The following is a 144,179-nucleotide window of genomic DNA, read 5'->3' as shown; positions in this document are numbered from 1 at the left end:
TTCTGAAATCAATGCAACTTTTCTTAGAAGGTACATATATATAAGGCAGATCAACTATGTTTTTCTATGATTAAGAAAAAATCCATGCAGTTAGTCTTCATTTATTTTTCTTTCACTTCTCTTCTGCATTTCAAAAAAGCTCAAAATGCACTCTGTAGAATATTTCAATAGTTGACTAACAGATGAAAATTGTAAAAGTACTTACCCAAAACAACATTAAAAGTTGCTTTCAGACTTTCAAAGCTTTTTTTGCCCTTTCTACCTAACCTGCTATATAGTAGGGCAATATCTCTTATAATTAAAGACCGTATGATGCTGGTCAATAATTTCGAAGGGGTTTTGCCACTGCTTGTGGCAGCCAGAAAATTAATATGTAAGAAAATAAACTAGTGATCAAGCAATTAAAATAACTGTACACAAACACATACAGAGGTTACATTGAAATTTAAACTAACCTTAAGGACATACATTAAACTTTTAAGTAGTTAATTTAACTAGTAGACTAACCATTACTCTGCATTATTCGCCAAAATGAATATTAGATTTTTGAAAAAACGGGAAGGTAAAACAATTTTCTACAAAAAAAAAAAGCGGAAAACCTCAAATTCAGAAAAGTAGAATAGATTAATAAAGGAAAAAAAAAGCTTCATCTGTTGAAGTTAATCTCATCATAGGATTTGCTTGCATACATGTGTGATCAATTTTTAATATTGAGCGATCTTTTTAAAACTTCTACATTCATCTTTTGAAGTACCCCCCTCTTTTTTTTTAGCTATTATAGTATAAATATACACAAGTGCTTTTGAAATTTCCGAACCTATTGCATACACTGGCATTGCCTTTTGCTAGTGTATGGATTATTCTCGAATTGACTTACGCGTTGTTATCATGCTACCCCATACATGCCAACCTTCGAAGAAAAAAAAAAAAGACAGATTCCACTTGACGTACATAGATGATTCACCAGCAACATATTTCACATAGATGTTATTATATTATGTTTTTAAATGCCGTGAATATTAAATTTAATATGAAATAGGAATTTTTCTAACATTTAAGCTAATTACTACAAATACAAGAAATATAAAAATACTGCGAATGAAAAATCAAATAAGGAGTGCATTCGCTCAAAATTTCGTAACTACAAAAATCCGGGAAATATGAAAAAATATATTGAAATTTAAAATAAGTAGGTATAGGGTAGCACATGTAGAAATAACTTTTAAGATAGTCTCCCGTTAAAAACAGTAGAGTTGGCAAGCATGCTACCATATAATCGGAAGTGAGCAGTAGTAGATTTTTTATTTACTCAAATTTTATCTCTTTTCTTTTTACTGTAGATCTCTCTAAAAAAAGTTTTCCTCCTACGATACTACACACATAAAAATATTTTCTGGAACTCAGGAAAAAAATCTGAAAACAGAAATAAATAAAAATAATATTATCCATAGCAAAAGAAAATAACACAACACTGCCACAAGCTTACCAATTGACCCTGAAAATCATCATTGTTTTGCAGCTCAAAATTCAACTTAACAACTGAGTGTCAGGGCTCAGAGGAAGTTCAACATGCTCTGTCATTTTTGGAAATACTTTCCTTAGAAAATTATCTTCGCCAAATCCTTTTTAAATCCGTTATCTGCGAACTCATATCGGCAACCTTTCATTTTAAGCCGTTTGAGTTCTTCTTTGATGTCTTCAATTACATTTAAACAGACGAGTTACTAAAGATAGAAAGAAAAAAAATGCGTTACATGCAATTTCATTAACTTCAATAATGAATGATCAACTTTTGACTCAGTAGTTAGTAATGATTTCAAATAATAGTTTGCAGGGCAAAAAAGAGTACTTTTTGTAAACTAAACTTTTTGTTCACTTCTGAAAAGTTATGCGTTTTATAGGTATTCTACTGTATTTACATTTTAATTCAAAGTAAGATAAAGATTTCAATTATTGTACAGTAACAAAACTGCAAACCAAAAAGATCCTAAAACTTTGCCCTGATGTACACACATGGGGCTAAAGACACAACCAATAAAAATGGTGCCTAGTTCATAAAATTAAAAGCCAATTAATCCATCAAACTTAACTTACACCATAACAATAAGCTGCTGTCCTTCACTTTTTGTTATTTTTGTAGGCTGAAGCAATGATATTGAAAGTTAAATATAATAAATTTATTGCATGTTTATTAAACTTTTACCAAACATTAAAAAGATTTGATAAACTTTCTGCCGAAAAAAAGTCAAATAAAATTGACCTCAAAACTGCGTTAAAGAAAAAAAAACTAAATTTATTTATTCTTTTAAATAGTATTAACACTTTTTAATAGTATTAACATTAAATCACGCTAAATATATTTTGATAAATAGACATACCTTAGATGCATATTATCCAGTTACATACAAATGATGTTCCCGACATAGTTTCGTGCCAATCTTATTGCAATAAAAATGAAAAAGTTATGCATCCCTTTTCACATAATTTATCAGACATGAGTGAGTTAGAAATGAAAATTTGGCTGATCATACTTGATGCTGAAGCTTTTTTTTTTACATACACCGTATTTTTTACATTTTAGTTACTTTAAAAATGAAATAGTAGTAGCCTTTTACAAAATAGTTTTTTGGCTAAATTTAGGCTAAAATTGCCAACTTTTCAAAAATACGTAGTTTTTTAGTTGTCAGTGGCAGCCCTACTAGTTTTGAAATTGGCAAATAAACAGTAATTTCTTCGTGGTCTATTTAGACCATTTCCTATCTGTTAAAAAAATAATCCTCTGTTTACTACGTGAAACATTATGAGCTAACAAAAAATATGTATACAGGTGACTCTCTGTTTAACGACGATTTTTTTGTGGTCCTTTGAAAGTCGTTAAACAGAGAGCCAACTGTGTATATATATATATGTATATATATATATCATTCTCTCCAGAAACTTAACTTTGGAACGCAAATACAATGGCCTAGCTAAGTTCCAATTATTTTACTCATAAATAAAAAAAAATGAAATGCCTTGTTCACGGAAATAAAAACAAAACTTTTAATATTTAAAAATCGAGGTCAATTTAATATCAAAGTAGTAGTTTTGCTAATTGTGCAAACAATCGGCTATTTTAATGATTAGTGGGAATATATTATTAAGCTCTCTTAGTTAAAGCACGGCTTAGTTAGTAGTTTGAAATGCATGTTAAAAAATGGTATTTAGTAAATTTGAGGATATACTGGCAATTTATAATTTTGGTAGAATGCCTATTATTGATGTATTTTCCCTCCATCAGTTATTTTTACCTGAGAAATAATAACATTGATAATGTATGTCACGGAGGTGAGGATCTTTCAATTAATATACGCCTAATAGATACATTTTTCATGGAATTTTTTTTTTCTTCGTTGCTACAACCTGCACATGTTAAGCATATGTGAAAACATGTTCACTTATTTTTTTTACATTAATTTAAATTCCTGAAATTCAAATTCATGGATTTGAGAAGTCAGAATAACCATACTTAGTTTTTAAAGCAAAATCTATCTTCTTGGTTTTCGACAACAATCTTACAACTTCAACTATGGCTGAAAATAAACAAGGAGGCTCCCTTGTATCATGGAAAATAAAATTTGATTTCATTACTGCCACGTGTTAATGAGGAATGGTGTTTTGTGTTCAGGGAACGGAGGTGTGAATGTATTGTGTGACATGACTTCTTATCCTTCTAAAACGAACTAAAACACATTAAAAAATTAAATATACTTAAACAATTAGTATTTGAGACACTTGTGAAAGTAATAATAAATAAGTATATACCTTTAATTTAAAAAGTTATTTAGCAACATAAACAGCCACACAAGGTGTGTGACATGCCTCGGAGGTGAGAATTCACATGTTATGAACCAAAAATATACTAAAATAAAAATTACTATGAAAAAATTGTTGGCAGGTTTAAATAGATATGTTTTTGATGAAATTAAAAATCATTGTTAAATAAATTGTCCCTTAAAGTTTTTACTGCAAAAGGCGAGTGACAAAAAAGTTACTTTTTGAAGAATGACCCATATATATACACAAACTGTTGACCGTTTCTTTTTTAATTTGGTTATAAAGACGAACACAAACCAGAGTTTGAATCTTCTTTTCCATCATCATTAGGGGTATAAGTTGAAAACAACTGAAAAAAAAAAAAAAAAAAATAGCATCTCAATAAACATGTTAAGACAAAATAAAATTTTGAACTAAATTATCAAAATGTTTCAATGAGTGTTAATAGGAACAGATTTAATTTACCACTGGTTGCTGGAAAACTTAACGTAGGAAGTTTTTTTTTTTTTTGTTTCCTTTTGTTTTTCTGCTGCACAACATCTCTGCGTAAGTCACTTGCCCCACCCATATTATATCCCTTGGGAACTTTCGTCTTTCTTTGGGTGGAATCAGATTCTGAGGAATCTGATCCCACGTTTGATGTATACTGGGCCATATTGGCGTCTTCATTGGCTTTTCTAAAAGCGCCTAAAAATATTTTACAATGTATTTCAAATAGAACAATGTTTAATAATGAAAGTGGGAACTAAGCATTTCAATCTAATATCATTTTTGAAAATTTAAGATAGCAGTTCAAGATTTCTATATAAATTGATAAAAGTTGGAATGAAAATTTTTTCATAAGAAATCGGCAAAAAAAAATTTTAATTTCTATTGGCTTGAATTTTGAGTTACTGGATTAAAATTTATTAGTTGGAAATTGAAAAGTAACAAGATTAAAAAGTAACAAGTGTTTAAAAAAATCGGACATTGTAATCAGTGCCTTCGTTTATTGTTATTATTTTTCCATAAACTTCATTTTTTTCCCTTTTTTGCTCCTTAATCATTAGAAATACAAAGGCAAATCGTGACAAGTAGCTTCCGGGGAAAAAAGTTACCTTTTTATCAGTAAAGCAGAAGAATTTTTCTCCCTGCTTAGTTACACTAAAAACTTCACTCTAAACGGTCAAACATTTATTTCTCAGCCATTACTTTGAGTTTAAAATTGTTATGGATGGTTTAACCAATGGAAACAGCTGATGTGTGCCTCACATGAGTTCCTTTTACTCCAATTTAATGTCATTTTCCCATAATTGTTAATTTCAATGTGATTCAATAGTTTACTCTCTAAATATCACCAACAGTGGCCAAATTAAAACCAGATTTTAAAAAAAAATCGCCAAATTTGTCTCCAAGTTGGCGACAAAACTTGGCTACCAAAAGACTGGCGATATATCGCCAAGTGTCCGCCAAATTGTAACACCATTTGAGTTTACATCGAAATTAACAATGATTCCCCCCCCCAAAAGGGGCAAAAGACCCACTTAAAACCACCTGAAGGCAACCAAAAGGGGAGGTGCACAACTAGACCCCACTAGGAGTCTACGTACCAAATTTCAACTTTGTAGGACATCCGTTCTTGAGTTATGCGACATACATACGCACATACAGACGTCACGAGAAAACTTGTAACTAACTCGGAAATCGTCAAAATGGATATTTCGCGTGTCTATACGTTCTTAGGCCTTTATCCACGTGTGGTCGAGTCGAAAAAAAAAAAAAACTCAACATGCATTCGGGGGTGAGCAAAATGGAAATTATGGTCGATTTTTGAGTGAAATTTTTTTCGCGAATACAATACTTCTTTTTTTGTAAAAGGAAGTAAAAAGAGCTTTAATTCATTCTTAAAGTTTAGTAATTTATAATCTGAAACTGCGTTTTATTGAGCCATTGCAATTTTAATCAATGTTTCTTAAGTAAAAAAAATCATAATTTTGTGTCCTTGATTCTATTCGGTTATAGTTATCAAACTGTATTTGTCTCAAAATGATCACATTAAGCGGCGCCTACTGTATTATAATTACAATATGTAGACTTAAAATTAAGGTTTCTTTCATTATTTATATCTAATATTTCATTTTACATTTCTATCAATTTTAATGGACTTAATTTAGCAATAGCTCTGTTTTACTCATTTTTCTTGTTAGCTACTTTTACAGTAATATGATTCAGAAATAAATAATACGCATTAGTTTGTGCACAGTCATAAGACATTTGCTTTTTCTGAGCAGTGTTTAATATTTATGCACTTTTAATATGAATTACAATTGGAACATTACTAATAATTTTATGAATATAAATGAAAAAGAAATATTATATTACTTTGTCATATTAATGTTGTATTAATACACATCATAAAATATAGTACATAACTCTTTGGTTATTTTTAATAATAAACAATAATACTTTTAAAATGCAGTTTAATCAGTAGCAGGGATTGTCGATATATACCGTGATATATATCACAATATATATCTGATATTTATATTGAAAATACCGTAGTAGAAAAAGTAAATATCGAAAATATCAAAATATTTTATAAATAAATATCAGATATATATTGTGATATATATAGGCAAACCCTGCTACTGATTATACTGCTTTCTAAAAAAAAAGGTGTTTGTTGTAAGATCAAAACTAACAACATTATTTTTAAATTTTAAGAGAAATGGTTAACAGACAGTTTGTTCTCTAGATCTTTTTATGATCTTAATATCGCGACCCGCCCTGCCTTCAATGCAGTTAAATGTATCTTTAAATTGACGAAATCGTTAAATCGGGTATTAATAAATTGTGGGTATACTGTATTTGTTTAATAGTTCTTCGGTTATACAAAACACATTTAAAAAAAAGTCACCTACTTGAATAACTGTATGTTTTTATTTTTAATGTGACCAAGTCCTCTTCAGATTCTCAGCACTCTTTAATACTCCTTACAATAAAATTTGGATTTCGCCTCATTGGCCATTTTGCAGTATTGCTATCAAATGATCCAACAAGTTGGGATCATTTCAACTTTCCCATCCTCAAAGCCAACAACTGCATATTTCTTTGAAGCACAATCTATACAATATTAAATTTTAAAAAGGGAAGAAAACTTAGTGACAAACTTATGACATTTTTAATACAATATAATTTGAGGAGTTGATACTACAATAACTCGTTAATACTTCCAAAGTTAGCAAATCTGAAAAACATACTAAATTCATAAGTTGGAAAATGTTCAGGAATATTTACATACATCTATGCAATTAATGAAATTATTAATTTAGCAACTTTACAAATAAAAAAAATTCTCATTCTTTCTTCCAAGTAATGTTATATGGGAAAAAATAATTGAACAATATCTCATATTCTTTGCATTTAAACTTAACTATATTAATTGTAATAAATAAAATTAGAAAATACTCATGAAACTTGAATCTTTAACAACAGTATTTCTAACCTTTTTTCCTAGTTAACAAGAACTGACAGAAAAAATATCCATTTCAAAAATGGATATGGAAAACCTTATTTTATAAAAAAAAAAAAAAAAAAATCAAGTTTTGAACATGTGTGCAGTTTCAAATACATTCATCAAATATACATCATTTATAATATCACTTGCGATAATTTAATTGTAAAACTCATTTAAGTTATTAATCCCTGACAATCAAAGATGAACAGGGATTCCAAAAAAAAAAAAAAAAACTGATAAGTCATATCAACATAATATCCAAATGTTTCAGTAATTTATTTAACTTATATGAAGCACGGATATTGCAGCTGCATGTAATTGTCTCTGCCACATAATTAAAAGGAAAAAATATAACTATTACAAATTACAAAGTCAGTTATGAGGATTCAATGACACTGTTTCTCGACAGAACAAACTTAAAAAAATGCTGTGTTTCTCATCTTTCTTCCAAGTTACTCTCAATTTGAAATATTACTACAAAAACTGATAGCAAAAAAGTTAGGTACTTAAAAAAACTCAAATCATGTAATTTCCACTACGTGGACATTGTATGATTCGTAATGCTCTTAATTTAACATACATAATTAAATTTAACATTTCATTCAACAATTATCTAAATTATAACTCAATTTCAAATACATTTGTCAAATATACATCATTTATTACTACACTTGCGTTAATCTAATTGCAAAACTCATTAACATTATAAATCCTTGATATTCCAAGATGAACAAGGATTCAAAAAAGAACTGATATGTCATATATCGACATAATATCCAAATATTTCAGTAATTTATCTAACTTATATGAAGCACGGATATTGCAAGTGCATGTAACCGTCTCTACCACATAATTAAAAGAAAAAAATAATAACTATTACAAAATACAAAGTCAGTTATCAGGATCCAAAGACCTTGTTTTTCGACAGAACAAACTAAAAATGCAGCGTTTCTCATCTTTCTTCCAAGTTACTACAAAAACTGATAGCAAAAAAGCTTCTCCAAAAAATTCAAATCGTGTAATTTCCAGTACATGGAAATTATGTGATTCGTAATGCTCTTAATTTAACATACATAATAAAAATTTAACATTTTATTCAATAATTTATCTAAATTACAAATCTGTTGATTCAAATGCTTCAATAAGGAATTTAAAAAAAGATTAACATAGTATCCAAATATAAATAATAATTTCGTTACTTTATACAAAGCACAGATATTACAGCTTCATGCAACTATCCGCAGCACAATTAAAATGGGAAAGTAATAATTACATAACCAAATACTAAATAAAATTAGTTATGAAAACCGATTACATTAATTATCTTTAGTATACATTGATTATCAATAAACCTAAATAGAGTATTCCTCATCTTCGTTTCAAGTTCTGTTCAATTTAAAAGTAATACAACACAAATCGATTGAGAAAAAATTATTAAAACAGTTCAGTTCATGTAAACATGTTACTAGTATATCATGCAGCTAACTATATAATTTCAATATTAATTAATTTTATTGAACATTTGTTTTAAATCAAATTCTTGAGCTAATTAATAAAAACAGAAAACTCTCAATTACACCTAAACACAGATTCCTTATTTCATGTTTTATATATTTAGGATGAAACATACATTTGAGGTTGTATTTAAATATTTTGGCTACACAATAGGAAATTTCAAAACCGTAATAAAAATTGTAACCAAAATACAACAAGATTACCATGAAACATAATTTTAAATAAAACTATAGGTTTTAAAATTTGAGTGCATTGGTTGTAATAAATTGAACAAATTCCTGAAGTCTTGACCTCTAGCAAAAGCAGCATTTACCATCTTTACATCCAAGGTTACAATAAAAATGAAATAAAACGGGCTATTTCATAAAATGTTTATCTTATAAACAAGTGTTTTCCATTTTTAAATTCCAGTTGAACCTTGTCAATGCAAAATCGTTTCACCGAAACATTGACGATCAATTAACAGCATGCTTGACATGTTTAACGTGAAATTCTTAAACTGATTACCTTTCAAATGAAGTGTTAACATTTACTCTGACGAGAAAAACAAAGAAAAACATTTCTGCTAATAAAAGGATCAAGAGAAGAGGCTTCTTTATTAGATATAATTTACAAAAGTGAGAAGAAAAAAAAAGAACATCTTAATGAAAATAATTTTCTTCATTTTGTAAATGTTGATGAGAATCTCCTTACTTTTGATGCAATATTTAAAGTAAACATAATTGCGTTTTAGAATAAATAAATTTTCAGATGAAATTCTCCAACTGCCTGCTTAATGGTTGATGCTGCTGCATCATTTAGTTTTGGAAATTTCCTGTCCAAGAAGGAAATGCATCTCTTACTATGAATTGTTTAGGAAAGATTAAATGCTTCAAGATTAAACGTAAAATTTAAAGTCAGTACAGCCAAATTCAACTCAAAATAAAATCTATAAATTTCATGTTGATATACACAATAAATGTTTTATTTTTAAATAAACAGTCAGCTTGTTTAAACTGAAACACATAATATTGTTCACATACATAATACAAGTATTCATTAGCAATTAGTATGTAATATTTTTCTCTATAATTTATTAGATAAAATAAAAACCGGATAACATGAAACCGTTATCGTTGTCCTACCAATTTTACATGAACGAGATTCAACAGGTTGCAAGTACACATAATTTAATCTAAGTTTTTAAATGTAAATTTATCTAAATCTTTAATGTAACCGATAGAGAAAGCTATTTCAAGAAGAATGTAATTCATGGACAAGAGTTATAAGTACATTGTAATCCCAATTTAAGATACATTTCCGGAGTACATCATTTAATTTGACCATTGTTGTTTTATTAGACAATTTCCTTAAAGTATACAGTCCTAAGGACTTTGATGAACATGGGTTTAAAAATAAAAAAAAAATCCATTTACAATGACTTCGTTACATAAAAAAATACGATCAATCATGTGTTTTCCGATTTTTTTTTTTAATTTGAATGAAACTTTTATTTTTTAATTGCACACAACTATCTGGACCATTTGTCGAGGAAAAATTTTGTTTTACCAACACAAAGATTTGTGTACTCAACTGTAGTTAAATTTTCATTCATAGTATTAGATACTCTATGCAGTCAGTTCCACTTCGGTCTGGGCACTGCAGGAGAACAAACAATTCCTTCGGATAAGCGTTTGCTAATCTATGACAAATATTAACTCCTTGTCCTTAGCATTCCTTTCATTTGTCCCAGAAAGCTTTCGAAAATATAGCATGAAAAATTATTAATGGAACCGTGCAGCCGCACATCGTCAGCAATGTGCAACAAGTTATGTACAATAGATTTTGTTACATAGTAGAGCTGCATATCTCCAACAAAAGAATATAACATTCGTGCAGTAAATGCCACAAACTGTTACTCAACACACAGTTCCCCATTTGATAGCACAGACACAGCAGCATGAAAACACAAAAATATCCATATATATTAAGATAAATAAATACCTTTGTGCTGAATAGTAAAGTCAGACCAAACAACGTAAGTAGAAGCACAAATTTATAAATTACAGCAGACACGTGTTTCGGCGTTACAGGGAACGCCTTTTTCAATGCAAAAATAATGAGCTTATGGATGAAAAGACATCCGACAAAAGCCAAGAGCAGATAAGCATGCAGCTTAAAAGATAAAAACAGCGGATTAGCCAAACACCAATGACAAAGTTATAAACCTTTCAGGAACCAATAGGAATGCAAGCAAAGGTCAGGAGCTTTCGCTTAGGTACGAACCCAGAAAGAAAGAATTCAATTGGACAAGGATTAAGCCGAAGCTTAAACAAAAAGAAAAGAAATTGTCAGTAACCGTGAACCTCAAGAAAGGAAAAGCAGAATGGAAAACCATGAAAAAAGATAAACAGAAACAAAAAATATTCGAAAAAAGGAAAAATAAAGATAAATAGAAGAAAATTGGGGGGGGGTGTCAATCAAGACAAAAAGGCGAAAATAAACAAAGAAAGATAGATAAAAATGAGTGGGGAAAAAAAAAAAAAAAAAAAAAAAAAAAAAAAAAAAAAAGAGGGGGGGGGGGGGAATGGGGAAAGGACAGTATTAAAGATATGGGAGCCAAATGTTAGAAAAATATGGAACTGCACTAAGATCGTTAACTAAGTTAGAACTGTTCCTCAAAATATGAAAGGATTCCCAAAAGTCAAGATCTGATGAATTGGGGCATTTTTGGATAATCTGAAAAGAGGTAAAATCAAAAGAGTGATTCGAATCCCAACAATGTTGAGCAATACTAGACTTATTTAATTGTTGTTTTTTCACATAATTTTGATGCTCTTTCAAGCGAATTTTTAAAGCACGCCGAGTCTGTCCAATATAGGCAAGTTTACAACTACAATTAATTCTATAAATTCCACAACAATTAAGAGGGTGAATAGGATCTTTAAGAGAAGAGAATGAAAGTTTATTAATAGGAGAGAACACCACCTGGAATTGGAAACGTTTTAGAATCTTAGCAACCTGATAGCTTACAGATGGAAAGAATGGCAAAACAACCAAATTCTTTCTGATGAAGGTTCGGTTAAGAACATTAGTTTGGGATTTATTTGAAAGTTTTTTATAAATGGAATCAATCAAAGTTGGCGGATAGTCTCTATCAATTGCCACAGCTTTAAGATAATTAAGTTCCACTTTAAGAAGTTCCGACGAAGAACAAATATTAATTGCGCGATAAACAAAAGAATTAAAAGCAGAATATTTTTGATTTGGAGGATGAGACGATAGTCTATGAGGAGGTAAAGAGACAGCAAAAGGTTTGCGATAAACAGTAGTTTCAAAACCAATTTCTGTACGAGAAACAAGTACATCAAGAAATGAAATGCAATTATTCCGTTCTTTCTCACAAGAAAACTGAATATGAGGATCAATGGAGTTTAAAATAGATAAAACCTCATCACTCTCAAACTGATTCTGGTTCATTAGAACAAAACAATCATCAACATACCGAACATAAAATTGGAACTGCAGTTTTTGGAACAGCTTAACCTCAAAATAATGCATGTAAATATCACTAAGAATGGGGCTAAGTGGGTTACCCATAGCCAGACCATCTAACCTAATATAAAAATTCCCATTAAAAACAAAAGAACATTGTTTAAGACAAGTACGGGTAAGGAAAATTAAATCCTCAATTTCCGTATTGGTGAAATGAAATTCAGAAAGTCTTCTACGAAGGCATAACAATGAACCCTCGACGGGAACGTTCGTAAATAAAGAGTTAACATCAAAAGAAGCCATAAAAGAATTATTTGGAACGAAACTATGAATTTTTTTAACAAACTCAACAGAATTTTTAATGGTAAATAAATTGTGACTCCTAAGGGGAGAAAACACAGAGACTAAATATTTTGCAAGTTTGTACGAAGCCGTACCAATATTGGAAACAATCGGCCTGAAAGGAATACCAGCTTTATGCACCTTAGGTAAAGCATAAAATCTAGCACAATTAGCAATAGATGGAACAACAGAGCGTTTAACATTTGAAGGAGTAGACTGAACAGACTTAACAGCAGATGCAATAGTTTTTAACTCTTTATCACTAGGATCTTTAGAAATTTCAGCATATGGCCCAGAAGAAATCAAATCATTAGTTTTATCAACATAAGATGATTTGTCAAGAACAACAATTTGGCCACCCTTGTCAGCTTTGGTAACAACCAGATCAGAATTCGAAACTAAGTCTTTAACAGAACGGCTAACAGTATTAGCAAATACAGGTTTAGAAATTTTCGAGTTAAAGTCAATATTAGAAGCTATAAGATGCCGAATCGAATCTTTTTGAGAGGAAGTTAAGGCACTAAATTTAAAAGCTTTCTCAACAGGAGCAATAAGCTTTGAAAAAGAAGGATTAACACTCACAGCAAAATTATCATTACATTTTAGAGCCTCAATTTGAGAATTACTTAATGGAACGCTAGAAAGATTAACAACAACCTTCTTATTAACAACAGGTAAATTATCAAGAGGAACGACATGAGAAGATTTACAAAGCATAGCTAATTTCTTTTTCAAAACAATTTGATGTTTATCAGAGGAACGAAGGGTTCTAGACCAAGAATTTCTGTCAATAATGTTAAAGTTCGGAATGGAATTAGAAACCGCAAGATGTAAATCATAAAGTTCACGTTCAATAAACGATAAATGTTTCCTAGTTTCCTGGATCGAAGCTCTGAGTAAAGCCAATTTCGACCGAAAGATTACTTTGTCAATTTTTACAGAACGTGGTAAATTACATTTCAAAGAAATAAACTTCGGAATAATTTTCTTGCGCCTACACTCTTGAAGAAATTTTAAATGGTTCAAAAAACGAAATTTCTTAATCCGAAGATTGGCAAACCTATTGATTTGAGACATAATCAAAAGCAAAACCAAAACAAATGAAAATAAACAAAATCAAACAATAACAGAATGAATACGAAACAAGAAGTAAAACATCACGATCAAAATACAACAATAGACAAAAATTCCGAAAACAAAAACAAAAACACAAATTGCATAAAAGACGGAAAATGTAAACGTAAGGCCCGTTTAAGCCACAAATAAGATAAATAAATACCTTTGTGCTGAATAGTAAAGTCAGACCAAACAACGTAAGTAGAAGCACAAATTTATAAATTACAGCAGACACGTGTTTCGGCGTTACAGGGAACGCCTTTTTCAATGCAAAAATAATGAGCTTATGGATGAAAAGACATCCGACAAAAGCCAAGAGCAGATAAGCATGCAGCTTAAAAGATAAAAACAGCGGATTAGCCAAACACCAATGACAAAGTTATAAACCTTTCAGGAACCAATAGGAATGCAAGCAAAGGTCAGGAGCTTTCGCTTAGGTACGAACCCAGAAAGAAAGAATTCAATTGGACAAGGATTAAGCCGAAGCTTAAACAAAAAGAAAAGAAATTGTCAGTAACCGTGAACCTCAAGAAAGGAAAAGCAGAATGGAAAACCATGAAAAAAGATAAACAGAAACAAAAAATATTCGAAAAAAGGAAAAATAAAGATAAATAGAAGAAAATTGGGGGGGGGTGTCAATCAAGACAAAAAGGCGAAAATAAACAAAGAAAGATAGATAAAAATGAGTGGGAAAAAAAAAAAAAAGAGGGGGGGGGAATGGGGAAAGGACAGTATTAAAGATATGGGAGCCAAATGTTAGAAAAATATGGAACTGCACTAAGATCGTTAACTAAGTTAGAACTGTTCCTCAAAATATGAAAGGATTCCCAAAAGTCAAGATCTGATAAATTGGGGCATTTTTGGATAATCTGAAAAGAGGTAAAATCAAAAGAGTGATTCGAATCCCAACAATGTTGAGCAATACTAGACTTATTTAATTGTTGTTTTTTCACATAATTTTGATGCTCTTTCAAGCGAATTTTTAAAGCACGCCGAGTCCGTCCAATATAGGCAAGTTTACAACTACAATTAATTCTATAAATTCCACAACAATTAAGAGGGTGAATAGGATCTTTAAGAGAAGAGAATGAAAGTTTATTAATAGGAGAGAACACCACCTGGAATTGGAAACGTTTTAGAATCTTAGCAACCTGATAGCTTACAGATGGAAAGAATGGCAAAACAACCAAATTCTTTCTGATGAAGGTTCGGTTAAGAACATTAGTTTGGGATTTATTTGAAAGTTTTTTATAAATGGAATCAATCAAAGTTGGCGGATAGTCTCTATCAATTGCCACAGCTTTAAGATAATTAAGTTCCACTTTAAGAAGTTCCGACGAAGAACAAATATTAATTGCGCGATAAACAAAAGAATTAAAAGCAGAATATTTTTGATTTGGAGGATGAGACGATAGTCTATGAGGAGGTAAAGAGACAGCAAAAGGTTTGCGATAAACAGTAGTTTCAAAACCAATTTCTGTACGAGAAACAAGTACATCAAGAAATGAAATGCAATTATTCCGTTCTTTCTCACAAGAAAACTGAATATGAGGATCAATGGAGTTTAAAATAGATAAAACCTCATCACTCTCAAACTGATTCTGGTTCATTAGAACAAAACAATCATCAACATACCGAACATAAAATTGGAACTGCAGTTTTTGGAACAGCTTAACCTCAAAATAATGCATGTAAATATCACTAAGAATGGGGCTAAGTGGGTTACCCATAGCCAGACCATCTAACATAATATAAAAATTCCCATTAAAAACAAAAGAACATTGTTTAAGACAAGTACGGGTAAGGAAAATTAAATCCTCAATTTCCGTATTGGTGAAATGAAATTCAGAAAGTCTTCTACGAAGGCATAACAATGAACCCTCGACGGGAACGTTCGTAAATAAAGAGTTAACATCAAAAGAAGCCATAAAAGAATTATTTGGAACGAAACTATGAATTTTTTTAACAAACTCAACAGAATTTTTAATGGTAAATAAATTGTGACTCCTAAGGGGAGAAAACACAGAGACTAAATATTTTGCAAGTTTGTACGAAGCCGTACCAATATTGGAAACAATCGGCCTGAAAGGAATACCAGCTTTATGCACCTTAGGTAAAGCATAAAATCTAGCACAATTAGCAATAGATGGAACAACAGAGCGTTTAACATTTGAAGGAGTAGACTGAACAGACTTAACAGCAGATGCAATAGTTTTTAACTCTTTATCACTAGGATCTTTAGAAATTTCAGCATATGGCCCAGAAGAAATCAAATCATTAGTTTTATCAACATAAGATGATTTGTCAAGAACAACAATTTGGCCACCCTTGTCAGCTTTGGTAACAACCAGATCAGAATTCGAAACTAAGTCTTTAACAGAACGGCTAACAGTATTAGCAAATACAGGTTTAGAAATTTTCGAGTTAAAGTCAATATTAGAAGCTATAAGATGCCGAATCGAATCTTTTTGAGAGGAAGTTAAGGCACTAAATTTAAAAGCTTTCTCAACAGGAGCAATAAGCTTTGAAAAAGAAGGATTAACACTCACAGCAAAATTATCATTACATTTTAGAGCCTCAATTTGAGAATTACTTAATGGAACGCTAGAAAGATTAACAACAACCTTCTTATTAACAACAGGTAAATTATCAAGAGGAACGACATGAGAAGATTTACAAAGCATAGCTAATTTCTTTTTCAAAACAATTTGATGTTTATCAGAGGAACGAAGGGTTCTAGACCAAGAATTTCTGTCAATAATGTTAAAGTTCGGAATGGAATTAGAAACCGCAAGATGTAAATCATAAAGTTCACGTTCAATAAACGATAAATGTTTCCTAGTTTCCTGGATCGAAGCTCTGAGTAAAGCCAATTTCGACCGAAAGATTACTTTGTCAATTTTTACAGAACGTGGTAAATTACATTTCAAAGAAATAAACTTCGGAATAATTTTCTTGCGCCTACACTCTTGAAGAAATTTTAAATGGTTCAAAAAACGAAATTTCTTAATCCGAAGATTGGCAAACCTATTGATTTGAGACATAATCAAAAGCAAAACCAAAACAAATGAAAATAAACAAAATCAAACAATAACAGAATGAATACGAAACAAGAAGTAAAACATCACGATCAAAATACAACAATAGACAAAAATTCCGAAAACAAAAACAAAAACACAAATTGCATAAAAGACGGAAAATGTAAACGTAAGGCCCGTTTAAGCCACAAATAAGATAAATAAATACCTTTGTGCTGAATAGTAAAGTCAGACCAAACAACGTAAGTAGAAGCACAAATTTATAAATTACAGCAGACACGTGTTTCGGCGTTACAGGGAACGCCTTTTTCAATGCAAAAATAATGAGCTTATGGATGAAAAGACATCCGACAAAAGCCAAGAGCAGATAAGCATGCAGCTTAAAAGATAAAAACAGCGGATTAGCCAAACACCAATGACAAAGTTATAAACCTTTCAGGAACCAATAGGAATGCAAGCAAAGGTCAGGAGCTTTCGCTTAGGTACGAACCCAGAAAGAAAGAATTCAATTGGACAAGGATTAAGCCGAAGCTTAAACAAAAAGAAAAGAAATTGTCAGTAACCGTGAACCTCAAGAAAGGAAAAGCAGAATGGAAAACCATGAAAAAAGATAAACAGAAACAAAAAATATTCGAAAAAAGGAAAAATAAAGATAAATAGAAGAAAATTGGGGGGGGGGGGTGTCAATCAAGACAAAAAGGCGAAAATAAACAAAGAAAGATAGATAAAAATGAGTGGGAAAAAAAAAAAAAAAAAAAAAAAAGAGGGGGGGGGGGAATGGGGAAAGGACAGTATTAAAGATATGGGAGCCAAATGTTAGAAAAATATGGAACTGCACTAAGATCGTTAACTAAGTTAGAACTGTTCCTCAAAATATGAAAGGATTCCCAAAAGTCAAGATCTGATGAATTGGGGCATTTTTGGATAATCTGAAAAGAGGTAAAATCAAAAGAGTGATTCGAATCCCAACAATGTTGAGCAATACTAGACTTATTTAATTGTTGTTTTTTCACATAATTTTGATGCTCTGTCAAGCGAATTTTTAAAGCACGCCGAGTCTGTCCAATATAGGCAAGTTTACAACTACAATTAATTCTATAAATTCCACAACAATTAAGAGGGTGAATAGGATCTTTAAGAGAAGAGAATGAAAGTTTATTAATAGGAGAGAACACCACCTGGAATTGGAAACGTTTTAGAATCTTAGCAACCTGATAGCTTACAGATGGAAAGAATGGCAAAACAACCAAATTCTTTCTGATGAAGGTTCGGTTAAGAACATTAGTTTGGGATTTATTTGAAAGTTTTTTATAAATGGAATCAATCAAAGTTGGCGGATAGTCTCTATCAATTGCCACAGCTTTAAGATAATTAAGTTCCACTTTAAGAAGTTCCGACGAAGAACAAATATTAATTGCGCGATAAACAAAAGAATTAAAAGCAGAATATTTTTGATTTGGAGGATGAGACGATAGTCTATGAGGAGGTAAAGAGACAGCAAAAGGTTTGCGATAAACAGTAGTTTCAAAACCAATTTCTGTACGAGAAACAAGTACATCAAGAAATGAAATGCAATTATTCCGTTCTTTCTCACAAGAAAACTGAATATGAGGATCAATGGAGTTTAAAATAGATAAAACCTCATCACTCTCAAACTGATTCTGGTTCATTAGAACAAAACAATCATCAACATACCGAACATAAAATTGGAACTGCAGTTTTTGGAACAGCTTAACCTCAAAATAATGCATGTAAATATCACTAAGAATGGGGCTAAGTGGGTTACCCATAGCCAGACCATCTAACATAATATAAAAATTCCCATTAAAAACAAAAGAACATTGTTTAAGACAAGTACGGGTAAGGAAAATTAAATCCTCAATTTCCGTATTGGTGAAATGAAATTCAGAAAGTCTGCTACGAAGGCATAACAATGAACCCTCGACGGGAACGTTCGTAAATAAAGAGTTAACATCAAAAGAAGCCATAAAAGAATTATTTGGAACGAAACTATGAATTTTTTTAACAAACTCAACAGAATTTTTAATGGTAAATAAATTGTGACTCCTAAGGGGAGAAAACACAGAGACTAAATATTTTGCAAGTTTGTACGAAGCCGTACCAATATTGGAAACAATCGGCCTGAAAGGAATACCAGCTTTATGCACCTTAGGTAAAGCATAAAATCTAGCACAATTAGCAATAGATGGAACAACAGAGCGTTTAACAATTGAAGGAGTAGACTGAACAGACTTAACAGCAGATGCAATAGTTTTTAACTCTTTATCACTAGGATCTTTAGAAATTTCAGCATATGGCCCAGAAGAAATCAAATCATTAGTTTTATCAACATAAGATGATTTGTCAAGAACAACAATTTGGCCACCCTTGTCAGCTTTGGTAACAACCAGATCAGAATTCGAAACTAAGTCTTTAACAGAACGGCTAACAGTATTAGCAAATACAGGTTTAGAAATTTTCGAGTTAAAGTCAATATTAGAAGCTATAAGATGCCGAATCGAATCTTTTTGAGAGGAAGTTAAGGCACTAAATTTAAAAGCTTTCTCAACAGGAGCAATAAGCTTTGAAAAAGAAGGATTAACACTCACAGCAAAATTATCATTACATTTTAGAGCCTCAATTTGAGAATTACTTAATGGAACGCTAGAAAGATTAACACTGTTGTTCCATCTATTGCTAATTGTGCTAGATTTTATGCTTTACCTAAGGTGCATAAAGCTGGTATTCCTTTCAGGCCGATTGTTTCCAATATTGGTACGGCTTCGTACAAACTTGCAAAATATTTAGTCTCTGTGTTTTCTCCCCTTAGGAGTCACAATTTATTTACCATTAAAAATTCTGTTGAGTTTGTTAAAAAAATTCATAGTTTCGTTCCAAATAATTCTTTTATGGCTTCTTTTGATGTTAACTCTTTATTTACGAACGTTCCCGTCGAGGGTTCATTGTTATGCCTTCGTAGAAGACTTTCTGAATTTCATTTCACCAATACGGAAATTGAGGATTTAATTTTCCTTACCCGTACTTGTCTTAAACAATGTTCTTTTGTTTTTAATGGGAATTTTTATATTATGTTAGATGGTCTGGCTATGGGTAACCCACTTAGCCCCATTCTTAGTGATATTTACATGCATTATTTTGAGGTTAAGCTGTTCCAAAAACTGCAGTTCCAATTTTATGTTCGGTATGTTGATGATTGTTTTGTTCTAATGAACCAGAATCAGTTTGAGAGTGATGAGGTTTTATCTATTTTAAACTCCATTGATCCTCATATTCAGTTTTCTTGTGAGAAAGAACGGAATAATTGCATTTCATTTCTTGATGTACTTGTTTCTCGTACAGAAATTGGTTTTGAAACTACTGTTTATCGCAAACCTTTTGCTGTCTCTTTACCTCCTCATAGACTATCGTCTCATCCTCCAAATCAAAAATATTCTGCTTTTAATTCTTTTGTTTATCGCGCAATTAATATTTGTTCTTCGTCGGAACTTCTTAAAGTGGAACTTAATTATCTTAAAGCTGTGGCAATTGATAGAGACTATCCGCCAACTTTGATTGATTCCATTTATAAAAAACTTTCAAATAAATCCCAAACTAATGTTCTTAACCGAACCTTCATCAGAAAGAATTTGGTTGTTTTGCCATTCTTTCCATCTGTAAGCTATCAGGTTGCTAAGATTCTAAAACGTTTCCAATTCCAGGTGGTGTTCTCTCCTATTAATAAACTTTCATTCTCTTCTCTTAAAGATCCTATTCACCCTCTTAATTGTTGTGGAATTTATAGAATTAATTGTAGTTGTAAACTTGCCTATATTGGACAGACTCGGCGTGCTTTAAAAATTCGCTTGAAAGAGCATCAAAATTATGTGAAAAAACAACAATTAAATAAGTCTAGTATTGCTCAACATTGTTGGGATTCGAATCACTCTTTTGATTTTACCTCTTTTCAGATTATCCAAAAATGCCCCAATTCATCAGATCTTGACTTTTGGGAATCCTTTCATATTTTGAGGAACAGTTCTAACTTAGTTAACGATCTTAGTGCAGTTCCATATTTTTCTAACATTTGGCTCCCATATCTTTAATACTGTCCTTTCCCCATTCCCCCCCCCTCTTTTTTTTTTTTTTTTTTTTTTTTTTTTTCCCACTCATTTTTATCTATCTTTCTTTGTTTATTTTCGCCTTTTTGTCTTGATTGACACCCCCCCCCCCAATTTTCTTCTATTTATCTTTATTTTTCCTTTTTTCGAATATTTTTTGTTTCTGTTTATCTTTTTTCATGGTTTTCCATTCTGCTTTTCCTTTCTTGAGGTTCACGGTTACTGACAATTTCTTTTCTTTTTGTTTAAGCTTCGGCTTAATCCTTGTCCAATTGAATTCTTTCTTTCTGGGTTCGTACCTAAGCGAAAGCTCCTGACCTTTGCTTGCATTCCTATTGGTTCCTGAAAGGTTTATAACTTTGTCATTGGTGTTTGGCTAATCCGCTGTTTTTATCTTTTAAGCTGCATGCTTATCTGCTCTTGGCTTTTGTCGGATGTCTTTTCATCCATAAGCTCATTATTTTTGCATTGAAAATGGCGTTCCCTGTAACGCCGAAACACGTGTCTGCTGTAATTTATAAATTTGTGCTTCTACTTACGTTGTTTGGTCTGACTTTATCCATATATATTATCTGGCAAAACTGTTTTGAACACAATAGGGCCTGTGTAGAGTAAAAACTGCCTAAATTCAGTGGCTTTCCACCGATCAACATCCAGCAAAGATCTGGGCTTTCTGTTGAAATCGGAGGGTACACTTTTTGCTAAAGATTTAAGACCATTAGAAATTTGTTCTATTTGTTTGAAACCAACTCTTGTACTATCTATTGCCTTTTTCTCCCCTTTCCTCATCCAATACAGAATCAATTTTTTCATCACTTCTAGATCAATTAAACGCATTGGATCCAGAGGAAACTGAAATTAATCCAATATTTAGAGAAGAATAGGGGGATATTCCACTGTGATTATCAGATTGAGCACATAAGGAAAAATCTTGATTAGTTCGTTTATGGGCATTCATGTCCAAATATTTAACATGCCCTTCCACAGGTACGCCTTTTTGTATACACTTCTCACAAGCATAGTAAGCGTTATGGTTCTTGATGCATTTAACATATGATCTGGCCTGCGCATCACAGTTGAAATGCTTTAAAGTTATAACGCCGACCATCTTGCTCCAACCTATTGTCGGAAAGGGACTTGACTTCAGAGTCAAATTGCTCTAACAATAATTGAAGATCAGGTTTAGTCTTTCCACTGAAGCAAGCAATGGGAAAGGGAGATGGATTTGAACTGGAAACTATTAACCCCAGAATTGGCCCAAATTGGGTCACTGTGCTTTTACACAGTGAGAGTCTTTCAATATTGATCCGTAGCTGAATCTGTACGCACCGCTCTGCGTTGCACCACTTTTATTTTATGGGGGGGGGGGACAAAAAAAAACCGCATTTCTACGAGTGAGAAAAAAAAAACATGCAAATATCAAGTTTTCATACTTTTGAGTGTAAGTAGTGTTGATTTTCAACTGTTGTTGGCAGTTTCGGTGACAATAGAGATTAGAAAATATCTTAGAGACGTCGTTTACACGATTCTTTAAGGTGGAGGGCAGTTAGATGGATGGAAATGGGATTCTCGCAGACTATTGCTGCTAGACGTCTCAATGTGTCTCGTATTGTTGTTCAGCGACTTTAGGATCTATACCAATCCGAAGATTCAGTGTCCAGAAGACCTGTTTCAGGCCGACCACAGCTACAACGAGCTACGACCACGAGCCAGAAGACCGTTTTCTAGTTCTTTCGGCCAAAAGGAGAAGGACCACTACTATGCCGTAGTTCGTTGCAGACCACTTTGTAGCATCAGGAAGAAGAATCTCTGCTACAACGGGTGCAAAATCGTCTTCACAATGCAGATCTCTATGCAAGACGACCAGTTGTGTGTGTTCTCCTCAACGGACCACAGCAAAGGATCCGCTTATGCTGGACAAGAGAACATGTTTCTTGGACCCAGCAGCAATGGATTTCTGTGCTGTTCAAAGACGAGTCCAGATTTACATTGGAGAGTGATTCAGGACGTCTAACTGATCTGGAGGGAACAGAGCAATAGATATCACCAATCCAACACTGTTGAAAGACCACAGTTATAGGAGTGTTGGAATCATGGTTTGGGCAGGGGTTTCACTCGGTGGTCAAACTGACCTGCATATTTTCCATGGAGGAACTCTGACTGGTCTAAGACATCGGGATGAAATCCTTGAAGCAAATGTCCGCCCGTATGCTGGTGCTATTGGTAATGACTTCATTCTGATGGATTATAATGCACGACCTCACCGAGCTCGGATTGTCGCGGAGTATCTTCAGGATCACGGTTTGGGACGAATGGGGATGTCCAGCTCGATCTCCAGACCTGAATCCGATAGAACATCTTTGGAACTATCTTAGCAGACAGTTTGATGCTTAAAATCCTCCTCCAAGGTCGTTACATGATCTGGTGTATCTGGTCTTCGCTTCCTGTTCCGGTGTCCGAAAACTTAATAAAAACTATAGAAAATCGATGCTGTCAATGAATTCAAGTTAGGGGAGGACACATTCCTTATTAGAACCCGTTTTGGTGCTGTTTCTATGATATTTTACTACACAACACTATGATGTTCTGTTTTCTTCAAAGATTGCTTTTTTTGTTATAAATAGTTTTTGCAATACACTTATACAAACTTCTATGATGCATTCAATAAAAAACCATTTAATGCACATAACCTCCAAATTTTTTGTTTTTACATTCATTCATAAGTAAGACGCAAAAAACCCGTTGTACCTTAACTTTTTGAGGCCAGTGTATTTGGAGATCCCAAAATAGCAGAATTCCCCATCATTGATTGCAGTAACATTAGAACACCGAGTTGTCTTAACAAGGTTCTGCTACCAACTGGTAACTCTGGATGATGAGGATTAAGAAATTTCAATAATGCCCCCACAGCATTATGAGGAACTTTGTACTCGACGGCTTTAGTCCTTTATCCTTGAACTACTGAATCAGGAGGATGGTGGGTCAAATCAGATGTTGAAGGGACATTAAATTCTGAATGAGAAATATACCCAGTTGTGTTTTTTGTACCCTCAGCACACTGATTAAATGAATCAGAAGAATGGTATGGAGAAGTGTCATCCTCAAATTCTAAATCAGAAAAATCAGTTGTGCTGATTCCTCAATCTCCGGGGAAGAGCATAAAAAAAATCACAATCTGAGCCATCATTGACAACCTCGCTTTCATAACTATAAGAATTAGAAGACAGAATTTTAAGAGCAACAAAATAGCTACATACAAGTAATTTAATTGCATAAGTTGCACAATAGTATTTATTTACATAAAAAGAATTATCATGGGGTAAAATCATCTGATTGGTATGGAAATTTCTCTTAGTTTATACTCAGATTCTTGGATAAAAAGAATCAGCTCTGATTTTCAAAAAAATATTAACTACAGCTATTGTTGAATAGTTTGAAGAACAAAATAACTAAATAAAATAGAGTTGAAAACATTTTCCAGACTGAATTGTTATACTTACATAAGGACTAACTATATAGATTAAACTAATCAACAGTATAATATCCTGTTTAAATCTTAAGTTTCATATTGAGAATGCATAATAATATTTAAATTGAATTCAAGCACATTATTTCAGTGTTAATAAACATTGGTCCATAATTTTAGAAAGCAAGTAATAGAAATAATAATAAAATAATCTATTAGTGAACATAGTGAGTTTGAGTAGTAAGGATGCCATGTATTTTTATTCCTATAACATATTAACCTAGAATATGTGCGAGAAATGTACAATATAATTTCGGAGGCATTTTCATTGCCTTAAGAATGTTGCTCTTACAAACAATTAAGTACTTGAATGTGAAAAATAAAATATTAGCAGAGGTTCGCTTAGTTTTTTTTTTAAATATAAGGCACTGATTTTGTACAATTACAATTATTTTCTAAAAATCAAATAATTTTGTAAGATTTCAAATTCAAACTAAAAGTAAGATCCGATTTGCTTGCCGATTTAGCAAAAACAAGTTTGCGAAAGGTCATTTTTCATTAATTGATCAGGATTAAAATGCAGTCCCATGAAAAGAAAGAATATTTTCTACAACTTACATCAAAATTGGCATTTTGTCCCATTCAACTTTTAAAACGGAGAGAAAACAAACGAAAACAATCAAGAGTATGATGGTTGGTATTTCATGAAGAAAACCGGGAAATACAAAAATTGACGTTTTAAAATATATCTCGTAAAAATTAACATCTTTTTTTAACTAAATGAAATATATACTGCTTGAAGAATTCAATTTCCATAGCCTACTCTATTTACTGGCGCAGCTTGACATACAAAATCAAAGGTAATATAAATAGAATAAAAATAAAAATATCGTGCTTTTATAAACAATTCGTAAGTAATTGAGATACTACCTAGAAGAAAGAAGAGAAGGCTGTGTTGATGTAAAACGATGCACAGGTACATTATCACAGGTAATTAACTATTCTTCAGCTGATTTCAAAAGCCTGGCCACTTAACGTTTGACAGAATCATCATATGTAATTCTCTTACTTTTATTGCTAGACATTATTTCACAGTGATACTGCACGTGAGTAAATGTTTCAGCAGCGAAGACACAAGAGCTCACAATGCTGAATGGCTGAATGCACACAGCAACCAGCGTGCTTTCAAGCAACGTGGTTCTGCTGCGAATACGGTTACAATGCTCGAGAAAGTTTGTATAAAACTGTACAGATTGATGTCTAAGTATATAGAATTCGATTATTTTTTAAATAATGTTTCCGAATGAACAATTTTATTAAAAACTTATTTAAAAGGAAAAGTATAAATAGCAATGAAAATTTGAAGGAAGTAAAAAAATAGAAAAAAAAAAAATACAGAAAATGAGCCTTCAATGCTAGCACATTGAAAATTGACCATTTTAAAATTTATATTTGCAATACTGTGTCGAAAATCCGAAGCAGAATCGTCAGGCAAATTTTGCTGAACAAGTACATTTGCAAGACAAAATAACGAGATAGCGCGTTTGCGACATCAGGGAACACAGGTTAAAGTTACAGATTTACGTCGAACTGTACCGGATTTCAATATTGTTTGCAAAACATTCAAAACGTTTATCGATATTTTTCATCTTTTGACTGTTTTGCATTTGAGAAATATTTCGACAAAGTATTGCTCAGTAATCGTTTTCGTCAATGAATAATTTGTTTTTAAACATTGAAAAAGAAAAAAAAATGAAATTAAAAATAAAAGGGGGGGGGGAAGCAAAAAGGGAACAACCGAAAAGGGAGGTGCATAACTAGACCCCACTCGGAGTCTACGTACCAAATTTCCACTTTCTAGGACACACCGTTTTTGAGTTATGCAAGATACATACGCACATACATACGTACACACAGACGTCACGAGAAAACTCGTTGGAATTAATTCAGGGATCGTCAAAATGGATATTTCAGGTCTTTATACGTTCTTAGGCATATATCCACGTGTGGTCGGGTTGAAAACAAAAAAATTCAATATTCATTCTGGGGCGAACAACATGGAAATTATGGCTGATTTTTGGTTGAAAAATTTTTTGCGAATACAGTACTTCCTTTACTGCGTAAAAGGAAGTAAAAAAATGGGTGTAAAAGTTTTTAAAAAGATCACTCATTGTTTCAAATAGATTATTACACACATGACCAAGCAAATAGTGCAAACAGATCAACTGAAACAGATCAATTTAGGCTACAACAAAAATGCGCAGGGGAGGGAAAAGAATTTTTTGGAACAAAAGACGGGTCCGGTCATTCAATCACGCATGTATGTCATGTAGATCTAGAAATCAGTAAATAGTGTAGATTTGAGGTAGTAAGCAATGTACTGCCGTGGGCAGGTAACCGGCAGCGTCTGCAGAAATGAGTTTCCGAGATGCTTGAAGAAACATTTTTTGGATCCAATACTAACAGTACGGAAATGTTGGAATTAGACTCTTTTTTCCCGCAACTTTTTTTTCAGCGGAAACCAAATAAGCAAGCTTGTACAATAAAGATAAACGTACAACAGATGACAAAAATGCAAAAGAAAAAAGAAATTAAAAATTAAAAATTTACAGTTATTGCCCTTTACCTGCCCACGGCAGTGCAAATCTACAAAGTAGGGTTTCAAGTAGTTTAGTTTTCGGTGACCATGGAAAGTTTGATGCTATTGGAAGCGAAGTTGAAGAAAGAAATAGGAATGTCTAAAAATAGAGATTTTGGCACTTGTTAAGTTGAAATGTTCGAACTTTTCTACATTCATTTCATCATTACTGGATTTTCTTTTCTTTTTTTTTTTTTGTAATGTATGAAAGGTCGCGGATAAGCCGCCCGCGGATAATCGAGAGTTTACATTTGAAGAAACGCGTGTGGGTTTCAATCCAAACAATAGGGAAATAAAATGTATGATACACCAAGTTTTTTATGCACAAAAGGTTCAAATTACTGCAGACACGTGTTCGTTGTTACAATGAACACCTTTTTTAATGCAAAGAAGCGTGAGCATTTGGATGAAAAGTCCTTTAAGAATAGCTATGTTCTTATTAGACTTTTTTTTTCTTGTTTTTTTTATAGGAAACCAAATAAGCAAGCTTGCACAATAAAGCTAAAGTACAATAGATTGCAAAAAGAAAAAAATTGCAGTTATTTAAGCTGCAGTTGTTATGCCCTTTACCTGATCACAGCAGCATTTTTTGGCCAACGGTTTTGAGCAGGTAAGTAGCAGATAGGAAGGAAAAGGAGGGCAGATGTGAGCATGGTTATGCTTTACTAGGATAACGTCAAACAAAAAATCCTGAAAATTTTCAACTAATGGCAGTACCTACTTCTTGGTCAAACTTTTAGGGCTATGCGCCAGTTTATATTTCTCTGGTGACAACTTCATTGTTTTCGCAGGTGTGTATTTAATTTTAGATTTGTTTTTTCACATGAAAACATATTTCAAACTAAATAATATACCAAACTTAATTATTGAAATCCTTTACATAAAAATTCAAGTAAATTTAAGACAAGGTTTGAATTTTTAAATTTAATTAATATTTTCTTATATTTGAAAATTAGTTCTAAGGTAGATGACGGGGTACTTGTGAACACATGTAGGGGCATATGTGAACAGATTCTATATATTTTCCATAATATGGATGTAAGTGTAGGGTTATTTATAAGTGTTAAAAAAGGTGTAAGATTTATAATTATTTTACTACAATCAGTTTGAAAAATTTATTGTTAATTTTCATAACATTATTTTTAAATATTTGTTTGTTTATTTTACTATTTTTATTTTTTAAATTCTTTTGTTTCTAAATAGTTGGCCGAAAATTTAGTGCTGTATAATATTTACAATTTACAAGAAAAAAAGTCATTGTTTTTCTTTAACTAAAACTGAGGTTTAAAATAATTTTAAAACGTATCATCATATTCGTTACGAAACTTAAACGCACTATACAGGGTGTTCCGTTTTAGCCTGCAAGACCTCTATTTTCGCAACCGTTAGTCCTAGATGCATACTTCCAATTGCAAAAATGATAAAAATCACATACGGAGTTAAGATATTCAGTAAATTACCGCCCATTAGCCAGGGCTAAAGCAGAAATACGTGAAATACACCGCCAGCTCAGTCATTTCCAGCCGAGGACTGCAGTTTCGTGCTTATTAGCACTCATCAGCCCGGCATAGGAAAGTGACTGAGCTGGAGATGGAAAAACCTCTTAAGGAAGCCAAGAGTGCGAAACAAACTTCCTTAAGAGGTTTTTCCATCTCCAGCTCAGTCACTTTCCTATGCCGGGCTGATGATTGCTAATTAGCACGAAACTGCAGTCCTCGGCTGGAAATGACTGAGCTGGCGGTGTATTTCATGTATTTCTGCTTTAGCCCTGGCTATTGGCCGGTAATTTACTGAATATACCATGCCTTGCCTTCAATATTCGAGTTGAACCGAACCATTGTTTCGGTCACTCGTCTGGTCTGCTAATTCTATATTAGCTACCAGTTTGTTTCGCACTCTTGGCTTCCTTAAGAGGTTTTTCCATCTCCAGCTCAGTCACTTTCCTATGCCGGGCTGATGAGTGCTAATAAGCACGAAACTGCAGTCCTCGGCTGGAAATGACTGAGCTGGCGATGTATTTCACGGAGTTAAGATATTGAAAGTTTGAAGCAAACGTAAAAATGAGTCAAAAAATACAAAATTTAACTTTTATACGGGCCCTAGGTCCCCTAACTAATATTTAGAGAAATAATCTCCATTGAAAACTATTGCTGACACAAAAAACTTGACATCTGTGTAGAGATGAAAACTGGGGAAAAAATCTTTTTTTTTCCGAAGGGGTTAATTTTCACTCCGGAAAAAATGAATTTTTTCAACTTTTCAGGAAGGTTTAATTGAAATTTTCCGCAAAAAGTGATTAGAAATTTCTCATACATAAATGCTGATGCCACTCCCTCCTTATATGTTAAAATACAGCCTAACTTTAATAATGCAAGTTGTTGTATAATATAATTTGCATATAGATCAAGGAACTATTTTTGCAAAAAAAAAAAAAAAACATCGTTACTGGGCAAGCAATTTTCTATGTAACTTTATTAAAAATGAATAAATTAACAAAACACAAAAAATAATAATATAAGAAGACCTTTAGCAATTAATAAATTGGTTACAAACTAGCCGCCTTTTGAAGTAATACAGAGGTGCAATTGCTTATTGAAATTTTCATTCAAGAGCCGCAAGTCCTTTTATCAATCCTATTCCCTATAAAGCAATTGGTTTAGAGAGTCCAAATTTATGTGCAGTTCAGGGGAGACTTTTAACTCAAAAATAAGTCATACAGGGTAGTAAACGGGATTGAGGTCTAGTGAGTAGAGCGGCTACTCTAAAGACGATATCATGTCAAAAACAATGCGTCTTTCACCACTCTTGTCGTTTTGGCCGTATGAACTGGTGTGGAGTCAAATTGAAATGTCTAGTCCACATTACTATGCTGAAGTGCTCTTAGGTCCATAGAAGTACAACAGCTTCTAAAATATCCTTCTGGTACATCACAGTGATTCCATCACAGACAAAGCCTGACTTCGGATTTTGGAGATGTTTAACATTTTCTGAGGTGCTTGGGAGTGTCTACAGACCAAATCCTATTATTTTGGGCGCTATGGGAGCTGGTTGAACGGTAAATCAGTGAAAGGTATCTCTTCCAGCGTGGACTTGCGGCCCGTCTCAAACGTTTCTGGCATCTATGGAGTCATACGAGTGCCTGAACTTTTTGGAACGCGTAAAACTTCTGTTTGAGCTGTTTTTGTCCTTAGTTGCACTTATCAGTCACAAATTCCCCATCTTACGAACGACTTCTCTATAGGAAACCCAAAGATTTCATTGAACTCCAATTTGGGATACTCTGACGATTAACTGAAATGTTCATTGTTCGTTTTTGTATTTTTGCCAGACATCGACTATCATTTCCAAGCCACTTGAAGCGGCATAACGCATCAAATACTGTTTGCCGAGGCACAATAAGCAAACAAGCTGTTAGACCGGGATCTCTCGCCCTTTTTCGTTATTCATTACTAACAAGCTAATTTTCCGTTAGTAGCTTCATTTTGTCGAGACGCCTAACATTAGCCAGTACAAAAATTTTGTAAGTGGTAGCTAACAGGGGTGACAAGGACATAGTTTGTTGATTTGGCGGTTATCAAATATTTATAACTGTTCTTTTTTATATAATTCTCATAATAATTATCTAAATTAGCCGAAAAAAAATTGTCCTACAAAATGCACGATTTGATCAAAGATGTCCCACTTTTTCAACATGTACTATTTACGAAAACATGAAATATAATTACTAACCAGCTGAGTTTTTTTGGTCAGTTAGTTTATATTTACATAATTTAAGACACACATTGTCCTACAAATTGCGTGGTGTGCTTTTCTGGTCCGACACTCCAAAGTTGTAGTACAAATCCCAAATATAAAAATAATTACTATCAAGTTAAATCTTCGTGAGTAGTTTCGTTTCAATGAGACGCCCAACAGTTTCCTTTGCAAAAATTCTCGATTGTGGTAACTAAGAGGAGGAGTAGGTATATAATATGTTGATTTGATGATAAAAAAAACCCCAGTTAGTAATAAATTTTTTTATTAATTGCCAAAATAATTATTGATATTAGCCAAAAAAATTTGTCCTACAAAATTCAAGATTTTATCAACGAGGTCCCCTCTTTCTAACATGTATCATTAACGAGGTCATGAAATATAATTACTAACCAGCTTAATTTTATTTCATCAGTTAATATTTACATGATTTAACACCCACATTGTGCTACAAATTGCGTGGTACGTTTTGCCGCAAATTGCGTCATTGGAATTTTTAAGGCAGTTTTTTCAAGGGATATTTCTTTCTTTTTTGAGGGCTTTTATTCTGGATGGGTACTCCGTCACACTTACGGGGTGGCCATCGCTTGGGGGTTTAATTTTTTCATGTTATTACAGATTTAGATATCACAGACGAATAAAATGAAGATGAGAGCGATACTAGCAGCGACGATGACGAATATTTGTCTGATGACTCAGATGAAAATTAATTTATTTCTTGTGTAAAAGTAAAATTTTTTTGTTTATATAAGATAATAAAGTTGATTTATTTCAATAAATATATTTTCACTTCACGTTATGTTTTACATGGGAAAACGAAACTAACAATTATTGTAGGACTAGGGATATATACCTGTTATCTCGTAGGACATTGTTTTATTTGGGTACAAAACACACTAATATATCACGTGATATTAGTGTCCTACGGTTAATAAAAAAATGGTCCTGTGGTATTGAGAACTTTGGTAGTGTCGAACCAGAAAAACATTCCACGCAATTTGTAGGACAATATGTGTCTTAAATTATATAAATATTAACTAACTGACCAAAAAAAAAATTCAGCTGGTTAGTAATTATATTTCATGTCTTCGTAAATAGTACATGTTGCAAAAGTGGGACATCTTTGATCAAATCGTGCATTTTATAGGACATTTTTTTTCAGCTAATTTAGATAATTATTATGAGAATTATTTAAAAAAAACAGTTAGTCATAAATATTTGATAACCGCCAAATCATCAAACTATGTCCTTATTACCCCTGTTAGCTACCACTTACAAAATTTTTGTGCTGGCTAATGTTGGGCGTCTCGACAAAATGAAGCTACTAACGGAAAATTAGCTAGTTAGCAATGAATAACGAAAAAGGGCGAGGGATCCCGGTCTATGTCGTTCCACTTGGTTAAACAACTTTAAAATAGCAGGTCTTTTGCTTAAAATTGTAATAAAACGGAAAAACAATACATAAACTAGGAGATATATTGTAAATTATTTTCTAATTAAGTGAGAGACAAAAATAAATAAAACTCATTAACATAAAATAACTTTACTTCCCTTTGATGATGCAATGTTTGTCCGAGTTCCCCCCCCCCCCCGCACCCTGTTTTTGCTAAGCAGAAAAGTGGAATTTGCAGTTGAGTTCAATATATTTGTTTCCGATGCCTTTTTTTTCAGATTAAAAAAAAAAAAAAATAGTTCCCGATCAAATGACCCTTTAACATTTTATTTAAGTAAAATACGTAATAGAGAAAAACTTAGTTGTAATAACCCAGTAATGTTCAAAAGTGCAGGTATGACTACTTTTAATACTGTGCTTAGCATGGCCGTATGAATAAACTGAAACTCCAGTTTAAGTTTTGGTTCAGCTTTAGAAACCATTACGCAGTTTTGGTTTGGGGTTTCTGTTGGGGAAAAAAAAGAAAAACCAATTTAGTTTTGATTTGGACTTAGACTGGATTGGAAAACATTAAAACTCAATAGCTTTCATTTTTAACCGACTTCAAAAAGGAGGCGGTTATCAGTTCATACCGTATGTATGTTTTTTTTTTTTGTTTGTCCACTCATAGCGTCTCACCTAGTGAACCGATTTTGATGATTCTTTTTTTAATGGATAGGGGATGACTCAACTTAGGTCCCATTACTTTGTTTGACCATATTTGTTCTTTAGAAAAAAAAGTTATGGGCAAAAAACAGTTATTTTTGTGCAATTTCCCTATTAAATGATATTGTAGCGAAGTTCACACTTTTCATCCGCGGATAACGGCGGCTCAGTGGTAGAATTATCGCCTCCCACACGAACGACCCGGGTTCAAATCCCGACTAGGACAAAGTGATTTTTACTAAAATTTCGTTTCTACTGTTTCCCGTATTTTCTCGAATGTTCTATTAATTTCTGTATCTTTCCAAGTCTGGAAAGTTTCAGCACTTTCTCAAGTTATATATAAGGAGATGTAACGTTCATTCGTGGTTCTGAATAAAGATCTCGATTCGCTTCATTTGGCTTTCACAAAGTCTTCGCTATCTTCATCTACGCGACAATATGAAACTCATTGTTATAAAAGTTTGGTGCCATATAACAGTAACATTAATAGTAATTGTAATGATAATTTTGAATAAAGGCTTTTCTAAAGCAATACAGTGATATAGAGCAGAACTTCTTACTAGGTAACTTCTTACTTTTACTGAAATATCTACATTTACACTAAAAAGAATGAAATAAAAAAATTTTGAAAAAAAAAATAGAACCGACTTCAAAATTGCTCTAAAAAGTGAAAAATAATTTTATTCTTTAAACACCATCGATAATACTTTTAAACATAATTTTTGAAGTTGGCGCAAAAACAAAAAGTAAAATCCATTGTAACCATGCTTCGTTCATATTTTTATCAAAAAATCATCCAAAGTTAGGAACGAAACATTTATATCGTTACTCAAATATGCTGTCATCAATGCGTAATGCATGTGGTAGTGAAGAAACTGGACCTGGTTAAATTTATACTTGTAGTTGAGTTATGGCTGTGAATGATTTAACGATCGTTTTTGCGCCAACTTCAAAAATTATGTTTAAAAGTATTATCGATGGTGTTTAAAGAATAAAATTATTTTTCACTTTTTAGAGCAATTTTGAAGTCGGTTCTATTTTTTTTTCAAAATTTTTTCAGACAGTAAAGTTACATTGTAAGGAAGGGAAAGCATACTTATTTTTCTTTGAAACAATATCAATCATAAAGTCAGACAAAACAACGTAAGTAGAAGCACAAATTTGTAAATTACAGCAGACACGTGTTTCGGCGTTACAGGGAACGCCTTTTTCAATGCAAAAAATAATGAGCTTATGGATGAAAAGACATCCGACAAAAGCCAAGAGCAGATAAGCATGCAGCTTAAAAGATAAAAACAGCGAATTAGGCAAACACCAATGACAAAGTTATAAACCGATCAGGAACCAATAGGAATGCAAGCAAAGGCCAAGAGCTTTCTCTTAGGTACGAACCCAGAAAGAAGGAATCCAATTGGACAAAGATTAAGCCGAAGCTTAAACAAAAAGAAAAGAAATTGTCAGTAACCGTGAACCGCAAGAAAGGAAAAGCAGAATGGAAAACCATGAAATAAAATAAAAAGAAACAAGAAATATTCGAAAAAAGGAAAAATAAAGATAAATAGAAGAAAATTGGGGGGGGGGGGGGTCAATCAAGACAAAAAGGTAAAAATAAACAACCCCCCAATTTTCTTCTATTTATCTTTATTTTTCCTTTTTTCGAATATTTTTTGTTTCTTTTTATTTTATTAACCGACTTCAAAAAGGAGGCGGTTATCAATTCATACCGTATGTATGTTTTTTTTTTTGTTTGTCCACTCATAGCGTCTCACCTAGTGAAGCGATTTTGATGATTCTTTTTTTAATGGATAGAGGATGGCTCAACTTAGGTCCCATTACTTTGTTTGACCATATTTGTTCATTAGAAAAAAAGTTATGGGCAAAAAACAGTAAATTTTATGCAATTTCCCTATTAAATGATTTTGTAGCGAAGTTCGCACTTCTCATCCGTGGATAACGGTGGTTCAGTGGTAGAATTCTCGCCTCTCACACGAGCGACCCGGGTTCAAATCCCGACTAGGACAAAGTGAATTTTACTAAAATTTCGTTTCTACTGTTTCCCGTATTTTCTCGAATCTTCTATTAATTTTTGTATCTTTCTAAGTCTGGAAAGTTCCAGCACTTTCTCAAGTTGTATATAAGGAGATGTAACGTTCATTCGTGGTTCTGAATAAAGTTCTCGAGTTGAGACTAAAGAGTATTCGCTTCATTTGGCTTTCACATTGTCTTCGCTATCTTCATCTACGCGACAATAGGAAACTCACTGTTATAAAAGTTTGGTGCCATATAACAGTAACATTAATAGTAATTGTAATGATAATTTTGAATGAAGGCTTCTCTGAAGCAAGCATTAAATTTCTTCAAGGGATATTTCGATAATATGGAATCTGGCGCTGTCGTCTCATTTTTGGCGTAAATAATTTTATTTTAGTAACCCTGCTGATTTATAGTAACCCTATGTGAATTATCAAAATCTTCCTTTCTTCAGTGTCATTGATCCATAGTAGGGGTAAACCTAACCTGGAAGCGAGGTGATGCAGTGATTAGGATCTGCTTAGCCTTCACAATGCTACCATTAGGTTTGACTCAACTACTCTGTAGTATTTTTATCGTTGCCGATAACAGATGATCGGGGCTATGTAAGAAAATACAGGATTGCATCATGAGCAACTTAGATGCTGTGGAATGTAAATTAGTTCGGAAAAACGTAATACTTAAATGGTTATAATTAAATTAACTACGCATGATTTCCAGAGAGGAACAAAGATAAGTTTTTAGTGCCAATCGCTTAAAGTTTAACGCGTGTCAATAGTTTTTTTTTTAGTATGGAGCATTTTTAAGAAAAAAATGTGAAGTTTCGTGATGGTAACTTCTTATTATTTCTGAAATACCTACATTTACACTAAAAAGAATGAAATAAAAAAATTTTGAAAAAAAAATAGAACCAACTTCAAAATTGCTCTAAAAAGTGAAAAATAGTTTTATTCTTTAAACACCATCGATAATGCTTTTAAACATAATTTTTGAAGTTGGCGCAAAAACGATAGATAAAATCATTCACAGCCATAACCCAAATACAACTGTAAATTTAACCAGGACCAGTTTTTTCACTATCACATTAATTATGCATTGATGACAGCATATTTGAATACCGATATAAATGTTTCGTTCGTAATTTCGGATGCTTTTCTGAAAAAAAATATGAACGAAGCATGGTTACACTGGATTTTACGTTTTGTTTTTGCGCCAACTTCAAAAATTATGTTTAAAAGCATTATCGATGGTGTTTAAAGAATAAAATTATTTTTCACTTTTTAGAGCAATTTTGAAGTTGGTTCTATTTTTTTTTCAAAATTTTTTTATTTCATGGTTTTCCATTCTGCTTTTCCTTTCTTGCGGTTCACGGTTACTGACAATTTCTTTTCTTTTTGTTTAAGCTTCGGCTTAATCTTTGTCCAATTGGATTCTTTCTTTCTGGGTTCGTACCTAAGAGAAAGCTCTTGGCCTTTGCTTGCATTCCTATTGGTTCCTGATCGGTTTATAACTTTGTCATTGGTGTTTGGCTAATCCGCTGTTTTTATCTTTTAAGCTGCATGCTTATCTGCTCTTGGCTTTTGTCGGATGTCTTTTCATCCATAAGCTCATTATTTTTTGCATTGAAAAAGGCGTTCCCTGTAACGCCGAAACACGTGTCTGCTGTAATTTACAAATTTGTGCTTCTACTTACGTTGTTTTGTCTGACTTTACTATTCAGCACAAAGGTATTTATTTATCTTAATATCAATCATGTTTGAAAAAAATTACAAACATTATTTTAAGTTTCACAGGCAATCTAAAATAAAAAAGGTAATTATGATTAGACACACCTTACCCAATAAAATTGGCTGCACGACGGCTTGGTTTATTTCTGGTGTTTCACCAAGAAAGATCTGTTATAAAACAAAAAGGTTTTTTTTCCCTAAATAAACTTACCTTCATGTGTGTACTTCTGTCAAACAGAAAAAGAAGACTTGTGGATTGCAAATATATTTTAATGCTTAACCCTTTATATGTTCCAAGAAACACAGAGCTATTAAGAAACCCTATTTTTATTCATAAAAAAATCAAATTTTCCATTTTTACAATTTTTTTCCAAAAAAAAGGGTAAAAAAAACCGGTTTTTTGCCACAACTTCAAAAATTTCCGGAAATTTTACATCTATACATTTGTGCGACTAAAACTCCAGGAGATATTCCAATTCAAAATTTTAAGAGACCATACCGAAGATAACTGGAACTTATCGCCCTCTTAAAAGAAGGACAGGTTGTCAAAGCAAAAAAAAAAAAAAGGTATTTATATTTTTCATTGCCATTCAAAAATTCATGCAAATGTTATGCCGTGATCCGCAAAAACACACTGCAAAACCTCAAACAATTTGAAAAACTACACTCTGCACACATATAATTTTAAATTAAACACTTGTTATCTGCTATAATTTCCCCCAAAAGGTGTTATTGACGGTGAGTGTAAAGTGGTGTAAGTCACAAAACGCTGCGTTTCATATCTCGGTGAATATTGGTCGTACTAATTTCAAACTTTTTGTGTTGGAATTGGTTTTGAATGGAGATTATTTTCTTAAATATAAGTTAGGGGACCTGATTCCCGTATAAAAAGGGAAATTCCACGGTGTCGGATGTAAAAATTGCACGAAATTTACTTAAAAAAAAAAAAAAAAAAAAACCAACGCATTTATTGGTTAACAATTTTGAAGCAGATCAAAATATTTTTTTTAATATTTACCAATGTATCGTCGCCTCAGAGCAACAGTAAGATATCTTAGTGTTATTTCTGGGATTAGATATCTTACTGTTGCTCTGAGGCGACGGTATGTAGAATTGAGAAGCATAATAAGAATTTCAGAGATAATATTTTATTTTAAGAAGAAAAATATTTAACTCATGGTGTGTCGGAGACGTATGAGCTGAATCTGAAGAATGAGACTAGCAAAACTAAAATCTATGATTCAGGTCAATGGCTTAATCTGCAACAATGTAACTACTTTTATGTCAATGAGCAATAATGATATATTAATAGCTAATAAAAAAATTTCATTTTCGATGTATTAAGTGTCAAGATAGGGAATTTGATATTTGTGTTGGACGTAAAAACTTGGTGTCGGACGTAAACATTAGGGTTTAAAAGCTATTTAAATTACTTTAAACTTTGCTTTAAACTTTGAGTAATATGTTAATGACAATAAATGATATTTTTAGACAATTACGACATTAAAAATCAAATATTTTTCGTAAATGATAATTATAACCCACTTCTAATTGGGATAGTTGGAAAAAAAATTCTTTAAAATATTTTCTTTTGTATAGAAGATTTTGTCTTTCTCTTTTAGCCATTTAAAGTGCCCTTCTGTTCTTATACATCACAGATACTTCAATCATTTCACTATTTAACTGGGGGATGCATACTGGGTAATGTACAGACTCATAGTTAATCGCAACCCAGTTATGCAATTGAAATTCCATATCTTCAAATTCATCCAATGCATCACTATCAGATAATTCTTCTTTAAATAGAATAACCATCTTAAGTGTTTTGGGTAAGAAGTGTCTGAGATAGTAATTTCATTCAATGAAATTTCTTTGACTCAGTGCATGCAGGGAATAATAAGGTTTTTCTCTAATATTTGTGCAATGTTGCTGAATTATGCACGATCTCTTCTGATGATATACTTAAAATATACATTTCTGATTTATGAAGAAGCCACAGATCCATAATCCTTGTGGCATACCGATCAACACTATTCCAGCTTTTCTAGTAGAATGGACCTCTGGTGGCAGTGGTGATCTGATTTCGTTTACCCCCCCCCCCATTTTACTTCCAGCCTTTGCATTACGCCACGCATTTTTTTCAAAAATCTTACCAGCTATACTGTCTACAGCTCCTGTCCCCTGCAGAGAAATTCCAAGTTAATTTTGTGTTGAATTTCTGCTCAAATAAATGTAAATTTTGTTAATAGGTATCTTTGCTTTAATTGTAAGCTGGGTCCATCTGAGAAAACTTGTATATTTTTAGTGCTTGGGTATTTGGTTTTAAGATATCCTAAAAGGTGACTTACAAATTTATGCACAGCGAATTTGGTATGATCCAAAGTGTCAAAAATTATTGCAAAAGTTTGAGAGATTTCTTTGGAAATCCACGCATGGGATGTGGAGATCGTGGCTTGGGCTTGTGCCTAGATTGCCAGATTGGATTTCGTTCTGCTGTAAAATTGTCGCATTTTGAGATGTTAAAAAAAAAAGAAAATCCTTTTAAGTTCAGTGCTTCTAGAAAAAAAAAATATTAAGTAACAAATTGAACCAGTTGTGATTAATCAATTTCCAGTTCCATGGTTTAGAAAAGATGTTTTCAAGTAAGAATAATTATTAATAAAGAAATTTTTAATGACTAAAGTATAAAGAAATATTATTGCTGTTTTCCATCCCTTCTATTTTGAATCGGAGAAATTACGTAATCCGAACGAGGTAATAATTTTAAAAAGCTTGGTGTTGGACGTAATGTGGTGTCGGATTTAATTATTTTTTTATGTCCGATACCATAAAATAACAAAAAAACTATTCCTTGAATTTTGTTAAGATTGCACATTTTCAATAGTAACTGATGTTCTGATTTGCAGGTAAAATGTTTCGTAAAATATCCCATCCTATTTTATACAGCACAAACTTTTAGGCAATTTAGTGTCGGACGTAATTTTATCCAAAGTGCCTGTTATAAATAAGCTTTTAAAGACAGAAATGTTTTATTTAGGTCTCATTTTTTGTGTACATTTGTTCTAAAGTGTTGTGGTAGGCATCTGAATCAGTTAAAATTTGAAAAATATTGCAACTATGGTTTTAAATACAAATTCCAACAAGATATCAAAAAAACCATTGTGGCAGCATGTCGAAAATGCCTTTGTTCAAAGGCCTGTAACTCTTACAAACATAAACTTTTGTGGTAATTTTTATTATTTTCATATAATCCAACTCATGAGCTTCAAAATGATACCTAATTTTTGAGAAAAAAAGGATTTTGAAAAATTGGTTATCAGTACCCCTTTTCAGTGGCATTGTCCAAAGGTTAAATTTTGTATTTTTTTACTCATTTTTATTTTTACTTCAAATTTTCAATATCTTAACTCTGCATCTGATTTTGAACATTTTTAAAATTGGAAGTATGCATCTAGGACTAGTGATTGCGAAAATAGAGGTTTTTGAAGGTTAAAACAGAACACCCTGTATAACAAGAATAAACTTTACATTACAAAACATTCTTTGTATTGTTTAGTCTTATAAGTTTTTTCTTGTCGATCCAGTGAACAGCACATGCTACTAAACTTTTAAATTTGGCAGTGAGCAGAGTTACATAGTTCGGAGAAATATTTTCTTATTGACAGTTACTATACAATTCGAACTGACAAAGTATGGGTTAAAAACCCTTCAATGCAATTGGTACATACGTATGTTTCATACTAAAGAATTTTTCGTTGAAATATGATGCTTGTTCTTCATTTTTCAATCGTGTTCATATTTGCCCGACTTGTTCACATGTGCCCCCCTATAAGGGTACTAGTCCATTTCACTAAAGTTCTGGTAGTTTTTCAGAAAAAAGTGCTTTTTTTTTTTAATGCCTTGCAATTTAAGCAAAAGAAAATATTTATTTTTGGTTGATGGAGTCGATAGAGGGCTATGAAGATAAGAACAAACAGAATTTCTCATTTCTAACTTGCAAGATTGAAAACTTGTAATTTCAAAGAGAAAAAGTTCCTTCAAACTAAAAAGCTTTAAAAAAAAAAAAAAAGTGGTGGGAGGGATTTTTTCTTTTTCTTAAACCCACTTCGCGGTCCCCCTAATCACTCACGGGCCCCTGTGCATAGGCCCCTTCCCTTCTCGACGGAATAGGGTAAATGAATGCAGGTATGCGTCACTTCCGATTTTGAATCATGCATATATTATTTATTAGCAGTTTTATGCCCTTGTGGCCGACTACTGGAGCACTTACCCTACCTTGTGACCATCCTGGCATAATACACATGGAGTTTAATCCTCATCCTAATGCTACTTTAACATTAAATCTGTTCTACTTTTTCTACATGCATTTAGACCTTTTAGACGAGTGCCAATAAACAAAATTAAGCATCTAATATCCTAAAATTTCTTCAGTCGTTGCATTCAGCTCTTAATTGACTCATTCACTTTCCGGAAGAGGGGCACACAAATCCCCTTCCCCTCTGCTTACCGTTGGCAAAATTTCGTTCTCTGAATTTTCTGCGGAAGAATCCCTGAATTTTTCCTTTCCAAAGATGGGCTAAAATTAACTTCAGTTTGAAAAGAAATTTCCGTAGGAAATCCCCTGCCCTTTCCTCTATCCTTTTCGAACAGCCTTATGGTGTTTTTATTTTTGAAAATTTTTACAATTTGTTATCGCAGTCTGTTTGAACCGTTATGGCTTAGATGGCAGCACGTGTTCATCATTTAACAGCACGGTTAAAATACAAAATAATTTGAACTAAGTTATTTTTTAAGCGTAGCTTTTCAAATGTAGTAAAAATGTGATACGCTATTTGTTTTTTTTGCAAAAAGACGAAAAATATATATATTACCCTTTAAATTGAGGAAGTATTTTTTTTATTTGTACAAAGAGTCAAAAACTCATTAGAAGAATCTATATTTCAACATACGACTTGGTACAGATGTGATATACCCCCCCCCCCATTTGGCGACATCTGATTTTTTGCACAAAATTGAAATATTTTTCTCGCCAATGAAGCGATAATTTTTTAAGCATGGGCGTCCCTAGTGAATCTAACCCTGTGTTTGGCAACGCGGAGGCAATCTTGTTCAAACTTGTTTACTTGGGTTGTTTACTCGGTTTTACGCAGGAGAGATACGTGTTGTTTCGTGCAATATACCTTACAGGAAAGCTTATTTTGTGTTAGTTTAAATTCAGTAGTTGTGTTTTGAAGTAAAAACATTAGAAAATGCCAGTTTCTTCAAACTTGAACGTTAATTAAAAGTTAACTCCAACATGGTGTGTATCTGTAACGCGCCATTGTCAGATGATGTTTTGTTTTGGACTGAGTGTGAGGATTTATACCATAAAAAGGCAAGTTCTTTATTTTAGAATTCACATAAAAATTCTCACTTCGGAAATTCTTTGTTTTTTACAAATCCTTGAGGGGTTCTTGTAGCTTTTAACTTTATTTTTACTGTATGTTAATTAATTTTACAAAAATAGTTCGGTTATTTTGTTCTAAAAGTTAATTCTTATCAATGCCACGAATTTATTTAGACATATTCTATTAACGTGCCTCCTTTAGGTACTGAATTTCTGAAAATAAGTTGACTCCAGCATTTTATAAAAATATAAAGGTGTTATTTTATGTAAAATATAATAGGTATTTTGAGAGCATGTCTGTATAGCAAATAAATGTATGGTATTTTTGTATTGTTTATGTTTAGGATGTTTTGCTGAGACATTTCTACTTTTCATACATCGAAATTTGAGTAACTAAGCGCTTTTTTGGCTGAAATAGTTATTTATTTTGAGGATGTTTTCCGCTTTTAAACATCTCGATTTGAATCGCTTTGCTCTTTTTTAGCAGAGTATGAGAAAAGTTTTTGTTCGATGAAATGCATGTTGGAAAATAGCTTTTATTTCTAATTGGTACATATTTCATTGGTGAGCTGTTATAGTAATTTGTCAATTTAAGCATTTTAAATACTTTCTAGTAATTGTTCTTTGTGTACAAAACCTTTCTAGTTTCTGGTATTTTTGAAGCTTATATTCGTGATGGTTTTTGTTGTGGTTTTATGTTGTTTTTATATATATTGTGTTCTGAAGTGCTTTGATCATGTTTTTTTATCTGATTTTTTCCTGTTGGCGCTAAAAATAAGCATCGCTAAAAACGATGTATTTCATATGTCGTCATACACCGTTTTCTTGGCGATGCTTTCTTGGCGCCAACAGGAAAAAGTCGCCAAGGGTTGGGGTATATCACATCAGTTCCTCAATTCAGCTCCATGTTGCATCAAGTTTTCATAACAGCTAGGAGCGTCTCATGTATTCCCTCATATTTGTTATCCATTGTTCATGTAATGCGCGATATTTTTCTAATTTTTTGATGCAGATTGTCCGGACGTGAGCCCGAACACGCATTCTCCTGGTTACCAGTCGAACGCTCTGCCGATCAAGCTATTCAGCTCGGTAATAGTGCAAGTTAAAGTTATAAATTTAACCGAAAACCTCATTCTGGTTCTTTAAAACAGGTTTTTTTTTTGCCCGAAAAAATAATTTTTAGACCGTGGGTCTATTTTTCGTCAGTAGCCTGCACGATAAGCTTTAAAATAAGGTGTAAATCAAAGAAATCGATCAAGAATTGAGGAAAATCTCGCGTAGAAACCAAACACAGGCTACAGAAATAATATGTAAGGATTTTCAGGACTCGGTTTCAAAAAACTCCAAATGAAATTTCCCGATCCACCAATTCTTTCCTCTGGCGTCACCAAAGAAAGTCTGCAATTGAGTATTTAGGAATTATTACTTTTGATTTTTTTTTTAATCTCTCAGAAGCAATACATTGCACTTAAATAATTTTTAAATATTAAACTTATGCAACATTTTATAAACTCCCCTTTTTTTCTTTTTTAAAATATTATATATGTATATTTTTAAACTGAAATTTGATCTACAAACTTGAAGGAAGATGGGTAAGGGCGCCAGTTTCAAATATTTTCCCCGCCTCGGGAAAAATCAATGATTCGTCACTGTCAGCATAGAGAAAGTCCAACGATTCCCAAATTCGTGATAATATGGGTGCCAATATATATATATATATATATATATATATTAAATTCCTGGTTGTATTTCTTTCTTCAATCACTAGGATTTTTTTAAACAGAAAATACTTGCTTTATGCTGCATGTACTTTTTGAAAATATGTTACAGTAAATGATTTCCTTAGCTCCTTAAGATATGGATTTTTTTTACGCTTTTTAAATTTACTCCTTGGAACTTTGAAAGGCACCTTGAGGGTTGTCACGTAAAATTATTATTTTTTTGCCTTTTCTTCATATCTATCGACTTACATTATTCAATATTTTGTATTCGCAACAGCTTCCTTCCCTTGAAACGCGAAGAATCCGTATATTAGGAACACCACCACTGGGTTCCGTAAGTAAGGTTAGAAACATAGGAATAATCGTAATGATTTTCTGGACGATTTTCGTTTAACTATCACAGCAATTCAGGTGACAAAGATTAAGTGCCAATCAAGTTGGGGGGGGGGGGGGGGGGGGGGGAACGTCTTCCCTGTGCCACCGACGCTACGCCTTTGGGTGCATGTTCTTTGTAAAAATTCACAGATTACTTCGGATCTTTGCCAAATTCAACACAGAGGTCCTTCGATACTCGGGAATTTACGAAAGGGGGTTTCCTTGTACAAATCCAGTATATGTCTGATCTTTGCCAAATTTGGTACAGAGGTCCTTTGATGCTCATTGATATAAGGGGGGGGGGTCAACAAAAGCTCCGTGAAATGGAATATTTATCAACAACGACTAAATTTTTGGAATTGAAAAAAAAAAAAATCCAAAGAAATCTAAATTAAAATTTTGATTCATACAATTGCTCTTCTCTACGCAGACAGGAAATCTTACTTTTGTTTGTCTTATTTAAGCCTGATTGTTGAACATTGTCACTTGACCCAACTTTTATTTTCGAGGTACACCGTGCAATCCCGGGCAACGCACCTAGTTAGATATGAAGTAGGAACTGCAATTGGTACATTAATTACATTTAAGTCTCGATTTAGGAACATGCAGGTCCTTCATTTCAAACTTTTATAGGAGAGGGGAGGGGAACGGTGACAAAGGGTATATAGGGGGTATGTCTGGCAAAATGAAATGGTGAAACATTTATCCCTTTTTTAGCGCAGCCTATCTGGTAATAGTTTAACAATATAGTACCACATGTAGTCTATTCCATTTAGGAAAAGTTACCTCTGAAGATCAACCCATATGATAAAACAAGCAATTTTCAAAAATTGATATTGATATTGCAATATTTTGTAGTAAGTCGAATACTATTTTTGTTGTTATAAATGATAATTTCCTGTTATTAACATTTTGAGAACTAATAGAGACCTAATGTTCTGTGCAGTATTTATTTAATTCATTTAAAGATTATTTTTATTTTAAATGTTTCATACAATTTGTCAAGTCAAGAGCATGCGGGACAAAGTGAAATATAGTTCATTTCGTTTACTGATTCACTTATTAAATCACTTAAGTTTTCATTAATTAATTAATTTATTTGTATTCCTTCGTTTTATAATTCACTTTTTTATTTATTCATTCCCTATTTTATTCACTCAATTTATTTTTTCTCATATATTAATTATTTTTTCATTTATTCGTTGATTAGTTCATTATCTATTCATTTCTTTATTCATTGTTTTATTTACTCATAATTTTGACTAAAAAATACTCTTAATCATCAGGTAAAGTCAATTTTATTAGAAAATATTTTTTCATTTTGCCCCGCGGAAAAAAAAAGTAAATATCCACATTTTTTTGAAAGTACAAATTTACTGCCAAAAACTAAAAAAAAGTTTCAATGCAAGTTCAATAGTAAAATATTGTTCTTTATTTCTGTGCCGAAATTTGAAAACAAATTTCCCATTTGTTCGTTCTGAAAAAAGTAAGTTGTCTTAACTATTTAACTTTGCCCCACATTAGCCTAATCTATGTAAATTATATCAAAACCCCGCAAAAATGCACCTACTTAAATGCAAATACTACATCAATTTTCCAAAGCAAACGGAAACAATTAACACCTCTTGACCGCCCAAATGACGAGCCAGGGAACGTGTAGCGGGAAGTAGGCTTTACGACTAAAAATAGGAAGGACCTGCAGGAGAATTGTGCTTCAATCTTGTTTAACGAAAACATGATCGAAAGTAGAAATTACAATTGAAATTTTTGGCTACAGTAAAACCTGTAAAGTTGACCTACCTTGTAAGTTGGCCACCTGTCTAAGCTGACCGCTTCTTTTTTTCAGGTACAGAAATAGTTCTATATCATATAAATCAAGTTCTATAAGTTGACCACCTGTTTAATTGAACCACTAAAGTAGTGCACCGAAAGGTGTCAACTTACACAGGTTTCATTGTATCACAAACAGTAAAAACATGAGAACTGAATACAAAAATAGTATTTTATTTCAGAGACAATGCACCAAAATGCAATACATACAGTTATAACAACGATGAATAACAACTTAAATATAAAACAGAGATGAACACTTCTGAGAAATATCTTGATACAGTAACAAACAATGCCTCAGAACAGAATCAACAGAAGCATATCAACTGTTTAAAGCTTAAATTCATAATTAATAACGTTCAATAAACAAAAATGATGGCTAACTGGACAGCAAATTTCAAAATTCCCCTCAAAAATGTGCGCCAATATTTTTTTCAATTAAGAAAGGTTAAGAAAGGGTGTTTCATGATTGAAAATTTGCTTCTTCATTTCATGCGTCATCAGACGGATACATGATGACTGCATCTCTAATGGCTCTAGCAACGTAGTCTACGTTTTTTTCATTCAGCCCACAAATGTTAATACGACCTGCTGTTGGAAGGTATATGTGATATCGTTGAATCAAGTACTGTACTTGTTTTTCTGAAATGAAAAAGAAAAATAATTAAATAATTTAAGGTAGGATGATGATGACTAAACAGGACTAGTTTTTATTCTACGTAACCTTGAGAGTAAGGGTTATATTAAACCGATATTATTTCATCGTAAAGACTAATCGTTCGATATTCCTTTTAACCACTTGACATGTAGATCGATTTTTTTCAGGTACGTAAGTATGTATCAGCGTTCAATGTAAATTTGTATTTAAAAGTTTGACTTTCCACGCCTACCCACGTCATTTGATTGAAGTCATAACTTGAAAAGAGAGTACTATGCTGGTATGTTCAACATAGCCAAATGTGTCTTCGGAAAAAGGAGAACCCTATTAGAAAATAAAACGACAGCTCAGATACGAATAACAAACGACACATATGCTGTACGTCTGAAAGTAAACAGCGATAAAATCAGGACTTAACATATCGTACGTCCTGAATGTCAAAGGGTTAGTGAAAGTTCATAAAAGGTTTGCATGAACCAATAAGGCGTTCAGCACTACTAGTGTCCGAGCTAGTACTATCAGTCTAAACTAAAAACGCCCTCAGTACGCAATGTATGAAGTGCTTACAAGTAGCTTTTGTAACTTTAGGGTGGCAAAATCCAAATTATTTTGAAGATTACAGCAACAAAGGCTTTCAAAAATATAGCATTTGTTGTTACGATCGTCAATCTCTGCACTACACTGTTAAAACTACAGGATGCATTCGGCACCTTTCAGGGGAGAAACACTTGTTCACCAGCGACACCCAATACGGAGCCGAATTGACACCTCTAAATAGGGTGAAAAACAGGCACCTTTTAAAAAATAGGCAGCCGGGGTGAAAAAAAAGAACCTTCAGAGAGAGAAATGACACCCTTACTGTAGATCCTCCTCCCCCCCTCCTCCGTATTGTGTCCGTTTTTGAATACAGTTTTTTTTAAAATAGTTTTCTTTTGATTCATGATATTCTACGTTTTGGACATTTTTCGCATTGAACTCAGGACTGGAAATGATAAAAACTTGTAATTACAGCATTTGATCATGTTTCAGAGTTTTCAACATAGTTAAGAAGTGCTCATTGCTTTAATTTATCTGATAGTGCTCTAACTCAGTGTTTCTGGTGTGGGTCTCTTTTGACCCACGGGCTGGTAAAAGCAAATGGAAAAACTCTTCGGACCAATGAAATCGTAATCGTTTTCTTAAAAATTCATAAAATAAATAATAATAATAACTCGCGGGCCGTTAAAAACTTGTGAAAAAAGTCGGCGTTCTGATGAGTTTTTTTTTTTTACCAAGTAACGTTAAAAGTTAATATAACAATAAATATCTACCCTTCACTTGGTATCTAAGAGCTGTCACAAATATGTTATAATTTAAAGACGAGTAATTATTTAAATAATGTGAGAAATTATACATTTACTAAAACCTGACCCGTGTCGAAAATGAAGTATAGAGGTACTTATGAATTATTTACACGAAGAGCAAAAAATATTCTGGGATATTGCAGTTACGGAAAAACAAAATCGTTTCATAAAGTTAATCAAGAGTAACAAAATAAAATGCACAAGAAGTTTTTCCATAGTTTAAAAACCAAAAGAAACTTCTAACGCTATCGAGGCATTAACCGCTAACAGGAAATGATTCAAACACTTGAATGAAAAAGGAAAAAAAAAAGCCAGACGGAGAAAGATTTTTTTTTTTTTTTTTTTTTGCTGTTTACGTTTTCGCATGCTAAGTCTGTTACATCCTACGAAGCACAAGAATCATTTTTGTTCTGGTCCTCACTTGTTGATTATTGAAAATTTTAGCTGGTTATTTTGGTGATTAAATGACTGCTTATCGAGTACTCAAGAAAATAATGATAGATATTTTCGGTAGCGTTTTGAATAATGGAAATTTCATGCCAGTAACAATGAACTGAACCTAAACGACAGTAACGGTAACTGAAAAGCAGTAAATGCACTTTTAAATACTTTTAACTATGTTTGAAAGCCCTAAAAGCTACGAAGTGATCAAAATCTGTACTTATTTGTTATTTCAGATAATTAATCCTAGAAAAGTTGTGTTTTAATCCAATAGTGTACTTCATTCAATGTGAAAGACACATAGATGCAACCACCATTTGTCCGCCATATTGAAGTGGTTGAATGCATGTCTAAGACAAAAGCGCATGCGCAGCAAGTCTTTCTGTGATTGCATGTTCTTTTGGCTCCTCTGCTCTATTTCCTGGCCAGTATTGCACCTTATGGTACCATGCTTTCACCTTAGAGGGAATATATTCACTCATCTGGAACCCCTGATTCTTACAGTGTATGGTACCGATATAGGTTCTGAAAGCAATGTAACTGCAAGGGAGAGCTCTATATCTACAATCAACCAATATTTGATCAGTATTCAAAGCTCTCTTTTAAACCCTCCAGTGCCAATTAATGTCATTTGTGATCATGCTTATGTACCACAACCAGGGAATGTCATTTTAAACTTATTCAAGGATGTGGAGGTGTAAAGGAAAGGTAAAAAATGTATTTAAACACATCTCCTAAAGACAAGTGGAGGATTAGGAGGAGGGGGACAATTGTCTCCTCCTGATCATTCTAAATTACAGGTCTAACCATAGCAGTTACATTGCTACTTTTGGCAATAGATCAACTTGTGTACGTACTTAGTACCAGTAAAGTTTACCAAGAAATTTTTCAGATAATCAACAAAAAGTGTGAAATCTCTTAAATTTGAGAACCAGTGTAGTTATTCTAAAGTGTTACCATCATTATAAATTTGAAGTCTCCTGTCATCTATTGTATTCTATGTACTGTTTTTAATTCCCATTTACTGCTTGTTTCACTTTTTCTTTTACCCATTCTTTTAACATAGTTAAACGAAAGTAGCACACAAATGTAACGACTTTAATCGTTACGGACTTTTTTTTCAACAATGAAATAACTAGTTAATATGTTATTCATGTCGTTACCGTGATATTTCTGTCGTACAAAACGTTACCTGTCAGTCCTGAGAAACAGAACATTCCGATCTGTCTTGTAATGTGGTCCCAAGATCCTGGAGTACCAAGTTCCTGGAGCTTAGTTCTGAGTGCCCACCTCATTTTCTTGATGCGAATGGCAATAGTTTTGATATTGTGTTTCCTGAATGAAAATGTAATAAAACTGTTAATGAGTTTTTTTCTCTCACAAACCTCTGTAAAGCGCGGCAAATCACTATTATTTTTAGAAGCGTGGCAAGACTTTAAAAGCATTATTTTAAATTAAATAAAATCCTTTCTAAAAAATATACAGAAACTACACAAGTGCTTTATACTGAAAACGCGAGATAAATTTCAGCAATTATTTATCTTTTTACCCATTTGTTCTGTATTCTTAAATTTTTAGTCGCTCATTTCAGTAATTTTTCTCTTCAACGAAGCATATATTGGAGATTCTCAATAAGAAACTATTTTTTAAAGAATGCCTCTTTGGAAATCTTTTTTATATACTACTTATGATTTTTAAGCGAACGATGACGTATCATGTAAATGATTAGGAACTTTGTTCTCTTTGTTTTCCAACACATCTAAATTTCTTTCTTTTTTTTTTAATGACAATCGTATAAAATGAAATGAGTATTACCTTCATGAATTTGTGAAAAAGAATTTAAATTTACATCATACTCATCCTTCAATGAGGATTTTCAGTTTTATTCATTTATTATTATTATTTTTGAGTCAATATTATTATGTACTGAAGTAGACCTTTATATTTTGTATTCGCCTATAACTTTCTCATTTGTAGGATCTTGGTGTTCTAAAATTCAAGCATTTTCAATAATTGAAGCCGAAGTTTGGAAATAAAGCACACGTGTCTAGCTAAAGCTGACGAATGCTGATTTTATTACTTAAAGTTTCATGTCCAATATTTATAACTACAAAAACCTTTAAACATGTAGAATACATCTCTCACGTATGCGAACTCAATTTCATAGACAATTTTCACAGATTAGTTGTTAGGGAAAAGTCTTAAAACATGAGAGCTTATACTTAATGAGAGATATATGAATACCGATACAATGAAATATATTTTCAGTCCCGATTTAATTGCCATTACATTACTTGAATTCCATTGCAACGAAACTCCCGTTACTGTGAACAAAATTTGCAATCTCGTGAAATGCTTTGTAACAGGATTTCATTGTGTGTGTGTAAATGCTTGTGTCAATACTAGGATAAACTGAAAGAATCACTGGGGAATCACTTAACTGCTTTACTCCAGCTATTGAGATTGAATTTGCCCTGTATTTGCAGCAGGAACAAATTCGATAAATATATTTGTTGTTAGTTAACCCCTTTAAAAATACTTAAAAATCACTTGCAGTTACGACAAGTTAACAATAACTTCAAAATCTTGCTATGCAGTAACGTATGAGAGATGTCATTTATTTCATGTGCCATTTAGACCGATGTCTCCGAGATGTCATTCACTTCAAGTATCATCGCTGACTGACGTTTCCGAAATGTCATTCATTTCATGTGCCATTAGAAACTCTTTCACGTCTCCGAGATGTCACTCATTTCATCTTTTTGACATCTCCGAGGCATCATTGTATGACAAGAGGTTAACTACAAAAATGCAAACCTCGCAGACGATTTCATATTGGAGTTATCTGACTATCCATTTAAAGATTACGACACGAGAAAAGTGCTTGTAAGGGAAGAAAAGTTCCTATCGATGAACACTTAGTGCGCGGTTTAAGACGCTATTTATGTTTAATTTCACTGAAATAACAAACTAGTTCTTCCGTGTAAAAATGTGTTTAAAATGCGAAGTTTATAAGTGTTTAGTGCCTGATGTTGTAAAATCCAGAAATAGATACGAAAATTGATTGTTAATTTTTGCATCCGAAAAGTGTGGATACTTGAGGAAAGCCTCAGGACTTAAAGTGTTAAGGTAAAGGGTAGTATCTGCAGAAATGAGGTTTTGGATTTCATACTTACTATAGACGAATGTCGGAATTAGACTGTTTTTCGTGCTTTATTTTCAGCGAAAAAGAAATAAGCAAGCTTGCACAATAAAGCTAAAGTACAATAAATGACAAAAATGCAAAAAATGAAAGATGAAAAATTTGCAGATGCGGCCTTTTACCTTCCCACAGCAGTCTAGTTCACAGAAGGTTTTTTAACACGTAAACTAGCCTGAACTTGGTCTCAAGTTTTAAAATTATCATAAAATGGAAAAGAATTGCAGGAGATCAGCTACCGTGAGCTTCCAAGCAAATTAAACCTGGATGTACCAAAATTATTTAACATAACTAAGAGATTTTATTTGTGTAACAGTATCTCGTAGGCTAGCTGTAAAACGCTTTAATTTTCACTTTTGAGCAGAAAATGTAGCCGACAAAGATTTGGAGTAAAGTTTGCTGTTGATTTATTTATTGAGAGAATTCACGCCATTAGTACCTAAAACGTTTTTCGAGAGTCACAAACACAGTTTGACTTTTCAGTCGTCTTCTGAAGGTACATTTTTCTGAATATGTTTATGCTATTCTTGGTTCGAAAGCAAAAATATTTACTTTTCTATTTAATTATCATTAAAATGTTTAATTCAAATCTTACATTATACAATTCACAATTCCAGTAATCTTAGGTTTATTTAAAAGAAATATATTTGGAATCCATGCTAGTTTTACATAGGAGTTCCCAGGTATTTCTTCGATAAAGATTTTATTTGTCCAAAATAAATTCCATAGTTCACTTTTAATAAAACTTATTGCACAAAAATGATATTTCTGATCTACATTTAGTATATGGTAAGGCCCCTATAGTGGAAGAGCCGACGCATCCGCCATGTTGGAGCAAACTTGATCCAGTGCTTCGTAGCGATAGCATTGCTGCTGATGTTTACATTTCTTTAGCATGTGTTAAATTAAGTCAAATGGGTGGTTGTTCGGCTGTTAATAGTGTAAACAGCTCGAAAAAAGGATTTCAACTCTTCAGATTTCCAGCAGATGCAGAAAGAAAAAAGAAATGGATAAATAATAGCCCTCGAAGTGACTGGCAGCCTGGAAACGACGCCAACTATTTCCAAAATTTCGCCAATGTTCACCTTCGCTCTCCGACTCTTTCGTTCCCTCTTTGGCGAATGATTGCCAATAAAGGTAGCTTTCCCTGTTGTACGCTTGCTCCAAAATGGCGGATGCGTCGGCCTCTCCAATTATAGGGGTTCTAGTATATGGGAGCTAAAAGGGCATTCTTTCTGTGGGGACATGGTTTAGACAAGCTGGCTGTTTCCTAAATACTATTGTGGCAAGTGCGGACAGAAGAAACTCATTGCTGTTAGCAAAGCTGTTAAAATACACTATCTTACCATTCATCGATCAGTTTGCTGTCATTAAGAATCCTTGTTGCAATTCCAGCACCATGACGGGGAGGGTTGCAGTAATTCCCTCGAATCATCATAGTTATATGAGATCGAACATTGGGAATCACCTTCGGATCTTTGAAGACAAGAGTCAGGTTTCCTACTCGTTCACCTAAAAAGATTTAAATGGTACATTAATAATGTTGTGCGCAAGCACTTATGATGAGCAAAAAACAGATACGGTCAACCCTAAGATAACTCCGTTCCTCCATTATCAGTAATTGACTTTTTTTCTGTAAATGAAAAATCGACTTTTTCATAATTAGCATATTCAACTCCAACGCAGTTGATCGTATTCTGTTCGATCAAGTTCTATCTATCAATAGCGCAGTCTGAAACTTCCTTTGCCCCACCCAGAAGACAATTTCTGGCTTCGCTACTGGTAGAAAGAAATCGATCGATTCGAATGCAATCAAGTTGAATACACACCTAAATCGGTCGTGTCTAGTAGTCACAGAATCATTCAAGTTTCTATTTCACATCGAAACATCTGGTGGGTGCTGGAAAAAGGGTTGCTCAGCTTCTGGTCTGGATTAAAAAAAATAAAAACAGAGCAGTCCCCACTCGCTCCATCCAACTGGTTAATATACGGGTAGTGTTAGGTAAAGCCCTGAATCAAAGAAAAAGTAGACTTTGGACTAAACGATGCTTTTTTCCTATGTCTGCTATGGTGAAGTAGCGTGTTTTGCTCCTTGATTGTGGTTTTCATGAACTCCATGTTATTCCGAAATCATAAAGCACCTCGCCGCGTCCACAACACACTTTTTGACCCAATAAATCCCCGCCCTGGCTCCGCAAAAAAACGATTGAAAAATTCCCCGTTTCCATCTAAAAAGAGGTTTCGCATTGTACCAGAGAAAGTGGTTTTTACCCAGCATTCTTAGCGGCTAATAGACGAACTTGTTTTTCACGTAATGCATTCTGGGTAAAAATTCCGATTTCACTCCAGAAGCAAGCAGGAGGAAAAAACTCCACATATACCCCGCAAATAACCGGAATGCGGTGAAAAGCAGGTTTTTTCCGGGGTCGAAAGTGTCCATGGAATGGTGCTACTCAAGAGCAAATCACTCTACTTCCTTGTAGCAAGCATTGGAAGAAAGCTGCATTTAGCCGAAAGATGGCGGTCACTACTTAAGGTACGATCTAAGGCTTAGTACGGGGTTTTCTGTAGTGTAATCTGTTAGTAGTTAGAAAATGTTGTAGTACAGTTCACTTCTATGATTTGCATGGATCTTTGTGAGACGTTTAGTATGCAAACCATGAGTTTTCAAAATTTTTATTTCGCGTTTTCTGCTATCACACTACATAGCGATTTGGAACGAAACCCATTAACAGAGCAGGTTTTATTTCAAGCCATCTCAATCCATACTTGTACTGAACAAACACTAAAATATGCACAGGTAACATCAGCAGCATTGTTTCAATAAATTGCTTTGACTCACCTTTTTGATTTTACAGTCGAATACATGTCATAAAATGTATTGACACAAATTTCCTTTTCAAATCCAATTGAATTTATTGGTAATGAGATGCCACATAAATTTGAGATTTGAAACGAAAATCATAAAGGCCGATTTAGTTCAAAACCAGCTCAGTCCAAATTATTTTTATCTGTAAATATTGAGAAATTACTGATAATTTAAAAAATATAACAAAAATTGTCATAAAAGAAAAAGAAAATGTTATTAAAAAAATTAAAAAAAAAATGGAAAAACTAAGCAGAGCGTGAAATGTTTTTGCCTCCATTGTAAATATTTTATGTTAATTAAGCTGTTTTTATTACTAAAGGTTCATTTGAAGCTGAAAACCGAAGAAAAAGTTTCATTATACTACACTGCTCAAAACAATTAGGGAGCAATCACACAAAAGTGAAGAAACCTTTGTGAGGTACCCCTGCAAAGGCATAAAATGGAGTATATATGTGTATTAAGATGTAATACAGCAAAAAAGAAGCAGAAAACATTTGACTGGGAATTTTAGACCTACAAATCTTCGTGTTTGCCTGGATTCCAGTCCATCGATAAAACGTCATGCCATGGAATACGGTAAATTACGGTGTCGTGGCATTTTCCAATTAAAAAAAAATGAATGGTTGTATTTTTCCGCTCAGACAGTGAAAAAATGGGCCTCTGATAAATCACGATTTCTGCACTTGTATCCTTCTTCTGCTTTTCGACGACAGAAACTTTGATTTGCTTCCGAAGTTAACGTTTCACTCTCATGCTTTCTGAAAACCTAAAAACATGGAGAGTTTATTTCAAATTGGTTTCCTGAATAATATTTTTCTCAATTTTGTTAAAACCTGCAAGACTTCTATTTTCGCAACCGTTAGTCTTAGATGCATACTTCTAATCGCAAAAATGGTCAAAATAAGGTGCAGCGTTAAGATATTGAAGTTTGAAGCAAAAAAAGATTTCGTGTTTTTTCACTAATTTTCAACTTTTTATGCGGATTCTAGGTCCCCTTAACTTATATTTAAGCAAATAATCTCCATTGAAAAATAATTCTAACACAAAACGTTTGACATAAGTCCGACCAATATTCCCCAACCCAAATTCCTGTTCAATACTACACTAAGGTTTTTATTGCTAAAAACTTAACTAAGTACTAAAAACTTAACTAAGCACAAACCTCACTAGTTAAAATCAACAACATATGTATTTATTATTACTTCCTTTTACAAAAAAGGAAGTATTGTAATCGCGAAAACATTTTCACTCAAAAACCGGCCTTAATTTCCATTTTTCTCACCCATGAATGAATGTTGAGTTTTTTTTCGACCCGACCACACGTGGATATATGCCTGGAAACGTACAAACACCTGAAATATCCATTTTGACGACCCCCAGTTAATTACAACGAATTTTCTCGTGACGTCCGTATGTACGTATGTATGTGTGTATGTATCTCGTATAACTCAAAAACGGTATGTCCTAGAAAGTTGAAATTTGGTACGTAGATTCCGAGTGAGGTCTAGTTGTGCACCTTCTCTTTTGGTTACATTCGGATGTTCCTAAGGGGGTCTTTTGCTACTTTTTGGGGGGAAACCTTTGTTAATTTCGATGTAAACTTAATAGGTGCTATAATTTGTCGGACACGGTGATATATCGCCAGTCTTTTGGTCGCCAAGTTTTGTCGCCAACTTGGCGACAAATTTGGCGACTTTTTCTTTTTTTAAATTTCGCTTCAATTTGGCCACTGTTGGTGATATTTAGAGAGTAAATAATTGAATGACATTAAAATTGCCAATAATGTGGAAATGACGTTAAATTGGAGTAAAAGGAAGTCATGTGATGCACACATCAGCTCGTTTTTCTTGAGTAAACATATGAACAGTGAGAGGGGGGAAGGTGCTCGAAATATTTTCAGTCTTGGAAGCACTACCAAACTTGCACTCATATAATAAGTTTTGTTCTTTATTTAAATTAGTAATTCTATTTTCATTCCGTTCGACAAATGTATAGTTTAGTTGAGCAGAAAAGGGAGGGATGGGTTCGAAAATCGGAAAGGCACCTCTCAAGCTCTTTTTCCCGTTACACATTTTCAACCCAGTACGCCACTGAAAGCCGAAGTTTACACATTTCCACAAAAATTTCTGATTTTGCCTTTAAACATCATTTTTCGTCCATCGACCAAAATTGTAAAGTGAAACTAAATTTCAACAGTTAGTTACAGTATCTTGATATCTTGAGTATCATTTTTTTATGATTCAATTAATCCACTGGCTGCTCAAATTTTTAAAAGGAGTCGCTACGAAAAATGCGTATTTTTTAAGCATAAAAACTAATACAAAATACTTAAATTAACTTTAGACACATTAACTTAGAAATTACGCTTCGTGTGATAAATCTCAAAACAAGATTCAAGGAAAAATTCGACTTTGCATTTTTACACTAAGTTTGGTTTTCGTTTACGATTTTTCCTCTATTTATTTGAATAACTAACAGTGCACTTTCAGTGAAATTCTTTCTTCATTGAATTAGGAGGCAAAATTGACGAGTGATCAACCTAAATAATTTTAATGCTTCAGAAGATGCGTTATTGACATTTAAACGATGAAATAGCGAAATGAGGCTTTAAATATACGTCATGCAGGTGGAACTCGTGGAATCAGCAAATTTTAGAAATCGCATGCTACGCGGCGAAAGGATTAAACATATTGAGTCAATGAAACACTATTTTGAGTAATTTAATGGTTTAGTAACCATTTTTGTATAAAGCGAGAACGCCAAGGCCATAGCCACGGGTGCTCAGTTCCACACATTTTTGCCGTATTTAGGTAATCCTGTGTTTGTCCTCTTTAAATGTTTAATGTAAAAAACACGTTTCTTGTTTGTTCATAATGAGGAAAATGACTCCCCGCTAATTGAATGCACTAATTTTAAAGTCAAGTCGTCGTTTCATATTGTTATAACCCACATCCTAATATTTCAATGGCAAAATAAACATGTAAATCATTTAATTTTACGCATAACTTATTTTCAATTCATGTGACGTTCAATTAAATGAGTTAACTGTATTATAATATTTAGGAATAAAATTTCTTTCCACATTGATCATAAAGTTGAAAAAGTTAATAGATTCAAGAGTGTATTTTGCTTTGCCCCTCCTATAAAATCCGAAGCAATACCTGATGTTCACACGGGCCTGACTACTGCTGTCCCGTTTTACGATTACGGTCTATCAGCAAGTAGTTGAACCTAGACGAACACTACTTTCGCACGAAGTAGAATGAGGCTAAAATTACTTTCTGATGGTGTAAATATAAATTATATATACAAAAAGGATTTACACCAGGTGCGGACTGGCCCATCGGCCCGAGGGCCGACGCGCCCTCCCGCCTATGCGCCCTCAAGCCTTTTTTAATTTTCTAAATTAGTTTTTTTAAATTGTTCATCATTTATTTGAATCCAAATTTAAGTAATGCAAATTCTTCGGATGGGATAATGTAAGATAGCCACTACAGTCGAGTCCCGACTTACGCGAGGGATGCGTTCCAAGATCCCTCGCGTAAGTTGAAATTTCGCGTTGTGGGAAAGAGTATTTGTAAAAACTTTTATAAACATAACCAATCATTTTAGGCACTTGTAAACACCACCTCAAACAGTTAAAAAACATTTCTTAACTATACATTACTGTTTCTTACATAAAAAACTTAATTTTTATTTTTATTTAAAAAAACCCCCGTTTATTTCTATGATGCACTAAATCAATGATCAGTGGGAAAGAAAGACAAAATAATCCAGTACGGTGCGTATAGTATGTAGTAAGAAAAACAAATGCACTTTAGCTGTTCTGTACAATAGATCCATTAATGATATTTGTAACTTAAAAAAAGTGAACATGATGTTGATTTATGCTGCGTGATCAAATCGTTATTCTAATAAATTTTTAAATTCAGTTGCTTCACTAGTTCTATTATGACGTTTCCATATTTGGCAATACCCCTCTTCCTGATTTCTTTATTTTACATAAGAGCAGCTTCCATTTTCACAATTTTTGTATTTTGCTTGGATACTATTACCAAGGAAGTTAGTGGGAGGAAGAACGATCACTTGGTTACCGATTTTTATGTTCCGTTGAGAAAGTAACCGTAGAAAGGTGAACTTTTATGGATTTCCTTTTCTTGACGTACGGCGTTGTACGTACGGAAGATTCACTCATACCTAATTGTTGTGCTACCCTTCGACGCATTTTTTTAGTTGAGCTTCAGCTTTTAAGAAGCTTTAGCTTTTCTTTAATTGTCAGAAACCTTTTCTTTTTCTTTCTATCTTCACAAACTGTAGATGAAACAGCGATCTTAGGTAGAAAATATTAGATAATTTTCTATTTTAATTATATTTCGTTAACTTTCGCATTTAGAATGAAAAAAATAAATGGCAAAATGAGTTGTAGTTATTTGTATAAGCTACTAGCTGTACCCGACGCGCGTTGCTACGCCAACAAAAAAATACATCATTATACTGATTTTCATGACAATCGGTTGAACGGGACAGAAGTTGCTACTCTGCAGTGCCACCTGGTGGCGAGTGGCTTCAATGAGCATATTATGCACCTTCTCTGTGGAAAAATACATATATATAGCAATTTTCATAATAATCGGTCCAGGTATCAAGTGAAGCCGTGACTATACTCAAATTTTGTACTCACGCAGTTTGCAAGATCAATCAATCGCTAAAAATATCAAATAGAAAAAGTTTTAAATCCCCCCGTTGCATGAAAAGCCATAAAACAATAAAGAAAGAATTTATTTGTTCAAACTCAAGAAAAAAGGCAACAGCTAACTTCTTATCAATGAGATCTTTCACGCGAATTAATTTCTGCAGCCGATAATTTTATTCGTATTTTTATCCAATGGATTGTGACTTAAATTGGAATAAAAAAGAAACTATCGATCGGATTTTTTTCGAACTGGTCTATAAACATTCCCAGTACCAAAAATAACAAACGGTGAAAGTTTCAGCCAAATCTGCCGGGTAGCTTTTGAGTTCATGGATGACATACAGACAAACATTCATTTTTATATATATAGATGTTCAGATAAGTACACGGCGGAGGTACTTCCACTCTCAGCGACGCTGAAGGAATGAAGGCCCATACACGGAAAAAAAAAACATTTTTTTAGTAGCTCGTAACAAAGCGGAAACTTACACACAGCGATTCCCTTCCATAAATTTTCATGTCGCGGGAGAGGAATTCGCGCTAGGTCTAAAATTTTTCACTGGGGAAAAAATCGCGTCATAGCCATTTCGCGTAAGTCGGATCGCGTTGTAGCGGGACTCGACTGTACTGACATTTTCAGATTTTGGAGTGGCCACTACAGGAACAAATTTGAGGTTTGAGATAAAATGGTTAAAAAGATGAACAAATTGAAGTTCTGGCATTTTTTAGAAAATGGGAGGATTAATGAAGACTTGGGCTATAATACGCTCATTGAGTTTCAAGAGAGGTAATTCATATTGTAGACCTGTAGACCAACAGTTTAAAAAAGATAAAATCCACTGTGGCCACTATAAGTGCGTTCTAAACCTTGAAGTGGCCACTAATGAAGCACTGGTCACTACTGGTGTGTTTACTTTACTGAGAGAAGTTTTTTCTTGGGTTTTTAGACTGTTGTATCAGACAAAATCGAGCCTCTCAGATCACGCACGAGATGCAAGGCGCTGGTAACGGATGGGTGCTACTTTTCAGTACTGAAGACAAAATGCCGTTTTCTTAAAAAAAAAAAAAAGACGTGGATGGATTTCCGTTGTTTAATAAAGAGATATTTAAAATCTTTTAATTTAAGGACGGAAATCCGTCTATCGATTTCTTTAAAGGCGGAATTCCGTCTTCAGTACTGAAAAGCGGCACTCTTGCTGTTAAGAAATAAGTTTAATATTATTGCGAAATAAATAAATGAACAAAGTAAATAAAAATAAAACCGACATTTTTCATACAAAAAGTGTTGACGAAAATATTAATAACTAAGGACGGGAAATTTCTTCATGAACTAAATTTGTTCCGTTTTATGTTTAGAGTGACTCGCTGGTGTGGTTGTAGATTAAGAAAAACTGCTTAATAAAGAGCTTAAATTTTTGCTGTAAGTTTGATCCCTTATGAGACAAGTCTTGTGCAACCTTCTTTTCCTTGAAAATTAAAGTCGAGTTTAAAATATTTCAAATTTTCAGTGATCATGAATCACCCCTAGATCGAGGTATTTCTTGATCACCTCTGGGGTAATTAATGATCGTCTAGTTTTTTTTTTGGACATAATGCATTTTTAAATGGTTATAAAGCAGTAATTGATAAATAATACATTATATCAAATAAGTAAGCCCAGAAGTCTTAGTTAAGCAGCAGACAAGATGATTTTTTGAATAAAAAAAAAATCAACACTTCGCAATCTCTAAATAGTGTAATTTCATAAAAATGACAACTTTTTTAAGAAAATATTTTTTTTAAACAAATTTTACTGGAATGATTTTATAAGTTATTTCATTCATTATACTGTTTTTATGAGCCAAGTGCAGTATATATTTTTATTTCGTATAAAATATGGTCACTTTTATTGTAATAAATGAACTTGGTAAATACTTGTCATTCCGGCACAAGACATAAATTTTAATTATTTAAATCAACAAAGTTAAAAATTGTTCAAAATAACCGAGATTTACTGTTAATGTCTGTATCTTTAAAACACCTATCTGTGAAAATAGTGAATTTATGCATTATTCATAATTTCGTTTCATACTAGGAAGTACAAATGCTTGGTTGGCAAAAATATCATTCCGTCACGAAGCAACAAATAACTTGAAAGTTGGGAAAAAAAGCAGTAAAAATCTTTTTTTGTTTTAATTTTTATAATTCGTTAAAAGTAAAAATAGTTTTGTTTTTCATAGTTTGGTGTTTTTCATAATTCATTTAATCGTCAACTATTAAACTCAAAGGGGAAATGTAAGTTTTAATGAAATTTTTTTTATTGAAATCTCACTTACACTTTAAAGTGTAACTCCGTAACATTGGGCGTCCTGCAATATCTTTAAACCCAGTATCATTTAACTTCTGCTTCTTTTTTTCCTTATTTCTTTGCATTCAATGTATGTTTTTATAGTGTTTTCAGTTAATATATACAACAGTCAACTAAAAGAACTGAAATTATGTATGTACTTGAGTTTAGTATTTACAATAGATGTGGAAGAACTAATCAAAAGCTGACAGATATTTTAGACAATTTGAAAAAAAAAATAACACAAATGATTGAATTGTAACAGAAGGTGAAGGGTTTGTAAATATATGGAATGTTTTGGAACCTACATATATGTAAAGTAAGTTTAGTAAGCAGATTAAAAAATGCTAAGTTTTATAAACTAACCAGCATATTACAATTAAGTAAATGCAGTCATACTGAAGTAAAGTGCTCTAGAATTCTAAGCAATAGTGAATATTTCATTCAAATTTCATGTTTTTAAACGAAAATTTGGTAAACAATTTTCGCGCTAAAAAGCGAATGATAAAGAATTACTCCAGGTAGCTCTATCATCTGCTTACTTTAAATATATACTCTTAAACTAAATGCTGAAAATATTGCAACTTATTGTAGATTTTAATGGATATCTTGGCTATTTAAAGTCCCACAGAGATGAGACCGGTAGAAATGGATTCACGGGAATTTTTCAAATTATTTGGTATTGATCTCACAACAAAATCATACGAATGGTGTAGTAATGAAAAAAAATAAATAAATAAATAGATATCAATCGAAAAAGCATAGTGAGGCATTTTTTTGGAGCAAAAAATATTTGCTTCGTCCGCCAGTGATAGAGACATAAGGTCTTAAAGTCTGCTAAAATTGTTTAAAAAAAAATGTCAAATGTAAAGGCTTGGTGAGAAAATGAAGGTATCATGTGATTTCACCGCAGGACATCCATCTGCAAGGCATGTGAAAGATGCCTTCCATTGCTCATCGAAACTCGATAAATTTTGCAACCTTTCTTTAAATTTCAGCAGACTTTAAGACCTCGTATTTCGATAACAGGGACGTGAGAGCAAATGCGCCCAGAAACATTTCAAATGCTACTTATTCAAATGTTTTGCATTATTACATAATCGTGCGGTTTCCTGGTCAGAACTGGACTCCCAGCCGCGTGGAAGAAGATTGTTGGACGTAGAAGTAATAAATTTGTGTATTTACTCTCGGTTTTTAATAGTGTAAATAAAAAAAATTGAATGTTTGAAAATAAAATTTTAAACATTTTTGTAAAATTTTGTAGACATCAGTAGGACTGAGATTTGTTGCATTGCGCTCAAGGTTTCATAATTGTTGACTTCCACATTTGAGGTAGTGAGAGAAAAAAAAAGTGATGTTAGACTGTTAGTGGATATTTTTAAGTTTTGAGCAAAACGTGTTTAAAATTACGGTCCTTGGTAGACTTTCATTGAAAAGTTTTTCTAAATCATGCTGCATGTATAGCTGCACCTACCAGGGCTGTGAGTAATATATCTTGCCCTAAGACATAAGACAGGTTCACCTACCATTCGTACTGGTTGTCTTCCTTTTTTTTTATAATTTTGGCACTTAGATCCTTTTGCTTCACACTGCCTCATTAGTAAGAATGAAATATTTCACTTGGCTTTAAAATGTTTCACCGCTGCAGGAGTTAGTCACATCAATATGAATAGACTCCAATGAGCTAGAGTTCTGAATTAGACGCTTACAATATAACTTCGAAATTCCAATAAGTTCAGTCATTAAACACCGCACTCGAAAATTATCTAGTACACTTACAAGTACTAGATAATTTTCGAGTAGTATATTAACGAGTGTGAATTTTATATTTTGGGTTTAAATTAATGATAGGTTTAAATGAATAAATCTTGTTTTGATACTTACTGTATAGTCCCATATTTTTGGAGAAGGACTGAGCGCAAAGCAGTTCAAACCCCCTTTCTGCGAAGTAACGAACAGGCCATGCATCCTTTTCGAGATCACCAGATGCAATTCCTTGGTAGGCGCAATCAAAAAAGGGAAACAAATTCCTTTCCTGTTCAAATTAGTAAGAGTAGTTAGAAACCTTTAATAGTTTGTTGATTCAATTCAATCCAATTCATTTTATTTCAATCAGGGTAATATTTTTTACAAAAATGCATTTCACAGATAAAATAAAAGAAATTACAAACAGAAACATATTTCACCCTGTGTGTTTGAAAATCCCTGATTGAGTAGGTGGGTGTAAAGGCTGTAACAATAGCCTGACTAGCTCCAATAGCCTTACTAGCTCCTACCACTCAGAAAAGAACTTAATTTAGAGCCAGCATATAACATAAGATAGTAATAGCAAAAATAAATGCATAATCATACAAAGAACACATAAACACAACACAAGTAATGCAATAAAGTATGTCGAATTTTATAACAAAATCAAGGTATACTATTACAAATATGCCTAAATTAATTGCAGTAAAGTTGAGGATAACATTTTTAGCTTTTTCTTACACAAATTTTTAATATTTATGGTTTTTAAACAATTGGGTAAGGTGTTCCACAATCTTGGTCCGTAAGAGTTAATGCTATTAAACAATAGATTTGTTTTTACCCGACTGCGCATGCATGTATGTATGTCTGTTCCTATGTGGCGTTCTACAGGCTAAACGCCTTGGTCAATTTTGGTATTCTTACGTCGATCGATTTGTCTTAACCTTGGGAGTGTCACTAAACACATGACAGTAATCAAAAGTACTATTTCAAAAACCAGTTGCCATTTTGTCAGTTTGGGATCGGCGCACGCTGGGTGTCGCACATTGTGTCGCACGCTACCTGCGTGCGACAAATGCAGGTAGTTTTCTCTGCCTGAATTTTTTGTTTACTAAGTCTACTAATTGGGGTCTCAGTGGCCGAGTGGTCTAAGCAATTGCTTCTCCCGCTTGAGGCGGTGGGTCAAGACACCTTTGCTCCGGATGTACTCTCCCCTCTTTCTGATGTAAATTCTTTCATGTGTTCTTTATGTGTAATCTGTACAGTAATAAAAAATATATTATGCGTAACGAAGGCAAGACACCCAGATTGTAGTCCTCATCAAAATAAATCCGTGCAATAAGCACCAAAAGAAAGTCTACTAATTCGGTTTTCATCTCTAACATGTTGCATTTTTTTCTGTCGTGATTCAAGAGACTGAGTTTCGCAACGTGTACTTTCTTGACGGGCTTTTTTGTTCTTGACGGGGTATGTTTGTTCCTACATATGTGGCGTTGTAGAAACTAAACGCCTTGGCCAATTTTGATGATTCTTACGTCAGTCGATTTGTCTTAACCTTACAAGTGTGACTAAACGCAGTAATCAAAATTCACCATAGCAACAACCAGTTGCTTTGTTGTTAATTCGGCATCGTATCGCACGCGTTTTCGCTGCTTGCATTTTTTGTTATCGGAATTAGTGGCCTAAAGGCTTCATTTTAATTTTAATGGAACCAATGATGGTAGTTTCTTGGATCTTCTGCAGTAAACGAATATTTCTAACCTTGGACTTTAATTTCGCATTAAAAAAATAAAATGCCAGCTCCAGAGGTAGGTGATATGTTAGTAAGCTCATATTAATAATTGCGTTAAAAATCTTTTATCTGTACCAATGTCTAAACATTTTATTTCATTTCTAGTCTGGTACTATGAGGGATCATACTGACATTGAAATTTGCTTTTAGGAAACTTTTTACATTAAACTGTCAAGTTGACCGAGTCGCCCAAATTTAAAAAAAAAAAAAAATGTAAAAATGTTGCATTTTATACGTTGGTTAGTACATTACTGTACAAGAACTTGACCAGCCTTACACATAAGACAGGATCGTGAGCATAGCACTTTAACCCCGGACAAAATACGCAGTGAAGGTGTGACAAGGAGAACAAATTCAAGCAAGGTGCCCCAATCGAGCCCACGATCGCATTTACAGTGCTAAGGCAGCTTCCGGAGCAAGAGTGTTCCTCCGTTCGGCCACGAAGGTTCCTTTAACGTCATTTGATTCCATTATTAAAAATTGTATGATTTAATGTCACTTAAAAAAACAGACTAACATGTTCAAAAATGTAATCGTTGTTCTAGGGTATTTTCATCATGGACCCCATTGTAATGTCAATTTTTGAGAAATGTTTTTCATTGTTATAAGGCTTTCTAGCATCTTTTTACATTATTCTAGGATATTTTCATCGATGAATCCCACAGGACTACACAGTAATTTGAATTTTACAGAATTTTTTTTCATTGTTACAAGGTTTTCTGACTTCTTTTTACATGAATAAAAAGCGCAAAAAAAAAAAAAAAAAAAAAAAAATCGCATTTTAAGTGTGCTTAAAAACTTTGGCAACGTGTGACACTGTTTGGCAGCTGGCAGTCTTGACTTATTTTGCTGCTTCAGCTTTATAACTTTTTTGGGACCTCGGTAGTGCAGTTGGTTGGCGCGTCATTGTAGTAATCCCGAGGTGGTGGGGTCGATTCCCGCCCGTTGCCCTGGTTGTAACTTCCCCCTCTATGCTGTTAATTCTGTCCTACACAATGTTTACATTCGGAAACAGGCACCGGTCGCACCGGTGCCACCGCAAGCGGTCGAAACGGTTGAGTCCCTAATTGAAAACTCATTGCGACTCGAACGTTTCCGAACGCTAGCGGTGGCACCGGTGCTACCGGTGCCTGATTCCGAATGTAGCCTATGTGCCTGTATTGTGCTGTCTGTCATATTGGACGTGAGTTCATAAACGGGTCCTGTGTGACCAAGTACACGAACTCGAAATGTTGTCAATAAACCAAAGCTTTATAACTTAATTTTTGTCTGTTCCTTGCTAAGATTTTGCACGTTCAAGCAATTACGAAATGGATCGACACGCTAAGGTTATTGATAAGCAGGCGGATAGCTGTTGATTAAAGGTTAGTACGAAACTCGATACTTATTTGTGTACCACAGATAGACTGCCAATAACTAGGAAACTCTGTTTAAGGTTTGGATCAAGCAATCGACTTTTTACCCGACTGCGCGTGCAATAAGCACCAAAAGAAAGAAAGTCTACTAATTCGATTTTCATCGCTAACATGTTGCATTTGTTTCTGTCGTGATTCAAGGCATTGAGTTTCGCGACGTGTACTTTCTTGAGAGGCTTTTTTAGTTCTGCGAGAAAGATTTGATTGACGGGGGGACGCTTCCGATTTCGCATCATCATGAGCTATACAGGCTGTTTATATAGCTGTGCTGTTGTTGACCTAAGTTCCCGCATTTTTGCCGAAGGTCAAGCACAAAGCTTTAAGCCGAGTTAGGTCCCTAGAGGGACTAATTATCAGTAGTTTAGACCACCGCAAGTTACTTAATAAACCTCAAGATACAAACTCTTTCAATGAAATAACAAGGTTGCGAAATGTACCGTCTTATAACCATAGTAACTAAGTCAATGAAAATTAACTAAAAAGTGTAAAGTAAAAAAATATTAAATAAAAACAAAAAACCCGACTGCGTAAAAACCAAAAAAATTAAACAGAAAATGTATAAGCCCAGTAGTTTAGAATGTAATAAGTACTACTGAATAACTACACCGTTGAAAAAGTTTTATAACCGTACACAAATGAGACAAATCATAAATTCAGAAGCAGAATAGAAGGATCAACAGTGGGGGCCCATTCAAATTTTACGGGGTTCCTTGAATCAGAAAGGAATGGGCCCTAACTGTACAATGTACATCCTTCTATTCTGCTTTTGAATTTATGATTTGTCTTATTTGTGTACGGTTATAAAACTATTTCAACGGTGTAGTTATTCAGTAGTACTTATTACATTCTAAACTGCTGGGCTTATACATTTTCTTTTTAGTTTTTTTGGTTTTTACGCAGTCGGGTTTTTTGTTTTTATTTAATAATTTTTTATTGCATTAATAGGTATAACATTTTTACGGTTTCTAGTGGGATAATTGTGAACCATTTCACGGATTGTTACTATTTTCAAATTTAAAACCCTTTATTACTAAATCACGCATAAAAATACCAACAGTATATTTATAAATTTGTTCCACGGTCTTTAAAAAGATTCTATTACTGTTACCCACAATATTATCTCTATTAATTATTCTGTGAAATCTTTTTAATAAAATATTTATTCTATTTAGATTATTTTTAGTTGTTGGGCCCCTAGCGAGAATACCATAATTGAGAACTGAATATATCAAAGAAAAATATAAAATAAACAGAACATCAGCAAGAAGGATATTAGACACAAAATTAATTAAACCTTACTTACGAGAAATCTTTTTTGAGACAAACTCAAGAGAGATTATAATGAGAATAAAAAGCAAACACGTTCGAGGACAAATGTGACCTTTGGTCTTATAAGATATTTGAGGTCTAATTTATCATGGAGTATATACATTTCCCAAAAAATGTTCAGGAGGTGAAAAACACGAATTAGGCTAACAGAAAAATAGCTTAATTATGTAGTCTGCGTACGAAATTTAGCACATGAAAAATCATGTCGAGAGTAAAAAATTTTTACATAAAAATGAGGGAGGTATCGCCATTTTACTTTTGGATATGTCTTTTCGTTTAAAAAAGAAGCAAAATACTGTGCCCTCTTGGTTGAAAACCTGAATGTTGATATCTCCAATTTCACTAAAAAACGTCACCACCTCATATCGAAGTACTTAAACCTAAAATTAATGTATCAAAATTAGGAGATTTTGAACATACGGTCTTTTGAAAGAAGAAAAAAAAATCGTTTAATAGATTCAATTAAAATACGTTCCCTTTTGTTCGAAATGACGTTAAAAATAATAAGGGACGTATTTGTTACCTTTTGATAGAAAATTCAAACTTTACCCTTTAATAAATTATGATTTGTTGCGTTTGTATTTCTGGAACCGAGGGGTTCGCTTAAGGTCATCTGAAAGATATAGAAAATGCCAAAAAAAGAGTTTTTCTAAAAAGAGGGTATGATCCCTTGTCATATATTAATCCTTATTTATAATTTATTCTGTCATACAAAAGGGATAAACACACGCACACACACTTTTAAAACCAAGTTTTCTGCTCAACTATGACGTCTATTTTAGACATTAAAAAAAGGTGGAAATCGTGTAAAAAATGACTGAAATTTTGAGTTAAGACCACAGAGAAAAATAAAAAAAAATAGATAGGAAATCATAGCATAGCTTTCGGATATTTTATGGTTTATCTAGACAGCACTTAGTCGCGGAGTAGTGGCGAAGCCAGAAAAAATTTCTGGGAGGGGTTTTCGAAATCGAAAAGTGTTGCTTTTTTTCTTATTCATCAATAATTCGAAAATTTTATTATAAATGTAATTAAGCAGTTCCTATGGCTTTGTAATTATTTATTTTTATCACATTCCTAAAATAATTCAAAATTCGTATTGCTATCACAACGGATTTAAAACGAAAAAAGGGGGATGGGAGAAAAAGCTCAATATATCTATCATTACATTTGCTTAAATCTTACATTCATTTTTCGTGGGTTTTTTTTCGCCGGATCATTTAAAACCTCCTCTTCATTTACATCAATATTTCTATGAATGTCAAATGCAAGATAATGACGATTTCCATTTTTTTCGATGAAAATTGGAAAACAGTCATGGGAAATTTATTCTAGTAGGCTTTTTCCCCCCAAGTTTCACTAAAAAGGATTTGTCGCTAGAACGTAGCAAAAATAGGGCTGTATTATAAGGTCTATAATTTTGAAGTGAAGTGTCCAAATTTTAATCTAAAACATGGAAACGTTTTCTATAGGCATGTAGAAAATGTTTTTACATTGATATGATCGAAATTTCATTTGTATCCTGTTAAAATAAATCAAAATTCTGTGCCCTGACAAAAGCTAAATAATGGTAGAGATTTCGATTTTCAACTAGATGAAAAGTTATATATATAACGCCATATAACGCTAAGATTCAAGTTTAGGGCTTTAGTTCACTCCCTTGTCTTGCGAAATTCGTAACCATTAACTGTCATTAGCTGCCTAACATGTTATTTTTCGCATTTAAATAATTCGCAAAAACATGCATTCGAAAATTTATAGATGCCTTTGAACGTGTTTTTTTAAAGAATAGATTCTGATTTTAACATAAATTCCGAATCTGATATTGAGTTTGATTGATAAAATGTATTTTATTTCCCGGTATATTAGTGGATTATTTGATTCTTTGTTCCCATTCTTTTTTTCTTTCTTTATTACTTTTTTCTTTAAATATTTTTAATTCCTTAATTTCAAAATATTTTTTATACAATAAATAAAATCTTTTCATATTGATTATTATCCATATATTAATTTTTATAAACTCCTTGCATATTTTTCACACGATGCGTTCACAATAGTGGATACGCCATTTTGTTTACAGCAATTTTGACTTCAGATTTATAATCAGCGACCTTAAAAACCCCTCTATACCAATTTGGGCACAAATCTAAGTTTATTTGAGGTTTTGGTAAGCTTTTCGGGATTTGGTCCCACTGTGCGTCATTGAGGCACTGTACAGATCCCAATCTACCAATTGACAGAGTAGGCAGCTGCCTAGGGCGGCAAATATTTTAGGGGCGGCAAATTTCGCTCTAGTCTCATTTTTTAAATTATTTTTCTTGAAAATAAAACATCAGTTTTTTTTTTCTTAATTCTTCCCCAAAACAACGACGTAACTAATCCTAACTTGTCAGCGGACTTGACCGTATAATTGTCGAAACCACAGAAAATGCGGTGTGACAGACTTCCGGTAATGGGTAATCAGTTTCAGTTTTAACTTGCGGCAAGGACGGAAAACACCCCCTATAGAAAACATACACTTTGATCTATACCTTCCAGGAATTTCCTTCCCTTAATCGAAAGAAGGTCCTTCCGGAGCGCATGAAGAATGTGCAGAACTGGAAGGGCTGAGTGACCATTATCTCCTTTTGAGTTTAAAAAGAGCATTTTATTCCTCTTATACCCTTTGGAGTGTTCATCACGAAACATTGAATTGGAAAGAAATTTGGGATTATTACTTCCGCTCAGTGAGTTAGTTAAAACATACTTCGTTTGGAAAAGCTTAAATACTGTTTAGTCCATCAATTTGTAGAAATCATTTATTTGTAGAACGAATCAAAATATTTTTTTAATTTTTAATATGTATTGTTTATGTTCTTTAGATGGGGGGACGCTTTAAAGTGCCACAATTTGATTGTTTTAATGAATGTCGGACATAACGTCCAATGTTTGAATATTAAAAAAAAAAGGGTAAGTAAACCGAAGGATTTTGAAATTGCGGTGTTTTTTATTGCGCAGTTAAATTTGTCCGGTTACTTTGTTAACGAAAAAAAGAACTAAATTTTGTTTTTGTCAATTTAAGTGCCGTTGTTAGAGTCTTATGAAAGTGTTTAAAATCGAATGCAACATTTCAGACACAAATACTAAAAGGCAGAACATAATTTTAATAAATAATTTTTGAATTAATAACGCTTTTGAAACGAACAGAAAAGATTTAAAAATAGCCTCCAAGCCTTGTGCAGATTTAAAGCCCCATAGAGATTCTGCATGCCTTACAGATTGCCTGAAAAGTTTGTGATTGCGAATTTTAATAGCAATCAAAATACTTGCAATATTTAAAAGGAAAGACATGGCGTGCATGTAGTACTACATCACTATAAGAAGTATTAAGAGTACATACATGTATATATGTATATGATTTCACGAAAATAAAGCTATCGGTGATTTCGCGTTTCAAATATTTTGTGAATTTACTATAAACAGAATCAAAATTTGATTATAATATGCATAAAGTTCAAATATTTCGCCAGTCTAAAATTTTCTCTATTACGATGGGCTCGTGAAAATTAAAGAATCGTGAAAAAATGTGCTTTTCAGTATTTAAATTGACCTTGGATAAATCACGTAAGTGGAGGGGGCGGCTGATTTCAAATCTGCCTAGGGGCGGCATGAAACTAAATTCGGCCCTGGCACTGTAGCGGAGTACGTGACATTCTTCCTATTCTATAAACAGGGCAAATTCGAACTCCAACCTCACAGGTTCATCGGCAGTTCTCTCTTCATCGATTTAGCTTGATTGAGATATCTTCCAGGAGGGTATTAGAAATAACAGAACTCTTTTGCTATATGTCAGCATTTAAACACGTCTCGCAGTACAGAAGTTACGGATATCAAAATCCTAGTGTTATTCAATAATTAAACAAGATTCACATACCTCCATTACATCTGCAATGCGTTTCCATTGCTCTTTCGACGGATCGATTCCAGTGGGGTTGTGTGCACAGACGTGAAGTATAACAACGGAGTACTGAGGAGCATCCTAAAAAATGTAGATAGAAGCGTTCTTACAGTAATTTTCTACAGGAAAAAATGTTCTACTGCAATTTATTTCAATTTTTAAAGTGAATTAGCACCAACCGAATCAAACACAAGATTCCCAAGCCTTTATCCCCAAATTTTATCCTTTATATCAAACACCGAAACAAGTGTGCTATTTTTGCTTTTGCGTCTTAAAAACTAAAAAGCCTTTAATTTCAAAATGTCGTACTCATGACCAAAATTTCAAATGAATTGATCACATTATTTTCATTACCGACCAACAACAATTGGCACTAAATCTTCAAATTAACTTCCAAGTCGGAGAATATATTATATTTATACATCTCCGCCTGACTATTTTCTATATTGGACTGTTTGATCAACAGCAGTCATAATTTTATGAGATGAATTAAAACCAGTGGCGCACACAAGGGGGAGGGGATCCAGGGGATCCAGACCCCTCCCATAGATCTTGCTTTTTTTTAGAGAGTGATTACGATTCTATGTATTTTGTCCGCAGAATAATTTCGAACGAGGGTAACAATAATTTCAGTTTTATTAAGTGAAAAAATAAAATCCTCATGTTAAAAGATCAAAAGTATTGTGTATTTCTCCTATAAAGAATTGCGTATATGAAGCTGAATGGTGATTATTAAAGCATTGTTATAACCATGTTTTTAGTTTTGTAGCTATAAATGAAAATTTGATTCTATAAACTTGAATCCATTTTTTAACTCTGAGAAAAGTAAAAGTAAATTATTATGCTTTCTGGTTATTTAAGTAAGTATATTTCATTAAATAATGCTCCGCAATTCAGTGGGAGTAGGTTCGAAACAGCATTGAGGCAAATCTCGAGGGTACTTTTCAGAGAAAACACTAAAAGATGCTAAAAGTGATTTGTAAAAGAAATATATGTATATACGTATCATTGTCTAATTTTTCTTATTAATTAACTAATAATTGATAGTTTATTTTTTCTGTTTGGGGTCGTTCTCGGGAATCGATAAAATCATGTTTGACGGCGTATTGTGGTATAATATGAGAATGAGGCTTTCGACTATGAACCCTCCCCTTACAAAATTTCTGTGTACGCCACTGATTAAAACTTTTATTACAAAAATAAGAAATTGTGGACAAATACTATTAAAGTAAAAAAAATGTGTCATTCTCAAACTTACTCTTAAATCTTCTAAGAGACCTTCTATATCCAAGCACTTTTTCATGGAATGCCAGTACCTATAGATTCTACAAATAGCAAATCCAGCGTAAGGGAAGACAAGGTGATGACTTGCTGTAAAATAAATATATTTTCAAAATAAAGTTCGGAATTTTTCTGTAAAGTTATTCTGCCTTAAGAATAAAACTACTGCAGCTTTGTTTTGAAACAGCTTGGAAGCAGGAAAATTTCAATTTTGGATCTGGAAAATGTCGATTCTTATGCTGAAATGTTTGGTTTTGCAGAGTAATTAAAGATTTAAAATAGGAAAAAAAAACAAGTGTGGAACAAAGCATATTAACTTTGGAGCATGCATTTATAATTTTTAAAAAATAATACATTTTAGTGCTCAAAAAAGAACATTAGCTTGCTAATTTAAAAATTTTGTTTGCGGTCCATAGTAAAAAAATTGATTTTATATAATGTCGATGGGCTAAATCAGAGTTTCAATCCCTTTACTTCTATCACGTAAGGTTTTCTTGCGAAATAAATTTACATGTGTTGTATAATTACGTAAATTTCATCACACATATTTTAAAAATGCGTTTTTGTTTTAAAGAAAAAGCAATAGTTAATTTTAAAAACTTACTGACTTTTTTATATAAAAATCTCTGGACATATCGAAAGTATAATGTAGAGAAAATAAAATCAATTTAAGGGGGAGAAAAGCTGATTAGATACAAAAGAAAAAGTATGATTTCCATAATTTATTTTCATAAAAAAGTTACTATACAATTTTTGTAATTATGTACTTTATAATAAAGCAACATTTGAAAAATATTCTGTGAAGGTTTCATTATTCTCTACGAAGAAATGAGCCATTCACAGTGACTTTCCTCGGACGTCTCAGGATAAAAGAGTAAAATAAATCTTCATTGTAGTACCCCTCATAAGTAATCACTTGATCATCTGAAATCGAAAGCCTGAACAGATTTCATTAGTGAATCAACTTCTGCCGATAACGTCATTTTTTAAAGAAATTTACATAATTTCAAAAAGGAATTTTTTTTTTTTTGGGGGGGGGGGTTAAAAAAAGCTGTTTTGACTTCTAAGTACTGTAAAAAATAAGAAATCAATTGAGACAATTAGAAGCAAGATGATATAAGTGACAAAACTAAAAATTTAGAGATATTCAGTACAAATGGTAGTTTCAGTAGCCCTTGTAGGTGCTGCTATACAGCATGATTCAGGGGGGGAAAATCAATGAAAGCCTACTTAGGAGCTGAACTTTAAACGCGTTTTACTCGAAACTTTAAATTGTCCACTTGCATCTCTTTGCTTCTCACTGCCTTAATTAAAGAAAACAAGCTAGACGTTGTTACCAGCAGAAACTTTCAAACTAATAAAATAATTTTAATTTTTAATTCTAAATGATACAGTGATGAGTGATGAGGGGCACCACAATGAAACTTTTTTTTTTTTTTTTTTGGCGTGAGACGTCCGCAGAGAGTTGCTGTCAATGGCGCATCTATACTAATAATATAAAACTGTACAGTTTGTTTGTTTGAACGAGCTAATCTCAGAAACTACTGATTCTAATTGAAAAATTCTTTTTGTGTTGAATGGCCCATTGATTGAGGAAGGCTTTAGGCTATAGAACATCACGCTATGACTAATACGAGTGGAGCAGCAGCAATAAAAAATGTTATGAAAACGAGAAAATTTACATTATAATCAAAATGCTTGGAACGCAGGATATGCGTAGCCACGGTGACTCGACCTGAAAGTGCGGGCTCCGCAATTCAGTGGGAGTAGGTTCGAAACAGCATTGAGGCAAATCTCGAGGGTACTTTTCAGAGAAAACACTAAAAGATGCTAAAAGTGATTTGTAAAAGAAATATATGTATATACGTATCATTGTCTAATTTTTCTTATTAATTAACTAATAATTGATAGTCCATTTGGTCGAGATCATAGTAATGAATAGCCCATTTATTTGTGGAAGGCAAGAGGCTGTTTTTTTTTAAATCAGATTAACCGAAATATTTATAATTGCAAATTAAATGTTTAATTAATTGTTTAGTTCTATGAATTCCTAATAGATGGGTGGGTAAGTTAATTTTTCGAGGGGGCGCTGGCCGATAGTGTCTATAGCTGCAAAGAACCATGCCCATGCTACGCTGTTGTGATCAGCGAACAGATTTTTGAATGCGGTTTTTTTCCCCATGATCAGGTACATAATTTGATTTTTCTATTGGATTTTGTTTTCCTTATTTATTCAACGTTTGTTTTTGTTCTTATAGTTGAAGATAGTAACATATCTAAGTAAATAATTTGATTTGTCGTATTATTCAGTTGTGTTTATTTGACGAAACACTTTAAATTGCAGGGAAAAAACCGCTTCACTCGCTCAAGGGCAGGGTTACGGTAGCGTGGTTGCTTGGCGCGTTAAGCGATGAACTATGTAGTTGAAGGATTATTTTCAGTTTTAAAGCTACTGTTAATATTTTTATGTGTTTTGGCGAATAGTTTTAAATTCCAAAGAGACATTAATAGTTCTTTTGAAAAGGTATGTACGCATTTTAATTGAAGAAACATAATCATTTCACATCAGAAGAGGGGCAGGGGGGGGGGGGTCGTGGATTTTTTTTGTTCAACGGACTTCCTTTAACTTCTTAGCACGGGCATCGCCGCGCGGGTACTGCTAGTTTCTTCATAAAAATGAATGAAAATTTCACAGAATATTCATCAAATATTTCTTTATTACGTAATAGTTATAGAAATAAATATACTATTAACTTGGCTGACAAAACGAAAATAAAATGTGCTTTTTACTTCCTTTTATGAAGTAAAAGAAGTTTTGTATTCGCGAAAAAAATTTAACCCAAAAATCGGCCTTAAATTCCATTTTGCTCGCCCCCGAATGAATATTAAGGTTTTTTTTTTTTTTCAACCCGACAACACGTGCATATATGCCTAAGAACGTATAGACACCCGAAATAGCCATTTTAACGATCCCCGAATTAAATACAGCGAGTTTTCTCGTGACGTCCGTATGTACGTATGTGTGTATGTATCTCGTATAACTCAAAAACGGTATGTTCTGGAAAGTTGAAATTTGGTACGTAAACTCCTAGTTGTGCACCTTCCTTTTTGGTTGCATTCGGATGCTCCAAAGGGGGTCTTTTACAGCTTTTTGGGGGGAAATCTTTGTTAATTTCAATGCAAACTCAAGTGATGTTATAATTCGGCAAACACCTGACGATATATCGCTAAACTTTTTACCGCCAAATTTTTTTCGCTAACTTAGCGACAAATTTGGCATGTTTTTTTTTTTTTTTAATTTTAAATCTGGTTTCATTTTGGCCCCTATTGGCGATATTTAGAGTTAACCATTGAATCACATTAAAATGTCCAATATTGGGAAAAGTAATCTGTATAAAACGATTTTTTTTGCTTCAGTTCGCAACAAACTTGGGATAAAAATATTTAAAGTGTTCCTTTGCTTACTTCAAGGCACTATTATCATTAAATTGGCGTAAAAGGAAGTCATTTGATGCACACATCAACTCGTTTTATATTAAATTAATCTTACCCTCACCCTCTAAAAAATAAATGGTTCACCAATAGGAACTTTTGGCCTTGAGTTTGATTTCAGAATGATAAAAATATCCCCAAGACGTTCAAACTTCGGAGGCATAGCTAGTGTAATTTAAAATTGTTCACAATTTTTTTTTTTTTTTTTTTGAGATAAACTTTCTTAAATACGTTGTGCATACATCGTGCTCTCTTTTTTTTTTTTTTTGAACCTTTAAATAAATTTAATATTACTGACATGCATATCACCACATCAAATATGTTTCGCACACAAATTTTCATGTAAGAAAAGAAATTCCTTGAGTTTTTAGGTGTACTTAATATTTCTAGAAGCATTCAATGCACAAACAAATTGAAAAGTAACTGGATCTATACAACTAGCGCGAGCTCGATTCAGTGATACAAATAATTGTTTCAACACTATGTAGTTAAGAATAGTCATCAGTAATACGAAGCATTTATGGAAGAGAAAATAACAAAGGAGAAATATTTGCATTTTTTAAAATTATTTAATAGAAAACAAAAATCTATTAAGTATTTTAATAGAAAAAAAAAATAGGTTTCTTTCTTCTTTTGAATTTTTCTTAGAATGGCGTGCCCAATCTTACTTGTGCTCTTTTTCTTTTAAGGAAAAAAATTGCAAATATTAGCATTCAAAAAATAATATATACATACACACCCACACACACACAACTTTGTGCTATGATGTTTCATTGACACAACTTGACATATGCTAGCAAAGAGTAAATTATTAAACTAATTTTTGGAAAAAAGAAATCAAAGGTTTTTTAACTAGGTTGTAAGTGCAGCAATAAAGTCGATCATTTATTTAGACTGAAGTAAAATCTCAATTTCAAGCGTCTCTATCAATGCATTGAATTGCAAATATTTCTTTAATATCAATATACTAAGTTTTATCTAAAAAATAAAAGAAATAATTACTTCAATCATAAACAAAACAGATTTTCGTTAATGATTTTTGTAAGATTCAAAATTATAAATGCAAAATCACCAACTTTTTAGTTTTAACGAAGGTAATTTTGAAATCTGAAAAATATTATTATGAAAAACGAAACTTAAAAAATCTCTCTTAAAACATAACGATTCGCCAAATTTTTTTCGAGTTGTATACAAAACATAATTGTACAAATGAAATTGTATTAATTTGAGAAGAAATAAAATCTATAACAATTTCAGCATAACTGTTTTACGTTGGAAAAATCATATGTTTTTTTAATCACAAAATCACGTATTCTTTCAGCTGTAAAACATCTTTTTAGTTTTCTGCCCATAATTTTTTAAAAAAGTGTATCAATAAAAAACAAAATTTTCTTCGTAGATTAAACATTAATAGATGTTAGGGATCAAAAATCTCATGCATGATTTTTAAAAAACTCATTTTTCATGCAAAAGAAAAACTGCAAAGGATTTTATTTTTTGATATAAATGATTATTAAGATGTAATATTTGTATTTTCATTCAAGATTTTAATGATTTACTGTTATTATTCGGCAACGATGCAAAGGTACAATATATATATTTTTTTAATAAAATTAGGGGTAATTGTAACCCCGAAACACGTATCTGTTGTATTTATTATCACTTGTGCACTTCAAACGTGATAATTTTTTTAATGTTGTATTCATATTTAAATTTAGCTGTAAATGAATTAGTTTTGGTACTAAATGACATTTTTGTTGACAGGATGCGTCTCTTAGCAAAACATAGAAGCAGAACATTTGCTAAATAAGGTGAGTCTATTCTTAGCAGTATAAACTTTCATAAATAGCACTGTATAAAAAAATTCAAAGAGATCTGTTTCGTGCTTGATAGTATTATTTTTGTTGAATTAAGCAGCAAAAGTAGAGTAATTATACCGGTGGCACAACCAAAAAATGGGTTTAGAGGGATAATTTTAAATTACTTTGTCATTGTTCGAATATGAGCACAAAGAAATAGAGGAGAACGCGGAGGTTTTTCCCCCAAAACATTTTCTTCATTGAAAAATGAAAACTCAGTTTTAAACGGTGTTTGGTAAAGTTAGGGGTAGGAAAGGTTTTGGGACCCTCCAAGTAATTTTTTCGGAATTGATTGATAAACTCAATTATAGTTCATAATTGTTGACTTTAGGGGGAACAGAGCATCCCAATAGGACGTCACAGCAGGTCACTGTAACCTCCCAAAAAGTTCTTGCGGGTTTTGTGAACTCCCAAATTTTTGCCTGACGATTCGGTATGGTTTGGGACAGTATTGCTTCACAGCAATTCATTTTCTGTATTTATTTTTTTAATGATGTCTGATATCTTTCCCTATTAGCTGAATGCTCTTATTTTATTTTTAATGATGTCTGATATCTTTCCCTATTAGCTGAATGCTCTTATTTTATCATTCAGTCAAGTTCGGAGTTTCATTCGGTAAATTAAAAATTTCCATCCGCCAAAAATCTAAGTTTGAGACGCCCCTGAGGAGGGAAGGCATATGCTCAGGGACTGTCCCTGGTTGATTTTTCGAATGGATTACTTCCCCATCGAAATGTTTCGAAAATGAAATTTAAAAGCCCATGTAGATCCTATTGCAGATTATATTTGATGATGTTAGGGGAAATAGGTTTCTGTGTGATTCTCTACTGGAAATGCTTTGAAATTGAAGTCATAAATATGACGTTTCTAGACTATCTTGAGTGATGTTAGAGGGGGAGGGGGGTTAAGCGGCTCTCCTCAAATTTTTCAATACTGAAGTTTTAAAAACTTAACTTTTTTCTTTCTTTTGTGATATTACTGGGAACGGGTTTGGGATTTCTCCAAGGAAGTTTTTTTTTAATTGTAGTCATGAAAAGACTATTGTAGACCATAACTGGTGACGTGACGCACTGTTATGACTTTGGAGTGGAAGAGGGTCTTCGTGGGCGTAATATTTTGAAGACTCTTATTTTCAGACGGACTAGCAAAGGGTCATAAAAAGGGAATGAAACAAAGAGGAGGTAGAGGAAGCGTAATTAACTGACCAATAAACTGCAACTATAGGAAACTTTTCATTTACAAGTTTCTGTGTTAACGAACTACGATTTTTTCCCTTCATTATTTATTTTTTTCTTATTAAAATAACTTTATATGCCCTTGTTCTTTTCTTCAATAAGAAAGAATAATTTTGAAAAACATTCAACTCAGCATTCGGAAGGGAGGGAGACATAGTCATGTGGGTCTTCCTGTGGTTGCGCCACTGTCTCTGAAGCTTTGCTTTGGTGGCTGTCACTGTGGTAGTAAAATAGCTGTTAACTTTAACGGTTTTTTATTCTTTTGTTTCCCCTTCTTGTGAGCAGAGGTTTTTCTAAAATAAGTCAGTCGTTTAGCGCAAAAGTAGTTGAAAGTCAATTTTTTTTCATAATTCGTATATACACCATGAAAAATTAGTTTAATACCTCCTTCTACTTCATGCACAAGTGGTGCACATCAATGTTCAACCCATTTGCCAGTAATTGTAAAACGGAGCAGCAATAGTGTGTTTTTTGCGCAAAAGAGGATACTACTAAAGCTGGACCATGGAGAACTGACGGATGAACTGAAAGCGGAAACATTATATTTATTATTTGTAATAGGCTGTTGGTTATTATTTTGCAATAGATAGGATCAGCTAGACCGCACGTCTTACTGCTCGGCCATGTTCGGGCTGATTCTACCAATTACAAATGATATTTTCACTTCCAGCTCATCCGCCATCTCTCCATGGTCAAGCTATATACAATTCAGTTACTCAAAACCTTGTTTTTTTTCACTTAAATCCCATTTGGACTTCACGGATTATATAACTGTCCAAAAGTCTTGTTTAAAATATCCTGCAACTAACATTTGATGGGCACTAGTTTTCAGAACTTATTTGTAAAGCTAAAATGAAAAGCAAATTTTAAAAAACTGCACATGTCTAGCTTACTTGTCTTAAATGTAGAATCTTGGTTGAAATAAACTATTGATTTAAAATATGCTCCCATTTTATCTCTAAAGAGAAACCCAAAAATTTATAAGTTTTCTCAATCACAGTACTGCCGTGCTAAGCACAGATGTGGTATCTGCACATTTAATCAAAATTGAGTTATTGTCACCAAGTGGTCGTTAGTAATTTAATTTACCTAAATCTCAAGTTTTTTGACGATTTGTGAACGCGAAATATTAAAAAAAGCTTTAAGAAAAAAGTCGTAACTGCAAATTTGCTTAGTTTGCTAAGGCAATTTGAACGTAAGTGACAAATACTAAGCCCTTAAAGTGGTATCTGCGCAGTTACCACTTTTTTCCTTAGTAATTTGTAGATACGACCTTTATACCTTAGTAAAACAGCATATTTAATAATGTAGCATTTTATTGTAACACAGAATATTAAAATCAGTTTACCCTTGAATAGTTGATACAGGTTGATAATAAAAACTAATACAACTTTGCATAATTGTTAAAGTAAATATTCAGCTTTTTCTATTTAAATGATTTTTTCAAATTCTAAAAATGAAATGCATGTAAAATATTCATATCTAATTCTTTCATGCAAAAAAAAAAAAAAAAAACGCATTTTATTCTACGGCCAGTAATATTTTTATTTAAGTATCGTCTGCTGCCAAAATTATCTCTATGCTCGGTAAAAATGAATCTAGAAAATAAAACATTATTAAAAAAAACACATTCTTTGAATATAAAAAACAGAAAATTGTTATGGATTACAGTTTTAACTGTCCGGAGTTTTGAAAATGGTATCTTTCAGAAGGTAGATTCTGTTAGATTTGTATTAACAAAATAAACGAAACAGCTAAGTCCAAAGAAAGCAGATGTTTTCAGTATTATTTAATGATACATTGAGCACGTTTTTCTGAGCTACTTTTGTCGTATCTGTGCAGATACCCCTAAAAATGCCTAGTAATTGTCACTTACTGTGAAAATAGCTTAGTATATGAAAAGGTTTTGAAAAGGTAATGTGTCGTAACTACATTTATTAATTTTAAATTAAGATTTTTACAAAAATACTCTCTTACGGTTTTTAGATAAGTTATTTACGAAACAACTACCGCAAGTTGAGCATTTAATTAAGTCATAAATCAAAGAAACGAGTTGTAAAACTTTAATCATCAATTTCTCATTTTGAGCTCTACTGCAAATACCACATCTGTGCTTAGCACGGCAGAGTACCTAAATTTCCACTTATTTTAGTTGTCCTGAACACGAAAGTTAAGTTCATGCAGGGGATCAAGTATTTTCGTGTTTTTATTGTACAAGGTCAGGCTATTAATTTCCAGGACTGACGTAACTGTAGAAGAACAAAAAGCCGGAACATGGCGCTAATGAATGCATATTGAAGAGCGTTTTCTTGCGCATGTGCAGTGCGATCGGCGTCATTCTAGAGAAAGTGGTTCTCGTGGAAAGGCGCATTAAAACTTAGCTTTCAAACTCCTGTCGTCAAAGTGAAAATGGAGCAAAGAAGTAACACTAAATTTTCTTCAACCTGGGCAAGACAGCTGCCGAATCATACAAAATATTGAAACAAGTTCACTTGAACTCTTGAATGGCTTAAACACTTTCGGGACGGGTGCAAAAGCTTCGATGATAATCCATACGCAGGTCGGCAGCAGTCCGTACGCACGCTGAAAGCAATTGAAAAAGTTCGCATCGTGGTGACAACAGGAATTGAAGAGCTATGTTTAATGCACTTTTCCACGAGAACGACTTACTTCAGAATGGCGCCGATTGCACTGCACATGCGCAAGAAAACGCTCTTCAATATGCAACCATTTGCGCCATCTTCGGGGTTTTCGTTCTCTTACAGTTACGTCAGTTCTGGAAATTAATAGCCGGACCTTGTAGATGCAAGTTGAAAATGATATTTATTACCAAGAAGCAAAAATCATATTTCATAGTTTCATGTAAATAAAAATGAACTTATTTCTAGTTTGTCCTCCGAGTTTAGCTTAACAGAAGTTAAGTGTTCTCATAACATTTAAAAATTCTTGAAAAGCATTTATTACTTACGCCAGCATGGATCTGCCATGTAAAATATTTCTAATTTTGCACACTTCACTAAAAAATCAGCGCCAACTCTTAATGCTCCAGTTCCACCAACAGTCTGCACGCCAAAAGCCTAAAATAAAGAATATACAGATATATTCACATATTTTATTACCTTCGTAATTTTTAATGCACCTTTGGGAAGTACCGAAAAGCATGAATGTCGTATTAATGGCAATCATATCCTTCTACCGCCGATCTTTTAGCTATTGAAGAATATAAGGCTATAGTTTTGTGATTATAAAGAGGAATTTATCTTAAACGGCAGGAAATTTCAAGACATTGAAACACCAAATGTAAAAAGTTTTATAAACTTTAGCAGCTTGTTCATTTTTTACACGTCTTTTTGTTCATTTCAAAACTAGAGGCTTGTATTTCTTTTAAATTCTCTATTTGTCATAATGTGGTTGTTTCTTTCAATCAAAAGTACGACTTTTAGTCACTGAAATTGATAGAATTAGCAAAAAAAAAAAAAAAAAACATGGACCCAGAAAATACTTTCATTTTTCCAACAGTTGTTTTTAAATTTTTTTTAAATGTCCAATTTTTCAAACAAGGCGTGGTCTTTATGACGTCACAAATGATGTATTTGGCGCATCTGTCTGCCGCGATTCCACGTTATGATAATCCAGAAGCGAATGAAATATTGCGCTCTACGCCTGCTATCAACCATATCGTTGCCAGTACACGTGAGTAAAAAAGCGAATTAAATGTTACGTTCTGCGAATGGCAACAGTGAATGGCATTTCACCATTTGTGATGTCATCGGCAGAAGTATAAACAATGAAAGCGCGCCGATTAAAATATTTTTTTAAAAATAGTCAACTTAGGATCTGACCATTTTTTAAATAATTTGACTATGTTTTTAAGCATGCTCTTTCAGAAAAAAATACTTTTGAAATTTTAGAAACGACCCCATTGCAACTTTGATCAGTATTTTTGACCACTCAAGATGTTTGTTATTGATCGGGCTTTGATATCAGTCGTCGTAAGGAAGCAAACTATTTTCTTTTTGGTTTCCCCGACCAGTCACAGGATCCTTTTCCTTGAATATCTACTCGAAAAATAATTACACTAATGATTTATTTGTAAAAGCTTATCGGAAATTCAGCCCTTTTTTTGACGTAGAAAAATTTAAATTCTGTCAAGAACTTCGAAGATTTTGAAAAATTAACCAATTAGCTTTGACGCAAGAAAATATGTTACATCTGCAACGTAGATGTAACATCTCATCAAAAACAACCCTGTTGTAAAAATTTTCCCGCCAAGAAAACCTTTAACTTTTCCACACAAAAAAGAAAACCTGCATCCTAAACCCAAAACCGTCAGCCATAAAAAGTTATGATATCTAGTTTACCCGCCAAGTACCTGCCAAACTATCATCCTCCCTCTTCTCCTTTTTCATCACAGCTACTTCCATTAGAACCTCCTCCCACCTTCAACTCCTCAGAAATATGAATAGATCTTTTAAATTGTTTATCTTGTTTGGCGGGAAGCTTTTTGCTCAACAAGCAACCACTTCACTTTGAAAAGCTTCCCGCCAAACAAGATAAATAATTTAAAAGATCTATCCATACTTCTGAGGAGTTGAAGGTGGGAGGAGGTTCTAATGGAAGTAGCTGTGATGAAAAAGGAGAAGAGGGAGGATGATAGTTTGCCAGGTACTTGGCGGGCAAACTAGATATCATAACTTTTTATGGCTGAGGGTTTTTGGATTTAGGATGCAGGTTTTCTTTTTTGTGCGGAAAAGTTAAAGGTTTTCTTGGTGGGGAAATTTTTACAGCAGGGTTGTTTTTGATGAGATATCACTTCTTTTTGCATTGATATTATTACTTGATTGTATTTTTAGAATTGAGAACTTCAGTCAGAAAATGTTCAATTGAAACAACGCTGTTTTGTGTTTTTAAGGAACAATAATGGCTAGCCTAATTTTACGTCAAGTTATTTTCTGACTATTAAGATTCTATGTTCATTTTGCGAGAATTGGGCGGTTTAAATTTTATTGCAATTCTTGTATCCTCTCTGTTGCAAAGAAAACTTCTTGGATAATAAAATACTATATTTTAAATGATACTGTTTTCGAGTATTTTACAACTTCGCAATAAATTCTATTACAGTTTCTTTATTTGACAGATTATTCAACATTTTCATGAAGGTTTCTTTAAATGTTTTACAGCTTGAGGGTTATTTTAATCTAGCTTTTCACTTTTTGTTTAATTACATTTTTTCTTAAATCGTGGATTATTTTACGTTTCATGGGATAATTTTAATTGTTTGGTGATTTATCTTTTTCTTGATAGAAGTCTTTGTCTTGTTTAATACCTAGTTTTTTTTTTAAAGTTCATTTAAAAAACGAAATAACGCATGTTATCACCAAGCAAAAAAAAAAAAAAACTAAGCCATTAAATATTTTGAATTTGAATGTGTCAGAAGATCTATATAACTTTACTCGATGTCAAATCGCGGATATCCCAAATTTGCCATAGCGAATGCGCATGTTGCGCGCGGACTAAGCTCATCAAAAGTCTTGCTTAAATTACTTGCAAAAATTTTTTCAGCTAACAAATTACTGCAAAGCACGGATATCCACACAAGTATTTCATACATTTTCAATTCATTATGTGTTGTTTGTGAAAAATCCATTAATTTAGAAAATAAGCAAACCAATAAAAAAGTGCTATTTTTCGCTTTCAATTAAAAAGTTATATGTGCCGTATTCATATGCGTACAGTTTCATATAATTTGTCACGCAAAATATTGTAGTGATTTAACCCCAGTTTCGCTCCGACATGTAAAATTTCTTCTCTCCATAAATATATCAAAACTGAAAAACAGGGGAAAGGAAATTTCGTATCGGCAAAACTTTGGGGGGGGGGAGAACAGCATTCTAATCTCATTCATTAATTTGTTTCTCTGCTTAAGTATAAACAAACAACATAGAATCTGAAAACAGAAAGTCCAATGAGCCAAGTCTGCGCTCATGTGCAGTCGCTGTGGAAAATTTGTGATATCCGCGATTTAACATCTAGTTGCAACTATTGGATGTGTTTTAGTCTTGATTGAATTTCATTTTCTAAGACAATTTTGGAATAACTTAGATCTGTTCTAACCTTGCAATTGCAGTCCGAGATAAACAAACCCTGTGAGCTGAGAGTAAATACATAAGAATTTAGGAAAAATTAGTGATTTTCAAACTTCAATTACTCCGGCCAATGATGTCCCTGGGGGTTGAATTTTCGTATATGTACTCAATGGCCCCCCCAAGAATATGTATACAAAAAATCATTACCGTAGCCCCCCGGGAGGCTGTGATAGAACCCTGGGAAGGTACAATTTGGGGGGGTAAAAACGAGGAGGGGAGGGGGTTTAAATGGCACAAAAGGCACATCAGTTGGGCACAAGGAATGTGTGTGCGAAATTTCAGCTTGATTCCTTTCTTCGTCTGGGCTGTAGCCCTGTCAAAGAAAGCGAAAACTTTTTTGAACAGCGATTTTATAACTTAAATACCTCCTCCCCCTGATGGTCCAGGGGATTGCATTTTGGTTTACGGCGTCAGGGGCCACTAGAGATTGAGTGTACCGAAAATCAACTCCGGGGGTCTTCATGGGGCTGAGATACAGAGGAGTGAAAAACCCAAAAAACCCCAACTTGTTCTGTCGTGTAATCTTGGTCTTGGTCGCTTTTATTTTCCTTCGTCTTTGGCGATGGATTTGCTTCTATTGGCTGCTGACGTTTGGTTTCCCTGGCGGGGCGGGACGCTCCCGCGTCCCGTGATATTTTCTTCATTCTTTTATTCACATATTTTCTTCATTTCTTTTCATCTGTAATATCTTTTCTTCAAAAAACCAGCCGAGGATACGTAACTAAAAAATTAACGATATTTCTATCCATCGATGCATTCATGAATTTAAAAAAAGAAATCCAGCATTTAAGTTTGCATTTAAAAATATGCAAACACATATTTTTTTTTATCTTCACAATAAAAAATACGTTATAAAAAACATTAAAACTGACAAAACATTGTGAATACTGCATGGGGAATTTATCGCCAATTTAGCACACTCCAAGTTATTATAATTGTCCCATAAGTTGCGTAAAAATGTTTTTTAAAAAAACCCTCTCGAAAGTAAATTAGGTCATCAAAAAATACTAAAAAGGTTTGTGAGATTATCATAACGGATTACACTCGGCGCAATTTCAAATTTTCTCAACTTTATTATATTTTCACTATAAATACAACAAAATGTATTTCCATATTTCAGATTTTGGTGCAATCACGAAATTTTCGGCAATAATCGTTTTAATTTTCCTACATCGACAATACGACCGAAAATAATACTTCCTACTTTATGGCATTTAAAACTTTGACAACAGTTTAAAAACTTGCTAAACTGTCCAGCTAACGCAATTATGTACATGCAAAACTTTCGGCATTACGTAATGGAAAATATTTGTTTCAATATTTTAATCTTTGGATGAAACACTGAGCGCGTTTTACAAAAACTTCGCCAATCTATCATGATATTTAAAACGAATTAAAAATATGGAAAGGTTAACTGAAATTCGTGCAAAATTATAATTTTTAGAAATGTACACTGGGGATCTAGAGACCTGTCTGCATATAATATTTGCAAAAACTTTTAATTTGTAAGAAACTGATATGCGTTTTTTTTTTAAGCCTTTTGTTTCAGCCTTGACCACTGTAATTCGATTTTTCTGCTGTATGCAGCTTTTTTTTCAATTAAATAAGTAAACATTCTGTAATTTTAATTTTTACAGAATGTAAGGTTAGAACCAAAAGATTCACATTAAAGATGCATTGTTTCATCATTTCTTTATTTCCAAAAGCAAGGAACATAAACTTCTTTTAGAACATTGATCATAAACGTCAACGTTCGTTGAGAAAGAATGTTTCACTGATTGCTCAACTCTTTCGTCCTGGTGATAGTGAAGTGATGACCCATCTAAATCGAATTCTTAAAATACTTTTTCAAGCGATAAAAAAGAGGCTGAGAACTAAATTTGAGCTCATCAGTGATAAAGTAAGAAAAGAAAATTTTGCGTTATACATGTATATCTAGTTATGACTGAATATTATCCTTTAAGGATGTTTTTTTTCCCAATTAACAAATCATTATTTTAAAAATACTTGTATTTTTTGTATAGCTGTAATAGTATGCATAATTCTTTAAGTAATTTGAAGCCCCAGGTCCAGGCCTAGTTGACCTGTGCGTTAATCAGGCCCTTGTTATTTGAACTGTGCTGTACCGTAGATGTACATGTAAAAGCATTTTTTAAATTCAATTTTTGTTTCAATTCCAATTTTAAGCGACATTTTTACATAAGTTTTCTACTCAGGGAGAAAAACAATCTTCTTGTGTTTTAAACTTTCATGCTAATCGAAAGTCTAAATTTTCTATGTAGGTGAACTTTGTTCGAATTTTCTAAGCGGATTTGAACATCCGTAATTAACGTTTAAAGAACACGGAAACCAGACTGGTAGTACTGCTGTTGACTTTTGGTTATTCCTTCGAATTTTCACTTTTTTTTTTTTTAATTTTTATTTCAGTTTTCCTTTTGTTACTTTTTTTTCTTTTTTTTTGGTCCCTTTTCACTCATAGGTCCAAATTTCATTTTTTGTTTTACATTTTCAGTCATTGTGGCTCACATTGCTATTTTCATCATTGGAGTTGTGAAATTTGGCAAAAAAGTAATTAGGATCAAACGGGTGTTTTCTTTTTTTTTTAAACTCAAATCCCCCCTCCCCTAAACCACTTTTTGTTCAATTTTTAAGCAAAATTTCCAAATTCTCATTTGGTTGGGAGGTGGAGGGAGAGAATTCACACGCTTCAATTTTGACACACATCGAACGGTTTACACACACATATCGACACGCATCGAATTTTTACCAAAGATGAAATTTGCCAAATATATTCGTTTATGTCATTGTTGTGCAGATTTAAGGAATGTTTTCAGATATTCACATAACTTTTCTCGCTCACATGAAAATATTTGTGTACAAAAACGCTTTAACCAATCAAATGAAAGCATTTTAATCGCGCTTACTTCACTGTTTGTTTATTGGCATCGTGCAACAGGCGATTTCGCTTCCTTGCTGGTACAATGTTTTATCAAGAAGAAATAATTATTTTTAACTAGCTGTATCCGACGCGCGTTGCTACGTCAACAACAACAAAAAAAAAAAAAACATCATTATACTGATTTTCATGACAATCGGTTGAACGGGGCAGAAATTGCTACTCTGCAGTGCCACCTGGTGGCGAGTGGCTTCAATGAGTATATTATGCACCTTCTCCGTGGAAAAAAAAATATATATATATATAGCAATTTTCATAATAATCGGTCCAGGTATCAAATGAAGCAGTGATTATACTCAAATTTTGTACTCAGGCAGTTTGCAAGATCAATCAATCGCTAAAAATATCAAATAGAAAAAGTTTTAAATCCTCCCGTTGCATGAAAAGCCATAAAACAATAAAGAAAGAATTTATTTGTTCAAACTCAAGAAAAATGGCAACAGCTAACTTCTTATCAATGAGATCTTTCACGCGAATTAATTTCTGCAGCCGATAATTTTATTCGTATTTATCCAATGGATTGTGACTTAAATTGGAATAAAAAAGGAACTATCAATCGGATTTTTTTCGAACTGGTCTATAAACATTTCCAGTACCAAAAATAACAAACGGTGAAAGTTTCAGCCAAATCTGCCTTGTAGTTTTTGAGTTCATGGATGACATACAGACAAACATTCATTTTTATATATATAGGTTAGCTACTTTTGATTGGCAACGGTTGCAAAGGTATATCTGTAGAATGGTTTCAAAGAGTTTCTTTTTCAGAGTTTTATTCATTTACGGGTGTCTTTGATAGAACGCAGACGTGAACTCTCTTGTAATCAAAAAAGGAATGAATGTAGGGATGGTGTTAAGTTTGAACATTTTCGCTCGAATTCACATTGAATTTAACTAACTAACGTTTTTTATTGCGTTACTGATGATTTCAATCTTTTACCAGCTCAGTAAGTTTTAGATTTTGACCGTTCAGCACTTTCACCAGGAGCAGGACCATGAACTTTCACAATTTTTTTAACACTAAACTCTTTTGTTTTACCACGTTCATTTCATTAGATCTGGAATATGGAAATCTTAGTATCATTTTAAATCATGAGCTATACAGAATATAACTATACAGAATAAGTAACGTGAGAAAATATAATTTTTAAACATTTCATTTTTTAAAGATATTTTTTGTTCCTAATTTTTGGACGTTGAAGTAAGAATTCATTTGTGCTCAGTAATAATGGTATTAACCCCCTATATAGACATCCTCTAATTTTGCTACATTTATCCATCCTAATATACTGACAAGATTTCAACCATATAAAAAGATGATGCTTACTGTTCATTGCTCAAATAGTTGTAAAGTTTTGGTGAATTTTGAGTGCTTCATGTGATTACACAGAAATTTGCTAGAAGTTTTTAGTAAAAGCCAAACTATTAGACAAATTTAATGCAGTTTTTACTCTTACAATATTTAAAAAACTATATTGCAGTTTTATCTTCTTTACATCCTTTTGTTCGAGACTATCGTTGTTTTGTTCTGATCTTTATTCGATGGAGGGAGATGGCTTTTCGATTTACTTCGGCAACTTCTAGAAAACACTGTGTATCACCCCATCATTTAAAACAATGCTGTTAAATTCTTGAATTACATGATCACTTGTTTTGCAGTGTCAGGCACCACGCATATGTTACTAGTTTTTTTTACTAGGCAAATGAAGTAGAGAAAACTAAACAAATAGAAGTAACTAAATAAAATTGACTAAATGAATCTAGGCAAATAAAAATAATGTAACGTATACTAAAAGTGAAAATAATTGTTCAGTTGTGTTATCATTATTTGGTTTGCGCATGCAGACACTAGTCTAATAAAATTATTTGTTCTCATCTCATTTTAAGCTCAATAGATAGCAGCACAAAATATTAATTACAGAAAAATGGTGAAAATTTCAGTAAACTATTCTGTTTGTGAATTCAAAGTAATTATTGAATTTTTCAATCGTCTGCATTTTGTTTCCTTCTATTTATTATTATTATTTTTTTGTCAGTCATTTTAGTTATCATTGCATTTATTAGAAACTACGCCACATCACATGATTGTCCTGTGCCGTCGAGAGGAGGGGGAAGCCTGTACATTGCTTAGGGGCACAGAGAGATTGTGGCGGGGGAGGGACGGGGGGAGGCTAAGAAAAAGAAAGATTATAAAATAATTCCTCTCTCCCTTTTTTTTTTCGAAACTCTTTCCCCAGAATTTCCTTAAGGTGTTTTTGACCTTGTCATTTCGAAACGAAAAATCCTATTTGTCTTTTTCTTCAGAGCCAGCCCCCTATCGATGCCATCAACTAAAAATGAATATGATTTTTTTTTTTTTTTTGCTTGAATTACAAGGCTAAAAATTATTTGCTGACTTTTGGAAGATAAGGAAGACTTCACTGAAATGGACAAGGGGCAAAAGAATAAAAATAAGCACTTCTCAGCATTCGAAGCTCAAAGCATAGGCAAACGGCGCAGTTCAAAAAAGGATTATTTCTAAAAGGGTCACCATTATGTCAGTCTATTAATCAGAATGTAATATTTTTCAAACTAATTAACACGAAAAAAAATACTGGTTGAAAACGAATCAATAAGAATTATTAGTTATCGCATCATTTACTTTCAAATGAATATTTAGAAAGATATCATGCTTTATTCTTATCTTTTTTAAACTGATCAGAATAATGTACCACTCAGTGACTCAACCAGAAAAAGGCCCACAGGGCCAAGGTCTGATTACTGGATAAGCCAAAAAGGCCTTGGGCTAGGCTTCGGCTGTTTAGGGGCCCAAAAAAGGTTAAAATTGTAAGTTATGACTACAAAGAAACTTCGAAAAAGCGCTTGACCTTGGGCCCCTGATATCTTACATGAGCCCTGCACAGGGCCGGTCAGGGCCGGATCTCTAACTTTTGGGCAGCCCTGCAACAAATGTTTCTTGATTTTACGATTGCGGGATATTTTATGCACAGTAGCAGATTTGTCGGACGTCGAGGTTGCGGGGCAACTCGCACCCCTTACAATTTCAACTTGTCTTCAGTCAGCGGTTGCCTCGACCTCGCTGCCTGTGGGGGCTCATGCGAACCGCCGGAGGCGGATTAGTGTACATCGCCTTTGGTGATGTACACCAACACAAGTACAATGAATTACACAAGTGGTTTCATTGGAATTCTTAGAATACAGGGTGTTCCGTTTTAACCTGCAAGACCTTTATATTCGCAACCGTTGTTCCTAGATGCATACTTCCAATTGCAAAATGTTCAAAATCAGATGCGGAGTTCAGACATTGAAACTTTGAAACAAAAATAAAAATGAGTCGGAAAATAAAAAAAATTAACTTTTTATACGGGCCATAGGTCCCCTAACTCAAATTTAGGGAAATATTCTCCACTGAAAAATAATTCCAACACAAGAAGTTTGAAATTAGTACGACCAATATTTACCGAGATATGAAACGCAGCGTTTTGTGACTTACACCACTTTTCGCTCGCTGTCAATAACACCTTTTGGGGAAAATATAGCAGTTAACAAGCGTTTAAAATTATATGTGTGCATAGAGTGTGGTTTTTCAAATTGTTCGAGGTTTTGTAGTGTGTTTTTGCGTATCACGGTATAACATTTGCGTTTATTGTTGAATAGCAATGAAAAATATAAATACATTGTGTTTTTTACTTTGACAACCCGCCATTCTTCTGAAGGGGCGTAATTTCCAATCTCATCTTCTGTATTGTCCCTTTAAACTTTAAACTGGAATGTCTCCTTCAATTTTGGTCGCACAAATGTCAATTTTTTTGTGTCAGTAATAGTTTTTAATGGAGATTATTTCTCTAAATATAAGTTAAGAAACCTGGGGCCAGTATAAAAAGTTATTTTTTTTATTTCTTGACTCATTTTTATTTTTGCTTCAAGCTTTCAAGATCTTAACCCTGCATCTGATTTTGAACATTTTTGCAATTAGAAGAATGCATCTGGGACTAACCGTCGCGAAAATAGAGGCCTTGCAGGTTAAAACGGAACACCCTGTATTTTGTTAGGAATTTGGATTTGAGTAAATATTTCAAATGTGCGTTTTAACATTTTGATATATTTTTCTGAAAATGCTTCTTTTATCATAAAGATGAGGGACAAGCTTACCACTGGTCAAGTAACCAGGCAACAATACATTTCTCTGTGTAATACTTCGGAGAAAATGAGGAATTAAAAAGGCATTGCTGTAACGTAATTAGCAATTGGTTACAGTCAACCGCTATTAATCGTTATCAGAAACAGGTAATTGATGATTTGAAGGCTTTCATCATCATAAAAAATAAATACTCTGATTGGTCAGCTTTCCGGAAACTTTTCATGAATTTGTGCCACCATAAGCAAGACTTCGAAATGCAAGTTTAGTAGCCTTTTTCCCCTCATATGTCAATATATCATATGGGAAACAATAAATTGGTTGGATATTTAGAAGAAGAGAACCTGTATTTAATTTTCAAAAAGAATTAAAAACTTTGTACTAAAATATGAGCATCAAACTGACGCAACGTAGTTAAGAGTAGAAACTAAACTGATAAAAAGAGGCATAAAATTCGCAAACAGCCGTGCCGTTTCTAGACTAACAAAGTGAGTCTTTTAATCAGAGCAAAAAATAAGAAGAAAAGAAAGAAAAACGAAAGGTCCATAGTAGCACAGGAAATTGGGAAATGAGCAGAAACAGGACAATAGAGGACATATCTAGCCACAGGCAGCCTGAAATCAGTAACTTTACCAGAAAAGCGCAAGGAAAAGTCCTTAGGGAGAAAAGTAGAATTCTTTCGGAAGTTCGTATCAAAAGTAGAGGACTCCAAAACGAAATTTCGCGACCAACAACACTGTGGAATGGTAGAACATTCTAAAACTTGATTTTCACGTTTTTCCTACCGACCTCTAAATGCATGCTTAGTTTCACCAGTGGCGGATACAAGGGGGGGGGGGGATCGTGATCCCCCCAACCCCAAAACCGGAAATAGTATTTGAATGTTTGCTCGAAAAAATAAAAAACTAGATGGAAATCGTAAGAAGTGGATACAAGGAGGGGGGATCATGGGGGGTCATGATCATGGGGATCATGACTCCCCCCCCCAATCAAAATCTGTGTCAATACTTTGTAATCTGTTTTAAGGTTCATTGTATTTGAGTAGTGAAAATGACTGCTTAAAAAAAAAAGATAAAAGAAAAGCTGGACAGAAACAATAATAAGAAATAGTAACTAGTTGCCGAATTTTTTTTTTTTTTTTTTTGGGGGGGGGAGGGGTATTAACTGTCACTTTTCTATTTATAGCATATGTATTTGAAATATGTAAACAGTAAAATAGCTTTTCTTGAGACGGTTAGTCTGCGGCGCTAGGTTCAGGAGCCAGTATAATGAAAAGTAATAAAGAAGTGTCTGTCGCCCGATCGCTTTTTATGCAACAAATTTATAATCAAGGATAGTTATTGTAAAACCATATCCAAAGCTGCAGGCATCACTTCAATCGATATAACATTTGAGTGTATGAATGTTTTATTTTATGTAAAGTTTCTTGATTATAATTTCTTTCTGTTGTAATTTTTAGATAGTTTCGTTTTTAGTCGTGCTCGTGCAAAGTTTATTTTTAAATGGTGCTGTAAATAGTTTATTAGTTTAAATCAGTGTTTTGGATTTAGTATCGTACAAGAAATGTAAAATTTGAGTGTCGTGTTAGCGCAAAACCTCATTATGCAAATGTTCTCGTAAACTAGCCCACCGTATTAGATGGAAACCCTGTTGAAAAAAGTCGCATTTGTTAGAAAAGAACTATATATAACAGGGGTTCCCTATTCTTTCCGACTCACGGCGTCCTTTGACGAATTATAATTTTTTCACGTCACCCTAATATATTTCAATTATACTCGCGTATTGAAAATATGGACAGCTCGCGGCACCCCCTCGCCCTTCCTTGCGGCAACTCAGGGTGCCGCGGCATCCACTTTGGGAACCCCTGACCTATAACAAAAACAATAAAGCGTTCGGGTGACAAAGCAGTGTAGTCTCTTTTTTTGGACTGTAGAAAAAAACTGATGAACCCAAAACCGACGGAAACATATCTGGAGTTCCTTTATCAGACTCTGAGACTGCAATGTCTTCGTCAACCTCCGATTTTCTACAATTGGGATTAATCAGTCGGTGAGTAATTTATCAAGTCCGCATTATATTTAAGGAATATTTAATTTTTAATTAGATTTTCGTCGCATTTTTTACTATTTTTAAGTGATGTTTTACTATTTTTTTACGTGCTGTTTCACTGTTATTTTAAGTGGTGTTATTTTTTTACACATAAGATGGATGTGTCGAGTATCATGCAAATTTACAATCTAAGATGGATATGTGTCGAGTATTATGCAAATATTTAATCGACCAGGGGTTTTGTGATCCGAAATTTCCAAAAACTTTGAGCTGCCGTTTCAGAAAATTTTCAGCGAACATTCTAAAACTGAAAAATTATTTTAAAAGAAAACTTTTTAGATTATTTTTATCAATGAATTTGATGATTTTTGTACGCATATTTGAAGAGCTTGTATTATTTCAATGGTTTTCGTTTGAAAATTTGGAGAATTTTTACTGGAGGGGGGGGGGGGGGGGAGGGTGTTGTTCGTATGAGAAAATTTTTGTACGTAAGACTATGTTCTTAAGCATGCCCCCCCCCCCCCTAAAAGGAAATCCTGTATCCGCCCCTGAGTTTCACCCATATAAAATGAAATACATTCACATAGGAAAGAAACACTGTGAGTTCCCTATTTGTCATGTTCCCTAATTATTTTCAACTTTGATTTTTTTTTCGGGGTATCCTCAATAGTACGGTTCGAAAAAACCGTTCTTTTTATTTTGGAATCGCGTTAGCTCTCAAAAGTTGTAGTTTGGTATCCTCAATTGGAGAAAAATAAAAATAAAATTATCAGTTGACATCTTTTGTTCGCGCATAAGGCTGATAGTTTGAAAAAATATATTAAAAATTAAATTTTTAAAAAATTTAAAAATGCATATTTTTTAAACTTTTATAGTTCAACAACTATAAATTATCAGTATATGGCGTAGTTTGAACCTAAAAATATTTAATAGGTTTTGCATAAGATCTTTAGTTCACGCATACGCCTTGAATTGGGCTAAAATCACCTAAAATTTGAAATTTACGTGTTTAATATACAATAATACATGCATGGCCTATTTACGTTTCAAAAGTATTTTTAAAATTCTAAATTTATTGAACATAATCTTATATTACAGTATTATACGTACAAGCATAGTTACACAAACATTTATATGTACACACATGTATTATAGCTAATTGTAGAATGATTGCCATGGCATGTAATATTTTTATATGCATATAAATATGTGTGTAGCTATACTTGTACGTAAAATACTATAATAGAAGATTATATTCAACAAATTTAGAATTTTTAAAATACTTTTGAAACGTAAATATGTCATGTGTGTATTAATGTATAGTAAACACTTAAATTTAAAATTTTAGGCGATTTTAACCAAATTTAAGGCGTATATGCACAAACTTAAGATCTTATGTAAAAACTATAAAAATATTTTTTAAGGTATTGTATATTAAACTCTTAAATTTCAAGTTTTAGGTGATTTTAGCGCAATTTAAGGCGTATATGCTTGAATTTAAGATCTTATGTAAAAGCAATAAAATATTTTATTAGGTTCAAAATACGCAATATGTTGGTACTTGATGGCTGTTGCACATAAAAAAATTACAAAAAACTACGCTACAAAATTCAATTTTTAACGTATTTTTTCAAATTTTCAGAATTATACGCAAGCTCATTTAGATTTTCTTTTCTCCCTAATCGGGGATACTGCAACTTTTGAGAGGTAACGTGCGATTCCGAATTTTAAAAAAAAAATCGATTTTTGTTTTCGAATCACCCTAATCCTCAACTGTTTAAAAATCCCTTATTCTTGCGTTTTCCCCCTTTTTGTCGTCATTCCCCTGAGTGCAGTTATTCTACTGTCTTTTCTCGCCTTTTGGTTTGCAATTACTTTTCCGGCTTCTAGTTGATTTCCTGTTCACTTTCTAGTTATTTGTATTCTGTCTCTCTTTGTTAGGCTTGAAATAGCTGTATGTGAATTTTATTACTCTTTTTTATCACTTTCATTTGTACTTTCAATTACGTTACTTCATTTTATTTATCATCCTTAGTTAAACTCTTTGTTTTTAAACGGGATTTTAATTATCACTGTTCAAGTTACCTTGATTCTTTTTGAAGGCGTGGTTGCTCTTGATTGCTGAGTCGGTTGATGTCAATTGCAGCAATTCCTACCAGCAGTTTTGGAACAGTGAACAAAGTTTGACATTTAAAAGAAATTATCATGAATTTTCATGCATATTTGACTGCTAGGAAAATTGCAGTCAAATCTTTTTCATGCAATTAATTCCTTAAATTGAACATAAAACTCGCCTTAAATATATTCCACCTTCGCTTTTAGTTATATCAAACTATAATTAGAGGGAAAAAATGCTCCTGTTATTAATTAATTTACCTTTGAGTGATAATGCTAATAAAAACACAAAATGCAAGTAAATGGAAAACTATAAATGAATTAAAATTCATGATAAGATTGATTGTTAGGTTCTGGAAAGATTTCTTCAATTTCCCGTGAGCATTTAATCTGGAAGCAGTCTTCATTACCGGAGGTTTTCAAGAAAAATATGAACCAATCACCACGGGGGGTTCAGGTTTTTGTAACGCACTTGCAAGATCACACATTTTTAAATCATGACTTAAGTCTTAACGTCTGTAGCACGTACTTATTTCGACGTAGCACAAAATAAATCGAGAACTTTTGTGAATTTTATTTGTAAGGTAAATTTTATTTAATAATTGTACACAAAGTTATGAGGAAGGGAACAAATCGTCATTACTTTCGTATGGGAGGCATGTATTTTTGTAATACGGTGTGTCGGATTTCATTGTAAATCCTTGCAAAAAAAATCTTAATAAAAATTCTTACCGTATTTTAGACTCTTCTCTGACTGACGAGAGCTTCATTAATAAAACAGAAAGTGTCACTTACCGAAATCCTCAGGTTTTATGCTCATTTGATAATTTCATGCGTTAAGTATGAAATGTAAATTAAGAGTTGAACGTACCCTGCCTTGTTTGAGAGCTGGATTGTCACTTCCTAACAGCAACTTAGTGGCTTCTTTGCTTAGTTCTTCCAGACCTAGTTGTCCTAAGTATTCATGGCTGAGATTATTACCAGATGTGATTTCTTCTTCGACTCTTCGCACTACAGGAAGAACCCAAGGTCTACCTTCTTCATCTCGATAGGCTGAAATTAAAAAAAAAAAAGTAATATTTTTTAAACTAGAAAACAATTGCACAAATTGTTTAATCCTTAATCCGTGCAGGGCCTTACTAACCAGAAAACCATACGATACTAGTAATGAAAATAATCCAAATAAGAAGCAATCAAAAGCGAATAATAAAACTTACTTTTGGACGCATAAAGTAAGGCTTCGGACTCCATTTTTGCTTATACTTATGTATAATAACACCCTGATTTTTTAAATTTTTTTCAAAATTGCCGATTTCAACAATTTTATTTTTTTTTCCCCTGTTGATTACTATTTTCCTGTTAATCACTAAGCACTGCATTCCCTGAAAAAGGAGAGTTTCCACTTTTTCGTTTAACAGATTTTAGGAGCACATGAAAAAAATCGTTTTTTTTTTTTTCAGGAACTCTGTATGTGTAATGGTAGACTTGGAAATTCAAAATTTTCTTTAGCAGCAAGTGGCCAGAAAACACTTTCAACTTAGTTATATAGCGAAATTTTTATTTTTAGTCTCCCCTTTATCCAGGATGTTGATTTTAACGAAAAAAAGGTGGCACTACGCTAAACGAATCTTTTGGCACCACGCTGAAAGGAGGCGTGCGGAAAAAGTTTACGGAACCAGCAAATTGGCTTGTTCTTATTTTTATAAAAAAATAAAATTCTTTGATGAAGCGGCAACTAAAAAGGAAAATAGGGCTATATAACTAAACTAAAAGTGGGATCTGCTAAATAAAATTTTGAATTTTCAAATCTCCTTTTACATATACCGTTCCTGGAAAACCTCATTAAACCGCAGCAAAATATATTGTTTCGTTCTTGAGATAAAGAACGTTAACGATTTTGTCGAAAATCGCAAGTGAGAAATGATACCCGTGTTGCCATCTTTTGCGACCTGTATCTCAGCCCACGCATTTTTTTTTTTTTTTTTTTTTGAATAAAACCAAAATATACCCAAACTTACTTTTTCATGAGTTTTAACATACGTTACATTCCAAAAATTCCAAGACTATCAAGGTAACACTCTGGTTGAATTGACATGGATTCTACTATGTATTAAAGAGTGATTATTAGTATACACTGGTGTAAGAAATTAAGAGAATTTTCAGATTTGATCAATTATCTCCAGAACTTCTGGATCGATTTTAATGAAATTTGGTATGTACATACATTGAAGCAATACAAAACAAATAACCATCCAAAACTTAAAATACACAAGAATGATCATAAATAACGCTCGTCAGAGCCGGATGGTATGAAACAGCGGTTTGCAAAAGTGAGCAAAAAAATGGGTTAGTCTGGGTTATGGTTCCCTCTAACAGACATATAGGCCTTGCAGTGTGACTTCATACTTAAACTAAAGCAGTTTATGGGATCCTGGGGTAATTGTTTCCACTCGTTCAACAACGTTGTTCTCAGGCTATGGATGGTCCCCGTAGGGGTGTTACGAGTTGCTATTGGCCCTCCCGAGAGCGTCCCAGACATGTTCTATAGGATTGGAGTATAGAGATCTGCTTGGCCAATTCATTCGGTGAATATCCTCCCCTTCAGAAAATTTGTCGACCAGAAGAGCTCTAAGTTGCCTTGTGTTAACATCCATTAAAATTAACTCAGGGCTAACAGTGCACCTCAAGAGGTGAGCATATTGCTCCAAGACCACATCCCTATACCTCGCAACTGTCACAGAGCCTCGATCAAAGGCATGGAGGGGCGTGCAACCATCCAACATGACGCCTGCTCAGACCGTCGAACCTCCTCCTCCATAATGGTCGATTGGAGGGCAAGTAGTGGGTTCCGATTCAGCTTAACTGACTATTATTGTCCTACATTCATATGGATAGAAGCAGGAACCCGCTACCTCCCCTCCAATATCCGCGAAATCGACCATTATGGCGTTGGTGGTTTGACGGTCTGGGCAGGCATCAAGTTGGATGGCTGCACACCCCTCCATGTCTTTGACAGTGGATCTGGGACAGTTGCGAGGTTTAGGGATGTATTCTTGGAACCCTATGCTCACCTCTTGAGGGGCGCTGTTATTCCTGAGTTAATTTTAACAGATGTTAACACAAGGCCACATGGTGCTCTTCTGATCGACGAATCTCGGGAAAGGGAGGATATTCACTGTATGGATTGGCCAAGCATATATCTTGACTCCAATCCTATAGAGCATGTCTGGGACGCTCTCGGGAGGGCAATAGCAACTCGCAACACCCCATACGGGACAATCCATAGCCTGAAAACAGCGTTGTTGAACGAGTGGAAACGATTGCCCCAGGACCCCATAACTGCTTCATTTTAAGTATGAAGTCACACTGCAAGCCCTATATGTCTGGGCTAGACATCTATATATCCTTAGAGGGGGAACATACCTCCTACTAACCCATTTTTTTTTGTTCTATTTTGCAACCGCTGTTTCATACCATCCGACTCTAACGAGTGTTATTTATGATCATGCGTGCGTATTTCAAATTTTGAATAGTTATTTGTTTTGTATCGTTTTAATGTATGTATATACCAATTTTCATTAAAATCGGTCCAGTAGTTCTGGAGATAATTGACCAAATCTGAAAATTATCTTAATTTCTTACACCAGTGTACTAATTTTAAAGAAACGTTTTGAGCATCAGAAATTTGTTAAAAATGTTTAGTGTCCCTTTACATCTCGTCTGCATTTTCATCTAAAACATTACTGCACATTTATTAGTGACATAAATTTCATTACGAGGTTAGATTTAAAATTGATTATCCCTCTCCCTATACTTCTTTCTCTCTCTCTCTACGTTATTATTTTTGATAAGTCAGAGATAAGTCTTTTTTTCGAATTTTTTTTTAAATAGGGAAAGATTTTATCGCATAGGTTTTTTGCAAATTTGTTCTAATGATTAAGCTATTAAACGTTAATAATTCTCAAGGCTATCATCCATTGCTTTCTGAATATTAAAAAGTGTGAATATAGTCTATCCACGTAATATGTAGATGAGATAGGCGCTTCAGATTGTTTATTAAGTATACTTAATTTAAATTTTCTTCGTGGATGCTGCTGCCATCTTCTTAATGTATTGTGATCCGTCAGTAATTGACTATTTAGTGGAAGTTTCTTCAAGTTCCATTTCGTTTCGCAGGAAAAAATTGAAAATTTGTCTCTCTATCTCTCAGTCTATCTATCTAGATATCTCTTTAATTTTTTGCTATGCCCATAGACCCCAAGCAGATATGACATCATCACTAAGTGAAGCGCCGCAGGACCCAAATCTAGTCACCATAGGTGCTAGAAAAATGCCTAAACACTGAAACATTACTATTAAATACCGATTATGTATATTTATTTTTCATTAGTGTACAGAGTGTTCCGTTTTAACTTGCAAAACCTCTCTTTTCGCAACCGTTAGTCCTAGATACAAACTTCCAATTGCAAAAATGTTCAAAATCAAATGCAGAGTTAAGATATTGAAAATTTAAATTGAAAATAAAAATGAGTCAAAAAATACAAAATTTTATTTTTTATACATGCCCCAGGTCCCTTAACTTATACTTAGAGAAATAATCTCAATTGAAAAGCAATTCCAACACAAAAAGTTTGAAATTAGTACGACCAATATTCACCGAGCTATGAAACGCAGCGTTTTGTGACTTACACCTCTTTAAACTCGCCGTCAATAACACGTTTTTGAGGGAAAATATAGCAATTAACAAGTGTTTAAAACTATATCACGGGACGCGGAAGCGTCCCACCGCCAAGGAAACCAAACGTCAGTAATCAACAAAAGCAAATCCACCGCCAAAGACGAAAGAAAATAAAAGCAACCAAGAACAGTTTACACGACAGAACAAATTGGGGTTTTCTGGGTTTTTCACCCCTCTGTATCTCAGACTCATGAAGACCCCCGGAGTTGATTTTTGGTACACTCAATCTCTAGTGGCCCCTGACGCCGTAAACCAAAATACAATCCCCTGGACCATCATAGGTACTTCCTCTCAGCTTATAGGGTTTGTTAATCTCTGACTGCAATTACAAGGCTAGAACAATTTTCTAGCCTAACGATTATTCAAAAGTGGTCTTTGGAAATGAAATTTAATCAAGACTAATAAAACAGATCCAACAGTTGCAACTAGACGTTAAATCGCGGATATCACAAATTTGCCACAGCGACTGCGCATGCGCGCGGACTTAGCTCATTAGACTTCCTGTTTTAAGATTCTATGTTGTTTGTTTATTTTTAAGCAGAGAAACATTATTGAATGAGATTAGACTATGTTTATGTAGTTTGGCGGGAAGCTTTTTGCTCACCAAGTAACCACCTCAACTAGAAAAGCTTCCCGCCAAACAAGATAAATAATTTAAAAGATCTATCCATATTTCTGAGGAGTTGAAGGTGGGAGGAGGATCTAACGGATGTAGGTGGGATGAAAGAGGAGAACAGGGAGGATGATAGTTTGGCAGATACTTGGCGGGCAAACTAGGTATCATGATTTTTAAGGCTGAGGTTTTTGTGGTTTAGGATGAAGGCTTTCTTTTTTGTGGGGAAGAGTTAAAGGTTTTCTTGGCGGGGAAATTTTTACAACAGAGTTGTTTTTGCTGAAATTTGTTGTACAACATGTAACAAGTGTTAAAACATTGAGTGTAACTTCTCAAATTGTTCGAGGTTTTGCAGTGTGTTTTTGCGTATCACGACATAAAATTTGCATGAATTTTTGAATAGCAATGAGAAATATATAAATACCTTGTTTTTTTTTTTTTTTACTTTGACAACCTTTCTTATAAGTTCCAATATTATCTTCTGTATAGTCCCTTAAAAGTTTAAACTGGAATATCTCCTTGATTTTTGGTCGCACAAATGTCAAGTGTTTTGTGTCAGTAATAGTTTTCAATGGAGATTATTTCTCTAAACATTAGTTAGGGGACCTAGGGCCCGTATAAAAAGTTAAATTTTTTATTTTTTGACTCATTTTTATTTTTATTTCAAACTTTCACTATCTTAACTCTGCATCTGATTTTGAACATTTTTGCAATTGGAAGTATTCATCAAAAATAAAGGTCTTGCAGGTTAAAACAGAATCCTGTATACAAGATGGTTTAAAAGCAACTTCCTCCTGTATACGAAGCCAAGACGCCTATCCGCTGCAGCAATCGAGCCAAAGTTCTAGCTGTGTTAGTTTGAAGATATGCGCTCGAGATTGTGATGATCTTAAATAAGTGAACGAATTTCAAGTTTTTTAAACTTTAGAGGTAACCACTACAGGATGGTACATTCATTTGCTTCTCATTGGGGCCTCATATTAAATCGAAGCAACGATCAATACTTTGGCCGTTATATATTTCATATAAGGTTTGATTTTTAATCAATTCTAATTAGAGACTGGACATTTCTGGTTTCCCATTGCAAAAACACAGAAAGTGATTTTATTTATTAGAGTCGGTAAACTATTGCAATATTAATACATTCGTTATACAAGTGTCAATACCGGTCATAATACATAGCAGGTGTTTTAGACTTTTTAGAAATTTGTAAAACACTTTTTTGAAAATGCAATCTACAGCCAAAGGTGTATTAATTTTTTCAAAGACATTTGGTTAGCGTTAAAAAGTTAACGAAAATCGACTCAATGCGTACAGTTTAAGATACACGGTAATGGATTATGAATTATTTTGTTCTGTATTATTTTAAATTATTTTCAGATGAAATGAAGCCATCACAGTGTTATCAAAAAAAAAAAAAATGTGTGTTGTAATTGTTTTCTTTGTTATTTTCTTGTAATCAAATTGTATTTTTAAATTCAACATTGTTGTTGTTTGATTTTAACTCAAGGGGCCACCTCTGTAACGCTATGCTCCGAAGTTGACCCACAAGCTATAATTTTAAAAGCGTATTGTAAAAATAATTTCATCTTCCAAAAAATTACACCGTATATTTATTGCAGCAGGGATGCCCATTCCCCCCCCCCCCAGTTCAATTGCGCAAATTTTCCCAACCCCCATTTTTTCTCAACCCTCTTTATCTTTTGTTTTAGTTTTTAGCTCTCTTTTTTAATTTTATTTATTTAAAACAAAATGTTTGTTTATTTTTAATTATTATTGTTATAATTTTATTAGAAAAGTTTTACGCCGCAATGACATACACACACACAAACAGAATAAATGAATAAAAAAACATAATAAAGTAAAATAAAATAAATTATTTAAATTAAAAATAAATCAATGAATAAATTTAAATAAATAAGTTTAAAAAATTGAAAATCCCCCCCCCCCAAAAAAAAACTTTTAAAGGCGCAACGTGTGTCATAATCCCCCTCCACCCCACCCCCACCCTGTGGGCACCCGTGTGTTGCAAATTGCCATAAAATTCAACATAAAAACATTCAGCCGAATACATTTAACCGAAAAATTATGAAAAATCATCAAAGCTTAACAGGCCACCTTTGGTTCACTTACCTAATTAATAGAACTTGAATCCTCTTTTTTCAAAATGTGCACAATTTAATAAATTTTTAAAATATCAATAAAATTGTGTCCTCTCTTTATATATTTTGCGTGTGCATAGAGCAATATATCTTTAAAATGTAAAAAATGACTTTTATCCTCATTTATAAAATGCGTTCAGGGGCAGTGGTTTGAAGTAGCGACGTTAATGTAGTAGCTACATTAAGCGCGTTTCCACGAGCACTTTCGACCCCGGAAAAAACCTGCTTTTCACCGCATTCTGGTAATTTGCGGGTATGTGTGGAATTTTTCTCCTCCTGCTTCCTTCTGGAGTAAAAGCGGAGTTTTTACCTAGAATGCATTACGTGAAACAAGTTCGTCTACTTGCTGGATATAGCCACTAAGGATGCTGGGTAAAAACCGCTTTCTCTGGTGCATTGAGCAACCTCTTTTTACATGTAAACAGAGAATTTTTCAACCGGTTTTTTTCGGAGCTGGAGCGGTTATTTAAGAGGTAGAAAAGTGTGTTTTGGACGCGGTTATTTTTTATTAGTTTATAGTGTAGGGCACACACACTGTTTTTTTAAAAAGTAGTGTAGAGAGTAGTTTGATACAAAAAATAGTAGTTTGTGGTGATTTCTCGGAACTACTTTTAAATAAACTTAGAAAAAAAAATCAAGGTTCAAACGAATTTGAAGTAAGTCAGCGGATGCAATGAGAAATAAGCTCATAAAAATACGGGCTGACCCCAGTCTATCATTTTGACGCCATGCATTCTGTTTGACGCCATTAGTTTGTTTGCCATCGTAATTTTCACTTTTCCTCAATATTTGTATTGATTAGAGGTTGACAAAAAGAAAAGTATATGAATTGGCAATAATGGCCAATTTAGTAACTCCTTTGTTTTTTCTGGCTGCCGAGAATGTCCTGTGGATGTACGATTCAGATTTTAAAGACATTATTGTTCCAATACTGTAAAAGCACTTATTTTCGCGAAAATGAAGATACTGGTAATTTCGCGAGTTGAAAATTTCCTGAATTTTATATGAACAGACCGAAAGTTGAAAAACAAAAATATTTCGCGAGGCTAAAATTTTCGTGATTACGACGGGCACGCGAAAATTGCGTAAATTTAAGTCTCTCGAAAATAAGTGCATTTACAGTATTCACCAGATAAAGCAGCTACAGTAAACGTTATAGAAGATGATGATATTGAACTGCACTGGCCGGCTTACAATAAATATGAGCATTAGTGTTGTATTTAATTAGTTAATAAATTATAGTTAATTTATCAATCTAAATCTTTTTTGTTCAATCCTCTTACAATGCGCATGTGTACTAGGGTGTCCTTAAAAAAATCGAAAGTTGATTTTTCAAGTCGCGCACCCTCTTATATTTTTCTTTTTACGTCGAAACATTTGGTTTTGACACAAAAGTTTCATATTATTTGAACAACGGCAACCAGTGCCGAATTCCGTCTGAAAGTGTGAACCAGCACTTGTAATGCTAAGCCAAATAAAAGTTTCTTTTAGAAACTCGAAATTTCTGTGGATAAAACGTTGCCACTATGCCACACATGCACCAGAAAAATATTTATTCAAATCAAAAAACATTTAGGTATCCCACACTTAGAATAAAATTGACAATTGTCTTCAAAAAAATGATCTTTATGCATATTTTTTAAAATGTAAAGTAAATTTTACAAAATTATCAAGCTGAAAAAATATAAACTGTAAAGTAGGTAATTAGTGTTAAATAGAAATTTTTGCTGTCCTACAGTGTTTAAGTCATCCACATATTACTCTAAGATATGGATTTTTTCAAGGTTAAGTTAAATTTTTCATTTAAAATATAAAAAAATTTTATTATTTATTTGCAAATGTTTATCTTAAAACGTGTTCGCTAGAAATTTTTAAACTTCATATTTTATTTAAATTTATATGTAATTCTTGAAAGACAAATAGAAAAGAAATCAATTTTTTTGCAGAAAATTATAAGTTTTAGCAAAAGTGTGCGATATCTAAATGGTTTTTTTTTTTAAACTAAGATAAATGTTTTTGTGGACATGTGCGGTGTAGGGGCAACGTTTTATCAACAGAAATTTTGAGTTTTTAAAAACATTTTCGTTTTTTTTTTTTCTTCCGATTTTTACACCAGCTGGTTTACATTTTCAGACGCAAGTCAGCACGGGTTGCCGTTGTTCAAATTATATGAAACATTTTTTCACAATTGTTTTGTCATAGGAGGAAAAATATAAGAGGGTATGCGATTTGAAAAATTGACTTTCATTTTTTGTGGGACACCTTATTTTTTGAAAAGTAGCGAAGTGGTGAGTACATTACAAAAGTAGTTTGTAGTTGCTGCGTTTAAAAAAAAGTAGTTGTAGTTAGCTACATTTGTAACAAAGTAGTTGTAGGTCGCTACAAAAAAAAATATATATATATATAGTTTTTTTTTTTCAACCACTGCTACTGGGTTATGTATCTTTACAAAACCGATGAACTCAATCCGTATTTTCTAAAATGCGATTAGAGTAACATCTTTACGATGTTAATATTATTTTGAAATGACCTATTGTATAATTTAACGATACTGTAAAAACTTTAATCCTTTGATTTTAAAATGTGTGCATAGAGCAATACATCTTAACGACATCAACAATATTTTGATCTTTATTTTCAAAAACATGCATTGTGTAACATTTTTAGTCTCAAGAGAACCCTTAAATTTCAAAATATGTGTAGAGTAATATCTTATATATATATATATATATATATATATATATATATATATATATATATATATATATATATATATATATATATATATATATATATATATATATATATATATATTCTCACAATTATAAAGTAATTTAATATACATTTATGAATTTTTACTCCAAATTGTACTGATTTAATAACACTGCGGAGAGTTCCTTTGGCACTCTTTAGTGTTGACCTCTTACTACTAACTCGTGTTAAATTATAATTATAACTATAATATCATAACAATGCCGCTACAATTGTTCCTTTTTTTTAAAAACAATTTATGTAATGTAATCAAAACAGTTATATTTGAAGGTTAAAGTAGTATCTAATTCCCCCCCCCCCCCCACACGCAAATTCTAGTCCATCCTTACGGCCTTGAATTTACCTATAGTATCGCCAATCATATTCGTGAGGAAATATTAGCGTTGTTGAATATATGAGTGCGAGTCTCTTTAATGAAAAGCCTATTGTCATCTTCTCAATACTTCTCGAAGTTTAGAGTGCAATAATTTTTCTATTCTTATTATATTTTTCGCAAAAGTTTTGTAAGTTAGTAGGTATAGAACAATTAAACATTGCTAAAAAAATAGCAATGCAAGATTTCCTTAAGCGGTTTTACTATTAATTTTTACTAGAGTAAAATTTAAATGAGGGACAATTTCAGTTTCTCAAAGATTATTACTCCCCCCGTTTTGCTTAAGCTTTTTCTTTCCTTCCTAGCTACGGAATTTATAAATCCAAATTTTAAATTATTGAAATCCCATTCTAAGATCAAACTCTCTTAGGAAGGCATTTTTTGACGATATAATGTCCTTAACATATTCCTTTAATGCAATCGATAAAATATTTAATTTTCAAATAAGGATATAATAGCCTTAATATAGGCTTTAAAATATTTAACTTTTAAATTACGATATAATATCCATGATATAATCTTTAAAATACTTAACTTTTAAGTAAAGATATAATGTCCTTAATATAACCTCTAAAATAGTTAATTTTTAAATAAGTATATAATTTCCTGAATATAAACTTTAAAATATTCAATTTTTAATAAGGATATAATATCCTTTTATAATCTTTAAAGTATTTAACTTTTAAGTGAGGATATAATGTCCATAATTTTACCTTTAAAATATTTAATATTTAAATAAGGATATAATTTCATTAATAAAATCAGTGAAATATTTAATTTTCAAAGACTATTTAGATAGTAATTTATTTCTCAGGAGTATAATCACGTGTCACGTGCAGCGAACATTAGCATTCGACATGAGTTCAAGCGGAACTTGTTCATACTATTCAACCCAGAAAGGTCGATGTTTTGTTTACATCACTTCACACACTTGTTTTTCTACACATTTCCTTGGGCTATTGTAATGGAAACATCAGAGAAAGCAAGAGTGACGTAAGATTTTTATCTGCTTCTTCAAACCGTTACTAAGTTATACCCAAAGTTGTGAAACAACCTGTTAATTCCAAAGCTCTCAAAGGGATATCTTCAGGGATCAGCTTCACGATAGATTAGCGAAAGAAATAAACTCAGTGATAAAAATATTTCGATTGTTGTTGTAATCATTAAGGAGTTCTTCTTATTACAAGTAAATAATGATTATGGATTTCTTTGACTTCATTAAGTTTTGTAGCTCAAATACTGATGTTTAACTACGGTGGGATTGAAAAAAAAGAGATTTTGGGAAGTAGTTACTGATTAGTTGTAGATAAAATTTCAATGACGTAGCAAAAGCATATTTGAAATTAGTGGAATGTATCAAGTAAAGAGGAAGCAGATTTTTGATGTAATCGTTGAGGAGTTCTTATTACAAATAAACTTTGTTCTATGGACATTCTGATTCTAACTGAAATTCTGATATTATATTACAGTAGGACTTAAGAAATACGATTTTGTGAAGTAGTTATTTTCGAGCTATAGAGAGTGTATATAAAAATTTCAATGACGTAGCACAAGCATATTTGAAATTATTGGATTGTATTATGTAGGGTGGAAGCAGGAGAAAATATACATAATTACTTGGCCTTAAACTGATTGACTTCAAAATCTTCTGAACGCCACCAGAAGTTTAAAAGATTTAGAGGAATATCTGGAGGGGGGGGGGTAAGAGAATCAAGGACATACATCATATCCCTTCGCTTGTCATCTGCAGGGAAAGTCAAATTATAAATATATTATAATGTAAGTGTTCTTATCATATTATATTTACAATATGATTTTCCTTCCAAATGACAAACGAAAGGACAAAATTTTTATCCTTGAAGTCTGAAAATTTAGAATTTTGGTAGCGGAATTTTGTTTTATTTATATGCATTTTAATTTCTTTATAAAGGCATGGATTCTGATACACCTGAATCCATATAATGAGATAAAGATTATTTTATCCGTAATCAAAGCTTAACTTTAAAATGAATTAAATAAATATATTTCTGTTAATGAGATTATTGTACACTATATACAGGGTGTTCCGTTTTAACCTGCAAGACCTCTATTTTCGCAACCGTTATTCCTAGATGCATACTTCCAATTGCAAAAATGTTCAAAATCAGATACAGAGTTAAGGTATTGAAAGTTTGAAGCAAAAATAAAATAGATTAAAAAAATACAAAATTTAACTTTTTATACGGGCTCTATAGGGCCCCTTACTTATACTTAGAGAAATAATCTCCATTGAAAACTATTACTGACCCAAAACGTTTGACATTAGTACGATCAATATTCACCGAGATATGAAACGCAGCTTTTTGTGACTTACACCACTTTACACTCGACGTCAATAACACCTTTTGAGGGGAAATAAAGCAGTTAACAAGAGTTTAAAATTACATGTGAGCATAAAGTGTGGTTTTTCAAATTGATTGCGACTTTGCAGTGTGTTTTTGCCTAGGATGGCCTAACATTTGCATTAGCAAGGCTTATTTTTGAATAACAATGAAAAATATAAATTCTTTGTTTTTTTTTATTTCGATAACCTGCCATTCTTCTGAAAGGACAATAAGTTCCAATCTCATCTTCTAAATTGTCCCTTAAAACTTTGCTTTCGACTATCTCCTTGAGTTTTGGTCACACAAATGTAAATCTTTTTGTGCTAGTAATATCTTTCAATGGAGATTATTTCCCTAAAGATAAGTTAGGGGACCTAGGGCCCGTATAAAAAGTTAAATTTTGCATTTTTTGACTCATTTTTATTTTTGTTTAAACTTTCAAGACCTTAACCCTGCATCTGATTTTGAACATTTTTGCAACTAAAAGTATGCATCTAGGACTAACGGTTGCGAAAATAGAGGTTTTTGCATGTTAAAACGGAACACTCTGTATACTATTAAACATTAAATATACATAATTGGTATTTATTAGTAATGTTTCAGTGTTTAGGCATTTTTCTAGCACCTATGGTGACTAGATTTAGGTCATGGCGGCGATTCACTTAGTTATGATGTCATATCTGCTTGGGGTCTATGGACATAGCAAGAAATTAATGAGATATCGTTATGTTTGCATCATTTTTGGCGCCAAATTAGGCGAGAAGTAACTAAATTCTGCTAAGTTTTGGCGACGTTTCAAACTTTTTGGTTATCACTGTCGTGCAACTATCATCAAGGTTACGTGTCATCTGTGATGACTTCGTTCATCTTACAGACAATAAGAGGTGACCTGTAGGAGAGTATTAGGAAACATATAGACACACATTTTGGTTTTTACAGTGTTTAAAAAATGGTCTATTATTGGTGGACACTGGTCAATTACTGGACGTAAATGATTAATTACAGGCGAAGTATCCGTTCTTTTTAAACTAATATTAAAAATTATTTGAAAAATAGTAAATAAAAGAAGTCATAAATTATTGATAATTCCGATAGTTTTACTGACGCGAAGACAAATTTTCAATTTTTTCCTGCGAAACGAAATGGAACTTGAAAAAACTTCCACTAAATAGTCAATTACTGACGGATCACAATACATTAAGAAGATGGCAGCAGCATCCACAAGGAAAATTTAAATTAAGTATACTTAATAAACAACCTGAAGCACCTATCTCATCTACATATTACGTGGATAGACTATATTCACACTTTTTAATATTCAGAAAGCAATGGCTGATAGCTTCGAGAATTATTAACGTTTAATAGCTTAACTGCTGATTTTGATCATTAGAACAAATTTGCAAAATACCTATGCCATAAAATCTTCCCCGATTTAAAATAAAAATTTTTTTAAAAAAATCGAAAAAAGACTTCTGTTTGACTTATCAAAAATATTAACGGAGAAAGAGAGAAAGAAGTATAGGGAGAGGGATAATCAATTCTAAATCTAACCTTGTAATGAAATTTATGTCACTAATAAATGTGCAGTAATGTTTTAGATGAAAATGCAGACGAGATGTAAAGGGACATTAAAAAAAATTACGGAACGGAAAAAAATTTACGGTTAAAACGGAACACCCTGTATACCCAAAAGTACCCGGGCGCTTTCAAAAATTCACTTTTTCAAATTTCTCGAGAAATACCAGACCAATTGTTCTGTGACTTTTATCACATAAAGAGTATGCTTCAGTTCACACTTTCGAGTAAAAATTAAAACCCGCATAAATTCAGGGGATCAACCGCAAATTGAGTAATAAAATCTGTTTTTAATTATTCAGAATCGAAAAAAAGTGTAAATTTCAAAAAAAAAAAAAAGCACAGATAGTCACTAGTTTTTTTTTTTTTTTGTAAAATTATCACTTATATACACGAAACATTTCTTTTGAAAATACCAAATATCTTCGCAAGTTTTTGGCTTTTAACAGGCAAAGTTTCCTGACAAACATTACCAAATTTCCAGAAAACTTCGCTGCTTACATAAAAAAAATTAAAAATATTCAGAATTTGTTGAAATTCAAACATTAAAAGCAAATAATTTTCACTGTGTATACGAGAAAGATAGAAATGTATAACTTTCATGAATTCTTGTGTGTATGTGACTTCTTATTAAAGAAAAAAAAACCCCTCCAATTGAACATAATAAAAATTTTAAAATATGTCTGTGATCTAATACAGTGGCACACAGGAAATTTTCAAAGTGGGGAGGGGGGAGATCGAAGGTCTACCATTCTTATATCATGCTCCAACATGCATCCAAAAAATCCTTTTGATTTCATCGATTGTCCAGGAAAAAAAAACATTTCAAAAATTATTAAATTAGCATTAATTATTGAAATAAATTTATAGATAACAAATACTTAATTGAAATACCAGAAAGCACAAAAATGAATGTATTTATTTTTCTCGTAATTAAAAATAAAAACTGCGAAGCAAAATATTATTATAAAACAATTTCAATTTATGTTCACATACAGATCGGTTTTGCAGTGGAGGAAAGAGAAAATGAATTTTATTTTTTCAACTGAAATTATTTTTACCTTTGCTTGGAATCCGTCATATTATTTTACGTACTACATAAATAGAATTGTAGTCAGTCAAAAAAACTCGAAGGCGATGGGAGGGGTCCGGACCCCCTGGGCCCTCCCCTTGCGGGATCTTATGTATTTTAAAGTACTGCGCTGTGATTAGTGATAAAAGTTATTATTTGTATCCCTAATGGTTAAATATGAATCCGAGAACTGTTAAAGTACGGCTCATTAAATATGTTTCTAAAATTGTAAGATATTGATTCAGAATTTGTTACTCAATTGCCACATACATCTGGCAACGAAATAATGAATGTTATTATTTGCTATCTTTCACGAATGCGTAGTGAGGAATTAATTGCTTTAAATTTTCAATATTTTTAATTCAGATTTCGGTATGGTGTTTTTCATGTATGCCCTCAAGTTTTCTGAAAGTTTATCAAAATTTGGCGAAAAACAATTCCTCTTATAAAGCAAACATTTGAGAAGAAAATTGTTATTTAAAAAAAATGTTTATATCTTCGTAAATGTAAGTGGCACTTTAACGAAAATACATATAATATTTGTACATAGTAAGCAAATTAATTTAAGATCATACAGCTTATTTCCAGCTTTTTACGATGTAGGATGATAAAAAAAAAATCTTTTTGGTTTCTTCTATTTTCTGCTGGTCTCCCAAATGCATGCATGCATGAATGATTTTTTTGCTGGAAAGGGTGACCTAAAGCATACCTTTTATATAACAAAATTTACAAAACAATTTGTTCCCTACGAATTCGAGCAAAAAGTGAATTTCCGAAAGTGTCTGGATACTTTCGGGTATAAAATGTATTTACGTTATTGTATTGTAAATGCTAAAATAATGTTAATGGAACAAATCACTAACAATCTTCCATTAAATCAATCATTATTACACTCTCTTTATTAATTAAAAGCGTTGCAGTTTTAATGCTATTGAGATAAATATTTTCATGTTGAAATTGCACCTATTTCTGCTGTAGAATAAATACGGATTTTCAAATTCACATTATGTGATAACGCCGCAGTTAAGTTTCATAAAAAGATTTTCTTATTATTTGCCTCGGAAAAGAAGCTTCATTATGCAACAGACACTGATTTCGAATTGGCATTCTTAAATGAACAGAACTAAATCTTGTAAAACATTCAAACTGGGTATCACCAGGTATTTAAAAATTCCTAAGTTCTATTGACCTATTCTCTGAGAACCTGGAAATCCACTTTCGCTGCTTATCTTGTAAACACAAAATTTTTAAAGCTGGGAGGAGAAAATGAATAAGACATGAAAATACTCAAGAAGCTACCAGCCATTTGGCCCGGTTAGTCTTGAACGTGATTTAGAAGCGTAACACACTTTTTCCGGAAACTAGCTCAGGACGTTTTAACTTGCCAATTTTATTATTATGCTCTAACCAGTTTCAGATTTCCCTTTTATTGATGTTGCTTAACCTTTTGGCACACAAATCAAAATGCTATCATGTCCAGCATTTAAAATATTCCATTCGCGAAATTAAGGCGTAGAATTTTCATTTTGATTTGGTAGTCGAATCTAGTAAAAACTTTTTTTTCTAATATTTTAAGCCTTAGGTTTTGCCAGAGGGGGACAGCAATGGTATGTTTAGTTCGTTATCTTGATCTTGTTTGCTTTTCCAAACTGAAATGTGTGTTTTTGTTTGAAAGTTGGTTTCCTCATTATTTCGAGCCGTATTTCTCAATCTTGCATTATTTCATTCTTGCATTATTTGTACATTTAAAATTTTCAATGTTGCAATTATATCTACGAATTTGCCAAACCGTTACACAAAACTCGCTGAATAAAGATATTTTTGAGAGGTCACAGTGACTTCCTCTACCCTAGGATGAAATAATGAATAGGTTCTTCGATTACGTTCTCTTTCATGTTACAGTACTACTTACAAGTACAGTTCAACTTTCATTTGCAAGGCAGTTTTAGTTTTAACTTAGCTGCGTAATAAGATCCTAGACACAAAAATGTCTCGTGGCTCTTTTCAATAAATTTATTTCTAAAAATTCGCATTCGTAGATGCATTGGCTTCCACGCTTTGGCTGAGTTGGCGGTGCGTAAAAACGGCACCGCCAAATAGGCAAATTTTCTAGAATCGGTGTTTTTGAATTTTCAGGTTCGGGATTCATAAAGTTTTTGAATTAGAGAAATGACGCTAATTGCAGTGTGCAAATTTATATTTTAACGATTAATAAAAGCGTTTTATAAACGATTAGTAGAAATTAACGTTAAATAAAAATTAAAAATAATAAAAAAAAAATAGTTTTTGGACTTAGATGACTTCATATCGCAGCCACGATCAGTTTTGCGACTGCTTTCTAAGACGATTGCTTACTTTTTGTCGACAAAATGAGCGTTCACTCAGCAAGTTTATCTAGAATTTGCCTTTTGGCCGATTTCCAACGGTTTTGGAATTCGAAATCTTTCTTTAAAACAATGTAACTCATTTTTAGGGGTAAATACACATAAACTTACATTATCACCTTTTAATTAAGAAGGAAAAATAGAAAGCATGCATAGTTTGTATGCAGTCATGTGCATGACATGATCAATTCTGCAACAGCTTTATCTGGCCAAATTCTCAATTTACCGACAGTTTGCTTCAACAAAACCTCAGTTTGCCATCTCATTTTGCCGAACCTAATCCAATCGGCAATGTTTCAGCCGCACAAATCAACATTTTCTATTTTTTAATCACTCAGAGGTGATTATTGTGTTAAGGTATTTTTTAGCTTTGAAAGCACACGGAAATCCCGTATTATTTGTTATGCTTTTATCTCCACACACCTCCGTTTTTTTTGTTTTTTTCGCTTTTTACAAATTTTTGGCAGCTATATCAATAACTATTTATGGTATTCATCGTGTATATTTGTTAAAATGCCATTCTAAAATTATTTACCATACATATATATACATACTGTTTTGAGGCCTTCATTTTGAAAAATGCAATCGACTATTTGCATCCCATATGAGAATCGAATTTTTCTCATTTTTGATGCTTACTACTGTTTGTTAGGAGACAAATAAATGAAATTTCTTTTTATTTTAATTAAAACCATCAATTAAAAATTTTCGAACAAAATTCTGAGTTCTTTACGAGAGTCAAAATGTCGAAAAGTTAAAGTTTGAACAGCTGGTTTAGTTTTTGCTTTAATCACGTCAAAAGCTATTAATAATATGCTTATGATAGAGCTTTAAAATACAATTTAGTCTAAATTCATTTTAATTGAATTCTTTCATGTGCGGTTTTAATACTTTTTAAGCCTTCATTGTGAATATCGCGATCTCTTTGCATCCACTATGGGAATCAAATTTTTTGCATTTTTGATGTTTACTATACCTTGATAAGAGGCAAACAAATAATTCGTCTTTATGATTTCTTATTAAATCATTAAACGGAAAAGTTTTAAACGAAATTTTACTCTTTAGGGGTGCCAAATTTCAAAAAGTTAAATGCTGATTCTCTGACTAAATTGCACTGTTTTTTAATTATTAATTTTTTTAAATGGAATCTTTATTTATCAGTTCACTTCTGTATTAATAAATACGTGAAACCATAGAATTTTTTTTATATTTTATTGATTAGGAGATTTATATATTACATCTATTTAAATTCTTTTCAATATTTTCAATAGCAAGTACAATTTTAATTACTTTGAAAGTATTTATGAGGGACAGATAGAAACTATGTTGTAAGACTTTTACTTTCACCCTGAAATATTTTTTGGACAAAATTTGAATAATATCAGTTTTATAACTGCTTTACAACTCTATAATTTCCTAACAATCAAATAAAATGTACGCACAATGTTTTAGTAGAGGAAACTATTTGAATATAAGCATTACGTCTTGTTTGTTTGTCAAAACCAAATAATGTATATGTGTATAAAATTATTTAAGTCCATTTGTTTAAAAAATCCCCCTCTCTATCGTTTTTTTCTTTAAAACTTTTAGAAATTTTTGAATAAACTCACAATTACCCATGATTACTTCAGAATTAACATTAATATATGAAAAAATATGTACAAGTATAGTTAATTGCATGAGTACATAGCATCGCTTAAATACTAGTTTAGAAGCTAAGAGCTGCATTATTAATAAAGGGAATAAAAGTAATGTGTACAGAAAATAACCAAATTATTTAGTTCTTATGCTCATGATATTTTCCAAGCATAGGAAAGTGCTAGTTTAAGAGCTGGAGCTATACCAAGCTTTATTGCTGTGCAATATTAATGAAATGAATGTGTGGAATATTATAAATGTTACTGTGAAAGTCCGGAACCTGCTAAATATCGACACCAGCCGGTGAATATTAACTTACACTTTCCAAAGACATCGGCGGAATGTCTTTGGAATCACCAGTGAATCACCGGTGAGAATCGACATTCACCAATTTCGGTCTTTCACGGAAACATATACTATAAACCAACACCGAATTATTTAGCTCTTAGTCACGACATTTTGCAAGTAACTGAAGTAACCATCAGGAATGTACTATTTTAAGAACTAGAGCTGTACCAAGTTTTTTTTTTTGTGCATTATTGATGAAATGATTATGAAAAATAATGCATGAACGAAGACAACATCAAATTATCTAAGGTGCTTGTATTGTGTAAACGTATGCGTAATCATCAAAAAAGTTAAATTTTAAATGATGGTTCAAATTTTAATTTTTACTTAATTCTTTAATTTATTCCTAAATTTTATACAGATGAAAGTCAAGTAGCAAATCTACAAAAGAAGAAATTGAAAAAGGTATCAAAATCAATCTTTTCAAAACAGAGAATTTCATTCCGTCACTATACGTCTCTTTAAGTACAGAGATAAATTTGCTACAAAACTATCAACTCTTTAACTTCTTTTCAAGCAAATAATAATTAATTTTTAAACTGTATTTCATCAACCCTTTTGAACTGAAAGTAAAACGTGGAATTAAATTATGGAAGACGAAAATTCGGTCACAAAGAGCTAGCAATTGTTTCCTGGTAACCTTATTCTAAGTTGAGTGTCAAGTTCACTTTCTTCAGGAAACAGAGCTTGCAATTGCCACTGTTATTATTTAAGGAAGATGTTTAAAATCTTAATGTGGTAAACAATTTTGAACTTTAACTCCGGAAGTATTTTTACTTCTGTTTTCATCTTTTAAAGTCATTGAATAATATATATATACCCAGCAGAGTTCATAGAGTTATACATTTCAATTTACTTTAATACTATCCGGTCATAAATTTTATCAATCCTGAATTCTATATCCAAGTTTAATGATTTATTTAATCTTATCGGATTAATTACTAAGAAATAATTTTGTTTATATTGAGAAACATATTGATAATTTAGTTCAAAAATATGAAAATCAGTACGAATATCAGTTAAAAAACGTGGATCAACGAAAATTTAATCTAAAGCTTACCTCCGATTGTGAGATCAACTTTCTTTGAAAAGTTATCGTCGTGGAAAGCTTTATGGAGGGCAAAAATTTCAACTGGAGGAGCAGGATCCACTGTAGAAAAGAGGGATTCATCCTCTGTTCGAACATCTGGATGCCCATTTTCGTAAGGGTAAATCATTTGTGACATGATTGCTTCTCACCTGCTGGAGTGCAGCCACACTGGAAAATTTAACTTTTAATTATCTTTTTCTCAACTTGCTCATTTTATCCTCGCGCCTTCATCTTAATCTTGCTTACCGTTCGTCAACTCGAATCGTGACGTGTTAGCGGGAAGGTTTTTGATTGGCTACTTGGTAGCGACCTTCTGCTACTCGTAGTTGGAGTTTTTGTTTCTGATGTGTCTCCCTTTTTCAAATTAAGTTGAAAGCTCAGGTTGTAAAATAGAAATTGAAACGTGATTCACAGAGTGGGAGAAATACTATCTGAGAATCAGCAATAACTAAGCCATGATTTGTGGGTTTTTTTTTTTTTTTGTTAACCTTTCCGGTTCAGGTAAGGTACTTGTCCCTTCAGCAAAAAATTGAGTGGTTTCATTGAGTTTTAACAGCTGGCGGGGTTACGATGTATTTTGAAAAGAATTTGAACTTCAAAAGCACGACAAAGTTGATAATGATTTCACTCAGTCACTGAAAATGTTAATGTTACGGCGAAATTAATAATGATTTCACTCTATATTGTACCACTGAAAATGAGAAGAACATAAATACAAGAGGTGTTAAGTCTTTCCCTTTCAAACGAAAACGTGAAAACCCTTCCTATAAAAAACATAGCAGTAAACTAATTTTGAATTTTTTTAAAAATATTGGAATTTTTAAAGTCTTATTAGCACGGTTCAGTTGGAATTTCATTAATGCTAAGCAAGTCAAAATGTCTTTTTTTTTTTCAAACTCTTTGAGACGAACTTAATTTCCAGAGGTTCTGTAGTATGAACGATATTGAAAATTCCATATTGACAGTATTAACTTTCAAAGCGTTTCAACAAATGAAGAGGGTTTTCAGAATAGGAAACTTAAGTTTGTTAACAGGAAAATATGCAGCTTGAAAAACAAACCATTTGAGAATTTTCGCGATTCACTGATTGAATATGAAATGAAAGCAAATCGACCAAATTCTTTTCAAAGGAAAGTCCTCATTTGTTATCGGATATTTGTTCAGTGGGTTTCTTAGACATGGAATCAGTGAAAGTGCTGATAGCTTCTGTTGGCAGCAGCAGATCTGATACTATCAAGTTCTGATTGGAGAAGTTCAGGAAAAGAACCAACAAAGATTGATTATTCTCATAAACAAAGCCATTTGAAATAAGAATAGTTTTGGTTTAAGCAGGAAGGACGAAAGGAAGTGAAGGTTAAGTTACAGAGGGGAAATAATAACTGAAAACATTTGAAGAGAGAAAGTAGTTTGGAAGTCAACATTTTTTCGAGAAGCAAGTGCATCGAAGAAAGGAGCACTGTTGACTTCATTAGAAACTGAATACAAGAATCTAGGCAATTTATAATTGACTGATCTTGGTCCAAAAAATATAGAAATCGTCACTTTAATGAACTTTAGGTGTGCATTTTGAAATTTTACTTCCAAATCAATATAAATAGCACTCAAAATAGCACTTAGAGGAATTTGGATGGCTAATCCATATAGCAAAGATGAAATAGCTTTACTATAAAAAAAAAATGAGGGTACAAGAAATTAGTTTTTTAATTTCACTCGAAAAAAGTGAAAATTGTGTCTTAAGGCATACCAACGAGTCCCCACAGAAACACTGATGGAAAAAAAGGCTCGATGACAAAAGAAAACGTAATAGAGTTTTATGGATTGCGGTTACAGTTTTTTTTTTCCAACAAAATCAGCACAATTTCTAAAAACGGAACAAACGGAGAGAAAGTGTAGTGCTTTAAAGAAATAAAAATTTTACTTTAAATTTTAACTCTTTTCCTTAACGAATTAAATTTGATGTTCGCTGTTGTCAAAGCAAATTATGCAAGTTTATTTTCAACAATTAATGTGAAGTGAAATTTAACGAGCACTATAACTACTCTTGCCTTAACAGAATGGCACAAATAAAATGTTGTGTTGGCTTATTATTAAACATTTATATGATTTAAGTTGAGCCTTTAATATTTCTTGTAATAGAACTAATGTATTTTAACATGCAAAAAAATACATACGAATTTAAACTATTTTTCTTTTAGAATAAGTCCAAGACTATAAGAGCACGAGGTTGTTCGTTCAAAAAAAAAAAAAAAATAGTATGAGCTAGAAAAATATTTTTCTGGAAAACGAGATAATGTCCTCGTTGGACAACCGTAAAATGAGCTGTTCACCCAAAGCAGTGGCGTACCTAGCATGAGTGACGGTAAATTATGGTGTCACCCCTCCTCCTACAGACGCAAATGGGGGGGGGGAGTGTTCAATAGTCTATGATATAAACGTGAAATTCATACAATTTTCAGAAACAACTACATTTGTGTAAAACGAAATTTTAAGTGGGCTAATGTACAAAAAAGAAATAAAAACGGACTTCTTTTTACATAACTTGCCCTAGACGCAAATGTGCAGGCCGTCAAGGGGTCAAAAAAGTAAGGGGGTGTATGAAATTGATGGTCCCTTAATTATTTCTAACATATCTCAAACACAGGGAAAGATAATGGGACTCAGTTTTTTTATGTAAGAGGAAGTCATTACTAGGACTAAGTATTGACAATATGAACCTAATCCTGAGTATAGTATATTCACTCTATGATATGGGGCGGAAAATGGGGGTCCGAGACCAAATTTCAAATTTGTAGTCATAAAAATGCTTTTTATTTTCATATTTTTCCAAAACTCGCAATTCCACTATGGATACCACCCCCCCCCTGAGACGGGTAACACACGGGGCGTACCTCCCCCCCCCCGTATTGACGCCTCTGCATAAAGCAATGCACAAACAACTCTTAGTTCGATAATTCATTATGAAAACTTATCAAGGAAAGTAAGGGAAGAAAAAATGACAAAATAAGCGTATAAGACAATTCATTGTAATTTTTAATTAAGCAATAACTTCATACAGCAAAGCAATAAATTACAAAAATGACATTTGAAATTTATACAGCCATTTTTGAACTTGAATAGGCTCCATATGCCCAACCTCGACATCAATTATATTGAATCCATCCCTCTTTGACTTTTGAAGTTTCGTACTAGAGGTCATTAAAAAAGATGCAAGTGTCTTTTGTATCAAGCATTGTTTCCTGCTCTTCATGGGATGATGTCATTGATTCTTCCATTCTCTGTTTCTTGATTATTGATCTTTAGTAACTGCATGATTATATGTCAAATACTGCACCGTTTTTTCTCTTGGACTTCCGAAAAATGTACCTAAAACCTTTCAAGCATTTTTCCAGCCCCTGCTTCAGGAGATCGATCCTCTGTTGAGCTGCTTAATTCTTTTCTAGACACCTTTGAGGAACACTGAGTGTCTTCCCTTCCAACACTTCATAGCTTGAGTCATGCTCTCCCGAGTTCAGCTATGCCGATCAACGTTTCTGTGATAACGCTACATTGTCATAAATCTAAATATAAAATATATGAATTAAAATTTATGAATATAAAAGATGTTTACATGCAAGCAATAAAACATTTATTTAGTAATATATTTTTTAAACAATTTATTTATATATTTTTAAATTCTGTTGATACTTTGTTCTAAATTTTCTCTGAAATAATTATGTAGAGCACAAGAAAAACCATTTACACTCAACTAAAATGCTATAAGAAATTAATATCACTTATTTTGCATGAAATTGAAGCATAATGTTATGATACTTCAAAAATAATCCATACCGTCTCGTTTGACTACCAGGGATTCCCCCGCCAGTGACATATTTAACATACAGGGTTAGCGTAAAAGAATATCCTGGTTTTAAAAATTTATGTTTCAAATACTATAATACACTTAGCACTATAAATGATACATAAAAGTAAAGACAAACTTCCCTAATTTCCTCAAAATAATTCCAAAATTTCATCCAATTTCTTTGAGCCAATTTTCATTTTATGATTAGTAAAAGTACATTATGTTAACTGGACATGAAAATTTAAAAAATATTAGGGAGAGGCCTGTGGTCAGCAGGCTATTTTATGAGCATTTTTAATTTAAATTTATTTTTAATTGTTAGTAGATATTTAATTCAACACTTATGATTTATAAAAATCATAAGGTTATCTAGAAGTACTTAGTTAAAGAAGAAAAGTATCGACACATGAAAAATGTTGCAACATTGTATGCATGTTTATATTTATTCAAAATAGAAAAAATAAATTTAAAAAATGGCATGACTTCAACCATCATTTTGTAAAAAAAAAAAAAAAATAATGCATCTACATATTTTTTTTTAAAAAAATTTAATTAAAAAAATAATGTTTTGTTTAATCAAAAATCAATAGTTTAAAGAGCAAGCTGAAAAATGTATGCTATAATCATGCATATAGTTCCAAGGAGAAAAATAACTGTGAGAAAAAAAATGTACCTTCAAAAGCTGGATTGAGGGTATCATAACATACACTTAGGAAATGATCCACTTTAAGATTTCATTCAGTTTTGCGCATTTTCTGAAACATTTGTTTTGTTTTTACTCTGTACTTTCATACTAAGAGTACATGTTGTAACAGTGTTTGCAGAAAATTAAATTTAATTATTAATGGCAAATGTATACATTAGTTTCTTGTTGAAGGTACTTTAGAAAAAATAGTTTCCAAAATATTTTTTCCATCGATTAATCTGAAAAATTTGGCCGATTATAAATAATCGGTAGAGGGACCGATTATGAAATATTAATCGGTATTGCCAATTAATTTGCGCATCCCTAATATCAACAGTTTCATGTGGCGCATAAACGATAAAAAAAAAATGACTTAATGATAAACGACAGCATAAAATGAGAAACTTAATGTCCCCACTTGATCCACCCCCTTATATAAGTAGTTAATTTCATTGATTTTTAAATTTAAATTTGAACCCAAGTATGCTGATCCCACAAAAAAAAAAAAAGAAAAAAGGGAGAGGACTATTGCTAACGTAAGTGGCCTTGCACTTGTCAAAATTGCAGAACAAAATTTATAGGAAAATAAGCGGGACTCAAAAAACAAAAATCTCCACACACAATCGACAACCAGAACTTTTCGTCCAGTAAAAGATAATACAACAATAATAACTCTTGAAGGTAGACACAAGAATAAACAACAGGGTGGGCCATAAAAGAGCTTTTTTTTTTTTTTTCATTTTCGATACTGGGTAGAGAGTAAAAGGTGCCGTTGGTGAAACTACGTAAGTGCACAGAAAAAATGAGAAGTTTCTAGGACAGTATCTTTATCTGCAGTTAGTGTGTAAAATTTCTGCCGAATGCTCTTTCTTGATGTTTTTAGGAAAAAAATTGAAAAAAAAATTGCTTTCTTATTTTCGATGCTGGATAGTGCGGAAAAGAAGCAACTGGTAGTTCACATGAAAATTTGAGGTGCGTGAAAAAATTACTTTATTCGTCACAAAAGCTTATAAATATTGGAAATTTTCCGGTTTTTTAGGGTTTATAGTTTTTCTTTTTTTCTTTTCATCAAAATATTAAAAGTTAAGGCCATATTTATCTGAAATAACTCTAGACTTAATCAATTATTTGACTTTTTTTCTGCTTGGTGTGTTATAAGTTAAGTATTACAGTATGGGAACCCAAATCCGGAATTCTCGGGACCATATAACCTTTCTGGATTTTGGATTCTGAACCAAAAAATAGTGAAAACTATCCTGTCGCAGTATTTGTCACGCTTTTTCTTGTTTCGCTAATGTTTGCGCTAAATTTCTTTTATTTTTTATCTGTCTGAATGAAAGTATGCTTCATTATGAAAAAACGAAAGTTGGAGGCAATTTGCAGCCGCATATATAGTCCGCAGATGTTGCTTTTTATTGCTATGCAATGTACAGATCGATACAATAAATAAATAATATTTTTAATAAAATAATTTTGTTCTTTTGTTCAATAGGCTTTGCATTGCATAATTATGAGAAGAAAAAAAAAGAAATATCGTTAACCGAAAGTTGATGTTAAAAGATTGCAGCTCAAACACAGCAAAACGCTAATTTACGCAAAACAAATGGAAGCGAAAAAACGTTAAATAAAATAGTTGAACAGAAATTACTGTTTTCAACAAGTAAGTTCCGAACGTTGAAACGAAAGAAGTAAATGCCGAACGTTAAGAATTTTGAATTTTTTAAACTGAAAAAAAGTCTTCTTTTTATTTAAAAAAAAAATTTAAGGAGTTTTTGGGACATCCGGATTTTGGAATTCCGAATTTGGGATCTCATACTGTATTAGCATATCTCATATTTTTCGCGTGTCAATCCCCGTTCGCCAAGTGCGACCGCAGCCTCGCAGCATACGGCGATTCACTCACTAACCAGCTTGAGACTCATTTGGTCGTCTCATCTTTGCCGATCGAATTGGTTGGATGAATTTTTAGCGGGAATTAATGTTAATTGATATTGAAAATACTATCTCTGCTTATTGAAGTCGAAAAAAGATGAGACCAGGCGCAAAGAGTTCCGTGTAAAAAAATTTCGATGCTTCGTTTGACTTGCAACTCCCAGTGGTTCTTGAGGAGATGAGGCTTCGGATAGACAGAAATAGATTTTATTGCTATAGACTAAGGGGCTCCGCCTCCTGCTCGTTTTCTCGCCAACACCCGTTCGTCTCCAACGGCGGCTCCCCTCGAACCCGCCTTCGGTAAGTTGGCGTACACTGGCTTCGGTGGTGCATCTTGGGGATTTTGCCCCCTCCAGCATAAGAATGCTAATTGACATTTTAATTAATATGCCTGCGAATTAAAGTCGTACAAAGATAAAACCAGATGTAAGGTTTCTCGTAAAATTTCAAAATAATCGCATTTTGTTTGATTCTCAGCTGCCAATGATTCTCGAGGAGAGTAGGATTAAGACAGAGAAGTAGAGGTTTTAACTGTGTGTATAGTAGTATATTGTTAATTTTTAATTTTACCAAGCATCAAAACAATGAATAATATTTGACGAACTATGTGATTATTTTAGATAAATCACGCGAAAACCGTATTTCAAAGTTTTGACAAAAGTTATTCAAAACATTGTAAAGCAGAAAATTGTCGTACGCACTCGAGAAGAGATTATACCAAGCACCTCAGATTTTTTCCTGGAACTTAGGGCCACCAAAAAATTGCACCTTTCCTCCAATCTTCAAAAATTGGAAAAACGGTTTTCGTTAAATTTTGCTCAAACATGAAAACAAAAAAGCATTTGTTTGAAATTTGAATGATATTGCGGCAGATCAATAAATTGTACCAAAGCTTCAAATTTGTTTATGTGCCCTTTTCGCCCTCAATGGCACCTTGCCCGCACTACTCATGATCAAAAATCGAAAACATGTTTTTTCAGCCCACCGTTAAATTAACAGTCGCGGCAAGCTCAAATTTTACGAACCATACAAAACGTAAAGCAGTACAAGAAATCACAGTGGAATCAATTACAGAATTAATGTCGTAAAAAGCGAAATACCAAAATATAGGAACATCTTTGCTACGGGAAAAATTGACAAACCAACATCTACACAAAATATTTAAGCGTGATCCATTACGCAGACAGCTAATAATATTTTTAAAAATAAGTATAAAAGCACAAAGGGAGGACCAATAGTCAAGCAGATCAACCAAAGGCAAAATCAGTAGCAGCGATTCGGGGGGCAAGGGGGGCAACCCCCCCTTCACTTTTTCTGGTTCATTTATTTATGGAATTTTCCAATTTAGAAACCAAAACTAGAAATTATAAAAAAAGCAGAAGTGTCAAAATTTCCAGATCATAATTATTTGTTTTACTTTGTATATCTGTAAATGAAACATTATTTAGCACAAGCAGTAATTTTTAGTTTATGTATTCATTGTTTAGATATTAGTAAATCAATTGTTTTACTTAAACAAGCCATACTTGCTTAATGAAATGATTACCCAAGTGTTTGTGACATTTCAAAGTACGCCTAAGTTTTTCTTCGGGGAGTGTTATTGTGTGCATAATTCATCAAAATCTTAAGAAAAACGAGAGTTAAGCTGTTAGATTTCCATCAGTAACCACTCATGTGCTCTCAAAAAAAACAGCCTTAGCAAAATTTTGTACTTTTCCTTTTCTCTTTCATTTTTTTGCTGCCGCTAAAAATTATGTGACTCTTATTATCTTTTTTTTTTTTGCCCCTCCCCCACTTTTCAGTCCCAATCGCGGCCTTTGGACAAAATCAATCACCAGTTCCAGAAACACCGTATCCAAAACGGATCAGATTCTTCAGAATAATTTCAATAAGACGTTGAGTTGTTCTTGAATCAATCATAGAAAATTTATCTACTGATGCTGATAGTAATAAAAGAATCAATCGCATTTGACACAGTCTGGGGAACTTACCACTTTCAGTGTGTAGCTTTTCCTTCAGCAAAATTCGTTGAATTCTAGTGTCTCTCCTGTTACTGTTTTTGATCCAACCTAAACAGCTTACTCAGCAGATACGAATCTGAATTTCAATTAGTAACTCATATGGGTAAACTGAGCACTCCTTATTTTGATTATGTTCCAAGAGAAACAGTAAACAATAAAATAAAAATGGAGATAAAATTGAGCATTGAGGTAAACAGAGTGGTAAAAATATTTCACTAGATAAAAAATTACTCCAACTCCTCATAAAAACAATTTTTAATAAGAAATCGGTAGCCCAATTAATAATTTTTTAATCGAAATTAGTTTTATATATGTTCCAGAAAAATTGGCCTGAAAAAAGAAAAAGTTAGAACCCAAGGTTTTTCTTCACACAGCTTTTTTTATGTCCACCTAAATGAAATCTAAAAAGTCCCCTAATTTCTGGTATATGCTCCCCCATTTGGGGGGGGGGGGTAAAAGGGGAACGACTTCTACTATCAAGGCAATTTGGACATCATTTCTAACGGTTTTTATTTTTTAGTCTGAGTCGAATAAGATAAGAATTAACTTGTTAGGATAAGTATTTTAGACGATATATGGAAATATTCAAAGTTCAGATATTTTTATCTAGTATCATTTGACTTCAAAACTAATTTTATTAAAGAGTGTTTCAGAAAAGAACCGTCAAACGATATGGATAAAAAAAATGCCGAGAGAAAGACAACGATGGTATTGTAAGGGAGAGTGTTGTACCTTGGGTCACTTTTCATATTTTAATTTTTGACTTTAATTATTTTAATCAAATTAAAAATCTAAAAGTCACATTAAAATACCTAAACATACTTCTAATGCTATATATTTTTTAAAATTCAGACAGTTTGAAAATAAAATATTGCCAGCCATTTTTAAAGTAAAAGTTTCAAGCTGTCCCAATGTACAACATCCTATTATACTTTGGGACACATCTTGTTGTACTATAGGAAAGGCTTCATGATTCAGGAAAGAACCATACACATGAACCAATTTCGAAACAGAAAAAAAAAATCGTGGTAGTGAATTAAATCATGAATAATTAATTATGAATTACGAATAATGAATTATGAATTACAGTCAACGTTCTATAGCACGACCTCCTATTACTGCGACCCTTCCGTTATAGTGACCGATACATTCAGTCCCATTTCCTGTTCCATTGATGCAATATAATTTGAGCATCCAAACTGAACCGTTCCTTCCAATATAACGTACAAAACTAAGTTTCAATTTTTGTATTATCCTCAGGACTAACTATTCCAAAACTAATAAACATTTTATGTTTCTAAAGGTAAAATATTTCCATTCAAAAGAATTATCAATTGGTATAGGGTCAAAGAATTGATAAACACCGCACACAAATGGTAGACATCACAAATTATATTTTTTTGAAAAAGCCAAGGAAACGAAAAGCTTCTACAATAATTGCAGCATAAAATCTTTAAAAAGAGAAAGAAACTAACAAAAATTTTTACAAGTTATTTTGCTAGTTTCTTGATTTTGCTTAAAAACAATGCATAATTATGAGAAATTATTCATGCATTTTGAAAAATGAGTGAATAATATGCAATACGTTATAACGACCTCTCGTTACAGCGACCTATTTTGTTTTGACGACAGGGGTTGTTATAACGAGCGTCGACTGTATTACCTAACATTAAATGTGTTTAAAAGACTACACAGGATTAGAACATTGTTCCATGTTTCTAAATATATCTTAATTATTAAGAACCATGCATCTGTTGTACCTTTGAACATGTCCTAAGGTATAAAATGTTTGGCTGTCCCAAGGTACAATCACCACGTAGTTTAAGAAAAACCAAAATGATGGTCAATCCAGATGCGCTATAATTAATTTCTCTCAACCAAAATATTTAAAGTACTTCTCCTTTATAACAAAATAAAATTCATTAAATTTAAATACAAAGACAGAAAATGAAATAAAAATGAAGAAAATATTTACGTTTGAGTCATTAAATTTTCTTTACTCGTCAATTTTACTCATTTGATGCTGATTTTTACTATGGCACCACTTAGTGGTGAAGGTTACTATTAGAGATTACAAAAACATGGCTGCTAAAAATAGATTCTTAGAAATAAGCAATGTCCCAAGGTACAACACTCTCCCCTACCTAATTGATAAATTGTTGTTGCTTCAAAGGATTAGGGCTTTAAGAAAGTAAAATGATGATGAACTTCTTGAATGTTTGAGTTTTGGCCTAGGTTTGTATCATTCGGCTTGTTTTGATGAAATTGGGATGAAAAAAACGATGAACTTCGTGTAACAGTTTCGAACCCATAGATACATATTTTGATTTGGAAAAGGCATACTAGATTGTTGACGGAGAGTTTCTGCTTTATCGTTTTTATGATATCAAAAGTATTCATTTAAGCTTATTTGTGACAAGTGCATAGAATATCCTAAAAACCTTTGGCCAGAACACAGTCATCGTGTTTCATGGTCAAGTTGACTCATATGAAAATGATACAATTATGTAATAACTTCGGGGATGCTACATAGATCCTCGGTCAATCCGTACAGGTTCGACGGATGGGTGCGCTCGATCATTTTTAATTTTTTTGAAATTCATATTCCTAAAAGCTGCATATGTAAGATGCTTAAAACCACTTTTATTTTTTCTCTAAATTGGACCTTTTATTTTTAAAGGTCATCAAAAGTGGTTTTCGTTGTCAAAAATGGGACTTTTAGACTTTTGCATTTTGGCTAAATTATATTTGAATACATTTATGGCAGTTAATTTTACGCTTTGATGTTAAAGTGCATAAGATGATAGTCTTACGTAGCTGTAACTTAATAATTAAATTAATGGCAACAGGTTAAAGTTCAATGTCAAATGTAAAATTTTTACTCATTTCACAGGGTCATAACTCGCTTAGGGGACGGAAACACAAAATGAAATATGGCAAAAACTAGTCACTGGAACCACGCTAATAAGAATATGTAACTGTTGCTGTGTATTTGTTTACCCTTTATAGATTACAGCTCCTCAAAAATAAAAAATGACAAATGACATTTTTAGACCAATGTAAACCAAAAGGGGATGGAATTAAAAATAAAATTTCTTGGCCACTTGAATATTCCATTCAAGTACTATGCATGTTATCTATATTGTTTTGTATATTTGGTTTGTAAAAAAGATATAGGTCTTTGAAAATGAGGAATTTTGCTATTTAATTCACACACTAAAACATAAATAAAAAATGTGAAAACTTCATTTCACCTTCTTAAATTACGTATAATGTGCTCTATATAATATATTATACAGAAAAACATATTGTAAGTATAAAAATAGTTATTTTTTAATTTGATAACTTAGAAATATTTGGACATGAATGAGTAGTTCATACTTGACAGCTTAAGTAGTAAATTTATAGACTATACTGATAATCTACACACACAAATTTTCAATACATACAAACATACGCTCTGTACGTTAACTTATCTAAATTGACAATGTAACGGAATCAGAGGAACCGAAAAAGGAATTGATACTAAGACTAATTTGCAAAGAGCTACTAGAAGTCAGATTTTAATTCCTGCAAAAGTGTTATACTTTCTGCATTTTTGCTACTAAACATTGCATGTATCCTTGTGAGCACTCAGTATATTAAACTAGCTGAAAAAATGCTGCTAGAAAGGTTTGCCTCTGCTAATAAAATTCCCAATGCAACATCTAATCACTGCTTTATGCCACCCTGTTTAAATATTATCACTGTAAAATTATTGTCCTCTAGCAATATGTATGAAGAATAGTGTGTTACTAAAAAGACTATCAAAAGAAAATGCCCATTATTGTCAAAAAGGTTATTACATAGTTTGTGTTGATCACTAAATTTAGAAACCCTGTTATTGTCTTGATCCTGGTACAGTTTCAAAGTATCAAAATTATGAATGTGCCTCGGTAAAGCATTCCAAAACGCCTTATACTTGAGTTACCATTACAACTATAGGTCTACTAGGTGAATACATTTTCTCAAAACTACACTCAAACAAGAAATAAAAAACGCACTTTTTAAAACTTAAATTTTGTATGTATAATGCTTTTGCTTATGTTTAAGGCAATTTAGAAAAGTTAATGTACAGAGCGTATGTTTGTATGTATTGACAATTTGTGTGTGTAGATTATCAGTATATTCTATAAATTAACTACTTGAGCTGTGACTCAAGTATGAACTACTCATTCATGTACGAATATTTCTAAGTTATCAAATTAAAATAATAATTTTTATACTTACAAAATCATTTTTCAGTATAGTATATTATATAGAGCACAGTATACGTAATTTAAGAAGGTGCAATGAAGTTTTCACTTTTATTTGTGTTTTAGTGTGTGAATTAACTAGCAAAATTACTCGATTTCAAAGACCTGTATCGTTTTTACAAACCAAATACACAAAACAATATATATAACATACATAGTACTTGAATGGAAAATTCAAGTGGACAAGAAAAATTTTATTTTTATTTCCATCCCCTTTTGGTTTACAGGGGTCTAAAAATGTCATTTTTCCGATTTTTGAGGAGCTGTAACCTATAAAGGGTAAACAAACACACAGCAACAGTTACATATTCTTATTAGCGTGGTTCCAGTGATTAGTTTTTGCCATATTTCATTTTGTGTTTCCGTCCCCTTCGCGAGTTATCCCCGATGAGTTAAATTTTTACATTTGGCCTTGAACTTTGACCTGCTGCCATTATTTTAATTATTAAGTTACACCCACGTAACTCTGCAGGCAAGACTATTATCTTATGCACTTTAACATCAAAGCGTAAAATTAATTGCCATAAATGTAATTCAAATACATTTTGGCAAAAATGCAAAGGTCTAAAAGTCCCATTTTTGACTACGAAAACCACTTTTGATGACCTCTAAAAAAAAATCAAAGGTCCAGTTTAGAGAAAAAATAAAGTAGTTATAAACATCTTTCATATGCAGCTTTTAGGGATATGAGTTTCAAAAAAAAAAAAAAAATGAAAATGGTCGAGCGCACCCATCCGTCGTCGAACCTGTATGGATTGAACCACCTACAACAGATATTCTTCTTATAGAGACTATGGCTGGAACCTTCAGTCAAGATAAATTTCTTAATAGCGCAAACAACAGAAACAGATTAACTTACTTGCTCGCAGAACATTTTAAAGCTGATGCTTTAAAATGTTCTGCGGTACTACAGTTGTGGTGGGTGAGGATATTGATCTCCTAGTAATATTGACAGCCCGAACTCCTTGCAACAAGGAAATATTTCTTTCCTCTTGCTGGGAACAACAAGACAAGATGGAGCAGCAAATTTATTCGTCAAGCAAATTAGAGGGTCTATACATCAACTATATCTTTTCTTCATACTTCTCATTTCTGTGATGGAACACATGCTGTATTCCAGAAAGGAAAACAAGCAGTCCTAAAATTGCTTGAAAAACGTCCAGACTTCGAAGACGCTAGGCTAATACTTTATGAAAGCAATGTTTCTCATGCATGCATTGTGAAAAATGGCATGAAATGCTTTCAGCGAATCGATGATGCATCTCCCAAAAAAACTTCCAATAGATAACTGTCGGTACCTTTACTTTACTAAATTAGTTATAAGAAATCAGTTAATTTGGGTACACTGCCCGTACTTAAGGGCAACTCGATAACATTCATTTCGTATTTATTGCCATGTACATAACTATGGCTTGGCAACAATATGAACCCAGAGGAATGGGGTTGGGTTATGTAAGACAATATGATAAGCCTAGTTAAAACAACCCAATGTCCCGCTTCAGATTCAATTTTGAAAATTATTTTCTGTGCATGCACCTAAGCTTGTGGCAATGCTTGTGGATATCGAAAGTAGGGGCTCCATGGCTCTGAAGATCTGGAGATAGCCATAGACAATCATTGCTTTAATGCCGTTCCTGTGAGAAGAAGCTCCGTCAAAGATCATGACTGGGATAGAAGCAAAAGAAGAGACGGGTCTGCAAGATATTAAAAATTCTCTCGATAATCAGCAAAAAATATGTAAAAGTACTTATTTTAATTTTGTAACAACAAATCATTGGACTAAACATTATTTTTGAATAATTTTTTAGTGTGATACTGTTTCTATAAGGTCATGATGATTTTTTTCATACTGTATTATCTTAGTACTATTCTTGTTTTCAATAATACGGAGCAATTAAAATGAAGCAAGTGGTTCCTGATTTATTTTAAAAATTCGTTTTTTTCAATGCAAAACATAGTTAAAACTTAAAATATTTTAGCATGTATCGGTTATGTTTTTATTCGATTCTGCGTAAGAAATGCACATGAAGCAATACAACACATGCATGTATACTTTAGTTGAAATCCCCCCCCCCCAAAAAAAAGAGGGAAGCATACTACAAAAATTACGGGATTTTCAAGCTTTTATTAAAAATAGTAATACATTTTTTTTTAAAAAAAAGGTATTTGTGTAGAAAAAACCTTGGGTATTAACTTTTCAAAGAAAAATGATTGAAGTTACAATGAAACAAGTGATTTTTAATCCGTTTTGAAAATTGTTTTTTTTTTTTTTTTAAATGCAAAAAGCTTCTAAAATCTTCGTAATATCGATTTGTTTGTGGTTTTATTCGATTCAGAGTAAAAAAATACATATAATCCAATGCATAACTTGACTAGATATATAGGTTCAAATCCCCCTCCCCCTCTCCCCCTTTAAAATAGCGCAAATAAACCTAATGTTAACGCAGGAGAAAATCGAAAAAGTTCACAAAAGATGAGAACTTACTTCAGAAGCAACAGTACTAACAAAACACGCAACCACAACAAGTAACAACACACTAAATAATAGATGTTTTCAATACCCTATGATACTACAAGCGCTCCAAGAAGAAATTCAAAGATTGAAAAATTAGGCAGTTTCTCGAACTTAAAATTTGCTTCCTAAAATTTCAATCGCTCAAAAAAAAAAAAAAAAAAATGAATTAATTGTTCTTTATCTAAAAATTGCGTCCTGGAACCGCCATGCTTTTAATCGAAAATTCCTGAATTAATTGTTCACATTGAAGATGTTATTTGTTAACAAGAAACAAAATTGAAGTCAGATGATACTTTTTACCTTCATTACAGAATATAGAGAAAAGAGACACTAATCAAAGCATGGGGGGGGGGGATCAGCCATCCTTGTACACAGAGCAATTCAACATAACCTTCAACCTACTAAGCAAATGACGAATGAAAATATCATTGTCGCGGTTCAGTGTAACAACTTTGACACACACATTACTTCAATCTTCATAAATATCCTGAATGCTCAAAATTTTAATGATAATAAAAACTTCAAAAATTAATTCATAGACAATTTAATTGTGCTATTTTAATACAAAACATAGAACATGGAGTTCTGGTACAACAATCTTAACTTTGGAAAAGAAAAAAACCCTTGGTACTCTCAAACAGAAAAGAATTTCTCATACCGGCTTCTAACGTCCCAGCATTTTTTTTTTTTTTCGCAAGCAGTATCAGTCCTACTTTACATTTTGCCACCACTAATTTTGACTAACCACGCAAATAACTAAATATATACATCTCAGTCCTAGTCCGGCGAGCCTCGAACTTTATATTCATCTCTATAAACAGAAATTCATTAAGACTTTTTTCACTATTAAAGGGAATGAATTTACTAACACTCTTGAAAACCAGCACAACACATTTTTTAATATAACAATATCGACGAAGCAGTTTAATTCAGCACTGACAAAATTAGTGAAGTTCAAATTACAGCCACAATCACACAGAAACTACTACAAACTAGCCTATTAAAATATCCACTTAAAAGTACGATTGAGGCAAAGGGATGCAAGTGGACTATTTTCAGTTTCGAGTAAACTGCGTTTAAAGGCTTTCATTGAAATTTTTTTCAAAATCATGCTGTACAGCAGCACCTACCAGAGCTACTAGTACACTCTCTTGCCCCAAGATAGAGGAGAGGTTCACCTACCATTTATACTGATTATCTCCAAATTTTTAATTTCGCCACTTGCATCCCTTTGCTTCTCACTACCTCAATTGAGGCAGCGAGAAGCAAAGGAATGTAAGTGGACTATTTAAAAATGGGAGTAAATCGCGTTTAAAGTTCAGATCCTAGGTAGGCTTTCATCAAAAAGAAATTTCTAAATCATGCTGTACAGCAGCACCAACTAGGGCTACTAGTACCATCTCTTGTCCAAAGACAGAGGAGAGGTTCACCTACCATTTGTACTGGTTATCTCAAAATTTTTAATTTTGCTATTTGCATCCCTTTCGCTTCTCACTGCCTCAATATTAAACTCAAGCCATTACTTTCAAAAATCATGCTATACAGTTTTCTACTTACTGCATAAAACCATGTATAACCATTTAGCTAAAACTGACAAAAAACCCATTTCCAATTTTAAAAAAAAGAATAACGGAACGCATATTTAAATTGGATCGTTTATTGTAAATACAATGTATCATCATATTTTTAAATCACGTACTTGTTTGCTAAATGGTATCACATTTAGTTGTATCTTTTAGTATAAAAGTGAAGCATCTCATTTTCCTAAAGATCTAATGAAAAAAAGTAGCTGAAATTTTGTGTTTTTTTTTCTTAAGGAAAAATTTGCGAAAGGCTTTATATAATAAGGCATAGTAAAATATTTTACAAGGAGATACACATACACCACTTTTACAATGGGTAACACAGTTCACTCAGCTCTGAATTTTTATCATTTTCTTCATATTATTAGTTAGCAAATCATTAGTTTTGAATAAGTTTATTACAAAATTATAAGATTATTTAGTCTCATTGTGACCAATTGAATGTCTCATAGTAAATCATCCCTTGACCATACATAAACAGTCATTTCTTTATTTTTAAACTGTGATTAAATACTTGTTTTTTTCCAAGAATAATTTTAAAACTGATGTAATTTATTAGTATTTAGTAAAATATTGTATTGCTGTTCTTTTTTTTTTCTTTTGCTAGATCGAGTATAAAGTTAATGATTCTCGTCTAATTGTTGCCCATCCTTCCTTACTCCAACGACCAGAAATATCATCCGAAAATCTGTCCACATTTCTAATGAAATAATTTGCACATATCGCTTCTTCAAGGAATCAAATGTTATATCCCCCCCTCAACTAAAAAAATATATTTTTTTTTTACTTACTTATTCAATTGCACTTCTTTTACTCGTAACGATAATAAAATTGTCATTTCGTGTCAACTGAACATCGTCTCACCAGTCTGTGCTTTCTTCCACTTCTTCATGAAATTTCGTTGATTTATTTCTTGGAATTTCCGAAACAGTTCTATTCACACATAATGTACATATGGATGTTCTATCGATTAAAGCCACATCTATTCTTTCTTCTAGACCCGTCTGTTAAACGATCTTCATCCTCCAAAGCGGAGTGCCTTATCTCTTCGCCGCTCATTGGGTGAAAGATACTCCTCTTCAAGAATTAAAGATTCATCTCCATAAAATAAAAATGCAAAGATAAGCATCCTGGAGGAACCGGGATGAAAGCAGACACACAAAGGGGGGGGGGGGAGAAACAGCAAGTAACTTGACTAAAACTAATGTATAAAATACCAACCCTGCGTGACATGCTTTCAACCAGACTCACCAATTTCAATAGAAAGAAAACTTGTCCAGTTAATTTTAAGGATAACCGCTCTTTTTTTATTTGATGAATTAGCACTTTAAAAAAGTCATGAAAAATTGTATTGTGTAGTTCTTATATGATTAGTATTCCAAGACAGTTGCTTCGATAGAATTAGCAATTCATAAAAAAGATATAAACTTTTCCAGTAAATGTTAGTGTTAATTTAGTAAAGCATTGAAAACATAAACTTAATATGTTCAAAACTGAAAAAAAAAAAAAAAAAAACGGCTGTGCAGATTACACGTTAAAGTTAGCTGCATAATATTTTTCTTATAAAATTTGGATTAAATTTATAACAATAATTTTGTATTTACAGAATAACTTTTAATTCCTAAATGACTTAAAGTAAAGATATTTTACATAAAACCAAATATTTACTTTTTTGAAGAAAAGTTAAGGGTGTTATAACAACATGTGTTAAGAATGCAAAAATTTGTATGTTCAGAGGTTGCAAGGGTCATCTTTTTCAAATACAAAGAAACTTGCGGATTTTTAAAAAAAATTAAACATCTGAAAAACGTTATTTTTGCAAAGGGGTTGCAAAGATTCTCTTTTCCTTTTTCAGTGCCAAGAAATGAGTTTATGCCTGAAAAGATATTCGACAAAAACCGTTTACAAGTTGATTACATTAGATCCTTTCTTAAATGAAAAATAAATAAATAAATAAATAATAAATAAAGAGTTTATGGAGAAAAAGACAAGAAAAGCTTTCGCCGAATGTTTAATTTTTCATAATCTTATTTTTTTTCTATGAAAATATTGTTCCTTCTTACCCTGAAAAGCACGTTTGTAATTTTATTATTATTTCCGCATTTCTAACGTTGTTCTAATGTTCTTAGAATTAACAGGTTTTGCAAACGTGGTCTAAAATCTGTACAACTATTGATAATGACGCATTATAGCGTTTTAGAGAAAATGTATCGTTTAAGAATAGTTTCACAGCATTTGGTAATTCTAGGATTCTCAGTGCAAGCAGTAAGAAATGGACCAGAAAGTGAAAATCAAATTTTATACAAGTTTATTGTAACTAAACAGTGGTTCACTGTTACATCATGTAAATTGCTCTTTCACATTTTTAGCGCTTTGTTTTCAGCTCTACTTTTGGTTTGCTTTCTTTTCTTTTTGGAAGAAGTATATTTGGTTTAAGAAATCTATCCTAGGAATTATCTGAACTGAACATAAGTTTCCCAACCCTCCTCAAAATCAGGTACCTTCAAAAAACAACTGAGGAAACTTAATATCAGTCATTCAAGCTAACTTGAAGCCTTAATTTTTGATTATCATCAAAAAATACCTCATTTTTAACTACTTTTAACTACTTCACTCTGATTTTACTTGGTCTGTTGAATCAATTGGTGTAAAGCAAGAGAAAAACTCCTAACGTAATGTGCAGCTGTCCAAAATTAAGTAATAGTAACTATTAAAAACCTTTATAATAAATTATTAACCTGGCTGAAAGTTAGTCTGACATTTAGGCTTACTTTGAAGGGCGTGAGAAATCTGTTGCAGAAGAAATTATTTAAATTAAATTACTGTAATTGTAGAGCTTTACATCAGAAGTATTACATTTATAAGCTCTTAAAAACACCGTAGCATCGGAGGTTTTGTAGATATTATGATATTGCACAATATATTACATGTAGAAAACAATGGTAGATTATTTAGAGGGGGAAAAGCATCTTATTTTTTTAAGTAGGAAACAAAAAAGTTGAAGAAAACAATTTTCAGTTGTTTTAAGTAAACATACTCTCGTTTTACAGAACTATATGGGTAAATTGATGAAGTAGAAGGAAAACATAAACATGTATCATATTCAACGTTGTGTTTAATTACCTGAAAGACCAACGCTAGCATATCTATTTATCGAAGAATATTTATTGCTTAGCAAGAGAACATTACTATTCCTAATGTAGATTTTTTTTATAAGAGATTGAATTCGTAATTTAGAAATTTTTTTGACTATACGGTTGTCAGTTATGAAACGAAATAAAGTTAATGTGTTTTGGAAAAAAAATTTCAAAAAAAAAAAAAAAACTATCGGGACATGCGAGTGTGAGATTAACCCTCCGACCTTGCTCAAAAATCTAATGTGATATCATGTATTAAATGATGAGAAAATTCATTAAAAGACGAAGAGGAAACGCTCGTACAAGCATTTTTTAAGCTGAAGATTGTTTAAGGCCGATAAATTACCTTTACTCGTAAGCCTCGGAAGAAGTGAAAAACAAGCGTAAATTCTTTTTCTTTTTTCTTCTCGAAATACACAGTAATTTATGTCTTTGAAGAGAAAATCTAAGGTAGAGCAGCACTAAACTGGTAATATGTGTGGTCGCTTTGAAATTGATAAGATTCATACTCTTCGGATTCCGGTAGAATCATAGATTTCATTATACATTCTGCAGAGTTTTACAATTTTTTGAAAAACGACACAAAGTTGTCTCCTTTTTTTTAATATTTTCTTTTCGGAAAAAAAATCAATATTTTGGAAACGATAACGTTTGAAGAAACGTCTGAATTTTGAAGCTTTCCGAATTTCGTATATCCAATTTGGGATTTTTTACTAAATTTCAAATTTATACCCACTTTCAGTTTTCAGTATAGTACCTGTTATAAAAAACAATGAGTTAACTCCTAACACGTTCTTCTGTTACCAGTACATCACAAACTTTTTATTTAAGTATTTTATTTGAGTCTTTTAGAGGCACATATAACAACATAATATACTCGCAATGTTGTATCACTAATTATGGTCCTAATTGCATAACGCTTAGAGTCATAAGATAAAAAAGCACATTCAAAATGATAAAAGGAGTTATAATTCGTCAGCTTGTGTACAAACAAAATAACGAGATTTACGAACAAAGGCGTGTGACGCATACATTAGCCGAGTTTCAGCCCTTCATGATTTAAGTTCACAAAAAGTTCATTTTGCTGTCCTTTCACGTACAATAGTTCTACTAAAAACGAAAAGTGGTCTTCTCGACCCGCTTATATAAGTGAATATGAATAATTGACCCTACGAAGTGTGTCCCTCCGTGAATCGTCCTCGAGACATGCGTTTGGTATGTCCATTTGCGTGAGAAGATAGTGGAACGATGGCCAATATGTGCCGCACATATTAAATAGTTTGATAAGATTTTTCCAGCACCCATTTCCTTATAAATTAGTAACCTTCAAACTGTTTTAATTTTTAACCTTGAGAAACATTAACATTGAAATGAGGGTTGTAAAATAGAAAAGAGACTACATTCTCTGACTTGTATGCCTGTTGTTGTAGGCTTGTTTCAAGGTGAAAAGAACGAGAGTTAATTTGATCTTATAGGCAGTTTTATAAATTAAACTTCAAAAGAACGGGTTTTCAATTTAGCTTTTCAATAAGTAGTTTCAATCAGCTCCGTCATTTAGGTGGGTCATAGTGGGTCAATTGCCTCCCTCCCGGGCTTTGAGAAGCTAAGTTATTTACATATAAGTGGGCGTGTTTTTTGCTGTTTTACATCAAAATATATGTTGAATATAAAACCATTGCCACCCCCCCCCTAATTTAAAATTTGAAATAACGGGATTGATTTCAACTTGCAATTTTGCAGAAATAAAATTTTTTTAGCGTGAATTTTGTTTCAGTTAGTGAAAGAAGCACAATTGAAAAATGCAGTACAAGCATCATATTTCAACGAAAACCTCGTTGTAATGAAGCATATACTTATATACTAATTGCACTAATTGCATTCAAGGGTTTGTAACCTATACTGTATGAGTTTGAATTTTACAGTAGCTGTTTTTAAGAAAATATTTTTTCTGATTTATAGAACTCTGCTCACTGTCAAATTTTGAAGTTTCATAACATGTTCTAATCAATGAATCGACATGAGAATATCTTATAAGACTGAACAATAAAAAATTTGTTAAATATAAACAAAAAACCCGACTGCGTAAAAACTAAAAAGAAAAATGTATAAGCCCAATCGTTTAGAATGTAATATGTACTACTGAATAGCTACACCGTTGAAATAGTTTTATAACCGTACACAGATAAGACAAATCATAAATTCAAAAGCAGAATAGAAGGCTCAACAGTCGGGGCCCATTCAAATTTTACAGGATTCCTTAATTCAAAAAGGTATCTTATCTGTGTACGGTTATAAAACTATTTCAACGGTGTAAGTATTTAGTAGTACTTATAACATTCTAAACTATTGGGCTTATACATTTTTCTTTTTAGTTTTTTTGGTTTTTACGCAGTCGGGTTTTTTGTTTTTATTTAATAATTTTTTATTTTCCACTTTTTAGTTAATTTTCATTAACTTAGTTATTATGATTATAAGACGGTAGATTTCGCAACCTTCTCATTTCATTGACAGAGTTTGTATCGTGAGGTTTATTAAGTAAGTTGCGGTGGTCTAAACTACTGATAATTAATCCTTCTAGGGACCTAACTCGGCTTAAAGCTACATGTGCTTGACCTTCGGCAAAAATGCGCGGACGTAAGTCAACCACAGCACAGCTATATAAACAGCCTGCATAACTCATGATGACGCGAAATCGGAAACGTCCTCAGTCAAATCTTTCTTGCAAAACTAAAAAAGCCTCTCAAGAAAGTACGCGTCGCGAAACACAATCCCTTGAATCAAGTCAAAAACAAATGCTACATGTTAGAGATGAAAATCGAGTTAGTAGACTCTCTTTCTTTTGGTGCTTATTGCACGGGCTAATTTTGATGAGGACTACGATCTGAGTGTCTTGCTTTCGTTACGCATAATGTATTTTTTATTACAGTACACAATACAGATAAAAAACACATGAAAGAATTTACATCAGGAAGAGGGGAAAGTACATCCGGAGCGAGGGTGTCTTGACTCAGCGCCTCAAGTGGGAGAAGCAATCGCTTAGACCACTCGGCCAATGAGACCCCAATTAGTAGACTTAGTAAACAAAAAATTTCAGGTAGCGAAAACTACCTGCATTTATCGCACGCAGGTAACGTGCGACACACTGTGCAACACCCAACGTGCGCCGATCACAAAGTGACAAAATATGGCAACTGGTTGTTGATATTGCGAATTTTGATTACTGTCATGTGTTTAGTGACACTCCCAAGGTTAAGACAAATCGATTGACGTAAGAATTACCAAAATTGGCCAAGGCGTTCAGCCTGCAGAACGCCACATAGGAACAGACATACATACATAGACTTATAAACACAGTACCCTCCTTTGCGTCGTGCACGCGCAGTCGGGTAAAAAGAATATTTTATTATGTAAAGTATAATCTTGTTAAATAGTGCGTTTATAAGCTTCATACAGAATATAATGATGAATTTAAAAATATTTCTAAACTTCAGTTTTTAGTTAAAGAAAAATGTTTTGTCTTTATTTTCCTTGTAAATATTATATACCACTAAACTTTTAGCCAACTATTTAGTAGTTAGCGAATTAAAAAAATAAAAAATAATAAAATAAATAATTCGAAATTATGTAATAATATTAACAATAAATTTACTAACTGATTGCAGAAAAATAATAATTATAAATCTCTACATCTCTTTTAACACTTATAATTGAGCCGCTCAGAAGCCAATGCGGTTAAGTCCATTTTTGGATATTTTCTGATTTTTGGAAATTTTGAAAAAATAAATGTTAATCTTCTTAGTTATTAAAGGATTTACTCGTTGGTTATTTTTTTCTAGGTTAGACAGCCCTTTTTTTAATAGCTTCTGAACATGTTGTATAATAATTTCAGAAGCCATTGTGAATAAGTCCACCTTTTATTAATATTTTTTTACATAAACTTTGAAATAAAAATTAAATTCTTCTTCTTCTTTCGATATTTGTTGGCAACACTGAAAAACAAGAAATTCATTGTACAAGAAGTCATAATCCCAGTGGCAGATACTTGAATTCAGATTTTTCTATTGCAAAAATGTATAACCTGTATGTCGAACAATGTAATGAAGAGCAAATTGTAACAGTAAAGGAAAAGTTTTATTACCATATATTTTCGACAAAATGTAACTTACATTTTAAGCAACCTTCAAAAGATACTTGTGCAACATCCGATTATTTGGTAATAAAAAAGCAATCTACAATAGATGAAGAAAAAAATGCAGCTGAAGTTGAACATGACGAACACTTGCGAGATGCAGAAATTGCCCGTAATAGTATGGCTAATGATCGACTAAGAGCTTCAGACGAAATATGCATGTTCAGTTTTGATTTCGAAAAAGCATTACCATTTCCGAAACTATCCACATCAGTGGCTTATTACAAGAGAAACTTATTTGTATACAATCTTGGTTGCCATGATTCAAAGACTAACGAGGGTTACATGTATGTTTGGCCTATAACCCAAGCATCGCGGGGTTCATAAGAAGTGTCATCGTGTTTATCTAAACACATTAAATTGTACGCAAAGGATTTTCAAAAAATTATAATGTATTCAGATTCATGTTCAGGACAGAATCGAAATATAAAAACTGTGTTAATTTTAATGAAATTGGTTCAGAGTGAAAACATAAAGGCTGAATCAATTGAGCTTAAATTTTTATTAAGTGGGCACAGTTATTTGCCCAATGATGCTGATTTTGCAGTTATAGAAGCTTATGCAAAAAAATTCTGTATATTTATAACCCTAGTGACTGGTATCATATAATACAAAATAGTAAAAGGAAGAACCCTTTCAGAGTTGTCGAAAAGAATCCATGAGAATTTCTTTTCACAAGACAATTGGAAGAAGCTATTACCAACAGAAAAAAAAATCAACAAGTGGATTAACAGTCAATTGGCTTAATATGAGATGCATAAAATTGGAACCCAAGCAGCATTAAGTTCAAACATAATTTTGACCAGGATGATACCTTTCATGTAATTGATTTTAAATAAATAAATAAAAAAAAGGTTGGCCAGTAAATTTAAAAAATATAACGCAACCTATATTCAGAACAATTTCAAGAGAAACAGAAAACGACATCATATGTTCAGTAAAGTATATACCTCCAATTAAACACTACTTTTACAGGACATTAAGGACAACACATGGAGATCAAGATTTACATTTAAATAACTTGTAAGAAGATGGTTTTTGTTATGATGAATAAACATAAAACTTATGACAATAAATGTTATTTTATTATTTTTACATAAATTTCTTATATCTTTCATCTGCCAAAAGGTATAAGTCCTAAAATTTTTAAGATGCTGTCATTATTTCAATAAATACTTGCGTTTTCATTTACACATCCTGTACATATCTTGTTTTTTTGCAGAGTTTACATTTCGAAAAAAGATTTTATACACTTTTCTAATTAAATTAATAAACCAAGAATTATAAAAACTAAGGTATCAAAAAACATTAATTTTCTCAATTTTTGTGTTTTGGACTTAACCGCATTGGCTTCTGAGCGGCTCAATTAGTGATGTTCCGGATATCCGTATCCGCGGATATCTGAGGGAAAATAAAGATCTGTATCCGTATCCGTTACTTTTTTGACGGATCTTAAACGGATCATTTCTATTCTAAAAATTTTTTAATATTTGAATAAAAGACTCTTAATTTTCGTTTAAATTAGGCTTTATTCCCTTTTTAAATTATAAGGTATCATTTCAGAAGCCAATTTGTATCCCCCCCCCCGTTGCAAAAGGAAGGGGAAATAAGTTTCAAAAGTGTGTATCAGTGTGTCTTTTTGTGGCATCGTAGCTCCTAAACAGATGAACTGGTTTTGATAGTTCAATTTTCGTTCAAAAGTTAACTTGATCGAAAGTGTTCGTAGCTTGTTTTCTCGGTTTTTTTTTTTTTTTTTTTGTAGAACTTTAATTACCGGAGATATTAATTAAAAACCGATTTAACGTTTTTCATAATTATGGTAGTAAAAATTTACCCGTTCGTTAAAAATGTTTCCCCTAATTGAAAGAACGAAGTTTTTTCTGCGTTTGATACTTAT

The 144,179-nt window shown here is 32.7% G+C and overlaps 1 protein-coding gene across 1 annotated transcript; it reads right to left on the bottom strand.

Moving 5' to 3' along the window:
- Positions 1-46,357: 46,357 nt before the first annotated feature.
- Positions 46,358-118,220, bottom strand: LOC129219054 (aspartate aminotransferase, cytoplasmic-like). Its single transcript, XM_054853374.1, has 9 exons — positions 118,055-118,220; positions 97,828-98,009; positions 82,524-82,632; positions 72,947-73,059; positions 71,665-71,769; positions 63,354-63,504; positions 52,928-53,093; positions 49,575-49,717; positions 46,358-46,582 (listed from the first exon to the last, which is right to left on the bottom strand). The coding sequence occupies exons 1-9, from the start codon at positions 118,218-118,220 to the stop codon at positions 46,431-46,433; spliced, it is 1,287 nt and encodes a 428-aa protein (XP_054709349.1). The 3' UTR covers positions 46,358-46,430.
- Positions 118,221-144,179: the final 25,959 nt, after the last annotated feature.

This window comes from Uloborus diversus, chromosome 3, assembly GCF_026930045.1.
Source record: "Uloborus diversus isolate 005 chromosome 3, Udiv.v.3.1, whole genome shotgun sequence".
Taxonomy (NCBI): Eukaryota; Metazoa; Arthropoda; class Arachnida; order Araneae; family Uloboridae; genus Uloborus; species Uloborus diversus.
The sequence above is the reverse complement of the archived record's forward strand: the minus strand, read 5'-3'. Positions and strand labels throughout refer to the sequence as shown.

Excerpts from the sequence above, each read along its gene's own strand:
- LOC129219054 (XM_054853374.1), bottom strand. The coding sequence starts at position 118,220 with ATGTCACAAATGATTTACCCTTACGAAAATGGGCATCCAGATGTTCGA. Across the intron at positions 98,010-118,054 it reads AGTTGATCTCACAATCGGAG|CCTATCGAGATGAAGAAGGT; the intron begins GTAAGCTTTAGA and ends TTTTAATTTCAG. Across the intron at positions 53,094-63,353 it reads CAAAAATATGGGACTATACA|GTGAACGAGTAGGAAACCTG; the intron begins GTAAGTATCAAA and ends AAATCTTTTTAG.